Here is a 144,179-nt window from a genome sequence, read left to right on the forward strand (position 1 = left end):
TACTGCTCTTTTCTGGACACTCCACTCAAAGCACTTTACAGGTAATGGGGACTCCCCTCCACCACCACCAATGTGCAGCCCCACCTGGATGATGCGACAGCAGCCATAGTGCTCCAGTACGCTCACCACACATCAGCTCTCAGTGGGGAGGAGAGCAGAGTAATGAAGCCAGTTCATAGATGGGGATTATAAGGAGGCTATGATTGGTAAGGGCCAATGGGAAATTTGGGCAGGATACTAGGGTAACACCCCTACTCTTTTCGATAAACACCCTGGGATTTTTAATGGCCACAGAGAGTCAGGACCTCATCCGAAGGACGGCACCTTTTTACAGTATAGTGTCCCCGTCACTATACTGGGGCATTAAGACCCACACAGACTGCAGGGTGAGCACCCCCTACTGGCCCCACTAACACCTCTTCCAGCAGTTACCTTTTTCCCAGGAGGTCTCCCATCCAGGTACTGACCAGGCTCACACCTGCTGAGCTTCAGTGGGCTGGTAGTTGTGATTTGCAGGGTTGACATGGCTGTTGGCCATAGAAAGAAAATAATTATTTTGTAAAAGTTTTAAATTATAAGTATATCTAATTAAAACCTTAAAATGTTTGACTTTTAAATATAAAGAAAATTGAATATTTTAAAATTTTATATTTAATATAACTATACCTTGATAATATAAATCATAAATAAAATAACAGACTTCCAACTATATCACCACGGTACCACAGTCCTCTTGATATCATGCCTTATGTCAGCAATAATGTTTAAAAGTGGGTGTGACTGTATGGAAGATTTAATTTGAAGTTATGTTCATTAGTTGAAGTAAATGTGATTTTATTTCCATTTTAAAACATCTCAAACTCATTTTGGGTTCTCAGAATAAGTGTCATCTATTGGGATGTGTGAAAATTACTTTCAAGTCTAAATTATCTTTCTGTGAAATCTGACTAAAATTATCTAAAAAAAATATCTGAAATGCTGGTTTCAGATATTGCTAAACGGACATGAAGTTAGATACCTTTAAATTAGCTTCAAATGCTTAAAAAAGGTAGGAAGATTTTTCTTCAGTATGAGATCATTTGCAATTAATTTTTAAATTTGTCACTAAAGTATCTGCAAAAAATCATTATATTTAACATATCTTAAAATGAATGTAAGTTTATTCAGTGATATATTCTACATACTGTATCTGGAATTGCACAAGAAGTCATGAACAAAAAGCTTAAAAAATGAATTATCTTTAAAAGAGGACTTATTCCTTCTCAGGTGTGTTGAAATAAAGCCGAATATCAGAATTATGCTTCAGCAACTTGAATTACTCTAAGAATACATACATGGATATTTCTAAATGTATTACATATTTTATGAAATTTTGAGTAATTGTTATGTGACAATTTCAGGATTGCTCGAATTAAATTTTGTCTTTAGTTTATTTATTTATATATATACAAAAATATTTTAAAATATCTACTGTAAATTATCTGACTTATCATCTGATCTGGCACATGCAGGTAACAAACTTATACTCAGGTGTTTGTTTTTTAATAGTGTTATTTAAAAAATGAAATGTCTTGCTTTTTCTACATTGGGAAGACAAAAGGAGGGTAAAAGACCCCAGGACAGGAATTCTTCTTCACTGTCTATAATAAGCTCGATTACCTGCACTTTGCAAACAACTGTTGTGTGACAAGTGAGGGTTCGTTTTGTTCTATAAACCACATGATATTAGCACTTCCATCACGGACTGAATATGTCATTAAAATAAAATACAGCTAATTAGAGCTCTGCCCTGGAGTTCTCCATGTGTTGATTTTTTTAAAGATTTTTGTCAAAAAGGGAGGCAATTATTGCTGTTCAACTCAGAACAATCATGTTCATTCTTGATTTTGAAGCCATTCCATTGAAGGAATATAAATTAACTGGCTATTAAAAAAGAGGATGAATACTCATTTGGAAAAAAATGATGTACAAAAAAACAAAAATAATTTAGTTCTTTCACACCTTGAGTGTTGTAGTGGTACATGCTTAATCGAAACAAAACATTTTGATTTTCATTAATTGTTAAATTTACTTTGCAGGAATAATCGCTACCATCAGATTAAACCGGTGACATAAATTTTGTGAACATGATAAAATGTCAGATGAAAAAAAATCTGCACTGCATTCAGACTAGAGGTACTCCACAGAAATGTTTAATCCCACAATATGTGTATTTATCAAATGTATTTATTGAATACTCTTTTAGTTTTCAATGCAGCATATCAGATTAAAAATGAAATGAAAAGAAAACAGAACAATGTTGCAACACACAGAGAATACCAAGGAACACAGAGAACAATGTTGCAACACCAGTCATTGAAATCCTTTGAAAATATACCCGTTCTGTTTTTAATGCATTAATTTTATTATGTTTTAAATACTGATAATTATGCTACATTGTTTTCTGGCCCACTGTGCACACAAGGACCATGTCAAGGTTAACTCTGTCAATGTTTAAACAGAACTACTGTTTACTTTTGCTTTTACAAAATGTGGTATTTCTTTTCTTTCATGTTGCTTTTATACACAAACACATCGGAACATTCTGTAATGAACTATAGCTTAAAGGACATTAATATAGGTAATATAGATATCAATTTAAATTGTTATACATGTAATATAGGCTAATATCAAGTTTAAGTAGTATGAATTTAGCCTTAAAGATGTAACAAATAGGTATTTGGATAAAAAAAAGCATGTTGTGTTTTCAGTACCTCTCAGTATAAATATTTACAGTAATATAAATGAGTAAATTGATGTAAAAGCTGATTTTGTTCTACTTCTGTTTCAGTGTGTATATGTGCTGGCTCAATGTGGCTTCACCAGACTGAACAATACCTGCCATGTGCCAAATAATGTTATTGAGCCACATTTCGGTAGTCTCCTTGGCACTATCCTACAAAAGAGACACTGCCAGCAGGACAAGCCTTTTACCTTTATTTAATTTTGAAAATGTTGAATTTAGTACAGCTCATTCTACTGATCATTTTCTTGTACGGAACATTTTCTTTTTACTCTCACTTTTACGCAGCAGTAGTCCAAGGAAAAGCATTTTTGGTGTGCATGCTCTTCCCTGGAATGCAAGCCCCTGACTCTTAGGCTTTGGCAAAACAAGACAAAAATAGAAAATCCGTTCTCACCTTCAAAACAACAAATTACATCTGGAAAAAAACCCAAAGAAAACACACAGAACACAGAAAGGTCAGTCCCGTACAAGTGATTTAATGCACAGTATCATATCTAAGGAGTTTTCTGAACTCAACTGTACTTGAACACCCCTGTGGGAGCGTTCTGTTTTTGTGTGTAGGGGTCAAAGGTTGGTTTCAACCTAGAAAACTGTGATAAAAATCTACATTTTTTTAACCCAGAACTGGTGTATTAGAAGAATGTGTTTCCTTTAAGAACACATGATTTATACACTAATGCAAAGGCCTAGGTCTCCTGAATACATCTCACATGCTCCATTCCTACAAAAAATTCTTCCGGACACATAACATTTACTACTCCAGAACTTTTCTGCTTTTTTATTACTTTTAACACTATGTTTAATAAATTTCTGAAATTATCTACAACAAAACAAAACTGGAAATGTTCACTTTAAGCCTCACTGTGAACTGTTGAAGTCTGTCTCCTTTACAGACTCTGAGCTCAGAGCATGTTAAATACTGTACATGTAACCTTGTTGGGTCTGCAGCTTAGCCCTCTCTTAGCCCCAATATTAATTACTGTTTGCTCAATGCATGGACAACCCCATCACTCAGTAGTTCAGCTGCATGAGAATCACTCAGTTAATGAACCTGGAGAACCCAAAGCCATCGGGATGCACTAAGAAGATAGTAACTTTAAATTTCTGCTACAAGCCAGGCACCTCCAAACCTGATACTCTCCCTATGATACATGTCCTTCACCAGAGGCATGACAGGGGGTTCGAAATCGTGTTTGAAATAGAGAAATGAAAGAAGAGGGTGTAAGCTCTTCTTACTGTCAGTGGCTAAAATATAACTCAATTGTATAAAAAATGTTATTACTAGTGTGGTATCAGAACCTCATCTTTCTAGATTACTAAAGTAGAGGATTTTATTTTATCCTAAAACAGTATGTATTACCTATTTGTTAAAACATAGCACATTTTCAAATAACTTGCAATTTATAAACCAGGAATCCATTGAATACTTTTGATTCTCTTAAGGCCTTACACACGCCCTTTTCATTTACTTGGATGTTCCTTATGTCTGATATTTTGCAGCTCACACTGTCATTTGTTTGCTCTTAATTTTGCTGTTTATTAATCAGTGATGTCGGTCCCACAATGCCGACTTCTCTTCTAGCTAATGAGCACCGCCCCCTGCTGGTAAATTAAAAAACAGCGCAGATTCTTCTCTATTATTAGGCCATCTGTTTTAGACATGTATCTTGTAAGGGTCCATTCATTTACGAGTGAGAACATTTAATTAATTGCTTGTGTATCTGTACATTTATTGTCCAAGAGAATGGTTTATGCAGGTTTCCATTTATAGAAAGATTGACATAAAATTAAATTGACATCATAATTGTGACGCTCTTTTATATAGAGTCTTGCCAGATGATGTGAACAATAAAACTAGTCTCACTTACACTACATAAGGAGAAAGGCGAAACGTATATTATTCATTGCAAACAAATGCCTTATAAATATACATTTCTAACTTTGTATTCTGTGTTATTGTTGCTTTCTTTTCTAAAAGACATCAGGGTATGAAACTGTTACTCACAAACTGGAAGATCAAGAAAATACCAAAAAGATTTTATGAAAGTCATGTAAAGCAAAAATATTATATTGCGATAAACAAGATGATATCTTACAAGAATCAGTCTCTCTGTAGCCTAATCCACACAGAGACTACTTTTGTTTTGTCAGAAATATGTTCACAGTGATAATTGTCAGGATCCACTGTTTGGAATCTCGGCACCAAACAGATGGAGCGACACTGATAGCTGTTTGGCGTAACATAAATGTTTAACAAGCTCTCTCAAAGAATGCAGATGTGTCTTCCCTCTCTTACACACATGCCCAAAGCACACATTCAACACATCTACATCTACCATCCCACATCTCTTGTTACCTTTAATTCACGACAATGTTCTCATTTATTTTCCATTCCGGAAGACTGTGCTTGTTACAGGAAGACAATTAACATGCAGGGCAAGCCTCAGTTTGCTTTTACTGGTATTACTTTGATGTATTGCTAAAATACAATGCAATGAAATGTACGAGATAGAAATCCAAACATTTGAAAATAATATGCTGCTAAGTTCTAGGTCCTGGAAAAAACAACAATTCTTTCTTTCTTGTTAATTGCTCTCTAAACAGAAATTAGAGACGGCATTCTTGAGACAGTTCTTTTTGCTAACAGAGTGTGCGTTCCCAAATTGAGGTGTGTTTCTGATGCTGTGATTCCTTTTACATTCAATAAGGTGGAAGGAGAGACTGTTGACTAGACAAAAGCTTGGGGTTCTGGTGTTCAGACGAAAGCAACGTCAATCTGCACGGTGTCTTTTTAGTAAAGAAGCGTGTAGCTATTTTTTGTCAGTTTTAAAATTGTTTAATTCAATTAAAACACAATTGCTGCACCCCCTTTTACTAGTGATTGTCACAGTTTTATTGATTACTGTATATTCAGTAGAATAAGGCACAGTATATTTTTACAGCCCTTTTACCACCAGCCATAAGAAATAATTAGCGCCTTAGTAAATTATCACTTTTCAAAAAGAAGAGCTTTTAGTGTTCAGTAGACCAATAATTAGGAAAATAACAAAACCATAATGCATCACACCAGTTTCTTATGTGTGCCATTAAAATATGATTAATATTTTCTTCTGGTCAAATCATTATTTGCTTAAATGATTAAATTATCTCCTCATTATTTAGAATCAGAGCACAAATGTATTTCATATCTGTATTTGCGCACAGTGAGCTCCAGAGTTCTTGTGTGCCTTTTCTACTAAAGTGTGTGGTATCAACTGAAACACACAATTGTTTTCCAACTAAATGTATAATAATCACCTTGCTGTTTTTTAATGCCATCCATCAGTGTCTTGGTTTCAGACTCTTTCTGGTTGTGTTAAGGTGTAAAGATCTCAATCAATCAGATCTAAGGTGTGCAAACATCAGATTCAACTATAAGATTTTTTGTTGTTTGCTATTTATAGTATAGAATAAATGTGTATATATTGGATACTTTGTGTATTAAATTACCACTTTCATGTATTAATCCATAAAATATGTAGCTTACTTTAATATAATAAGGTGTCAAAAGTGAATAGTATGCTACCTTTAACTGATTATTAACTGCATAGTTATTAATTTTCTGACTGTTTAAAATTCTGATATTTGTGATATTAACACAGTTGTCTTAACAAAGGGTTGTGGATGCCCCAGCCAGTTTTCAGAAACTGTTCAAACTTTTTTTAAGACTGGATGAGATCCCCCAGTTAGTTACTGAAAACCAAATGAGCCAGATGGTTCAAATGACCTCTTCTTTTCTTGAAAATGTGCTACCTGTTTGTTATAGGCTTATACAAAATACTTTGTAAAGTGCTGCTGGATTTTGTTTTTGTTTCAATGTGTTCGTTCTCCTTTTCTTAGGTTTAACCAAACGTCTTAAAAAACTACTTTTTTCAACAATACTTTCTGTTTTGGATCATTGCGTTTTCAAAATGGATTTCGCAGTTATTAGCAGACGTTTCCTGTGTTTGCTATTTTTTTACTTCACAACGCATGGCATTAATACGACCACTGTAACAAGACACTAACAACAAAATGGTTCAGTTAAGTGCCTGGAAGTTAAAAAAAATGTCGAAAATCGTTCCAGTCTCACAGGGAAAAAAAGTTCCTTTTTTGCAATAGACAACAGACTTCAATTAACGAAAAGAAAAAAAAACATTGGCTGACAGACCACTTCCTGCACGTATTTTTATTTAAATTAGCCGAGTTAAAAGACAGTAATTAATCCTCCCTGGGAAAAAAAAAACAGCAAGAAAAAAAATAATGGTACCAAGATGCAGAAGAATGAGAATACGTACAGCACAGGCACCTTTTCGAAAAAATTACACCAAGTGAGAAGTTCTGTTTTTATCCACAGCTACTTTCGGCTTCACCTAATACGATAAAAAAAACGAGTATTAAATGAGAATTCTTTGTGACTAATTGTAGTCAAATAGTACGACACAAGAAGTGGAATACACATACAAAAGCAAAGTCATGCCTTGCATTTGAAGTCGGCACATGAAAAGCCTGTCTTACAGATCCACAGAGCTATTGTTGGTTTTAGTTTGGCACCCCCAATCAATACCTTACAGGAAGAGATTTAATACGGTTTTTTTTTAATCTGGGAGAAATAAGGGGTTCAGGAGGTATTGTCGGTTTGTCAATGGGTTTGGAGGGGACTTTCAAGTTCCTTTGCTTTCACCTGCTGGGATCCATTTGGTCTCTTTCAGACACAAAGGAAAGGCAAAATGAATAAACAATACAGGGATAAGGGTTCCTTATGCAGCCCCGATGGCATAATCAATGGGTACTTGTAATCTCCATTGTATCTCACAGGGGTAGTTGTAAAACAATTAAATCTTCCTTCTCAGGCATTTCAGTTCCGTAGTTAACCTGCAGCTCTTAACTAGCACGCAGCTCTGAATGCAGTGAGGTAATGCGATAACTGATTTTGCTTCTCCTCGTTTCCTCTTTTTGTGTGCGCGCCCTGCCAAGGTGTATGGAAGTAGTATATCAACGCGTTTGTATTGGTTTATGTTTTTTTTTTAAATTGGCCTAAAATATGATGCACCTTCACAGAATATTAAGTTTCAAAGTAATAGATGCTGGACATATAGCTTAACCCATGATAACGAAAAATAAAACAATGGCATGCGATTAACTATTTGTTTTAGTTTCGCCGTCGGCCCCTCTTTTATTTTTATTGCAAACATTGCCAAATAAACCTGGTTTGCACCTCTATACAATTTTATAATCTAGCACCATTGAGACCACGAGTATCGAAATATATCACGTTCATTCATTTTCGCTTGGTGTACATTTAGTAAAATCTATCTTTAAAGGTACGCACAAATTGTGTGTTTAAGCACAAGAATGAGCCATAATTACAAATCGTGTTTCTTTTTCTGTATGTTCTTATTTGCTTAATACTCACTGATATTTGCAGTGGTGGCATAAGTTTCAGTTACAATTACACTTGAAGCAAATTATAAAACAAGCTAGAATTAAAAGTACGCTGGCTTATTTGCCATTAGCCATGTAAAGGTGTATTTCATGGGTCTTAATTGAATTTCTGATCCATAGATTTTAAAATATTGCAGATCAACGTACGATAGAAGTGTTTAGTGCTTTTTAAGCACTAATTACACGTTTACTTGTCAAATAAGTTACTGCTGGATAGTGAAAACACATCAATACAACAGGTGTTCGACCTTTCAGTTGTGAAAAAAATTAACTTGTGTTATTTATAAATACACTAAGTATATGTTTTTTTAAAGGGCGTAGAAAGCCGATTTGCAAAATGGAATTTTCAACCGCAATCACTTTTTTCCGGTGTAGTTTTTAGTCTATTACTCTTGTTAAAGATTTATCTTTAGTCATTATTTTAAAAAATAAAAATGCAGGTGTCTTTCCATTATCTTTCTCAGGCCCGAAATGGGTATTCAAAGATTTAAATGGGTGTTAGTGGATCGCTTCGCATTATTTTAGAAAACTGCAACAAGAGCCGCAGCAGTGCGGGCTGAACACACGTTCGCACACAAGTACTGCGGCGACATCTCCTGGCAATTTTGAATATTGCTGTAAGTCCTTGACTCTCCTTTCCCCTTCTTCAGTCAAACACGACTGTTAGAAAAACGTTTCACGTTTATTTTTATTTGTATTTAAACTGATTAATATTTGTGCTTATATACTCGTTTAACACAGGTTTTCCGACAACATCTGAAGACATAAGCGAACATATTTTTGTGCTTTTTATTTAAAACTGTATTGAAGAGTTGAGCATGTTTCAGAGAAGGAACAAGTAATAGGTTTATTCCATGCTGAAAAAAAGAAGAGAGAAAACACAATGTTTCGGCCGTGGAGCCTTCTTCAGGTGTCAAGAAGAAGGCTGAAGGCCGAAACGTTGTGTTCTCTTTCTTCTTTTTTTTCCAGTATGGAATAAACCTATTACTTGTTCCTTTGCAGCCTACGCATGCTGACGCAGTTCCCCACCTGAACTACTACATGTTTCAGAGAAGTTAAATATAACTTAATTATCAGCATTAATTTTAAACTAAACAGAATTCTGAATCTACTTTTAATATGGAATACTCAGTTCGAATTGTGCCACAATGAAATTAGAAAAACATTGTATTGGACAGTTTTAAAAGAGCTAATTTGAATGTAATGTTGTGTCAGGTGTTTTCTACTTATTGTGACTGTGAAAATGCACTGCTCTGTTATTCAGTTTAAAGTGAAATTGGGTTTAAATTTAACACAGGGACGAATATACTTTAAGAAGTTAGAATGCACACTTTTTATTGACTGTCATTGCACATTTATTTTGGTGTTTTGACTCTATGTGTGTGGCATTAATTATGCACTCACTTTTTCCAGGTGTAGTAAAAATAAGAGGTGTAATAACTAAAGCAAAGCATGTCTGACCTCCAATGGTTTTCTTTAGTAAAAGAATGGGCTCCATTTCAGGTCTGTAGAGCTCAGTGAAAGCTGATCCTACTAAATCTTCACTTACGCACTACTGAATTCTTAAATTATTGTGTCCAGCTCTCCCTGTCCATTATTTCGAAGGTCATTATTGTAAAATGTTCTGGTGAAAATGGGACTTTAGACAAAATTTAATATTAGAAAGGTAAGGGTATTAGTAAAGCTATATTTAAAAAGCCTCACGTGTGTAATACACATACTTAACTATTTTCCATAATTTCCATATTCCGAGTATTAGGCACATGCATGTTCAGGGACCATGAGATACCCGTTCCACCTAAGTTCTCTTCACTGATGTCAGCAGGGAAAATAGAGGGTTTCACAAGCAAGCTAATTGACAAGAGGGGAAGGGTCTTTCATTAAACAGGAAATATTATGATTTAACAATTACCTGCTAAATTAATGGGGAGTTTTCTGAGACAAACATAAAGCCCCACATTTATTTAGATATCATGGAGGATGCTTTGTGTGAGGGGATATGGTTATTTGAAATCAATACACTTTCATGGCTAATAATGTTTTTACACCAGCGAGCTCTGCTCATTAATTGTACTGCTGGGTGAGCAAAATGTCATTTTTACTTCCCATCTCCCTTATTGTACACCCATTTTTTGCAACAGCTTAAATATGGGCCATTTAAGACCTTTTCCAAATCAATCATTTTTTTCATTAAAATAGGTTTGCACCAAATTGATCAGGACAATTCAATAGACTGACACTATTTACAAATGTGAGAAAATAAACTAGAGCAGGAAATAAAATCTTCACCTTGGACTTCACCTTGGAGAATAGCAGGTGGCATTCCAAACTAGCTCTTGTGATGACACGTCAGGTGGAATGCTTGAAACACAGTTTCAGGGTGTTGTTAGCCTGAGCTCCATGTTGCCAAAGCTTAGAGAGACAACCAAAATGGTTAGGCTCACTTCCACAGAAACACCCGCCAAGGCGACTCCTAATGAGCACTTGGTGCAGATCATTTGGATTTGTCCCCAGATTCTCAACCACAGCACTTTGTAGGTAGTTCCTTCTACCGGCCACATCTGGTAGAGTGGGTGGTGCGGTGGCTCTGTGGCTAAGGATCTGTGCCTGTGGCTGGAAGGCTGCTGGTTTAAATCCTGCGGCCGGCAGAGAAATCCTACACCGTTGGGCCCCTGAGCAAGGCCCTTAACCCCAGCAGCTCCAGGGGCATATAAATGGCTGACCCTGCGCTCTGACCCCAAACTTCTCTCCCTGCCTGTGTGTTTCATGGAGAGCAAGCTGGGGTATGCAAAAAGACACATTCCTAATACAAGAAATTGTATATGGCCAATAAAGTGATCTTATCTTATCTGTCCAGAGCTGGATTCCTGGACAGAGATCACAATACTCCCCCCAGATATGACACCAATCGCCTACCCCCAGCAATACTGGAACTGGTCACTGCTTATTCACCTGGTGGACTGGAGCAACTAGGGTGACGTACCTCACTCAAGATACAACAGCAGTGCCTGCAGTGGGAACTTGAACCCACCAATTGGAGTCTGGAGACTCTACTACACTGCTCTGCCACCCACAACCACAGATCTATCCGCCCATTTTCTAAACCACTTTATCCAGTACGGTGTCACAGGAGGAACCAGGGCCTGTCCCAGCAAGCAGCGGGTGCAAAGTAGGATGCCATCATGGGGCACACAGAAACACACACATGCACACACGTCAGTGCCAATTTTACAGAAGCCTGTTAACCGACGAGCATGTCTTCGGACTGCAGGAGGAAGCCCACACGAACATGAGGAGAACAAGCAAACTCTGCACAGATATCGGCTCAGAAACTGAACCCAGGGCCCCAGTGCTGCGAGGCAGCAACTGTAACCACTGTGCCACCATGCTGCCCACCACAAATCTGTGTCCTATTTATTCATTAATCTTGTTGTGTTGTGTCTTTGGATGTCAAAACATATCACAATAAGGCCAAGGTACTTTAAAACAGATTAGCATTTAGTATAGAAGTCATGAAAATTATTCATTTGGGACATTTAATTCAGAGAAAAACAAAGACAAGAAACCTATCATCTCTATGTTTGTGAGCTTTATGAATTAAAATGGGTAGAGCTGTTTTCTCTTTCTGTTTTGCTAAACTGAAGAGATGAGTGCACAGGATTACATTTTTTAAAGGAGCATAAGAGATACACTGTCAGTTAAGCAAAGAAGAGGTTGAGTGCCCTTCTTAGAAAATAAATCTCAAAATCGTTTATGACTTCCTTTTCGCAACCAGAAAAAGGAAAAAAAATGGATAGGAATCACTTACTACTCAAAAATCACACACATATATGTTGTCTGACAAACAATACATATATATTTAATCAACAATAATATGCCATTACTTTCTTATTTTATAAAATAAATATATATAGTCTATTTACCCCCAGTAGAGTCATCATAAAAATTATTTTTCAAGTCTTAATTGAGAAAATTAATTAATCAGGAAAACAAATGTCTCACTCTCCTTTGAGGTAACATCTAAAAAATGTCCTAGGAAATTCAAATACTACCACCAGGAGGACAAGCTGATAAAGTCACCAATAAGACAAAGCAAATGTTACTGCAGGTGTGTCGATGACGAATGAGTGGTATCTGTTAATCCACTAAGAGATCTTGCAGCATGTTGGTAAAGAAACATAGTCGACTTGTTCTGTTGATAGGAAGGTGACAGTGACAAATCAATCAACATAAGTCAGTTTTGCTTGTACTGTAGGTATGAAAATCAGATTAATGCTCATCTGAGTGATCTTATCACAAAATGTCCCTTCTCAGCATTTAGAAAAACTTCAGAGTTTCTGATTCTAAATATCATTAAGCTGGTCTTTTGTCGTCATAAAAAATCAAATTAAATTTTGGTGAACAAAGTTCATATGTGTGAGATGGGAGATAAATGGCTAGGAGCAGCTCCAAGCATTTCCTCAGCTTCTTTCTGTAATTTCAGTCATATGGTCAAATTCACACAATGACGAAACAAGCCAACAAATATAAAGGGAAGGAATAGCATCCTTAATTCTGGCTGAGGAAATGATCTTTGCCAGTGCTGTCACAACCCCCTCACTTACAAAGAATGAGCCAGGGAGACAGTTTCAAGGGTGAAAATGGGGCAAAGTGAGAGGTAAATTTGATCATGGAGGGAGGAGTTTATTATGCATTGACAAGCTTTCAATGTCTGAAATTAGTGACATTTTATTATGCAGCGGGGTCATCTATTGTTGAAGTGAAAATGGGTACAATTCTAAACATGCCTGTTTCACTAATTGCTTTACTTTTTCACCATGCATAGACCATTACCTGAGTGTGGGAGCACAGAGACTGTCTCAACAGGTTAGGTTTTGTCAGTCTGGATCACAGTCAGACAATGATAATGGTGATAATGTTTGACTGTCAGCCATTGAGGTTGAGTGAAGAGCACACTTTCGCAGTTTAACTTTTGAGATGGTGGGCAAAAGTTTTCAACAGAAGCAGGTCTATTGTCCATCTTAGCTGTGGTTAATTTTATGCAATCACCATTAGAGAATTAATCAGATAGCAACAAGCCCAAATCTGAGATTATATATTTCCAACAGCGTTAAGAGTTCTCACTGTCACAGATTATGTGCTATGCAGAATAACTTCACTGTGCCGGCAACACCAGGAAAAACCCAGCACATCCCTGTAGAGACCTGTCATATGGCATAATTACCTCCGGGACTGATTTGGGGATGGAAGTCAATTTCCACACTTTCTACTTTCATTTTGACCGACCTTCCATTATAGACAGCAATTACAGTCACATACCATAAAGATGTATATACTGTTTCTGTGAAACGCAATTTCAGTTAAGAAGCAGGATGGTGGTCGCGCAGTTAATCGATCAATTTAAAAGGCCTTTTAATCCCAAAGGATCTCAAACTGCTTCACATACTGTATAGGAGGGGACTCATTTCATCAACCAATGAAATCCACCTGCCCAGGTGGCACTTGCCCCTGCAGCCCCTCTGCACAGCAGATAGGTTGTGTTCAGACCAAAGAAGAATTTGGCCAGGACACCCTAACTCATATGAACACTACTCTGGTATCTTTTAATGACTAAGTAGTTACAGATGGAGCCTCCTACAGCACAGTGTTACAGGGAACCTGCCGAGGAAAAGTTGTTTTCAAAGTAATGGTCCACAGTGGTGCTATCAAGTAATAATAATAATAATAATAATTGCTTACACTTACATAGCGCTTTTTTGGACACTCCAATAAAAGCGCTTTACAGGTAATGGGGACTCCTCTCCACCACCACTCATGTGCAGCCCCACCTGAATGATTCGACGGCAGCCATAGGTTGCGCCAGTACGCTCACCACACATCAGCTATCAGTGGGGAGGAGAGCAGAGTAATGAAGCCAATTCAAGATGGGGATTATTAGGAGGTCATGACTGGTAAGGACCAATGGGAAATTTGGCCAGGATGCCGGAGTTACACCCCTACTCTTCAAGAAACGCCCCGGGATTTTTAATGACCACAGAGAGTCAGGACCTCGGTTTTATGTCTCATCTGAAGGACAGCGCCTGTTTACAGTATAGTGTCCCCATCACTATACTGGGGCATTAGGACCTACATGGACCGCAGAGTGAGTGCCCCCTGCTGGCCTCACCAACACCTCTTCCAGCAGCAGCCTCAGTTTTTCCCAGGAGGTCTCCCATCCAGGTACTGACCAGGCTCACACCTGCTGAACTTAGTGTTTCTGCCTCATTGCTGATGGATCCCAGGTTCAGTTCTGGCTCTGGGTGTCCACAGCTGTGATGTGTGCATGTTCACCTGATGTTTCTCTGGGGTTTCTGCCCTGTGGTGGACTGTTACACTGGAGCAGTCATGCGCTCTCACCCTGTGCTTCTGGGTTGGGCTCCAGGTCTGTCACAAGCCCTTCCTGGCTTTGAGATGATGGATAGATGCAGGATTTTACTGGCTTTCTGGTTCATTGTTTGAATTTAACACGCAACAAAGCTAATGTTTAAAGTGAATAAGCATGTTTCTGAGCACAAAAAAAGGTAGAGAATCTGAATAGCTGGCACAGCAGCAGAAATAGACAGCTGTTTTCGAAAAAAAAAACACAATGAAAATCCGTCTTTCAGTAGGAGAACAATGCAAGGCACACACCACTAGAGGTCACAGTACATCCTGATGAGAACTGCAGAATCAAAGCAAGGAAATTCTGCATCCAGTAAGACACAAGAATAGAATGCAGACAGAATTGTAGATGTGTCAACTAATTGAATTGAACAAACGTGGAGCCCTTTGCTACAGTCTGTTGTCCTAATATGATTTACTATTGTTGTGGTTCTTAATACTATAGAAAATATGGTCTAAATTATGCTGCCTTGAAAAAAGAAATGGCAATATAGCAACGGAAGCTTATAGAATGACAAAACTACTGGAGTAAAGACCGTGAGTACAATTCTAAGCAGATACAGATACAGACTATCAGTGTTACTCAATGTTATGGAGGAGTTTGGCCTCTGGACTTGCATTAAGGAGATTCTGGGTTTAGAACCTGTGAGAGGCATTGCTATTATCCCCTAGAGTAAGGAGTAAGTAAAATGTCAAGCTGTATAAATAGGTGTAAATATAAATGGCATTGGATAGAATTGAAGGCCAATTAAATTGATAATAATCCCCCAAGTAAATGAATAATAATCCCACTGTTTTTATTTCTTGTCCGTACCTTGTTGCAGCAGACATGAATATGAACCTGATAAACTTAATCAGTTATCAGTTCACACCCTCAAGAATGCATGAAACAAACAAAATCCTGATTATTCATTATAATATGGCATATCAAGGAAACTATTATTGACTGTATATATATATCTTAACCCTGATGTGAATTACTATATTGATAATAATTCTTAGTTTGATGCAAATATTAAAGATTTACTGTTTAGACTAGATGCAATGCATTTTTTCTTTGCATATTTTTGGTTCAATTAAGCACATTTAAAAAGAATGGTATCCTGATTTACATTTACTTCATATGCACGATAAGCATTTGGAGGCTTTATATATCATTGGAGGTTTATTATTAATTAGTCTGAACACAAAAAAGAGGCCTTTTGGCCCATCTGGCCTGTTCTGAATCAAAGAGCCAGTTCTTGAAAAAAGCTCCAGCTACATACTAGTGTAGCTTGTTTCAGACCCCCATAACACTTAAGGGTGGGTGAATTGACAATTAATTGATCCAAAACAACATTGTTTGTACCCATTTATATAGATGGGTATATCATTAAAGCAGTCTAAGTGAAGTACCTTGTCCAAGGTTACAACAACAGTGCCCTGCCCACATTATAAGACTCTTTATACTCTTATATAGTCTTCATATAAAGGTTTAAAAACCTTCTGCAAAGTAGGTGGAGAATTTAAGCAAAACGCAGAGGCTGAGTTAACTCCCCCATTAAAATTGCTATTGTCTTTTCCCCCGAGAAAAAAAGACTGCTGATGAAAGCTTGACTAAATGTCATTTGCAAGATGAACTTTAATCACTGTTTTACAGAAGAACTTAAAGGAGAGAGCATGCTTACAGTAGCGATCCACGAGGACTCCCCTTGTGCTGGTTTGTTATTCATCCGATTTCAGGATGAGAGAAAACGGTAAAATATAAATGAAAATAGCTCCCATGCAGCTCATTAAGCTTGGCAATGTCCTGTAGCTGAAAGAAATTGGGTGCAGCACCTGGTACAAGTGGACTATCACGTCCTTAGTGAAGCAGGCTTCCAGCAAGCTAGTCAAGTTAGCAGTACATTAGCAATGGTGCCATGAAGAGGGAGCTCAGTGGCTCAGCTCCACAGACGTCTTCCCCACCTGCTATATCATGTCCAGGACTGGCACTGCCACCACCTTCTGATCAAAATCAGTACATTGGCTGCAAACACTTTCTTCACCTATTTAATTTTCTGCTGCCATTCCATGGAAAAAACCTTTTTTCAATAAGAGTGGTTACAAAACCCCATGGGACTAAAATGAAAGTATCACCCACTGAGCCATCCCTTCAAAAACAATACTGTAATCTCAGATTGCTGGAACAGACCCACGATCAGTATTATCCTCTATTATACTGACATGTATTTAACAACTTGTGCTTGATTACAACCACAGGGCAGATAAGCACCAGAGCCAGTTTTGAGAGGGGAGAAAAATGGTATGGGCAGCCTTCTTCCTCTCTTCTTACAGGAAAGGACAAAATTGTCCTGTGAGGGACTTTTCAACATAATCTAGTCAAGTAAAGATGTCTTGCCAGTCACTTGTAAGTAGGAGGAAACACTGGAGCATCCTGAAAAAACCCTGATGAACACGTGCAAACAGACAGACGCCTAGTGCTGGAATCAAGCCAGGATGTGGTGTCAGGGAGACAGCAGAGCTAACCATCATGATGTCCTGTAATGCATCGTTAGGAGTTATGCTCATTACTGATATCACCAGTAATGTGATGCTCACTGCAGTTCACATGATAAAAATATACATCTTTATGGTTCTTAGCTCAAACCTGGGTGCACATACTGTAAGCTAATAAAAAGATCTGGGTGGCCTCCAGAGTGGCTCAACTGGTAAGCGTGCTCTCCTGAGCACCGTTTGAACCCTGTGATCATGGGGTCCATCCTGGGTCATGACACATGTTACTGTCACATGGCACACTGACTGTGACCCAATGTTCCCCAACTGGGGAAAGCACTGATGCTCAGTGACACAGTGCCCCCTGTGGCCTCCCGAGTACTTGCAGGCTGACACTGAATCTCCAGGACAGGGCTGTGCTGCCTGTGATGTGTGAAAAGACAAGTGACCTGACAAGTGAAGGGTTGGAGGAGTCTGCCTACATGTCTTCATTCTCCCTGGGGTGTGGGAATGGCGCTCGTAGCAGCAAGCGGAGACATAAAAGACGCACGATTTGCTATTCCAAAGTAGGCGAGTATCATAAAAATTACTATCCAGTTAAAATTAAAAAAAGAAAAAAATAATATAGCCTATCCTTTGTACTCTAGAGCCAGAATGGGCCACTCTAGAATTAACAGAAGATCTTTGTTTTTTTATTCAGATGCTGATCTTTATTACTTAAACAACTAATTAGTAAAGTAAGAGATGAACACGGCTGTTTTTTAGGTCTCAACTGTAAAACATCTTCAAATCCTGGAGAATTATCACCTCCAGAGACTGGAGCTGCCCCCTCCCTGCTCTTGCCCCAAAGTGAGACAGCAGATAGTGGCAGCAGATCATTTAGTCATCAGGACTGTTTCTCATGAAATTCCATTAAAGTCGGTATTCATGTCTGTTTTAATTCAAGTATCGTTTCCAAAAGAAGAAGCAGCAGCAGAATTATGGGTTACAGTTGCAGTGTAGTGACATTTAAATTGGGCACAACAAATCGGACATGATAGAGCAGGTATTTTACAATGAGCACTGAAACAAAAATACTTAACAGGCCACTGGAAGCAGTAGGAGGCCTAATAAATGTAAATCTGTTTTCTTGAGAAAGCTGTAAAAAACATGAGCAGAGTACTTAAAGGAAACCCAGGAAATACAAAATAAAGGGAATGCAATAGGTAAGCTGAAAGACTAGACACCACAAACAACGCCTTCAAAAATTCTTTTAACTCTTAAATAAAATGAAGAGGCTCTTTCCTCTAGCCCTGTCTTACTGACGGCTCCCATCTCGTTTCCGTGGCAACTCGTGCACTAGAGCTTGCATACGAGGTGTGTTCACCATTCTCATTGTTGAATGTACAGTAAAGCATGTTGCTAAAATATTAATATACAGAAAACAGGGTGTTAGTAACACTAACCCAAACCCTGGGTTTGTCTGCTGTGTTTAATTAACACATAACGCACACTGTGTTTTCTCTTTCATTGGTTTAAATGGCACTTTAATCTGGATGTGGTCATTGTGGCATGTTTAATTTCTGAAAAATAAAACATTTCTACTCCATTTCTGTGTTGCCAACAAGTACATTGCTATCTACGAAAAGGGGGAGACAGGACTGAGACAGTCCCCTTTTGGAAACCATTAATTTGATGAGATACATTTGCCAAGGACGGAAATGCAGACAGATGTTATTGTACAGTACTTCAGTCAAATTATAATCTGGCATCAAAAAACACTTGTAAGAGTGAACTCCTAAAAGAAAGAGATATTGTTGAAAATCCACTGGAAATAGTGTGTAAACATTTAAGCCTTTTTGCCTATACTGTATGTCTATTGATAACAGAAATTGATGTTTTACACCTTTTATAAACTTTATATGAAATACATTATTCACATGTGAATACTTTTTTTTCTCTGAGTCCTTTTGCAGTACCATCAGATATGTTGTCATTCTGTGTGTTAGATGCACATGTAGCACTTGAGAAGTATAGACAAATATATTTCTTTAGCTTGTGTGATAAGAAACAATTACAGGGTTTACAAAAAAGAACAGAAATCCACAGTATCTTGAAAAGGTACTACAGTGCTAAAAACAGGACTCTTACTATGTAAAAGAAGCACAATAATATGCTGAAAACTGAAAGCCAGCTACAGAAGTATAGAATTAGAATGAGAATTCTTTTATGGGAATTAAAAGAAAAGACTTCTTACATTAATCAAAATAGGAAACTTGATTCAGGGGTCAGTCCAGTCTTAGCTGTAGTGTTGAATACCAATCAATGGGAACTAAAGCAGTTTAGACTAATCTCTTTCAATTTTCCTAAATTTAAAAGTAAGAAATTCAAAACCAGTGAGCCAAGATATTCAGCCATTAACCGCCCAGACTTATAAGACATTATTACAAGGTGGAACAGAGACATTGGAAGTCTGACATCAGGCATAAGACACTCATTAGAAAGTAGTATAAATATGTTAAACTACACATGGTCATTTATGAGCAAACATTTAACTCAACAAGGATATTAATGATTTTATATTCAATAATTACAAGCACTTTATTGATAAACTTAAAAATAACAGTAAAATTGATTACAACATAGGTAATATTGTCTAACACTCAAATACCAAGACAGGTATTTAAAATGTTTCTCAATAACCCCTTTCAAGAGAAATCCAGGAAGTGAAAAACTAAAAGACCTCTAAATGAAGTGGGGTTTAAGAATGGAAAGATATGTAGAGATAACATTTGAGGGTTATGCAGTAGTTGACCCAGTCTGAATTTAGTGTGGACAAAATACAATATTGCATTAAAAAATTGAATATTGCATTACAAGGCTGTTACTTCATACTGCAATTTCATACTGCAAAACCCATGTCTGCAGAAGGTTGGTGGAAATGCAGTTAGTGCCTTTGAATGGGACATTTCATTCTGATTTTTGCTGTCCCAGTAATGAAAGCTTTGCTGTGGAAGAATTACAACTGCTCTGTATCAATTTCACCTGTAGGAATATGTGTGAAAAAAACTAGCCGAGGGTGGCCTGCAACAGACCAGGCAGCCTGGTGTTGTGTGAGATACCCAGCTCTTCCTGCACTATTCCTCTTGCATACAGTACATGCAATCTGAATTAGACGTTTAATAAACATGACTGTTCTTCACTGACATGGGGAGGGAATCAAGACTATAACAGCTGTTATCATGCAGCCATGTAAGTCGTAGAAATTTATATACATGTAATTCCTACACAGTATTGTTTTAATTAACAATAATCAGTACCCTTATTCCTAGCTATGTCATTACCAGGGAATCACATATTCCCAATATACTTAACAAGTCTTGCTGAAGCTGTAAAGATAAAAGACAAAATGAAAAAAAATGAACAATTATAGCCATCTCTTTGGTTTATTGTCCACGGTCAAATTCTATTATTTTAATATGCTAACAAAATCATGCAGACAATTCACTACGAATGGAATTTATTGAACTATATTTCAAATCACTAAAAAAAAAATCTTTACTGAAGGTATTATTAAAATTACAAATGCAACCAAAATAACAATCACAAACTGTTAACACAACATCTGATATTTAAACAGCTTCATCCTAATTGCTACCCACAAAATTGAAATTGGTATATGAACATATAGTTACAAATAAAGAATTACAGAAAATAGACAGAGCAGGATTATCAATAATTAAATTTTAATATCCCCAAATTGTAAAGAGTTATTTGTTCTCATCAGCCACAGTGGCTTTAACAAATATGTATTAATAATAACAATACACAATAATAATAACAACAACCCACACTAAGAACACACAACACAAAGTACAACATACAAGTTACTTTATTTACAAACAAGGCGTCCCAGAGGCCTACATCCTGACCAACCAAAAAACCCACACTGCTACCAAGTATTCAACTCCTATATCACAGGCCAAGGAAGATAAACACGCCCTCTAAACTAAAAAGAACATGATCCGCAGTTAAATCTTTCTCTCTATAAATCTGGATGCTACAAAGCAAATGGGGCACCTACCTCCCTATTCTAAAAAAATGCATCTACTAACCAGGAGAGGTCATTTTTAACCTAGAGATTCTCTACATAGAAAATCAAACTTTCCTAAAATCAACAGAATTAACAAGGTTCAGATACTTACTGAGTCTGGTCTTAAAGGCTGATCGGACCAAGGACCTCTCGGCTAGCACTTTCTGTTCTCCTTGTGTCATGCTGTCTATCCTCTCCCCTCTCTCTTCTTCACTTTCTCCCTCATCTTTTATCCTGTGCTCCTGGAGTATTGATAGCTCTTACTGATTTATCCAGCACTTGATTAACCAAGGTAAAGCAGACAACTCCTTTGATAAATGTGTCTCACACCAGTACAGCTCAGCAAACGCCTCAGTTCATTTCTTGCTTTGAAGCTCCCAAGAACTGCAAATGTTGACACTCTTATTGAACATAAAGTAAAAACTTTTTATTTTATCACACCCGAAGAAGGCTCCACAGCTGAAATGTTGTGTTTTCTTTTCTTCTCTTTTCAGCAGGGAATAAACCTTTACTTGTTCCTTTGCAGCCTACGCCTGCTGACGCAGCTCCCTGCTTAAACCAGCTTTTATTTAAGACGTGGATCATCATGTTTTGTGTTTTTTCCCAGTTTCTAACGAGAGAAACACAATGACTTAATCTTAAGGTACAACAATCTGCCTTAGCAATGATTTATTAGATACCATTTAAAATGATTGGGAAAGGTATACAGGCTTATAGTTTTATTTATACAGTAGGTGCTTCAGTACCCAAACCTGTTCTGCTGTAGGTGTTTTCCACTAAAAAGAAACTAATCTTTCAATTAACTTTTATCTACAACCTGTTACATTACTTAAGCTATTCTACCAAAGATAGATATATATATATATAAGATACCTTATTTTTTATTAAAGATCAATGTATTTTATAAAAATGAAACAGTATACAGTACCTAGCCATGCCAGCTATGTTATGTTTTCCTTGTCTCCTAAGCACATATTATCCTTGTTACTGTATATTGTTCAGGTTTCCTACAGGGAAAAAATCTCAGGCCAAGATAGATTCGGTACCTTTTTTAATTCAATTTTCAAAATTATGTGTCTGTACAAAAACCCTTAAATGAACTCACATTTTTTTTATTTATGCATAGTATATTTGGTGTTTTAGCTTAATTAATAGTGTAGTAGGATAGAACATATTCAAACAGGCAACTGTAAGAATATAAGTATGAAATGAAAATTCACGAAAATCCAATAATAATGAGGGTTATGTCATATAGGGATAGTAACATTTGTATTTGTTGCTTTAATATTTAAAATAACATTTCCTTACTGGTTGCAATCTAAAGCTGATATTTCAGAACTTAAGAAAAAAATAATTCAGGGTATTTATTTCTTAGAGAATAAATATTATACCACACATGGATGCATGTTAAAACTAAGTTGAACCACATTTATTTAGCTTTTTTCACTTTCTGGGGATGTCTCTTTATTTAACAAATTCCACATTGCTTTTGTTAATAGAATAAAAATGGATTTCAGTAATTATCAAGAATTTTGTCTTCATGAACATTTGTAACTGCTTACATGTTGCAAATCTAAGGTTAAATAATGCTATTTGAATACGGTCAAAAACAGGTAGCCAACAGATTTTTTCTCTTATAATAAAAATACAAATTGAAATACTTATTAGTCTCAATGATAACAAATTAAAAAAAATAACATGTTTAATAGTGCCTTAGAAAGCAATTAAAAACCAAGAAAAGTAGACTGCATGTGTGATTAAATGCTAAGACACAATTTTGAATGAAGGACATTATGAAAAGTCAACAGAAAACTTAAATTTAATCTACAAATAAAATGCTATTTAAGAATATTTTTTTCGGATAGAATTTGGAATAATTGGGCTTAGTAGATCAGAATTTGTAATAAACAGATTAAATTGAGATCTGGTTGTGAACAAATTAATTGTATTCTACATTCCTGTTCTAACAAAAATCACCCAAACTAATTGAGCTATTTCTGTTTTGTTGCTGATTAATTTTTAAGAGCAGAGGACTGTAAAGCTAAACAGACCCATCACACATTTTGTCTTTCAAAAACCTGTGACAATTTCTAAATACAAATATTTATACTTTATTTACCTTGTAATTATGTAACAATCTGCACTTACAAATGCATGTTAAATTACATATTAAAAACAGATATGGTGAACGAATTATGTAATTACTACTTAAGATACAGGAGTTACAGATATAAAATGGCATGCTGTAAAAAAGTATGTTTACAGCATAATTAATGGTTCAGTCCTAGGATTCATATTTGAAATACAGATATTCAAAAATCTAACTGCACTGCAATACCAGCAATATTTCCAAATCTATGTACACGTCTAGACTTGTGCAGTTATAATAATGGTCATATGATTTATATGCAAATATATTTCAATGTGTGAATGCCACACAATTACAGGGTAATTACAGTGTTAATTCATAGTAAGTAATTTTGAATTGTATCCAACTTTTTATTGTCTTGCTTGATGACTTATAAAACAAGGAAAATCACTGACTAGTAGAATGAACTGGAGCACTCTGTAAATTAATACAGACAACCTCTAGCATCAGCATCAGTTGTAGGGATGCAAAATGTTACAGAATGCCTTCTGGTTTAGCAAAAGATCTTAATATGATACAAATTCCTATAAAATAAAAACATTTCTATCATAAACACACACCAAAATTCAACCAAATTCAGAGCTCTGCTTTGACTGTGGTTTAAAAATAACAACACAAGTGTCTTTTCATAGGAAGACAAAGCTCTAAAAGACAACTTTTGGTATTTTGTATCATTATATTTGCAACTGGGGACCAATAAGGAATGGAAATGGATAGAGTTTATTTATGAGATTTTATTAAATACAAACTATGAACACTGTAAACATTGTGATCTGCACTTCTATATTTAACCAGAAAAGATGGTTAATTCTTTCAAGAGGGAATTTTCACATGAATACTAATGATCAGGCAAATGTGAGGAAGGCCATTAAGAGTGATTTTATTAATTCTGCAGGCTGCCTGTTTCCAGAGGGCTGTGATAATTCTTATTGGATTGCCAAACAGCTGGAAACAAAGCCTGTTCTCCTGCTTTTGTTGTCATTGTTTTTCCCACAAATATTAATAGATAATGAGATATCGTTATCACCATGTTAGAATATTTTTATTCAGTTGTGTTGACACTTTGGATTGGAAGGTTTCTGGAGAAAATGTAGAATGTTTTCTGAAATTACCGCTTAGTTTTCAGCAACATTAAAGTACAGCGTTTTTTTCCCTCATGAATAGGATGCAGTATATAAACAAAATTTAATAAAATGGCCGATAGTAATAATCGAGTGAAAGCTATCCATTTCTGTATATCAAAATATATTATGGATAAAGATACTATATATTATTTTCTGACAAGTTATGGAATACTATTTTATTTTGTAATATAAAAACATAGCTAAAAGTCTGGCATGTAGAAAAAAAGGCTTCTTTATTATTTAATGTTGACATTTTATCACAGTTTCATAAGAGCACTTTTTCACAAAGGTTGGGGAATGAGTTTAATACAAAATGTAACAGTTGGGCAATGACAAAATTATAAAGATGATAATATCATAATAATAATTCAATCCTGATTGGAATTTTCATATTTGTTTCCCAAAATAACACATTGATATTATCAAATGAGGATCATTTTATATTTTACATAAATACATTTAAGTTTACAGATCATTCACTAAAATTTTAGTTTAGATTGTGTTCCTTCTTATTACTAGCATTTCTATCAAACATGCCCTGAAATTAGAATGAATAACTGGGAAATACAATCTCTGCTGTATTAATCAAATAAGAAATGCAAAAGGATTTCTCCTTGAATTACGAGAGTGAAAAAGGTGTGTAAATTGGGGAAACCCATTGCAATGTCTCCTTTGTGATTATCTCATGACAGTAATACTACATCTGAATATATAAATCTCTTTGGATAACATTAAGCAACCTGAAGAAAATCCAAAACAAACAGCATTCTGAGAAACAGGCCTAGCTCTTTTTTTTTTAAATAATGACGGTCTGTGATATGAAGACGCTGTCAGAGCTTGTACATCTTGCACAGTACAAAGGGAAGCAACTGAAATCTTGCTTTTGGACAAAGATTAAAGAAAAGAAACTCAGCAATTCCATGAAGATGAAAATGCAACATACAGAATCATAAAAGACTGGGCACAGGAGAATAGGCACAGCTATCTCTCTAGTAATTTCACAGACAGGACATGCGTTAATAAGAGACTGCCACTGTTTGTCTCTTCCACAGACCAGAAGTAAATTGTAAACTGGTACTGTCAGTATGATTTATTTTTTTGGTATGTTATACTTTTTGAGTTTTCATGATGAAAGGTCTATTGGTAAATTATTGCTCTGATTCCTTTTCCAAGTGAATAATAAACACACATATATATTTGTTAGCATAATACAGTCGAAGGTATTATATAGACACATGTATGTATAGATAGACAGCATATAAAGAAATAAATCACATTTTCAAACATTTCCTCTACTTGAGGTTTTTCAAAATAAAAAAAAACACAAAGCAATTGAATCTGTTTATTTCTTAAGACAAGAAGCAAGGACAATGTGTAACATAAATTGTATCCCATTTTGTAATCCAGCTTCACAGCCAAGCCATTTCTTTTTTTTTCTTGAAAAAGGTCCCATCTCATTGCTGATTGTGGACAGCAACACATTAAGACTTCCATTATTTAAATATAAAAAACATCTTGGCTAAACATTAAGTAGCAATGTGGTTGCTTTCAAGAAACGATAACTGATCATTGAGATCGATTAACAGCTTACTACCAAACAGGCTAGTTGGGTCGAATGATCTCCTCTCAATTGTAACCTTTCTTATGTTCTTGTGTTTGACTGGTAAAAAGTTGTCTCAAAGAGTATGATAGACATGTGCAAAGGTGATAAATAATACTGTTGGACTATAACAATGACAGATGTGCAAAAGGTAATTCTCTTAGATACACATCTGTTCAGTTAAAACACAACGTAATGCCCCAGAAAATGAACCTGTAAAGATTATGTGAACATCCTCACTTCTACTGAGATGAAAACGGTGATATGCAATGTTGTCATTTTTGATGTTTTTAATTTGACAAGCATAATGAAATCAGACCCATAAAGATCTTGTAAAAAAAACTATGTTAAATGTCTTAAGAACAATAATTCCCGGCATGTGGATCTGACAAAGGATCCCAAGGTGATCAGGAAGTGACACATTCATCCCCCACTGAAACACAGCCACACATTTCCAACACTAGCAGCCCTGCTGCACAGAGCAGGTTGAGGAGTGAGCAACTGCTTCACCAGTTAAATTAGGTGGGAACTGTAGTACAGTAGCACATCTATTCCTGAATAAGATATGATAAGATTTATTGTCCCCTGAGGGAATTCATTTTTTTGTGGACACACAGCACTTATGTACATTTACATATAATGCAGAAAAAACAAACAAACATTGCACATCACTCTATTGCACATGTATAAATCATAACAACATATAATATTTATAACACTTTACAAAACATATTGCACACAAGTGGATTGTAAAGGTCAAAAATTATGTTTATCCTTGCCATTTGCATTGACAGCTTTAATGGATAGTGGATCAAAGGAATGTTTGTATCTGTTTGACTTACATTTGGGAACCCTAAAATGTTTGCCAGAAGAAAGAAGTTGGTATTCAGAATTGAGGATGTGGGAAGGATCTGATATATTCTTTCCTGCCTGTTTGATTATGGCTTTTTAAACGATTGTCTGTAGGGAGGGGTGCTGTTTCACTTCTATTACCTTCAAAGCTGTTTGGATGTGACGGGTAATTTGCTATCTTAATTGAACTGATAAATTACCTAACCACACTGTTATACCATATCTGATAATGCTCTCGATTACAGTGTGGTAAATGAGTAGCATTATTTCCTGTAGAACCCCAAACACTCTTAGTCTTCGCAAGAAATATAAGCGCTGCTGAACTTTGGAGTAAACACTCTCAACATGAGTTGTCCAGCACAGGTTACTGTCTATGTGTAGTCCTAAGTACATATATACAACCAGAGTGATAGGTTCATTGTGGATTACTACATGCACCAGAGTGGAATTTAATCAGGGCTCTACTCTTTCAAAAGTTTCTGTGGGATTGTTTAATGACTAAGCTGTTAGGACTTTGGTTAATGTCTCATCCAAAGGACAGCACTTCCAAAAGCCCATTGTTCCTGGTCAACATATTGCAGTATTTTGTGCAGAGCTTCTGGTTCAATGGGATGAGTTTCACTAATACACCTGTACCTTTTTCAAAAGTGCAATAGTGCAGTGTATAAACTTTTTTTCTCTTATTTCTAATGAACAAAATATTCTCAGGACATGGTTCATTCCTTTTTCATGGTGATGTACAAAGCATAATTTGTTGATTAAGGATACAGTATTGGTTATATTGTAGCATTAGCATAATAACATAGAATCATGACAACATAAAATAAGTTTCTAGTGAAGGAAGTGTGATTGTTGTTGCATGAGGGATGAGGGAATTATTGTTTTGGTTTAATTTAAATTACCAGATAGAATTCAAGAGGGTGTGAAGACAGTGACTTGAAAAGGCTTTGATTTGGTGATGTGGGCTTTAAAGTGTGGACACCCTTGGATTAAAACCTCCGACCTCAGGTTTTTAGCAAGATTTTGTCAATTATCGTTCAGGCCAGAGCAGTTTTCTGTTCGTTTAATTATTTTGAGACAAGCTGCTTTCGTGCAGGAGTCTTGACAAGCAGACAGCTTGTGTGGTTCACACAAGAAACACCTGGCTGTGCTCATTTCTTGCTGAGGTCAAACAGGCATGTAAAGGCTTCAGACACACTAATCAGGTGCTGAATCTCCCCCATAGTGAGGCTCTGCCTGTCATAATGAATGCTTTTCTTCCCCTTAGATAAGGTCAGCCAGCACCCAGAACAAAGCATACAGGAGTAATACATAACTCAGCCACTTGTATACATACATCTCTTCTTCTTAACAGGCCTCCCTCTTCAGAAAGGATCGACATGGCACCATGATATAAAGGGTCATTTAAAAGACTTTGCAGAGGCTGTGTAGTGTGAAGGATTGGATTTTCACTTGAATGCCTGCACGTTCACATACCTCTTCCCACAGAATGAGATGCCTTTTATGAGAGTGCCAAAATGCAATTCACATGTAAACATATATATATATATAAATATATAAATGAATAGCAGTAACACACAAAATATACTGACACATGGACAATAGTCTCTATACCCTTTGCTGTCCTGTGGCAACTAAATAATGTGGGTCCTGTATTAATAGTTCTGATTTCCCACAGTGCATCAATCAAAAGTTTCTCATTAGAACAATAATCTGTTTCCAATTTTTCCACCTAATCAGGTGAAAGCGCCACAATACATTCTTATTTTTTGGCTGTAGCACGGTCTGTTTGGAGTAGGGTTTTATTTGGTGAAATAAATTGGATACACATTATCTCACTGTGGGCCTGTATTCACACCTGAGCCAGCTGCCCTGTCAGGTACAACTGTAGAGTGTTGCATGCAGGGAGCAAAACACATTTTAAATATAAGATGATAAACACTTATCTTGAAGAAGCTGCTTATGAAAAAAAATATATGTTCATGCTGACACATCATTTTACATCTGATATGTAGAAATGCAAACAGAATGTAAGGATAAATGATTTAAAGTGTAGAGTTTCAATCAAGGGATGTTATATTAACATTTCACTATTTTGACACAACATTCCTTCTACACAACATTCTGATTCAGATTGGCGTGTGCAATTTTAATCACTATATTACATATAATATATTGTTGCTCTGGAAAGTGTAGATATGAGAGTCCAGATGCATTTTCAGGCTCAAAGAAATGTCCTGATTAAACAAAGTACAAAACGTTACTTTTTAGACGTGAACAGAGAAGATCATGAGACCTGATTTGATTATTCAATATCAAAACAAAATGAAACAAACTTAAAAGTTTATAGTTATAGTATACCCAGCCATTTTGTCAAAACCAGTACCCCAACTTCTTTCAATAAATATCTATATGACATTCGGAGCTCAATTAGCTGCTAAGAACCAAACAAGCTCCAAATGACCTCCTCTCACTTACAACTTTATTGTGTTCTTAACCACCAAAGCCATTCCAATCAATTGAACAACATTTTTTCTTTCTGCAGTATGTGATCGCTCATCTTCACATGCATCACATCTCCTTTGTATCACCTGGATTTAAGTAAGAACAAGAATAGAAGCAGGCTCTTTGCAACATAGAGGTGCATCAGAAGTCATTATCATCCGTTTTCCTCCATTATTAAATTGATTATTGAATTCCTGTGCCAAATATATAATCTAACAACCATACATTTTTCATAATTACAAGTGTTTGTGTGTTTTATTTTATTGATTTGAACACATATGAACACATTGATAAATACTTATAACTAAAGTTGGCGAGAATATATAGGAGGTGATTCAGTTTATCAATCTATGAATTGGCTTCATCACTCTGCACTCCTCCCCACTGAGAGCTGGTGTGTGGGGAGCGGACTGGCGCATCATCCAGGTGGATGCTGCACATTGGTGGTGGTGGAGGGGAGTCCCCATTACCTGTAAATTGCTTTGAGTGGAGTGTCCAGAAAACTGTAAGGAATTATTATTACCTATTCATTTATTCAAAACAACACAATTAGGTAACCATGGACTCTAACCCCCGCAGGTCTGCTGTCTGACCAGAATAAGTCCGCCCACAAAGCCAGTCAGCACATCCTGGAATGCCCAAGGCAGTGCCCTCAGAAATCTGTCAGCATGCCTCACGACAGCCTCCTCTCAAAACACGTTCTTTCTTTACCATTTTACTTCAAGCACTTCATCACGTTATCTGATGGATGGGATTTGTTCCCCCGCATAATCACATTTTTCCTTCGTCGGAAAAAGAATTCAACAAAGCGATGCATATAAAAAGGAACCAGCTATTGTGAATGTTAGAAACCATACATTAAACGCCCACTTTTTAAATGATCTTTGGCCATTTTAATACCACACCCACTGGTATTCTGGAATTAAAATAGCAGAAAATTTTTAATTCTGATGAAATGGCAGCGATGGTGATGGCATTAACACAATAAAGCACAGTTTGTGGATATCTAATTCAACGAAACTTTAAAAGAAGGAGCACACAATTCTGGAGGGGGTGTAGTGCTCATGGGGGCTTCTTACAGTAGATGAAAACACAGTTACAGCCATTTCTTTCTCCTTCTGCGCCCCTACATGCAAGCGGAGAACGCAGTCATTACTGTCACATTTGGTATGCAGATCACGCAAAATAGGTCTGTGGTTTTAAAGCATCCCTGCTCTGTACAGCTGGAGCCTTTAATGACACTTATGCAAATGGGTTATTCTTTTTTTAAATGAAGCCGAAGCTGACACAAAGATCAATTAAAAAAGGAAATACGGAAGAAAACCATGACAACGGTTCTTTATGAAGGGCGGTGGGGCTATAGAGAGATATATGCCAATCTCAATACCACCAGGCTCCTATATTGGAATACAAAGCATTTAATTATACAGGGCTTGGTCATTATCTTTAATAGAAGGTACTCATCACATGGTGTGCCAGATTCAGATGAGAAGTGAATCTTACCTATTGTGAACGAAAACATGATCAGGAATTGTTCTTGCTACATTTGATTTCTTTATGTTGGAATATTACTTCCCTGTTTCATTCATAGCAGTTCCCATGTTTTCAGAATGAGTGGTAAGGTTTGCAAGAGGTTTGACTGCTTCAAAGGTTATTTCCTTTGGAAAATGCGAGTACAGTCATTCTTCAAGCGGTATAATATTTCTAATTTGGTGCACTAGTGGAAGAACACAGCGAGTTGCCCATTTGCGATCCTCATTCATCAGGCCCCCAGCTCGCTGCTGCCATAAATGATAATAAAATTAAAGTTTAAATGTACAGTGCAGTGTAGTGCCAGTCTATAAACACAATAATGCTGAGGCAACAGCAGTATAGCAGGCAGTGGGGCTGTGCACACAAATCTACACTGGAAGCTTCTGTCCTTACAAGTGCATCTGTCTCACATCAGCCTGTGCTGCGTAACCATAACAACCAGTAACAGGTAAAGTAATGGATAAATTGGAGCGCATAGTTACAGCAAGAAATATGCATATCCTTTCATGTAATAAACCGGATGTAGCTGACAAGTACAAATGAGCAGGGAATGAGGTAAGGAGGGTGTTTTAAATTATTTTTAAATGGTGTACATGTTAGCACGGCTGCAATGAATTTATTATTATGCAGCGCCCTTTTAATACAATGTAATATGCTTAATGCATATTTTATTTAATTGTAAAATACTTGAAACTTTGTGTAGTTGAACAGATTGATCTTTCAGTTTTTTTCATGCTGGCTTTTTGTGTTTTGTAGATACTTTTTCTAAGCAAGGCTGTTATTCATTGTACTGTTTTCAGTGAAACATTCACTATATTTTTAAAGTAAAAATAAGATTTTGTTATTTAATGGTTCTCTTTTATATTTGGAAATAACTTGAAATTTTTGTTTTCTTATTCAGACTAAGTTTCATTTTGATAGCATGTTAGCAAAATCGAGATCCAACATAACTAACATTCCTTTTAATTAAACCATGTCCTTCTTTGATGTTTTCCTTGAACGTTCTTGTTGCAGTTTTTGTCCTCTTGCAGCAGGTGTGTTGTCTTGGAAATAAAAGATAAAGCTCATAGAGCTTAAGGGGTTTTAATAGTCTCTGTCGTTTCCTTTAAATATCACTGAGCCTTACTTTTGCAATGTTTTGCAAGACATTGTACTGTACACAGGAGAATAATACTGTGTACTAAAGTGGATGTTAGGAACAGCATTTCTGAAAACTCCACACTCGCACTGATCTGTGTCAACACAAGAGTGACTGACCAGCTTCTACACACCTTCATTACTGAGGTTTTCTTAAAAAATAAACTTCATTTTTGTTGTTGTTTTGTGTTTATTTTTGGGGAAACAATACCATTAATTTTTTTTAAACAAATGTAAAGAAAACATTGATGAGTTGTTGCTTTTCCAATAAACACATTGATTGCAGTTTTATATAACCTTGCCTGGGCTTATGTACAATTAAAAAAATCCTTGATTCCTCTGGCCACTGTAACACCCACAAGTCAAGCACATTGTTTACTTACACCATAGGAAATGCACGCACCAAAATGCGGCACACAAATATTGAAGTTACCGTAATTAAGATCTCTTTCTAAACCTGGGTATCTAACAGGCCTGTGGGACTTAGCAAGCTGTACAACACTTTGAGACAATATTGCAAAGGATGCTATATAGTGAGGAGGATCAGGAGTTGGGTAGGTAGGTGGCACCTACCATTGTTCACCAGTGGTGAAGAAGTATAACGACAAGGAACAGGAGCTCGTAGCTGGACCAGGGCTGACAGGGAGGTGTGAGCACATGGAGGAGGGAGGCAGTGCCTAGCATGATAGTAGCACGTCTTGTCACTGCAGGCTAGACAGTGTCTAGACAGACAACTGCAGATGAAGGGGTGGCCTGAGATAGGCAGAGGTAGGCCACTAAAATATTAGTGAAGAGAAAGACAGTTTCTATCTGTCACAGAATCAATTGAAATGAGGACGTATATTCCTCATGGAGACAGTGCTCAAGTGTAGGCTTCATGGAGTGAATTGTAAGGAAGACTCTGTGCCTCGACTGAGAGACTGAGAGAGAAGTATAGCCCTGAGTGACCATAGAGAACATCCACACCATGAAGAAGAGGGTAAGAAACAAAGTAAAAGGACAAGATTTGCAAGAGAATATGGGAAGATCTGAAGAAGGAAGCAGTCAGCTCAGTCTTTGCTGAAAAGGAACCAGTGTGGGATCTATAATCCCCATGGGGATCAGCCTGCACTGATATACTGTAGTAGTGTCAGCAGACCAAACACTTTAAAAACATAGTGGGACAATGCTGATGTAGGTGATGTGGTAGGCTGAGAGCGAGCATTGTCACCCGTGTCCAGACATGAAGGCTGCAAAACCCTGCAGACCCATGAGCTGCGGTTGTAACTTGATTCCACATGACACTTTGATGAGCCAGTCTGTCTTGGTCTCCTGTTCATGGCAATAATGTTTGCCTCAATAGCCTAGTTTAGCCCATAACATTAGTGCTGATCTCTAATCCCTGTGGCTGGTCACTTCTAGACTGTGTGTTTGGGAACATAAGAAACTTGGGAAGTGAGTTTGGGAAGTGAGAAACCTTTGTCTTCAAACGGTGACTATATAATACATTGGGTAAAATATGCACACTGAACAACCATGTTTTTTGTACCAAAAAACATATGAGTTTTAATACAGGTGTTAATGCAATTGTTTGAATGTATTTATTTTACCATTAAGTAATTTATACCAATTTGGTACATGAAACACTTTTATATTATACTACTTTTCTGTATCCACTGCATATGTATTGGTATAAAAGCTCAATTTTGAATAAAGGCACCATTTAATAGTCTCCTAAACTCTACAGACTAACAGGTACAGCAGATCACTTACAGCATTACACAAACAATGTCACTAATTTTGAATTAAGTGCAGCTGATGCCTATACAGCAAAGCCGTCTCCCATTCCCCCTAGTTTAAATCCCAGGGGTGCAGCATCTTCACAGCAGCAGGACCCCTTGTCTGTGATCCCTAATGCTGCACTAAAACAACCGGTCCCTTTCAGGGGCCAATGCATTAGCTAGATACTGAGAAACTGTGCAGCCCTCAGGCTCCGCGCTTAATTTGAGGTGGTACGAAGATGTGCTCAGCAGACGCCTGCTCAGAAATGGCAGGTGTAGAATGACTCCAGCTATTTGTTTTTCCCCCCGTTTTGAAAAATAACGTCAGTTTTGCCCGCCTTGCGGGTTCTTCAGGATTGAAGCCGATTCACAAAAACGGTGTATGAGATGCACACGGATGCACTGGACAAAATGCCGGGTGCTTTGCAGATGGGAGGTAAACTGCGTCATCCAGCAATGAGGCGCAGCAGCAGCTGGCTGACGTGTGACAGCTGTTACACGACAGAGCAGGACAGAGAAGTGAGACATGGCTTCGCCAATCAAATCAAGGGGAGGGGGCTTAAAACTCGGTAAAACGTATCTGAAGCAAGGCACCTCCTACATCACAGTATCCCCATTCTGTACTGCACTATTGCACTGGAAATTCTGAACTGATGATGTATAGCAGCAACCCGATTTTCCTTAGAGGTGTCTGATTCCTCTCCTAACCAGGCCCAAATAATGTTGTTGGAGTGCCAGTGTGGAGCAGTTAGGTTAAGGCTTATGATCCTGATGACTGGAATTCATGGATCAAGGTTTCAAACTCACGCTGTACCCTCAAGAGAGTATTCGACATAATCTACTGTGTAAATGGGGGTACGAATCAGTATTGGAATAAAAAGGAAAAAGGGTATTGTAATTGCCTGAAACCAGTAAGATGCTTTGAATAAGAGCATCAGTCTAATGAATGACAGAAAGCTTTTGTTCTCTAAATTATGGTAAGATAATGGATAGAATGTCAAAAGCAAAAAAAAAGGTATTTTGTTATTATGAAGTAAAGAACAAACTACAAAAACTGGGCAAAATAGAGTAATAGAGTAATCTTGTGTTGGTTGATACACTGAAGAAAGAGAAAATGGTTGCAATTTAGCATTTGTTATATAATGCCTTTGTTATCTTTCAGATTGTGATTTCCTGAGTGACAGACACAATTAATACATTAGGTTTTCCTAAAACCTAATCTCTCTTTATGTCAGTTTCTTTTCATAAATTTCCAGACCAGGAAGACCAGTAAGAGATTTTAATAGCTTTAGTTGCTAATTTGACAATGAGCCTCTCTCTGACTTTGAATGACTAATTTCTCATGCTAAAGAAATATGTTTCTGTTTGATTTTGGATTGGCCATGGCAGAATACTTACACCAGTATCCACAAGTCTAATCCCTCCCCAGCTTGCCGTATCTGATGCTAAACTCATCCAAGGTGGCTTGACTTCAGACTACAGGGCCTCATTGTAGAGGAGGGAAGAGTTTTAGGATTCTTGATCCAACTTCAATAGGACTTTGCAGACATGATTTCTCATCTTTTTATTTCTGTCACTCCTGCACACCAGGGAACTGCATCCTGATTCTTTGAGCTCATGGAAAAGTTGCCAAAGACTGAAAATACAAATGAGTCAAGTACAAGTGAGATGGGTTGTCTAGTCCAGAAACTAAGTTAATTATATATTGTAGTGTCCTGGGATCATTTATTACTACATCCGACAGACATTTTGATTGTTGAAGATGACAAGTCACTACTTCTTTTAAGACATGGCAGTTGATTTGATTACCTAATCAAAATCAGAAAGAAATGTTAGAGTCATTTTTCTTGCAACATTTCTCATGTCCTTGTGATCTGGGGAGTGTGAGGAGGAGATGGCCCAGGCGTATTCCCTTCACAGGGCTAAAGGCTCTTTGACGAGATGGCATCATATTTTCTTGGCCTACCGCTCGTGAAAGCTGAGCTGCTCCTTCCAATACCCCTAGAGACCCAGTGGGCAAGACGAGTCACGTGGCCCCCTTTCATTTGTTCTCATGCTCTCAGTCAGACGCCAGAGGCCATAGTCAAGCCTGGGGCCCTGAAGCTTTGAGACAAACGTGTGGACTGCCATGTCACTGTGCTGCCCTTAAATACTTACGCGCAATTTGGCACAATAATGACTGAACAAATAAATAAGAGAAACTATGGTCATATGGTGTAAGATATAACCTATATAATGTGTATGTTATATTCAGGAGCAGGACAATTTTATTGCCATTTATATACTGAGCATCAGAACAATCAGATCGCCATATTTAGGAGAAAAGGTACAGTATAAGGTCTGTGGGTTGGGATGCATGTTTTTGAAGTTATTGTGATCAATTGTATGACTGACTGAGTGACTAGGACTGTTGCATAAGCTGACCGGGCACAGGTGATGATCTGATTTAACCTGTTAAATGTCAAGCCTGGTGCAAATCAAGCAAATAAAAAAAGGAACTGTGTTCCTTGCTTTTCTTCCAGTAATTTGGAGCACAATCTGCAGCAGGGGAGGCCAGTCCTCTTCAGGGATGAGTCAAGATTTTGTGGACACCACCCTGATGGACGTCAGTGAGTGGAACAAACCCATTAATGGGGAGGCCCAAGTGTGATGGTCTGGGCAGGAGTGTCTACTCACTACTGAGCCTCACTCGTAGTGCTTGATGACAATGTGTCTGCAAGGCGCTACATTGATGAAGACCTGGGACCTTATCTTGCTGCTCTTCCGGGGCAACATTCCAGCAGCACAATTCAAGCCCCCGTCCTGCTTGTGTAACACCGGTTTTCCTGAGTGATGAGAATGTGAAAGCTATGGTATGGTTGCCCGGCGTACCAGACTTGCAGAATGAGCTGGGACAGTATGTGACAATCAGGGATCAGAGACCAGGGAACAGGCATACTGTATACTTGTCAGGGCTCAACAAGAGAACCTGAGATTGAGACAGATTCCCACAAGGCAGCACGTGAAGCATGTGTCACAGATGCACAGCTTATTGCTTCCAGCAGTGACCATGCTCACACACGACTAGCCTGTGACCTTCAAAGTACTCCCTCTGCTGATGATCCCTATTGCTGTCAAATGTCAATCAGCAAAAATAATTTACCTACATCATATCTGTTCAATAAAATTGCACAAGACTTATTTTGTCATTCCCCCGATAACTTTTTGAATTGTTTGTAGTTATAAGTCGCTTTTGATACTCTGTATATTAATGTGAAAATATATTTTACTTTGGTATACTTGCATCAACGGGCAATTTGCATTAGACATCCATCATATGTGTGAGTCACTTTTTCATATAAATAGCCCATAAAAGTGTACTCTGTGCACCCTGAACACCTTACTATTTTCATTCTTTCCATGGATCATGGAGACCTATGAGATAAGCATGAGATTTTCTTTTAAGATATTGAAAAAAAAATCAAGCGCAAGTGAAATTTCCCTTACGAAAGAGTTATGAAAGACTCTTTTGTCTGCACTGCTTCATGCATATGGTAGTACATGATTACTTTTTATTACTTTTTTGCCTAATCTAGAGATATTGAAAAGAATATATTATCCTGCTATGTAATGCCTTCTAAAAGTAGGTGACAAGCAGCCAATTTATCATCACTTCAGTGGAATGCCCATCAAGAGCAGAGGGACACGGATGCCATTTGCTCAGTATCACTGCCCCTAATGCGTTATGAAGAATAAAGACTTTATTAGAATATCTTAACGTTGTCCACATCTAAAAGGGACCATTCATGAGAACAAAAGCCACAAGGTGGTGATTAGTGGTTGTAAAATGAAGGAGAAAGAAGATGGAGGTCCCACCTTCATTTAACTCTTAAATTTAACCAGGCTGCACAAGCTCTTGTCCAAGGCCTACACTATACAGAAAAGCGCCTCACTTTGAAATAGTGGATAAGAACCAAACTGAAAAAGAACTCCGCCTTCGTCTTAATGATCTAACACACAATCCCAATGCCCCCTGCCTCAGGAAAAAAAAACGAAGGAGGATCACTTTCTATGAAGGTAGCCCCTTTTCTCAGGTCGAGCTGCTTATTTTGTATCTGTCTGCTTTTTTATTGAAATCACAGAGGATTTGTAAGAAAACAAAAAAATAAAAAGGCACAACAGTTATATATTATACCCCCCCCCCCTCCCCCCACCACCACCTTCCGATACAGGCAGGAGATGAAAGAGAAGGGAAAATTGCTTTGTTAAAGTAGCGCTAGACTATCTGATCCTCTGGAGCCAGTCCCCTCTGTAGAGCCTGAAGCTTTTCTAATAGCTGTTTATTAGCCATCAGTCGACAAGCACTGCGGCCCTGCAGCTAGCCATCTCCCTCCCCGACGCAGCTTCTGTCATTTGCAGCTGCGCTTTCATTGACTGCGGGGAAAAACCCCAAGTAAATAAAAGTAACCTGATCGGGGAGTCACTAATAAGATCTGTGTTTATCTCGCCAATCTGATAGTATCACTCCTTGAAGTACTGGATCTCCCATCACACGCATACTGTCAAGATACATTGGCAATGCTCTTAATCACCGAGATCAGAACGTGCCTCTAACACCTTCTCCTTCACTCTCCGGCTCTGTTTTAATATTTATTGTCTCAGCTATCCACCAGGCTGCACAGCCAGCAGTCAACCCCATTTATCAAGCAGTCTGTCTTAAAATAGGGAGAATTTTAATTTTGTTTCTGGGGAGGTAGTCATATCAAAAGGGTATGCTCTAAGAACAATTACTGAGCAAAGCCATTGATTGTTCTATTTTTAATTCCTTTGCAGGCTCACCAAAATCGCTTCGCCAATTCAAAGTCAAACCATTAACTGCAAACAAGATAAGTACTGTAACCAAGAACCTGATGCTTGCGGAAGTGTGCACAGGGACAAAATCAAACAAAAAAGAGCCCTACAGTTAAGCTTTTTTTCCAAAAAGAGCAAGTGTGCAAACAGGCCAGTAAAAGATTCAAGAGGTATAACCAGAAATTCTATATGGCACAACCAGATGGATTGTTAACCTTTCTTCAATAAATACTGCACTTTAAATTCTGCCCAAACGATGAGTTTGCTAGACGTCCAGCCAGCTATGGGAAAAAGATCAAGGTGTCTGTGTGCAGTTCAGTCCTGTTACATCACATGGCATAGCAAGAGCAGACAGTGGTGCAGTGAATTCTTTCCCATGAAAGTCTACTGGATTATAAGATTATTATTTTGGGAAATATCTTTCACTTCTTTTCTTTTTAACATTTATACAGGAAAGCTTCAGAGGAGTCCATCAGAATTGATAACAAGTGAGCAGTGGGTCAACCTACAAAATTTAAAAACTAAGAATGAACGGAAGTGATTCTCCTACATACACTGCTGCAGAATGATGTGCTCAGACTGTGGTCATGAATTCCACACAATAAGAGGACATCTGAGTCATCAAAGAGCCCAACACAGAAAAAAAAAAACACAGAAAAAATATCCACCATTAATCTTGCACAGTGGCCATCTTAAATAACAACAGATAGTCATTAGGAGTGCAAGAGATTCAGCCATCCTTCTTTTGCTTTAAATCCAACTCCAAAAAAACCCCCAATAAACAGGAGGAGATGAAGCAAATTGCATTTGAAGCAAATTAAAAATGACAAAGTAACTTTTGTTATAATGATGGTGCCTGCTGGTATAAGCTCTGTTGACATTATTTTGAAATTGCTTGAGCCTGATTTTTGCTTTTCATTAACAATCAATATCTGGTATGAAGACGTGTAAAGAAATCCTTTACAAGCCAAAGTGTTACATGCAAACCCTCGAACTGTAAGTGGTGCAGCTGTTGCCCATTTCCTCAGCCTGAGATGGAATCACTTTTGTCAAGACGCCTGGGTTAATTCAGAGCAGGCAGATTTAAAGGGAAGCGTGGTAACCAATCCCAAAGCATGTCACCCATTCCAAACACCCTGTATATATCAAAACATAAATAGATAAATACATACAGCGCTCATCAATTATTCAGTGCCACTTCATGTTTATGCAAATTGCAGAAAAACAGGGCATGTATGCAAAGGGCTATTCCTTATTTTTTAATGCTGGCAATCCCATCCAAGCAGAATACCGCCAAATCTCAACAACAGCCCTGAATCTCGGCACAGAAAGGAAAAAAAAAACAAACAATGTTGCTGCTGAAATATTCATTTTGGAGAGAAAAAAGAAGAAATACTTACCTGTTTTAATGTTTTCTTTGATTCTGGTTTATGCAGGTTTATAGAGGAGATGATAACACGACACACAGGAAATAAAACTGTAGTGCCATGGTGATATGCAAATTAATGACTCCCGCTGAATGCAAGGACCATTTATTATTCATAAATTACTCATGTTTATGCAAATTGGGATATAAGGACCTGGGGGGGGGGGGGGCAGCCAGGCTGAGCATGTCTCTTGGTGGTACAATAAACATTTCATTGCCTTTTTACCTTCTTTTTCACAGAATTTCGACTCCATGATTAATATTTGCCATCTCGCTTTTATATAAAACTGTTCTGAAAATTCTATGAATATAAGCTGACGTTTTTTCAGGACATATGAGGTCAGAATCAATTTTTAATCACAATTTGATTTTTACTACAAAACAGGGTGTCAAACGGAATTCAGTGCAGAACCGGGTGGAAAAATAGATCATTAAAGCATTAAAGGAGAATCTAGCAGATGATGCGAATTCAAGGCTACAACGCCTTTTGAAGGGAGTTGCGTTATTTTTTAAGCCAGCATGATAAAATATATGGCAGCAGACATCTTTGAGAGAGGGATAAATGAAAAAATGTATCAAATATTTAACCAAACCATAATTCTCTGCCAAACAAAAGAGACAGATAGCAGGTCTGTACATGCCTGATTGTGTTGGCCTGTACAGAGCTGGCTGTGTGAGGGAGAAATTGACTTCTGCTATTGCTGTTTCCCGTACATAAATTATAAAAATACAGATTACTTGCAATGGCGGCAGGTAGTTATGTTTCATAGCAAACGCTAAAAGATGAGGCCTCCATGTTCTTAAAAGAGAAAGCCTTAGAGGAATCAGGCCACTTACAAAATGGTCACTGGTGTTGCAAGCAATTGCTTTAAACTGCAGGCTTGAGAAAAGGCTCAATTTGCATTTGCATTTTCCTCATGGACAGAAATGAAATCCTGCCATGCAGTGCACAGTTATTTTTTTTTATTTGGCTTCATTTTTTGCCTTTTTTATCTAGAATAAGGAAGTTTCTGAAATACTGTAATACCTTCAAAACATAGTGAAGCAAATGTAATAATACTGTACATGCACACGAAATGTAATATGATGTACGCGTTTCGAGTTATTAAAATAGTAAAATGTAGAACGTACTTGATTTACTATAACTTTGATTTGCTCTATGCAGTATATCAATATTATTGTTCATATAGGTTGGAGTAATGGCTCAAAATGATAAAAAAACATGTCTGGATTTGTGTTATTTAGATGGAAAGTTGGCAAACTATGTCTTCCACTGCTGTGTGACTGTGTGCTGCTTGAGAAAATAAATAACTTCAAATGAGTTACTCCTTTCCCCGCACAGCCAAAGGTTATGAGTGTCAGTAGACGTTCTCCCAATTTACTCTTCTTTACCAAACAGCAGCTTCTGCATTGGCCCAGAGAGGAGCTGGCAGAATGTCCTCGTTGAGTCTCATGACTAAAGTTCTGCAAATTGTCGAGGAGCCAGCTTGTCCACAAACAGCATTTTCCTCTTTGTTTCTAAGCGAAACCAGCGCACATTGTTTTATTTGACCTCGTGTCCTCCCCATCTCCCTGTCTCTCTGTTTCTGAGGCAGCCAATGAGGGATAGACTCCCAGGACTGCCAGCCTCCTTCTGCTCAGGCTGAGACGGCACTCATTACATCTGCCTGTCAGCCTCCCAATCAAAGGCCCATTGGATGCAGAGGGACTGTTTTTCTGGCTTGGCAGTAATTACAGTAGGACCACATCATCATTAAAATGGGATTTCTTATCCCTGCTGCTGCTCATTGTGGCTTTTATGCTGGAGAGTAAACTGACAACAAAAGCAGACGCCTGGAACACTCAGACACACACCTCGCAGACGTGTGCTTCCCACACCTCTCCCGGGCGGCGATGACAGTCCCTGCCTTTGCCACAATCTGCCATGAATCAACCCCTCCGCCAGAAAGCAAGAGACTACAGTGCTTCAAACCAGATAATACTTCAAAGTCCTAAAAGACGCGCTGGGGACCTTTTGGAGAAAATACAGAGATATTTAGATCACATTAAAAATGTACAGCTCCGAAATGTATACAGCTTAAAAATGAAAGAATGTGAATCTTGAAATATACATGTGGACAAGCTGAGGAAAAAATCTTAATTGGCATGGATAAGAAAAACTGTGAATTGCAGATAGTGTCTTCCCCTTGTTAGAAGTCAGTAGAAGCTTTAATAGCTTAAAAAAGGAGTTGCTTTATTCACAAAATATTTTCAAATCATAAGTTTTAATGTACTTAAATCATGAATTTTGGACTCTTTGATTACACTGAGTCTGTATATAAACTATGAAACATAAATTATGTTATGCCATATACTTGCAGCCTAAATGAATGAAATGTCAATATATGTCTATATCTTACTTATGAAACTGATTGGGGGACCATTTGCACAATGCAATTAGAAAAAGTATGAAATAAAAATAATTCATACAAACTATCCTGTCCTATTCTAAAAAGTGGCTGAGTGTAACTGAGTATTTTAGTGCTCCAAATACAACCACAATTTAGCTAGAAGGGCCCGCTGGTACAGTATGTCCATTTGCTTTGTGTACAAAGTTGACCAGAACAAAAGGAAGCAGTTCATGAAAAACTGGTTTGTGAATAAGTTCATGAAGTTACATGGATAACTACTGAGGTGATCAAGGGAATTGTTGCTGTTTTATTTGGAAATGTACTATTTTGGTCAGTAATTACAGCATTAGCCTGAACTAATTTCATGATCTTATGTGTGTGACCTGAAGTTTGTGATCACCCTAAATGACCAACCAAGTTCAAGTAATCGCCTGGGCCTTTGGATTAGGGTTTTTGGTCACATTTTGGTGAATTAAAATGGCACACATGACACTTTGAAGTAACAGTTAATATTTGTTAAATTCCAACTAATTCCAAACATCCAACATTAAAACATTAAATCTATAATTAATATGAAAGAAAAATAACACTATCGCATAGTATCAATCATAGAAGTACTCAAACCCTTTATTGTGGTAAACCCAAATTATTTCAGGTATACAAAATTAGCTTAATGAGTTACACAATTTGTTGAGTGGCCTCTGTCTGGGTTCAGTAACAGTGCTTCACAGGGTTATTCCTCTCTGAGCATGAAGAGCAAAGAGCTTTCAGAACAGCTCATAAACACCAACTTGTACAAAGGTACAGATTAGGAGAGGGGTATAAAAAACATTTCAAATTACTCTTAGAAGTCTTCGTTTTGAGCATTCAGATTACAAAAAACAAATCAACGAACACAAGGCAGGATACACTTTGGTAGGGACATAAGTCCCTCAGTGGGCCCACTGGCACAAAGACACACACACTCACACCAGGGCCTGTTTTCCCAGATGCATATTAACCTACCAGTATGTTTTTGGACTTGTGGGAAGAAACCAGAGCGCCCAGAGGAAACCCACGCGAACAAGCAGAGAACATACAAACTCCACACAGACAGCACCGCAGGGCCCCGGTGCAGAGAGGCAGCAATTCTAACCACTGCACTACCATGCCACCCCCTTTTAAGTAATTTCACAAAATGGGACAGCGCAGTACAGGTCAGGAGTATGCTCTGTATATTGAGAATAACTGAATTGGTATTTGGAACTATGATACCCTGCAGTGTAGTGTCAACAACCTTAAAATAGAAGGTTTTGCACTAATACTACAGTCTAGATAAAATGCATGAAATGGAAATTATGTCTAATAATATACTGAGTTTTAACTGTATATGTCACTCTTCATCACATGCTGTTATAATCTCCATTTCGCATTTCATAAGGCTATAACAGTGGGACATTCATTTTCTCTAGCTCATTTGGTTTTCAGCAGCTAACCGACTGAAAAGTTCACCCGTTTCTTTACAGAAGCCAGGGTATCAGCTTTGATAACGGGGCTGGACAGCTTGTTCCAGATCCCCACAACCCTTTGTGTAAGGAATCACCACCTATTCGTTGTTCAACACTAAACATTTCACCCAGCCACTATCTCCATATCCAGGAAATCTCCATATCTAGGTAAAACTAAGCTAAGTAGCAGATAAGTAACATAAAAATAATGTTAACTCTCCAGATATGTTAATATAAAATCTGTAACATGATTAAACAACACATTAGAACCCATTCTTCAGCATAAACAACGTAAGATACAGTATTTTGTAGCGCAGGTGGGTGTGCGGCTGTACTCGGATTTCTACGGTACTACTGAACTACGTCATCATAAATGGAAGGACCCAAAGTTGCCCTTAGTTGTGCCTGACGAGTAGTGGGAGTTTTTCTAGGTTTGATGTAGTTTAGTTGCTGAGTTTTTTTATACTAGAAACATTATACTGATATTTTTGTTAGTTAAAAAAGGAAGCGCAAATCAAAGTTCACGTCGCCTTTGATACAGTTATAAAAGGTAAATGCTTTTGGATTTTTAACTATAGCTACGAAAGCAAAGTAGATAAAAGATTCTCGTCTTCGGAAATTAATGCACTGTAGTGTTTTTCCTGAAATGAACTCCCCGCATGATTTATAATTGCATTGTTTTGATAAGGCTTATTGTTATTAAAATTTAAGGTTTTAAGCGATGCATATGAAAATGTAGTACTAACATCGCAGTGATCCAGTACGTAGGACACGATACCTTTGTTGAATTAATAATTATATATAATGCAATGATAACATGTATTAATTTGTACAGCAGAACTGATAACATTGAATAGTTGTCCTTTTGGGGCTTTTTGTTTTAAAAGGTCTTTTTTGACATGCCTTCAATCTAGGCATTGAAATATTTTTAGAGTTCTGTACTCTTGCTATTTGGTGAGAAGCGGTCAATAAGCTTCATGTTTTTATTGGTCTGCAAGGGCTACCAGGAAGAACACATCAGTTAAAATGTTAACGGACTTTACTTACAGTTCTCAGTTTAAGTAAATTAAAAGGAATAAGATACGCCATTATTTCCTTAACGACGTACTGTAGTGATGAACAACACACCTTCTCAAGTTTAAGTCCGTGATTGTCTGCCTTTAGATACTCCTTTACAAAGCTGGAGTCAAAAATTGTTCTGCCATTTGTTTCTCGATCTCCATCGTATCCTTGTTGCCTACTGTGTTAATATACCTTATAGGAAATGTATCACAACAGCTCTCAGAAAAAGTACTGGACTTTCCAGAATGAAGAAACGATGGACAAGCTGAGATATCAAGCCAATAAGAAATTCGTATCAAAGGTCACAGCGAGTGGAAAGGTAAAAATGCATTTTTGTATATTAAATGAATCTGATTATATTGTTGAAATAAACTCACCAACACCTGTGGCAAATTTAGTATCTTTGTAGAGCATTGTATGGCATCATTAAGTCCCAGCTGTTTAAAGAGCTCGTAAGGAACAAACAGGTTAGTTCAAAGTATTGGCTTTATTAACCGTAGCTTATTCTGTACTCCCACAGTCTATGGAGCTAACGAAGGTAAAGAAGTTCCTACTGTTTTTGGTGTAAATGCGCTTCCACATAGTTTTCCACATCTTCTCTCTGCTTTGTGGTTCACTATTCATTCTGAAGAAATCTGCTAAGTTGAATTTGTCAATGTCTTTGAGGGTTTTCAATACGTGTCATTACAATGTATTGTAATTATCTTCGTCCAAGAGCAAAGTACTGTACTTTCCTCACGATTGCTCTAGTTATGACCAGCTGCAGCTGGTCGTTGACATTGATCTTTATGTCCTCAGAGAAATACCTCTCTCTCTCCACATGGTACAGCTTGAGTCATGTCGTGTCCCAAAGTCTCAGTACCATGAGTCCTACATTGGGTGTTTTGGACTCAATATGATACCACAATATGATGAAAATACAAAGAACATACCTGCTGTACTCAGTAAAGTTTTTTTTAAATTCATTAATCTTAAAGACGTCAGTTAAGCCTGCACAAGATAGCCAATGTGTGCCTGTGTTCAGGTCAGGATAGATCCTCACAGGTTGATTCAGTTTTCCTCTGCATAAGTGGAACAATCTGCAGAGCAAGCTGAAACTACAAACCACGACCATCTCTGGTTGTATGATTGAATGTTTTCTGCCTGATATTTGCACTTCTTATCACAGATTTGACCTGTCAGTAATCATTGAGTATTTTCTTTCTTTCACTTTCTTTTTCTGTGATGCGATAAGCTTGTTTTCAGGTTATTATGAATTAGAATTTGTTCTCAGCTGCATTAACTGGTTAAATAAAGGCCTGTTATGGTCTTGGTGAAGATGATGCTGCAGGTATCTGCAAAACAATGTCATTGTGGTCTGCTTGAAGAATGTACTTCATTGATGCTGAAGGCACAGCACGTGTGGATTTAGGTTCTATGTAATGGCAAATTGATTTGTATTACCCAGTGTCTTTCTACTGTAAATCTGTGTCCTGTTTTGTCTGTAGGCTGGAATAAATGAATCCTTATTTCTGGATCCCAAGGAGGAAGATGTGATATTTAAGCATTATGAGAAGAGGCTTCTGGACTTCTGTGCATTTTTTAAGCCAGCAATGCCAAAATCTGTTGTGGTAATTCCTACATATTCCAAACTCCCATGTAATATACTGTAGTACTTCAGCTAACAGTACCCATAGTAGAGGTCTGAATTATTGTATTGAAGTACAGCTGCAGTGAAGATATTTAAAAAAAACATATAGGGTTAGAATTTTATATTAAAATGGTGTTGCAGCCCAGCAAGTAGCTTGTTTTAAAGTTTCAGATTTTGTTCATTAACTTTGACAAACTTAATATTTAAGGTGTGATATAAATTAGCAATGCAGCAGGTGACTAAAGATTTTAATCTGTAACGTCTTAATAACAGTGTCTGTAGGGAAAGTTTTTTAATAAAACCATTTCTGTATATTAAGAGATGATAATTGCTTTCATTTTTTGTCCTTAGGGCACAGCAAGTATGTATTTCAGGAGATTTTACTTGAATAATTCAGTAATGGAGTACCATCCAAGGATAATCATGTGAGTACTTTGGATTTGTCCTTATATAGTATTGTTCAACAATTTGTAATAAGTAGATATCGCATCAACTGTAAACTACATTGTTTCGTATATTTTAAATTAGATATGAAAGTCTCATGCTTAAAGATAATGATGGAAAACGTGATGCTTTATAGGAGATGTTTTTCACAAGAAAAAAAATACAGAAAAATCATTAAGGGTAACTGCAACGCTGTTTTCATATTTCAGGGTTAGAAAAGATCAGCACTGATGAGTGCATTTCAAAGCAGAATAAAGTCAAATGTACACAGTAACTTGTAAAACTTCCAATTTACGTAATAAAGTAGACTAAATGTCCAGGTCTGCACAGGGCCATGTCCTGCCATTCAGAACGAGGCAGCAAAACGCCCTGTGACGTGTGCATCCCTGTGACATTATATACAAGCAGGCTTGTGAATACATCTCTTTTAATCCAGTAGAAATATTGATTTCAATTTTGGGATGGTTTTGCCAACAAATACTACTTGTTAACTCTGCACGTTGGAGCATTTCTGCAGCGAAATGTCTGCTGCACAACCTGTATTTATTCACTCGTACATCACATTGCATTAATCGTTACGGTGACTAGTGAGCAGGAAGGGCTGCATCTCGTCGCAATTCATGGGAACTCGAATGTGAGTTTGTGACAGCATGGCGACTTACAGTATTTTCCCAAAGTTTACGATTTCGTGCTTAATTCTAAATTTGTAAATGTTTTCCATAACGTCAGTGAATTTATTGTGTTACCGAGATTTGATAACTGGTCCAAGAAATTGAGACTGCAGTTCCCTTTAATCTAGCTTGTTTGGTAGTTAGTAGCTAATTAATAGGATGATCTCATACAGCCGTTTCTTGAAAGAAGCTAGGATTTGGGCTTCACAACATGAATGGGTAGCATGTTCCATACTCACTTAATACTTTGAGTAAAGAATTGCCTCCTACCATTCCAACAACAGTAAGGGATACATAGAGTATATTATATATAATATCCTTTTTTAACTTTACTTGCAGTCCTTTTCTGTTCTTAATTTAATAAAACACTTTTCTTTTCCCTGTATTTATCTCAATGGGTTTGTTGAATTATTTGTGATAGTGTTGTAACCTCATTTTTGGGCGTCATGCAGAATCTGTTTAAAATGTTCCCATTCTTTTTCTGCAGGTTTCATATCTATCTGATCCCATTTTACGTCTCTTAAGCTTTTGTTCTTTCAAAGTCTGCTTTACAAAAATTGTAAACCTTTACCGTGGACGCAATCGGTACAGTTTCATACACTTCAAAGCTCACCATTTTATGATCTCGGGTCCCTAATGGTTCTCTCACCTCTGTTTTGCTGCACTCTTGGTTGTTTGAAAAGACCAGATCTGTACAGCCATTTCCTCTTGTACAGTAGGTGCTCCAACAAACAGGAGCCATTATCCATGTTGATCATTTCAGTTCCTGCCACTGACATTCCTGTAAGTCTTTCCTGGTCTGCTGGGAAAGTGACTTTATATGTGTACATCTAGAGTGTCCTATTCTGTGCTTAAAATAAACATTTTGGACTCGGGTAACACAGGTTTTAGCTTAAAATAGTGGGAAAGATGATAAGGTCTCAACACCATCCTTCATTCCTATGTGTGCAGTGCGTATCTCAGTGATCTTTTGCATTTTGTACGCCCAGGCTAACCTGTGTGTACCTGGCTTGCAAAGTGGATGAGTTCAACGTCTCAAGTTCCCAGTTCGTTGGCAATCTCCGGGAAAACGCTGCAGGCCAGGAGAAGGCACTGGAACAGATCCTGGAATATGAGCTGCTGCTCATTCGGCAGCTAAATTTTCATCTTGTTGTCCACAATCCTTACAGACCCTTGGAAGGATTTCTGATTGATATAAAGGTAAGGCAAAAACCTAACGAAATTATATCAATCATATTGATATTGCTCAGCAAATTGTATTTATTGTATTAAATTGTATTAATTCTATTGTATTCACTTAAGCAATAATCAACACTTTTAACAGGGGGTTAGAGGACAAATTCGTAATTCTTTTCAACCACACTTTCAGCCCCTACCCCATGGGGGAGAAAACGCAGATGTGAGTTCAGAACAAATTGGATCCATACACAAGCTTTACCCAGAGGTACACAATGTACAGTGTGTCGGTCAAAGGAAAACACCCTGCCTGCATCAGCTACCTAAAACCTTTAGAACCCCTTGCAACCAGACTTGCGAAGAAAGCAAGTCTGCATACAACCTGTAATTAATGATGCTTAAAACATTCCCCATGCGTGCAGGGCAGGTGGTTTGAAGGGTGTAATGTTTTGTCATTTTGGTTTTTCCAGACAAGATACCCAGCTATAGAAAACCCAGAGGTTTTCAGGAAGGCAGCCGATGACTTTCTGAACCGAGCCACTATGACAGACGCTGGCCTGCTGTTTCCTCCATCACAGATGGCCCTGACAGCTGTTATGAATAGCGCTTCCCGGGCTGACCTGAATATGGAGAGGTTGTTCCATTAGTCTGAGCTCTGACTATTGGCCAAGGGCACTGCACTTCATGCAGTACTTACATTATGAGTGTTCGCTGACAAGGCCTGTTGCCTGGGGTCAAACAGAAACGGCGCTAAGTTTCTTTCTAAAATCTTTTAAAATAATTTTTAAAAAGTTACAAGCGTTTGGGATCTATGTTTTACAGCTGCGGCTGTCTAGCACTTAGTGGAAAGATCTGTGGGAGATCTTTCATGTCATGAAGAGTAGCATTTTCTTCTTCCTCTCCCTAATTTTTATGATCTCACTTCAACTCCAGTTGGAATCAAAAATGGGCAGGATAAACAAGTTCCTGCTAACAAATTTAATAGCTCGTGAATTTATATTTTTAGATATTTAAAATATAGAAGTGTTCAGTTTTAGCCTCTCTCTCACAGGTAGGTAAGCTCTCTTCTGTACAGCTTCTGTTCTCCTGGAGTCACATGACTCTTCAACTTCACCTCAGATTCGCATTTTCTTCATAGACGCTGGGCATCCAACCACAGCAGGAAATTTAAAAACAGCAGCAACACAAAACAACTCAAGGGATAAATGGGAAAATGTGATACATGCAGTTGTGGCATGTCTCTGTTAAGTGAAGTTAAATGTAAGTGCTGATGCTGAAGTTCTGTGTGAGTGTAGGCAGGTTGTAAAAACAGAAAATCAGCTGGGGTCAATTAAAAGGGTGGCATCTGTAGATTCTCTGTGGCAAGACACATTCTGAAAGAAATTTTCGCTTCAGCCACGTTTTCTGTGAAATTGGACAAACCATTGTAATGTAAGGAGTCACAGTTCAGTTCAGTGAAGATTTGACAGAGGTTTATCTCATAACAAAGAGAGCTCCCGGAGATCAGACTGGCAGAGGGATTTTCTCCCTATGAGACCTTCATGTGATTGTCCACAAACATCCTTTTAGATTAAATAAAAACCCTCTCTGTGTAGCCTGCATGGTATTGGAGAAGCACATGTTTTAGTATCAATAGATTTACAGTTAACCTGTGATCCTTCCTGCAGACTTCCTATATATGAGACAACAGTCTGCTTGTTCAGCCTGGCTGTCAGATTCTCAGTGGCAACAACAGGTGTCTGTACAGCATCTCTTTCACACAAGAAAATCCTGCACATGGAGCAAATCTTACAAGTAGAGAAATCCGCTAGAAATGATCCAGTAAGATAGTTACTGTACCTTGTGGTATGGTGTGTGGCAAGAGTTGGTATGACAGAGGCCTTTGACATACATGCCATGCTCATGAAATGTTCATTCATAAAATTTAATCTTGCAGGAAATGTCGATGGGTATGATTTAATACTTCTGCAGGTATAGATCATTAATATTTAACCCTTCTCATTTCAGTTATCTTTCTGAATGTATGGGATTAAAGGATGACAAGGAAAAACGTTTGCAGCTGATAGATTCAATGAGACGTAAGTAAGCCTAAAGAGTAATAACGCAAGAATTATGATAGGCCATAAACCCTAGGATTTAAAGGAACTTTATAGTCTTTTTTTTCCTCTTATGTTTGTTTTTCTATGGTATTGTTAAATGTAAGAAATAATATACAACTCTGATATCTGTCCTTATATGAAAGTCTGTTTTGGCAGAGATCAGATGTTCTTTGGTAGCCCATCACCTTATTTTTTCGTTTTGCATGAAAAGACTGCTGGAAGATACAGGGTTTCCTCTGTGGAAATTAAACTCATTGTGGTTTGTCGGTGATTTCAAAACATTTAGCTCCTATTTCGCTTTTACCACTAGAGGGCAACATTTAATCCAGTCAAGACTTTGACTTTCACATTAAGAGGTTTTAAAAGTGATAGTTGTTGAAATTAGGCATAATCTCCTTAAGCATGGACAGTCCAGCCCCCATCAGTAAAATTGGAACTATATTATGGAAGTTTAACTCTGTCATATATCATTTTTTTTAAAGTAGCCTTATAAATGGAAATTATTGATATTGAAATCTACAGCTACAGCTTTTTTCAATTTATGTTCTGTGTAATTAATGTGGTTTGATTTTTTTTTACTTATATCAAATAATACAGCCCCCCTTTAAAACAAAAACCTGTTTGTGATAAATGAATCGTCAGGCTTTGTTGACAACTTAGAATCTTTAAATTTGCAAGTTGTTTTTCTCTGTTGAAAGGTATTAAAAGCCTGGTAAAGAAATATGAACCCCCCAAAACAGAAGAGGTCAATGTTCTTAAGCAGAAGCTAGAGAAGATCCATGCTGAATTTGTAATGAGCACAAACTCGTAAGTATATCGACTTATGTGTTTCTTCTTTTTCTGGTCATGAGGGGGCATATCTCAGTAGCTGATGTGTAGGCCTGTGTTCCTTTTACACACACGCAAAGTGATTTGACACATCTCAGATTTACTCAAACCCCTGTTGCAGTTTGAAACCTGATAGATCTACATATTGGATAATGTGTCCTGTTGAAAACAAATCAAGATGTTTTCTCAATAGCTTTGCACAGAGCAAAGTCATTTTTTTATGACTTTTTTATGACGTTTTATGAAGGCTTATTTGCACCACAGTCATTAGTATTGCGTAACTTTCTGACGATGGCTCTGATCATATTGACAAGATGCCTGCTGTAGTGTGCTGTGAATTTCTGATATTTCTACAGGAGGATTTGTCACCATTCCTCCAGACAACTGTTCTGGTTACAAGTGTGATTCAGATACACTTGTCTCCTGTCGATTTGCGGCTTCTTCTTGCAAAAGGTGTTAAAATGAAGTTGCTTTCATTCCATTCAAAGAAACCAGAAACCGGTTGCAGAACAATAAGCATCTGTTGCTTTTTTGGTTCTCAGAAAAAAAAGAAAAGGATATGAAGAGGATGGCCATGTGGCAAAAGAAAAACATGTTGAAGAGGTAAGTGCTGAATTACTCAAACAGCACCCAATCTACTGTTACTGCGTACACCGCAAGTTACCTGCTCCTTCATAAATATCTAGAGCAAGTGCCTTTTTATCGATATTTAAAAAAATATTAAAAGACAATGTTGGTTGCTGCATTTTGTAAAAGCAGATGTCTGAAAACCCTGATTTCCCCATTAAGCAAGATTTCCTTATTGCTTAACGAGCCGTGGTGACTGCGGTCTGTAAACCACAGTGCTGTGTACATCAATTTTAAAATCCTTGCAGTTCTGTTCCCAAATGCTCTCAATAAAACATGTGACAATAGGCTTTCGTAGATTCAATCTGTATCAGGTAGCAAAGAGTGTTGTGTGCAGTATATGACACACATCGCAATATCGAGGGTATTATTTCACACACTGGTCTCCCAGCCAGTGAAGGTTTTTGCCACAGTGCAGGCTATGCTCTGTGATCCAGGTGCCTGGGTGTGTATAGGCAGTGAGGACTCTGTCTTGACTCCTCACAAACAAACTGCAGGCTTGCCGTTTGCAGGAGAGGTGAGGGACACATCCGTCCTCCAGGTGGCGCTGAACCGCCTGTACAGGGCTGGGCTGCCTGTGATGTGTTAAAAGACCAGTGGCTTGAATGTGAGTGGTTTGGAGGAGCCTGCCTACAGGTCTTCACGCTCTCGAGTAGGCGGTACAAATAATGATTCCAAAATCAGTCATTTGGAAATTCATAAATCCGGAAAGATTTGAAGCGAACGCGGGAGGAATGCGAACGTGGACCAATTAAAAAAGTTATTTCTAGGCATCTGCTTGGCTCAGAAGACAGCTTTGTTCTCCATTTCAAAAAAAATTTTTTTTTTAAAGGCTCGTAGTTTTAACCACTTCATAGATGTGTTGTATAATGTTAGAAAATTTGCACGATTGAAAAATGTTTCCCGTTGGCTCGTATTGATGTGTGTAGCACTGTCTTTATCATATAAATCCGCTTTTGAATTTGTGTATCTAGATAGATTACTATCTGTTTGATTTTTCATTGAAATTAGCTTGTCTTTTGGGTTATTCCAAAACGGGAAAGCCAAAATAAGCAACACAGTTCCAGAATCTTGCATTACATCTATGCAGTATTGGCTATCGTCCATCCAGTGGAGGGTTATATGTTCAGACCACTCTTGAATGTGGGACTTGGTTTCTCTAGTGTCCAGAATATTGGTGGTGTTACTGAGACAGTGCAGTATCCCTAGAGAATGATCCTTTTTCAGCTCAACGTTATGATAGAGTAACGCCTTCTTATACAATAAGGTTGGACACTGTTCTGAAAAATGCTAATTGTGTAGTACTCCAGCACTGATGACTTCTTATTGAATGTTTATGATTGTTGATAATTACTACAGTATTTTGTCTTCTGTGTTTTTGTAAATGAACCTACAAATAATACAATCTGTCTGTTGTTTCCAGGAGGAGTGGACAGATGAGGAATTTATGGATTCTCTTTAAGAGATGGGCCTCCTTTTAAACATTTACCTTCCAAGTATATATGGACTGGAGAGTTCAACATCTTGAGGACTTGACATTAATGTACAGTGGTAAATAACCTGCATCTGTGGGAATAAGAAATGCTTTTGTAAAGCACTGGCAGAAGTAGTCACCAAAACGGCAGTTTTATTTTTGGTGTTTAAAATTGTACTTCTGCCAAGAAAGGATGTAACTTTTTTCATGTTTTTTTCAATATTATTAATAAATTTTTATACATTTTTCTTTATAGTACTGGAAGACCTGTATGAGCTCTTTAGTGGTGCTTACTTAAAGCACACTTGTTTATAGCTTTTCTTTTTGCAGTGCTATAAGTAGGCTTCACACTCTGGTTAACAGTATCAGCTGGAAATGTTATAATGATTATAGATGTTGTGAAGCATTATCAAGCTTTCTTCAGCATAAAGGGAAATGATATACATGCTATGTATGTTAACATGATTTGAGTTTCATAATTATAACATCTTGTAGTTTGCCTCCTATATACAAAATATAGTAATTGAATTTTAAGAAATTATAGCAAAGAGACTGTTTCCCATATTTACTGCTTTGCAGTATAGAGATTTTACTTTTGTTTGATAATGTATTAAATTAACAACAAAGTTAAAAGTTTTATCTGAATTAATTGTGTCCTTGTAATCACCTCAACTCAAAAACAAGGGGGGAAGATCAGAAGTAATGTATTCCTTTTTCAAATCCAAGAAATCTGTAGGTGAAGTACAGAAATTTCAAACAGAAATGTGATAATGTAACATTCTAGTTTCAATTCAATTCAACTTTATTTGTCATTATACTTACACAGGTGAATAGTATAGTGAAAAGTGTTTCTCATTACTCAGGTGCAGTATATAAATAGAACAGAAGACAAGACAATAGACAGTAACACAATAACAGTGTAATAACATAACAGTGTAATCAAAAACTGCAAATACGCATACAGAGAAAAGAATACAACAGGACAAAAACAGTGCAAAAGTAATTCAGGGAACAGTGCAAAAATAATACGGTGATTAATATTACAACTAATACAGTTTTAAGTACAATTTCGGCTTACATTCAGTTGTCGTGTATGTAGTGGTGTTGGAGTACAGCCATTGTGGGTACAGGAAGAAGTGAGGAGAGATCATAGCATGATGGGAGGGAGTGGGGGCGTCACCAGCTTGACGTCTCTGGGGAAGAAGCTATTTTGCAGTCTAGTTGTGTGCAACTGGAGCGTCCGGAACCTTCTACTAGATGGTAGGGGAACAAACAAGTTATGACTGGGGTGAGTGGGGTCAGACATCATTTTGGTGGCTTTTTTCAGACTCCTGGTGTTGTAGATTTCCTGGATGGATGGTAAGGCACTGCCGATGATGTGTTGGGCAGTTTTGACCACCCGCTGCAGTGCCTTGTGGTCGGATGCGGTGCAGTTGCCGTACCAGACTGTGATGCAGCTGGTCAGTATGCTCTCTACCGTCCATCTGTAGAAGTTGGTGAGGATCTGTGGATGCAGGCGGATTTTCTTCAGCCTTTCAGGAAGTACAGCCGCTGTTGTGCCTTCTTGATGAGACTGGAGGTGTTGAGTGCCCATGTGAGGTCCTTAGAGATGTGAGCACCTAGGAATTTTAAGTTATTCACCATCTCCACCACAGACCCTTCGATGTAGATGGGGGGAGTGGACTTTTCCTGTCTCCTGAAGTCAACGATCAGCTCTTTGGTTCAAGAGCTGGTTTCAGTTTGGTTTCAATAACTTTTCTCTGCATACTAAGGAAATATCGATACATTCACAAGTATCTTTGTTATATGACATGAGTTAATCAGTTTTTGCTGCTAAGAACAACCTTGGAACCTTTTGCAAAGAAGATAATACACAAGTAATCTGTTTCTCTGTTTAAACTGTGTATGGCACAATATTCAGGAAAAAGCAAAATACTCATATTCTTAAAGCATATACAGTACACTAAGCAGCAAGGATGCATATAACTTGCCCAAAAAGAAAAAGACTACAGGAAACAAGTACGTGGATCACAGCTGCTAAGAGTCTGAAAAAATAGAGCACCAGTCTAGTGCAGCTAGATCATTCTTGGGTCTTTCTGACTTCTACTATATTCATCACAAATCTCTAACAATATCTGGTAGTGATGCCATTGCATTTCTCTTTGCTGATGAGTGATGTGTATTGATTGGCATTTGAAACTTACTGGAAATGTTCCTCCCCATGGTGCTATCAGGAAGGACATTGTTGCTGTGGCAGACAGGCAGACATGTTTGTACCTGTTCTGCATTGTGCATGCAGTTTGATACTGTCATGTTCTTGCGTCTTGGAAAGGCTTTACTTCAGCGGCACAGTGATGTTAACTAATATTATCTAATTGTACTGTTTCAGCAAGCAGTAACACTTCAGTACTAGACTCACTTGTAAGGCAGATCAGTTTTAATCTTTTTACAGAGTTGTGAACCATTTAATTTCCTGTCCTGCGACTGTGCTACAAGCAAACTTCCCATTTCAAATGGCTTCTGCTTTATCGCTCTTTCCAGAGTACCTCCAACCTGCTAAGAAGTTCATGCGCATCAGATGTCCTTTGCACAGTGAGAGGAAAATAGGAAGGGCTGTCACTGGTCCTGCAGAAAAGATATTCCACATCTTCCAGTAATGACCGACACTGTCCAGCTTAAATCTGAATTTCATTTAATATGGCTTTGAACAGCTCTCAGTTGGGTTCTCAAAAATGTAATGCATCAGTGACCTTAGATGGCCCATATCACTCATTGTGTAGTGAATTTCCACTTAACATGATCAACAGGCCAACCGCTAGCATGTTTTACAGCTCTGACAACAGCAGTTGTCTACTATTGTGTACTACTTCTACATAACCACTTGCCCTAGCACATCTCACTTTATATCCTGCTTGGAGCAGAGTTTATTCTCAAAACTGTCAGTTTTTTTTTTTAAAAAGCCAAACTTTTACACATTATTCTAAGTGGGTGCACTCAGTGTTTTTATAGAAGTTTAATAGACCAAGAAAGGGACAGTCTCAGGCAAGCCTTTAGGTAATTCAATTAGTTAAGGAGTCAGATACCTTTCAACCACAAACCAGAGGCAAAAAGTACTGGGAAAAAGACTAAGTGTGACAGCTCAGTTTTTCTCTGGGAAGCGGGCTGGCTAGGCTCTCTCTCAGGGATTTTTCCTCAGGGCTTTCTCTTTTCCTCTACCTTTCCCAACTTTACATCTCTGCGTTGGTTTCTCTCACCCTTCTTTTCAGGTATGTGTATTTCTAAGTACCATCAGTGGTTTCCTTACCAGCCTCATGAAAATACCAAGGTTGTCTTGGTCAGTCAGATGACCTGCCTAGCCCTCCCATTTCTTTTCCTCATTTATTGTCGCAAAGACCTTTAAAAAAATTCAGAAAATCTTCAGCATGTGGAAACAGCTGAAGTCAGTATCAATTCCACATAATGGAGTGTAGCTACTATCTTCCATAAACATTAAAATACATCCCTCAATTATTAGCCCAAACCCAAAGAGGTGTAAGAAAAGCATTGTTGATATGGGTAGCTTTTCAAAAAGATATGTAGGGGGATTCATACTTAAAGATATCAACTTTGCTTTGACTCTCAGAAAGATACTCTTAGGTTAACTGTTTATGTACAGTATATTTGGAACGTGCACAATGTAAGCAATGTAAAGAGATGCACTTTGTTACAAGGGAAAGAGATTAATTTGTCCCGTTGGTCTGATCTTCACAGCAACACTGATTAATCTTTGAATCAATTAATCTTTTCGCAAGTCCTTGGACAGGATGGTATATAAGAAGTGCTGAGAGAAAGCATATTGGAGAATTACTAAATGTATCTCCTTGTACCACTGTTAATTGCTGTATGCAATTAATCTACTGCTGTTTACGTGCTGCATTCCTGCAATTATTAAATTCCTTCTGCTTGTGTTCATTCCATCTTTGACTTTTATTTCCTTGCAACTGTGTACATACACAGGGAGACGCTTGATTCTGAATTAATCCACAGAAATCCTTGTACACCTTCAAAGTATAAGCCAAGTCACGTAAGCTACCATAACAAAGTTACACAATACAAATTCAGTTAGAGCCATCCTAATAAAAACACACCAGCTCAAGGTCAATGCCCAGCACTGCATGTACTGTACATCCGACCCCCTGAGTAAAACAGTCAGTTCCAGTACATGAGGAAAAAGGCAGAGAATTTACCAACACCCCCAACTATCTTAAATACCTTGACAAATTATTCATATATAATTGATCATATTTATATAGATATCAACTCCAATCCATTATCTGAATGCGATTAATCTGTTGGGTGACCTCGGGTGTTTCCCGTAGGTTAAGATCAGCGGAACTTTTTTAAAGGTTATATTCACATTTTTCACTGGATCTCATTAAGAATATCATCAAAATGTCATCCACAAGGGGCATCTTGAGTGTGCACGTATTCTTCATTCTTTCAGTATTCTTAAGAAAAACCGACTCAGTGACTACTTTACAAAAGAGTTTAATAAGTGCATGCATTTCTGATACAATCTGTACTATTCAAAAATCTTAATGCTGTAAACATTTTACGTACAAAGTCTTTTTTATGTTTTTTGATTATGTGTTGTCTGGTATTTAGGAACTTCAAGGAAGACTGAACCAAACAATCAAAAACAAAATTAGTACAATTTCAAAAAAGAAGCATATTCAACGTAATTCTTTATACTCATGATTCCAGCAAGAGAATTTATTTTCAGATATAAAAAAAAAACATCACAGCTAGAAACCTTTCCTATCTAAACCATAAAGTTGAAACAAACTACACAATCCAATTAGACAGGAATGATCTGGTTTCAGCGCTTTTGTATATAATGTATTAACGATAGAAATCAGTCACAAATTACAGTATAAAAAAGTATTTTAGCCTGTAATCCAGTTATAAGAAAATGGTCACTGTTGTTTCTTCATGTCAGTTGACATTCTTCAAGTCCAACAGACATAGGGATACACTTTGGCAAACTTGTGTTAAGAAACGCTCAAGTCTTCTTAGTTTCAAACAACTCCTTTCCTCCTTTTCAAGGGAGAATTATGTACCCGCCAAGGGACTTTGATGAAAAGTGAAAAAATTGCAAGGAAAAACTTCCCATGCATACAGCTTAAAAGTCACTGGTGCAGTCAGCCAGGTCGCGTCTGGATTGGTTGCATAGTTCACATGGCACTGGAAGTATGGCAGAGGTGCACTACAGGAAGAGCTGGGTGGAGGTGGAGCATGCTGGGTCCCATGTCTAACTCCCTGGAAAGGCTACTACCTGTTACTATTGGACATCGAATACTGCTTCTGCTTTTGAAGAAGGAGTTCTGCGATTGCCAAGAGCTTTTTCAGGACATGCTGAAAAACAAGTATGAATTGAGAAATGTCACTTTTCCACCTGCAAATATTCAATGCTGCACTCAACTTTCTAAGTTTCGTTTTAAACTGATGCATTATCCTTAATATACTTAAGCAATCTGTTTTTGGTGTTTGTCATTTGACATATTGTACCTTTACAGTACCTTTTGGAAGACTGATTCCCAGTTAATAACAATAAAACTGGGTGCTAATTATGAAACAAGCAGCAATTAACTTCTCAGCCATTGAGTTTTGAGCAGTCTTATAAGCAGTTAAAAACTCACCCTGATCACTAATCCCAAAACCGTTTTAACTTCAAACTTGCTCTTTACTAACTGCTCCATGTAGGTTGTTTTGCATATATTGTTGTCAGCTGTGCGACATGACACCCCAGCAATATTCAGAACTGAAATCTTGAATAGTTAAAATATCACTAATGTGCAAGAAGTCAGACTTACAGTGTCAATACGGGACTTTGCACAGCTGCGTTCCCTTATCCCTAATTTTCCATAAGCTCTTAAATTCCTCGCATCACGTCATGTTGGAGAAAGCCCCCGTGCATTGGTGAACATCTTACTGTTCTATTGTACTTATCATTATTTATATTAATCTCCTGATCACAAATGCAAACTGCTCGACTAAAGCAAAAATAACGGTTTTGACTTTGCTGTCCCAATACTTTTGGAGGGCACTGTATATTATAAAGATGAGATGCTGAACTCCACTCCAATTCTTAGCCTCCCAAGATACTTTGGGCAAGAAAAAGAACTGTTTTGAGGTAGACCCAGAAAAAAGAGTCCAATGCATGAAGACCTGGCTGTCAGAAAAATAACCTTTTAATTTGAACATCTCCATAGAAGGTATTGTACCTTTCCTGATATTCACTTTAAAGTGACACAGGGTCATTACAATGTCCTTACGATTCAGAGGGTCTTACCTGTTGTGCACCACGCTCATTGCTAAGGGTGCGAAGCTCATCTGAATGAGTCACGCAGATCTCATGCAAGGCAGCCAGATCCCGAGACATGTCAGTTCTAAAGTGCTCTGTAGTGTCTGGAAGATCAGGAACATTCTGCAAAGCAAGATCATTCAGTTTTATGAAGTCTCCCTGATCAATTCAATGTCTGTTGTTAATCTCTTATGACACATTTATGATAAACCATGTCATGACTTACAAAAAAAACATATCACCAGATCTCCTTTTACTACGTAAGTGCAAGAAACAAATTAGTCTAGCTTTATAGTACTTGTAAACTGAAATCAACCTTGTAAAACTTAAATTTGTTTCACCTCTTAGACCAGTTTTTTTAAGAGTTTGGGAGAACGTCTGCAACTCTTATCAAATGTTGGCATCTGAAGAGTAAAAATAAAAACAACAACCAGAAATCCTCTGAAACACTACTAACCCCAAGTTCATCCAAGAACATAATCATTCGATGCTTGTTGTGCTTAATGAATGGATTCACTCCTTCCATGTAAGGCTCCTAAAAAACAAGCATTTCATATTCAAAATACCCCAGTGTTTAGAAAATGCAACACTATTTGAATACATATATATGCAATAACAATCTGGCAACCAGCGCATGAAAACACCATCTGTAGCAATGTAACCCTTTACCTTGGCACCAAACTCCACCAGGTTTGCCAGGTTCTGCACAGACTTGGCGATGAGAGTGAGAGTTCTGCCTGCTGTGGAAGAAGGAGGATCTGCAAAAACAGAAACAGCAAGTCAGAGACGCATGCCTCGAGCTTTTAATTTGTGGGTTTATCAACCATAAATGGAGCACTATGCAAGTGATGAAAAACTGACATTTTCATTATATTGACATATATGAATTTCATTCCTAAGCTCTTCAAAAAGCCAGGAAAAAAACTTGTCAATAATCTCTATAGAGTTTGGGATGGGGGCAGCAGTAAAGGGAAAACGTAAAGACCAAATACAGCTGGGTGATTCCTGAATGACTCGAGCCAGTAAGCATCAATCAAGCCTTTCATTTGAGCCTGCCTTCCAAACTCAGAGCTGCCAGGGGGACGTGGTCTGATCTCTGAAAACAAGCATGGGTCCAAATGCGAGGAAGCCCATCAGCCCGTTTGGTAGTTAGTAGCTAATTGATCCAAGGATCTTAAACAGCCGTGTCTTGAAAAAAAAGAAGTGTATTGGCTTTAATGATGTGGCTGGGTAGCTTGTTCCACACTCCCACAACACTGATAGGTTCCGCCAAGATTTGAACTCGGATCACTACAATCTGAGTCCAGAGTTAACATGTCAGTGGAACCTATTTAATGAAAAGATTACCTTTGATGCCTAATCATGCTGTAAAATTGTTGCACAGGTGAGAATGTCAACTTCATACACACAACCTTATTTCTTAGTCTTAATTCCTCTTTTGCTTTTATATGAGACAGGCACACATAACATTAATGCAGAACTATGTAAGAAAATGACATTTCGTTGTAATTCAAAATGCAAGACTGGCATTATTTGAAACTTGGGCAAATGTCCGGAGTACAATTTGGTCAGAAAAATATTTTTTTTAATACATTCTATTTAGTCACCTTATAACTGTACTGTGATATTAAAACGTCAATTAACATACCTGTAATGATATTAAACATCCTTGGGTTAAGGATTGCAGGACAAATCAGCCGCAGGAAGACAAACCCACTTTAAAATACAGAGAGAAACCAGAAATGTCAAAAATGCATATAACACACTACTGTAATATTATTACTTTTCAATAATGAGTAATGAGGAAATATGACAAGCATTTTAGTAGATGAAAAATAGTAATTTTCCACAAAAAAGGTTTTTTCCCCCCCGTTATACCCTATTCTGTGCATCTTAACACTATGACGTTTAACTTGGAAAGGACAAGTATAATTAGAAAGAAAGCAGCAGTAAATTCATGAAGTCGTTTTTATGAATAAGCTTCTAAAGTACACAATCAGAAAAATATTGCTTACCTTACAACTCTGGTCCTCATTGTTGTATTTTTTGGCCATTTCTGTTGCACAGATTTTTGTAAACATCCGTAAATGAATCTTAAGGTCCTACAAAAAAAACAAAAAATGGCATTATTCTTATAGATACTGTATCAACAAGTCTAATTAATCTTAAAATTGAAACAGTATTGCTTATTGGTTCTTTCAATATTCAGCAAACACGGAACCTAAACCGGAGAGACCAGAGAAGCTAACCACTTACCTTGTGAAAGCTACATGCCATCCTGATCTGTTAAACTCTTCTAAAAAACATGTTCTAAGTGTTTGCTGCACAAGAGATACTTTGATGATGCATTTTAAAACTGAGGCTAAAACAGGAAATGTGGAGATGAAGAACAGGGAAAACAACAAAAAAGTTTATTAAAATGTTTCTTAAAACGTTACAATCATGTACAGTGCCGTTTGTAAATATTTGGACAGTGACACAATGTCTGTTGTTTTGGCTCTGTACTCCAGCACATTGGATTTGAAATGAAACAATGACTATGAGGTTTAAGTGCAGAATGTCAACATTAATTCAAGGGTATTTAGGTCTTGATATACTGTATTTTACTTGCCTGAGGCGGATACCACAACAAAAATAGTAGAAATAAAAAATACTGACATGCTGGTTCTCCTCTCAGGCTTGAAAGATATGATTTTATAAAGACTAAAGAAAGAAAAAAAATCAGAAATTAAAGCTTTTCTTAATTTGTTCCAAAGTAAACCATCTACTTACGGTGGAAGAATCTCTGCAGCCATGAATATCTTTTCAACAAGCTCTGAAAGGATGTTCAAGAGGTGTATCAAGTTAATGCTCACATCTTCATTCTTCTCCAGTTTGGAAGGATTCAGCTGAAGAGTGAAAAGGTGTACCTTAACATTAACTTTCCTAATCCTGCATGACCAACACCCACGTCCGGAAAATGGGGGAAAAAATGGTTTCAAATAAGAACGTTTTAAAAAGGGCTAACAAATCCCAACAGAGCGCTCCCATCAGGTGGTGTTTTGCAGAGTGGCACGATTAACCACAGAATATGAGATCAAGCCTGTCAGGTCCTGTGGTGAAAAGACAATGCTGCCTTCAAATCCTCAGGGCAGAAAATTGAAAAAAATGCGTGGCATAAAATACTGATTACATATTTTTTTCCTACTGCTGTTTTCATGCACAGCGAAAAGTAACTTTGTCAATGAAAAGCTGATGATGTGGCTGTACCTCACATGACTGCTTGCTCTCCATTATTTTCAGTATGGTATCCTTGAGTGCGTGGTGGACAAAAGGCGTGGCTGTAGCTTTCATGTACTGCTCCATAAGCGTGCTTGCGAGAGTGGTGGCACGGAAGAGCGTTGTGGCTTCATCTAGAGTAAGAACAAGGGGGAAAATTAACACGGCCCTCTTCCGTGTCATCACATTCAAGGTCGTGAACCTGGATACTCTGTACAGCCATACTGCTGGTGAAATGAAACAACCTACTTGACGGCTGAAGCCATGCCTGACAACTGATAATCAGCCAGTGGAGGTGGACTTGGGTCAGTCTGAACCCTAATCCTGCCTGCAAAAACACCACATGCTCTTCCCAGCATGCTCTGTCTTCCAGAAAGTTAAAAGAACACAAGACAGGGTGCAGACAAGAGAAGGCCACTGGGCTCATCCAGCTGTTTGGTAGTTAATAGCTAACCGACCCCAGGAAATCATCCAGCTGTGTTTTGAAAAATGGGGTATCGGCTTCAACAACATGGCTGGGTAGTTTGTTCCAGACGGCAAAGGTGCAAAGATGTCAATATTGACAAGTTAGAAAATTCAGCCATTGGCATATATAAAAGAATGATGCAATTTACACTGTAAAAATTACCTCTATTTTAGTCATTGCTCAGAAGGTATAATTCAGTTGAACTACGTGAAACATACCCTCCATGCTTATTTCCCTGTCGTTTAGTGTTCTCAGAAGTGGCGCTTCTGCCTTCTCGTGCCGAAATATCCTCAGTAAAATACTAGCCAGCAAAGTCCGGTCCTGTCCACAGACGTGAGCCAGAGCATAGATTGCATGGAATTCCTTCTGCAGTATGAGCTGAACGAGATTCAGATGAGGAGAGAGATAAATGATGCTTTTATTTCAAACATTTGCGATTTGATCCTTTGTTTATGACTGTATTTTTATACTAAAGACCTTGCACTTCCCACTACTGTGCTGTTACTAACCCTACAGATTGCTACTCGTCTCTAATTCCACCTATAACTTCGACATCGAGAATACCGTTACGCATATTTGGTTATGCGTTTTCCAGAGATAAAGAGGTCTGAAGACAAGCATGGACTTCATCTTACCTGCTTGAAATCTTCATACTCTTCCTCTGGCATGATCTTCTCCACCGAATACCTTGCTCTGACACGGAGCGAGCCGGGCTCAATGCCCTTGAGAGGAACGTTTGAGCTCAGAGGAAACCACTCATCTATCATTTGGCCCTTCTGCAACTTGCTTAGCTGGCAGCGCATGAACACTGGAAAAACAAAGCAAAATTTTCAATTCCCCACACTCTGCCTGTCTAATAAAATACCTAAACTTTCAAGATGTAATTTATACAGCTCCCTTTTGTTTATATATGATTCTTCTAAACCGTTCTTAATTGACAATCCAGGCCCAAAACAATTTCACAGGCCTTTCCATTGCTTTCTTTTAAGGCTCATCGTGTACAGGCTGTATTGTGTACAGTCTTCAAAGAAGAACGAATTAAAGGAATAGGTTTCTGAAAACCCAAGCAGAATCAGCTTGATGTTTCATTGGTTACAAGTTTGCCACATTTGCCTTTTCTTTATATATTTTCCTGTATATGTTGGCAATGTTTTGTTTAATAATGCAGTAGTGACTTCTACGTTACTTTCATATTATCTATTTACTTAATTATTTTTTTAATACTGGTGTGGAGTTAGTTATGTATATAACATTCATTTGTACTGTATTATGACTACAAGCTTTAAAGCAACAAAATGTGAAAACTACAAGGGTCTGGACACTTTAAGACACTATGAGAATCACATTATATCACATTACATCAGAATTATTTTCTTCTTTTGAATTTTAAATGTTTTTGTTATCATGTTGCATCCTTAAGTCCACATCATACTGTGACTCCAGTCTGAGGCAGTTTAAGGAGCAGTAGAGAGAATCTGATTAGATCTTAGAGGACTGTTCGCATCTGGAGTGATTAGGAAGGCCTTCTGCATCCCCAAAAGCAGTACTAAAAGAATGTAAAGATCAGCTTATAGAAGATTTTTATGCATTTGATAACATTGAAGAAACATTTTCTTTTTCAAGCAGAGAAAAACAGTCCTCATCCTCAACTGGGCCAGAAATCCAGCTGTCACCAGGTCACAGATGCAGAGGACAAGAAAGAAAGAGTATTTCATTCCCATTAGAATAATGGGAAATGAACTTAACAGCCAGTTCCAATATGCGTCTGTTATGAAACTGTATGTACTCACGGATATCAGGGTCTTTGCTCTTTTTTGTCTTATTGCTCAGGCTGATTTCAAACCTGTTGATTTCACTGGACAGGTCACTGAAGAAACAAAAAATAAAAAATAGAAAAGATAGACAAAGGACTAAGCTAATGCCCACCGAACACTTAAAACTAGTTTAAGGTTAAGAATAATCGAATTTATGGTTAAAATGCAAGGATGGTAAATGTTTTATATCATTTTAATAAAACAGAATGGCTGACTAAGCTTCTAAGATATAATATTGTCTGAAAATGAACAATCTATTACACTATTAAACTTTAACATCTGACTGCATTATTTTAATTCTTTAGCAGTGTCTCAGCATTTAACGTAGCACGTGGTACTTTTCAGTTTTCAACAAAAAAAAGCATACTCAAAGATGAATTCTTCTGTCCACACAGGATTTTGCCCTTCTCTGGGATGCGTTTTTGCCACCTGCACGCTGTTCAAATAAATATTGCAGTAGGGATTTGTGAAGTGTTTTACGGGAAGCTTGTGGGCCTCTTCCACATAAAGAACTAAACTGCTGACCTGGAGAGGTAAAAGAAAGAAACCTTTTCACAACACAAATCTCCATGTTCCACCTGAACTCGACAGAGGAAGCCAATGTCTGAACTATTACTGCCAAAGAAGAACAAATCTAATTTCCCTCTAGGAACTGAACTTACCCTTTCATGAAAAGCATCCAGCCTCTATAAACATGACGTGCTTTTCTTGATAATTGGATAAAGATTTCTTCATTAATACAAACAGAAGATACATTTATCCCACCAGGAAAAGAAGCTGAAATTAGAGTACCCCTCCCCCCAAACAGAACTGAGTTCTTAATTCAATAATAATTGTTTGTTGGGATTCACTTGTATCAGATAATGGAAAAATGTGATGATCCAATCCGTTTCTCAGCTTGAATCTGCATTCAGAATGGAATACTTTCTTAATGGATGCATTTTGGATGAAACATGCAGACAAAAAAAAAAATTACCTAGGCAGTCATTTCAGAATTTTTTTTTTTCCAGTTTCTGTATTTCTTGCTGAAAAGGAAGACTAGAAAAGCCTTTTGCTTCTAAATACATGCAAGTTCCATTATTACATATTGTAAACAAACAAGTTCGCATCTTTAGCTGTGCGTTCTGTACCTGACGAAGACGTTTATGAGATGATGGCTGTGTTGGTTTCCTTAGGTTACTGCAAAACGTTTGCAAACATTTCATCCAGTCCTACAAAAAAAGGGATGAATTTAGGAAAAGAAATGCAGGATCCTAAGCTTTCAAGAATATACTTGCATATACTGTACTTGCAATTGTAAAATTGTAAATTAGGGTGTTTTTTTTTCGGCTGCAAGAAGAACGGCAGTGCTGCTGGCGGGAACGTACCAGCTTTAGAAGGAAAGGCAAACACGTGTACCTGTGCTTGTTCAGGAGTTTCTCCCGCAAAGTAGAAGATGTAATGCTCCTCACTAAAGTGCTGAACTACAATCTGAAAACAGTTTGGCCTGAAACAGGAGGGAAGTCAAAGTGCATAATTAGAAACTGGAATAAAAACAGGTTGATATTAATGATGCAAAAGCAAGATTTTTAGAGCGCTGACGTTTCAAAAGAAAATATGTACAGCCTCTCTTTTTTAATTTCAGAACAACACAAGAAGTGAAAGATCTAAGCACTATATTATATTGAACACAAAATAAGTTTTAGAATAGAATTGGAAATTAAAACTTCCAATGACTTACAATATTAACATAAAAGAAAAAAAAGACAACATTTTATATATGTTAATCTGCAACAGGAAAACAACTATTTCAGCTATACTTTCACCTAAATGTTAAATGTGCATGCCACCCATATTAATTCCACATTGGGATTAAATGTAGCAGTGGAACAATATACAATCTATAACAGGATTAATCGATTTCTGACTTTTGATCAATGTCAGTTTAAATAAAATATAAAAATAAAACTATCCAGGAGAACTTTACATTTACAGTTAGTGTTCCCAGGCAAGGTATTCCTGCTGCCTTCATCTCTCTCCCTCAGATCTGAAGAGGGCTCATCTGCCCAAAATATTGTTTCTTTCTACTTTTCAATGTTGAATTAACCTTCACTTGTATCCTTGCAGCCAACACATGCTGATGCAGCTCCCCACTCAGATGGCTGTATCCATATATGTTGCACATATTAAGAGGCAATGTAGGAACGTTTCGATAGGACGAATGAAGCTTAAAATAAGTAAAGGTAAGTCTTTACTTGTCAGTTCATGGCAACATGCAGGAACAGCTCCTCACCTGCCAAACAGACTGTCATGGACTCCATACACAGAGCACACACTCAGATCAATCAAACCTTTAGGTTTGGTGGCTCGTTTTTCACTTTCAAAGTAGATCAGTTGTGCATCATTCCCCTCCAGAATGAAGTACAGATTTTTCCACCTTTTACCTTTGCCTGTCAAAAAAGAACCAAGATCCAAAAAATGTTACTTAATGATACTAATTATCATCTGTTAAACATTTCACCTTAAAAGCAATCAACTCAAAAGTACTTTACAACACAAACAGCTTAATTACTTTATATTTCTTTTTAATTTGGAACAGTTAAATAATGACACATCATTAAGAAATATAATGTACCTTTATGAATTAGGAGGTAGCCTTTCTTGACAATGTTTTTATAAAATGCGTCCTTTGTCTTTCGTCGAATAGTGTTGTATATCTCTTCACGATCCACCAAGTCAGAAAGTACTTGTTCCTGATGCTAAGAGAGGTAGAATGTGTTGTTTAATGATAAACATATGGTTTTCACCTCCTTGCTTTCTCAATATACTTTAATAAAAATATATAATTTAATATTAACATCATAATCCAGTGTAATCTGCCAATCTGCCAACAGCAGATTTAATTTCTAACCAATACCGCAAGACCGCTACAATCTAGCAGACAATGGCACTTAAGTATTAACATAATTAGTTTTGTTAAAAAATAAAAACATAACATGCACTAGGCCAACTATTTGTAAGCAATGTTGCAAATGAAGAACAAGACTAGAAAAGAAAAGGGTCCCCTTCATCCAAATTACCTTTACATTAGACAAAGACAACCAGGTAGTCCTCCAAAAAACAACCTGGCTACTCCATTCTTCAATCTGTTTATCTATGGAACTCTTGAGGTAGGAATTCCACACAAAAGATAGTAAGGAAGCACAGAAGTAATGATAACCCTAGGAATACTAGAGAGTACCTGGAATCCCAGAAATTCATAGTGCCAAGAAAAAAATATTCTCCAATTCTCCAAAAAGTACGGCCACTGACATGCATCACAAGCAGACATCTTCTGTTTAAAGATCTAAGAGGGTGGACAATTCGCACCAGTTGCCTTGGGATGTAACACCTACCTGCACAGAAACCGGATCCTTTAGGTAGTAACCCTCAACAATCTGCTCTTTTCTGTAATGGTCAATGATGTCATCAATGCTAAGGGGAAGAATAAGAACACAACGAACAATCAATTATTCAGATCCACCCTGCTTCTAATTGACACTTCTCTATGACGTGAAGTTCTTAGTTTGGCAACTTCAAAACTTATGGTGGCAAGTTTTTCCCACTGTGCGGGGGTGCCCAACAAAACAACCGTTTGTGTTACTGTATAGCGAATTTTAATATTCTACATATATTTTTAATCCCACGAGCTATAAGCAGTACACAAATACACAAAATTTACCACTAATAGCCAGTCCTTAAAAGATTGAACTTGTCTTTGCTTACCTAATGTGAGAACCCATTCAAAACGTAAATGGAAAATATAAGCAATCCAACAACACACGTGCTTCAAAAAAGATTATATTTTACTTACTACTACTTTGCATACTCAGCATTTTCTTTTATGTCAGGCAACACAATCTTTGAACACAACAGGTAGGATCACTGTACTGTGTCATTAGCTGCAAAATATTAACTCTCCTTTTTATTTTGGTGTGTGAGATGTGGTTAAATCAATCTGGTCAATCATAGCATAAACACAAAAATCGTCTTTAAACCTATGTTAAAATGAGATTATATTCTTGAAAATGTAATGCAGTGCATGTGTATAGGTATATTTTAGAATTTGTCCACCTAGTGGAAAGGGCAGTTAGCTTTTATCCTTTTTGTTAAAAAACAAACTATTTAACTTCGGCTACAGAATCACTTGCCATATGACTTCATCAACAGTTCTGTGATGTTTGTAGACATAGTTTTCAGTACTTTCCCAATATGTATGTTCAACAGGAAAGTGTTTCATGCATTAGGGCAAGCAATAAGAGGAACATCTGAGGTAGGTATACCACTAACCTGTTATAGTACCTCCCTCCCATCATAAATTGATTGTTTGGAGTAGGACATATTTTAAATCGCTGGATGTTCTCAGTGGTCCGAAAGAACAGTGAATAGTCACCAGGTGTGTTGTCTGAAGGTCTGACCAGAAAACTGCATACTTGTCCAACTAGGGCAAAAAAAAAGATTTGAAAACTAAGTCACACTTAAGGTGAACATAACATCAGCATATGTACAGACATGTTAGCTCATTTGTAAACACAACACAAAAATACCTTTCATTTGTTTGATTTTTGTTTTCAATTTTTAAGAAGTATTTTTTATTTTTCTCTCACAGCGTTAAAAATACCTGTAATAATAAAAGCAGCAGAAAATATATTCAGATATGCAGGGAATCTGCAATCAACTTTAAGCCTGAAATAAATTATAAATTCAACAAGTAGTGATATAAAGGAACAAGTAAAGGTTAATTCCATGCTGAAAAGAGAATAAAGGAAACAACGTTGTGCTTTCTTCCTTCCCTTTTCAGCATGGAATAAAACCTTTACTTGTTCCTTTGCAGCCTACGCATGCTGACGCAGCTCCCTGCTTGAAGTAGTGATATAACTCTTTTTCAATGTAAGCTCTCTTTAGGGGAAGAAAATAAATGAATATCTGACTAAAGTGATACAAAGAAGTGTCATATACAATGTGTAGTACGGCCTCACTGATTTATGAAAATGTACATAGAAAAATAATTACCAAGATATAAATTACACATTGTACTTAAACCTCAAATATTTGATCATTCTGATAATTTGATAATAATTCTGATAAATTAATAATGATTAATCTGTTCACCTAAAAAACCCAACAAAGCAGATAAGCAACAAAGCTCCTTACTCTTCACTTCAGTAGTAGTATGCAGTTTATCACAGAGATGTCGAGTTCTGTATACGCTGGAGTTTTGCACTTTTTCTAGTAACTGCCTGACAGCATTATATTCACATTCACTACTTGAGATGTACAAAGGCCACCCTTTTGGTGTCTAAATCACATACTGAACCTGTAGAACATATTGCTCACATTTCATAAGGAAGTGAATTCACAAAACAAATCTCTCTCTCGTATTGACTTCTCACATTCTATCTTTTTTTCCTATAAAGGGTAAAGCACCTTGGAAGTCTGGTCAATCGTGATGTGGTGGTCTGAGGCACGCCGCTTCATTAATATATCGTCCGTGCGGATTTCACTCGTGTTCTTTTGCCACTATTTTTAATTGCTTAATCCTCTGGGAGTGAAAGCCAGAAGGCCACTCCTAAGTGAGCAGGGGCTTCATTGCTATTGGCCTGGTGCGGCAGTAATGTTCAAGTGCGTCACTGCACTGTGATGCATATTGCTGCGTTAACCCACTGAGGTGCACTGAGCTTTCCGTCTGCAGAAACACCAGCAACATTACATCTTCTTACCCTTTAAAACCCTGACCTTTAAAGAAACATCTACACTCTACTGCAAACTTGGAACCATCTCATTTTAAAAGGTTCAAAAGGACAGCACTTTAGCCTGTAAAAACATTTAAAACATTCCTATTCGCAGTAGCAGTTCATTTATCACACGATAAAAAATTCAACAAATAACATCCAAGATCCGAGTGCAAACTGTTAACAGAAATTGTACACAAATTCGATATGAAAGCAATTATATACGATTTCCCGACAAGTATTCTGTTTAAGGAATCCTGATGCAGCATACCATTTAGTTATTATGCTTTTGGCAGACATTTCTAGAACCATCCAAGAGAACATTTCCAATAAGTTACTCTATGATAAAACATTATGTCAATCACATGAGAAATTTTTCAGAGTCTGTCTCTAAAAATGATAAGGGGTTTTCAGCTTGTTCTTAATTCAGGAATACATCAATACCACATACTATATAATTACTTCATACAGCTGAGTTTACATTGTTTCGCTTTAAGATGCTCACGTAATTGCCATTATATCATAACTACTGACCTTTAATTTATATTTCATTTGAAACAATAATATTTCATATTGGCTGGTACTCATGGTTCTTTTTTCCCCCCCCCACCCCCTTCTATAGGCACGTACTGTATTTATTAAGGTTTTAATTTCAAACTGGTGTGGATACTGATCGGGTACCTGTCATCAGCAGGTTGTATGCTTCCTGTTTGTTGATCTTTCCATGATACCAGCTAGAAAAAGGATGAAAATAGCCCATTATAAAACAAAAACAATGGAAAGAGCTGCATCCCTGTTTCTTCTCTGTAGTAACATCATCAGCGAGCAGCCGAAGCTATGAGTCAGCGCTGACTCAGGTCTGCATGCTTAGTCATGTCTCTCCAGCCACGTTTCAGCCAATGGCATTGATACCTCTGATCACTCTTCAAAGATTAAGTCACATGTGCTCCCTTAAAAATAGAAATTAAATCCTTGGACAACCTTAAGTATATTTCTTTCACTGTCTTGTGTAAATTAGCAGCAAGCTGTATTTGGTTGAACAATTGGGAATACAAACAGAAGGTCTCCATGCTAAACTAATATCATTTCACCTGTATTCTCATGCAGATTTTAACCTCACTGATATGACTTAAACCATATTTTTCAGAAAATATTACAATCAGATCAAAACTGAGATAATATTCAATACGACAAGTAAATAATATACGTACCCCTCCTAACAATACCTATTTCTGCAATGCAAATGATAAACAACTGATTTATAACTTCTTAAATAACACCTACTGAAGACGCACTGAACAGCGCAACAACTGATTCAGCACAATCGCACAATCACAGGCTCAACCGAATTCAAGAGCTCGAAAAATTCCCAAGTCTCAGGATAATTTGATCATGATGAGCTTGAGGATTAAGCATCCTAAAACTGTATTCGAATGAAAGAAGAAATTGACCCACTGATTATCTGGCCCAGCATTTCTTTATTTTACTATACTTCTTGAGTAACTGGTCACTAGATTTATACATCCTGTCAAATGCTTGAGTACCAATAAAAATGATCTACTTACACTTTGCCTTCGTGGGGATCTTCTTCTCGTCCCTGAAATTAAGAAAAGCGTTTCATCCCTCATACCAAAAAAAAATATTAGGTAAGTTATCAGGTAGCAATCAGCATAAAACGTCTTAACATGAATTCTGATGTTAATTTGAATTAATGTACATAAAATCTATATTCTGTTCTTGACAGACTTTAACAGCTATAACCTTTTCATGCTGCTAGTAAACAGCTCCTTTTCTAGAGCTCCGCAAGAAACGCTTTTTGACCAAGGCAAGTTACCAGATTTGAACGTAATTTTCCGATTTGTATTTTAATTTCTAAATCATAAATACACTTAAGCTTATGTCCATGCAAAAGCCATCATATGAACTGTCATATGCAACAGCACAGCAATGCATAATTGTATAAGCTTTCACCCTTGTAGTATCAAGATATTTTGTGGATAAAATACATTCAACAACACTAAAATCAGCAATACAGTATGTTCTTAACAAATGGGACGACTGATCCAGGCAAACGCAGATCTACTTACCACTTCTTCTACCAGGTCGTTAACGATCAGGCCCTGCTCATCAGTCCGCACGTTTGTAACCCACATCCACCCGTCATCGAGTTCATTGTGAACAATAAACATGTCCCCTTTTAGGAAACTGACAACAAAACAAGACAGGCTGGCCATCAATACCAATAGACAACACACTACAGAAACACTTCTCCCTGCCAGAGATCTAATAAATAATGGTTGTGAAGATGTCAGAAAGTCGTACTTCATCACAAATTTACCTTGGATCTGCAATAAGAATACCTCTCTGCATTTACATGTTAAAGAACATATTATTTAAATGCAATTCTAAATGTGTGTGAATGTGAATGTATAGAAAAAGATATATGTTGCAATTCACAAACACACATGTACAATGTTGTTACACAACAGTAAGTGATCTATTCAGAACACATGGATTGAAAGATCTACAGGAAAAAAATATTTCAAAGCTAATGAGAGCAGAATGAGATTCAAAGATGCATGTTTTAAGCCAGGTGATTTACTAAAAGGGCAACTCTATGACTGGTGACTTGTTCTCATCCAGTTATGTGTGTTTTTTCAAAATGTTCCCCCAAAATAGTTTTCAAAAAGCACAAATGGAATCAAATGGAATGAAAAGCGATGCTTTGAGGAGTATTTTATTCTGTCCTGCAATACCATATTTCTGACTGAAGGTGTCTCCTGCAAACCAACTAAAAATAGATTCAGTTCCTTCAAACAACTAAGGGGGAGTATTTAGTGCAAGTCATATTTTCAAATACACAAAATGGAATAGAGTACAACATTTAAGATCACAGGCTCATTATTTAGACAAGTTATATCTTTTATAGAAACTTTTTAAATTGTGCTTTGCATTCAAATTAGAATCTCATAAAAATGTTATACCATTTTATGTTATATAATACTACACAGAATCTCACAAACTTGAACTCTTCAAACCACTTAGATTCATACACTGAAATATTGCAAGAACAGAAGAGTCAAAAAACTAAAGTCAGATTTTTCACTTCTCTTTTGTTTTTAAATTTTACAATATATACATTTCTCTTTGTTATTATTTCTTTCATGACATGGAATAATTTTACATTGCTTTGGTAACAGGGTATTTTGACACTATATGCAGGATTGAGATGATCAATCTAGCAGTAGCCATGTAAACCATACATAGTATGAAGAGCTCCCCTTTGTATTAAAATTACAAAATGCAGTTAGTTACCCACTTACTAAAGGAGAACTTTTCTTAACCATTCAGATCATTCACAAATATGACACTTTTTATGCACAGAGCACAGAAAAGCCTTTTGCTTCCTGAAGACTCAGTATTGCCTATAGACAGCTGTATGGGGCATTTCTCACCTGATTTCGTCAGTATCTGGCACTTTGGTGTATGGAAGTTTGGCTCGCACTCTCCTTCGGTCTTCCACAGGCTGTAAAGTGACATTAATCATGTATTATTTTAACTGATACACCTATAACTGTGTCAGAACGAAGGCTCTTTTTGCCGTGTGTAAAACCACATGTCCAATAAAGTGATTTAAGTAACATCACCATAGGTGAGAACTGTAGGTCTCTGGCACTTTTTAACCTATGCAATCTACAGGCTGATTCACACTGGAAGACTTCAAATGATCTGATCTTGGGTTTTTTTCCTGATTACAAGCCTCTTTTTCTTCCACGACAAATAATGCTAATTAAACCTGAGTCAAAATCCTGACAAATTATGCCTAGTGTGGAATTCAATTACGGTAATCTGGGGTAAATGCAATGCTGTTGTAAGTAAATTTAAGGGAGGGACGATCTCACTGATAAATATTGGTTTTGATTTCATTGCTGCTTACTTTGTTAATATACAAATAAAACTAATACATCATTTTAAGACTTTTTTAAAGATTTATTTACAGTCTTGTACTATCATGGTTGCAATAAGCAAGAAAAACATTCCTGGCACGTTGACTTTATAAAAATATTATGAGTGACATTTAATTCATCAGATTCTCACCTCTGGAGGAGCCACTGGAGACTGTAACTTTTCTCCTTTAAGTAAACAGGATACATAGCTGTAATATCCAATCAGGTCTGACAGCGAGGAAAAGCGACGTCCACCAATGTAGTAATCTCCACACATAGCTATTATCCTGAAGACAAACATACAGGTTCACATCACACTATCTGCCAGCACACAAACAGAAATAATTCTGAATAAGTGACAATCAAACTCCAAATTAAAAGCTTGCCAAACCCTTCTACTTGTCCATTTTACATTTCTTACAAACAGGGGAGTAATAATTTCATCATCCTGGCAGCCTTCTTCTGATACATTACTTAATAGACCCACATGAATCTGGACTGAAATTATGCAAGGATTAAAAAAAATAACAATGAAAAATGTAGTGGTAACTCCAATGCTGTTCAAATTATATTTTTCATAACTAAGTGCAATTCTTCTTCAGTTTGGCTTATTAAAGAAGTCTGCACTATTTTTGCAGACAAAGAAGCCAGGATTAAATTAGGCCTTGACCAACTGGGTAGCATTATACAATCAGAGATTTATTAAGATCACTTTAATGTAATATGCAAGATACCAAAAATAAGCTAAATCTATTTATCCCTATATTTGGAGATGGTAAATTGCAGGGCTCAAACACTGTCCCTTCCTCTAATTTTCACATTTCTAAGTACAAAGCTCCTGGCGCTGTAAAATTAAACAGAGTGACTCCGGGAGCTTTAAAGCTAAATAAAACAAACAGCTTCTTCCTTCCTTGCAGCTTATTATAGTAAACACACCTTTTGTTAAGGTCAGCATATGTTAAAGCATACCCCAAATCTTCCGCATTTTAATGGCTTACACACTTTTTCTTATGCCAGCTTTTTATTCATAGTTTCCATTTCTAACAATAGCCTCACTGTCTTTTTTATTTATGTGATTTGTCCTCCCCCACCTTCATCTTGTATTGGGGCCAATACCAACACCATCTTGAAAACAATCTTCCTTAAGTCTTATTTTTGGCAGTATCTTAACATTCATTACTTCGGTTTAGTTCTTATGTTCACCCTTTTTGGGTCTCACTCACACTTTGGAACTGAACCACCCAAGTTCAGCCATTGGGAAATAATACATTAAGTGCTAATTCAGTTATAAATTATGGATGATCATGTAACTCCTGTAAAGCAGAGTGAGGGTGGTTGGGGTGGAGAGAGTAAGAAAGGCAAAAAAAAAGAAGAAAGTGTTAATTAAGGTCTCTGAAGTTGGGCTGTGAATTTAACTTTATGGTCGTCGTTATCTCCACTTCTATACGAACAGAATTCAGGTGCATGCATTTAAAAAGAAGGCACCGATTACAGATTAGAGTCAATAATCTCCAATGCTGAGTTGTGAATGTTTGCGACTTTTCTTTATTCAGTCTATGGAACAGAGATATGAGGGGAAATCTAATCAGATGCCGCACAGAAATATTCATGAAGTCATATTCACATTTGTACACTCTAAATGGGGTATTGCATGTGGAAGAGTTAAAACAAAGACTGAACAACTAAGATATTAAAATGAAGACAGGTATTAACAATGAGATGGTATTAACCTTAAAACTGTCTTAGCTTTCAACTCTACTTGATCTTTTCTTACTCGGGCCAAACATATTTTATATGATAATTCTTGAACTTGAACTTTATTAGCTACATTTCATAACTAATTCATACTGAACCACCTGAGAGTTTTTACCTGAAATGATTGACGACGCTAGTTTTGCTCAGGAAGGACAGCACGAAGGACCCAGGTCTCCTGTCGCTCTCCCTGATGAGGTAACTGCCTGGCGTCCTGGCCTGCCTGAGACGTTCTTCCGCAATTGTCCGATCAAGCTTTCCATGATACCATCTGGAAGGCAAGTCAGGACGTAATGAATTAGGACAACTCATTTCTGAATAATTCCAACCTCCGTAAAAAATAAATTACATTTGATTTCTATGCAACCATCTACAATCAATAAACCAAAAAAATATCTTAACATTAGCCAAGTGACATTATAAAATCTGGTTCATGCTGGTCCTGGAAGAGAGCATTCTGATGGTTCAGTGAAAATGTTTCTGTGTAGTACACATTAAGGAGAAAACACTGTAAAAGAAAGGCTGTAAAACACTGCAAAAATATAAAACATGGAAACAGCTCGGTGTTGTTTTTCAGATAAGATGCACATATACTCCATGAAATATTCCTATTTCTCTGCATTTCACTTAGAAAATATTTCAGCAACCTTGAATAATCCTAAATTCACGCTTTTCCTCACTTCTATTAAAAACAGTTTTAGGTGCCTATTATTCAGAAGTGCGGGCTTTTGAAGACCTGAATTTTGTTCTTACTGCTTATACAACTGGTCATAATTATTATAATTATGAATGCACCAGGAAATCTTACCAAATGTGTCTAAAAAGAGAAGAATAGATTTGAACCACTCAATAATGTATAAAACAGTTAGCCACATTAAGAACTATAACTATCGTCAGATTGTATCAAACATTTACAATCCTTATAAACATTAAGCAATTACCCCTGTTCAAAGAGAGCACTGACCAGCCAGACGTTTGGAAATCGGGGACAGAAACTTAAAATGCCTTGGTAAAAGATTTTTTTTTTAAAGTACTGTATAAAAGGGGAGTTACTATATAAGTGAGTTACCACAGCATAAAATGAAGAATTATAATTATCGTGCATTTGTAATTATTTTGCACAAAGATCACTGAAGAAAAAAGTCATTTCATTTACATAATCATGGAAACAATCAATACTGAATAACTTCTAGTTATGGAAACACCAGCAGCTGAAGTAGTAGACAGAGTAGTAAACATTGTCCATTTTGTCTGTTCAGTATTCAGCTTGGACGATTTGCAAGGTCACTTAAAAAAAGACAACCCCTTAAAAGATCATAGGGAAATCCTGACTGATAATATGGAAGTTTCATCGTTCAAATGGCAGTAACAGAGCAAAGCTGACTGAAAACACAATTATGGATGCAGAGAGATCTACAAGGATAGGTAAAGGAAGTACATTTCAGAAACTGGGAACACATGTTCCCCCAGGCTTCCCAAACCTTGCTGAAAGGCACCAGTTAATGCTTGTATCAACTTTATTAAAAAAAATACTTCATCATATTCCCCCAACCCTTTGGATTTGAGGTGTTGAGGTTTGTTCGTTTTTTTTTTGCACAAGCATGACAATCAACAACACCACAAGCTAAGGTGTAAATGGATATCTTTCAACCTAAAAGATGGGCACTCCAAACTGGTTTCTTAACATGCATTCGCATTCACTCCAGATCATATCAGATGGACCACATGTTCCAAACCGTTCCAAAAAAAAAACTGATGCTGGGTCAGATGATATGATATCACAATGACATATTCCCCTATATCAGTATAGTGAAGAAAGCAGTATTTTGACATAGTTGTGACATTAATTCATATATTTTAGAATAGATATTGTTCCTCATGGATATATTCTTCTGTGTGATAAAAATGATTTCAGTTTTCAAGACTTTTGAAATTTGCAGCCTTCTAAAATGCATAATTGCATCATTGGTATTGTTATGAAATCAATTTGTTCACAAAAGTGATTATTTTTATTGTTTATTGATATACATTTTTTAAAAGATTATTTTATTGTTTATTACCACCAGGATTTCAAATCTGTTGTACTATGTCCTAACCATGAGAACAGCTTTTCTAAAATAAAAGGTCTGGAAGCCACAATGCTGAAACGAGTAAAAGCAAATACTATACAGTACATTTCCTGTCCTTTGTAATGCTGTTCTCTCACAATGCACAACTCACTTTGGAAAGGTTTTGCTCCAACATATAACAACGCATACAAAAACACCCCGAGGCTTGCTATGCTTTTTTAGGTGTTGGAAAAGCTTCTGTCCTGCATGAGCTTTGTGTCAAGTGATGCTTCTAATTTGGTCAGAAGTTTGAATATCAATAATCCACAGAGACTTTCTCTCAGAGAAGTTTGCATGAAGACTCAAAGCAGGCCTTTTGTAGAAGGAAGTAATTTATTTTCCATGCAGATACCTTTATCCAGGGTGACTTCTAATACATGTATAAAAAGTACTGTTCCAAGTACAAAACATGCATGCAGTTACAGTAAAAACCAGCCAACAAGGAATGGAGTGACTAAACAATTATATTGCAATCTGCCATTATATTATCATTTTAATTTGAATGATCATTTGCAAAACTGGTGTAAATTGCATATAGATGAAGGCAGTCTGCTAATATTGTAGTTGCTGTACAGTACATATATCTGTGGATATTCATGGAATTCTTTAAAATGTGGGAACAGTGGAAAATGTATTTTTTATGTCCATGTATTCGGCTCAAACACTGAATTAAGAACTACAATAGGTGCTGGGAAGTGAGACACTTCCTGTTCTAAACAGATAATTTAAAAATAAAAAAAGACATTTCAAAAATATTAAATTCATAAATGCTGCAAACTGGATTGATAAACATAGCAGAGGATGACTACTTGTTTCTGAGCTTTGTAAGAATCCATGCTGAAGGCATCTACAATATAACAGTACCTCTCTAGGTTCAGAGAATATTTAATTGATCTGTTTATACATATTTTATAGCTATATAGTTTATTTTAGTTTGAATTCAGAAGTATTTTCTCATGTTGTACAATATAACCCAGCACAACATACAAAACGGACGTGTCTTTCACCTTTGTACAGTCATAAACTGTGAAGGAGACAGATTAACAATTGGATCATTTCACCAAAAGATAAAAACCACCAAGGGTCAGTTTGTAATGTATGTTAATGTATGCCCCAGAATGTGTTTCATCCATGTAATAAAGCAGACTGCGGAGCAACAAACAAAGTCACTTGAATTATGACCACGCCTAAACAATCTCATCTGCTTTAAAAGGAATAGACACTTTAAAAAAAATCACTCGGGTATTTACAATGTTGCAATTCTATGGTTCTCAGTAACACACAATATTAAGTATGTGGGACATACTGTATATTGTACTGTGGGACAATATTGTATTGTGGTGTATATGTACACACATTTTCTATGGATGCTACAGGAGGCCTAACCAGCTATATCTAAAATAATCCTGCAGTACAAGACTGTACAGTATCAGTCTTAAAAACCATGCATGCAGTAGTTTCCCGAGACACTAGTCCAGCACAGGCCTCCCACCCTGTCAACAGCAAAGGTTCTGTAGACTGGAGGTCCAGATTACACCACAAGCTACTCTCAGGCACTAAGAATTCCCAACGATGCTGTTTTAAAGCTGAGGGCAGTCATAGAGATCTTAAATAATAATCCTATATCAGGATTTCTCCTACTGTCCATACACTTACAGAGTCTTTTTTTGGCCACAAACTGTGCTTTCTTCTGGTGTCAAGATTGCTTTCTTCATGTGCACCTTTCAGTCAGGACATCTTCACACTGACGAGTGCAAGAGGGCGCAGAGGCACTGAGCATGTTACAGAAGTGACGTGACCCCCTGAAACCCAGACGGTGGAGAACTGTCTAGAGGCAGAAGGCCTAGAGGTCACTGCAGACGAGGGAGGAGCACCGTGTGCCCTGATCGAACCCGGGCCAGTGCCGTGCAGAGCTGCACCCTTCACACACGCAGCAGGTTAGATCACACTGAGGAGGACAGAGGCTGTCATCTATACCTTCAAAAAGGCATTCCAGCAGGAAAGAAACCCATTAAAAATGAAGTAAGTCAACATGGTAGCTTCTTGTGCGTGTTCCTCTACTCTCCAAGGAACTTCCTAAAATAACAGCTCTCTCACTTGCATGGAATATTTTTTTTTCTAAACCCTTAGTGCTAGCAGAAGCTGAAAATCATTCCTGTTCAGTTGCAACGCATCATGCATAGAAAAAACACACATTTCAAGAATTTCCTTGAGATATAAATGTGCTTAAAAGGCCCTTTATTAGATTTGATACATCAACCACAAATTTCCGTATTTAGAAGTGAAGACAGGAACTTCAGGGCTTCCTGTTTCGTATTTCAGAAGGGCGTCAGACATTCCCTTTCCACTACCTAACAATCATTCACATCAAAATACGACGACATTCAACCACAACACAACTACGTTCTTAGTTGTGCATTGGCTACACAGCTGTTGCACTTTCAGAAAGATAAAACTCAAGACTACACGACAGTAGTAGTAGTTTGCTGGGACACTTTTATCAGCTATTTGAATAAGACAACGACCACGTCTGCCTAACAAGGCAGGACTGACCCGTGGATTTGGATCAGAAAAGTCTCAGAATTTCAATACCAGCATATTTCAATACCCGATACGAGCCTTGTTCAAGTTGTCTGAAATTCAAGAGAGTTTTGCGTCACTAAATTCAGGACACGTCAATAATCAGCACTACCCTGTGCAGCACTATTCAAGCTGAAATAATTGTGAAAGGAACCTGAAGTGTTTTATGTGCTAACCTTCAATCTGTAAAGACTTAGACCAACTTTGTAATGACCTAGATAGACATACAAAGAGCCGGTGCAGGGTCCTGTGATGAAACCATGTATTAACATGTCAAGCTGCAGTATGAGCTCTAGAATACAGTATGTATTCGCTGTTTTATTTCCTCCATCAAGCTTGCTCTTTACTGTTATACAGGGCTCAGGTAAGTAGCTTCCTAAAATCTGCAGTGTTTAAGGTCAGAAGGAAATTGCAGTTTCCAAAGCATGTATGAAAACGTGCAACAGGATTCCAAGTCGTCTATCACAGGGCACACACATCGCAAGAAAGCAGTCATGAACAAGACCGATTGAGCCCTGACACGGAAAAAACACCATGTGCCTACATAAGTGAAAACAAGGAATGATCTAAGCACGACGATTTTTAGAGGACGGCTTTTGTTGCACATCTTGACCATGTGGAGCAGTGGCAGTTCAAGTCCTGGTCCTGGAGCCCCGTCTCTCCCATTCTCTTGTTCCAGCTGGGTTCTTAATTACTTAACTGAAACCCGTACTTTAACCAGCTAACAACGTTCTGCACCTCGAACGCGATTTAAAATTCTTGCTCTCTCATAAGTTTTCTCAACCACCCCACCAGGAATAGTAATCACCGACGTACAGAGACAATTCCGCATGGTACCGTGTTAAACACAAAAAAAACTTCTGTATCAGGACTGGAAAAAAAATAAGAAAAACATGTAAATGTACTTCTAAAAATGTAATGCATCTTTTAATTTCTGCTCAAATTTCTGGTCAAATCACATTCTGAGGTGTGTGCTAAATTTACTATGGCCCTCCACTGTCATTTGCCCTTATTTTGGGCACTGCTCATCGTAAGAAACTCATTCACATCAAACAAAGAAACCTGTGGAGACAGCGCCCCACGCTGCAATGCTGGGGAAGTACCTATGTTTCCTTAACTACGTGGGTGACCCTTTGCTTCGTGAAATAAGTACTGCAAATGCACAATTCCATCATGCGTGCTCTCGGTTATGTCACACTGACACCACAGTCACTAAAAACAGATAGAAGAATCAGGACACAAGTTCAGCTACACACGTGTGTCACAGTTAAGAAAGTCTCTGTGGTCCTGTAACTGACAAACAACACAAAAAACAAAGTCATGTGGAGATGCATCACAATGTTGGCAGCTGCTGCTCCAAGCACACCATTCAAGTGTCACAGGTTGTCTTCTAAACTTGGCGTTTCCACAGACCTGCTTTGGTTTTTATTGAGTAACAATTTGAGGATTCACTAAGCAAAAAAAAATCTAGAACCAATCACATATTTTAAACTACACTTGTCAGCCTTCTTTCAGATAATTGATACAGATGCACACAAATTATTTTTTCTTTGAATTCCTGTAGTTTTAGCCAATAATTCACACTTGCATTACCAGCACAAAGGATATCCTGACAAATCAAAAACACAGTACAAAAATATTTGAACTGCATTAAATGCAGCACCTGGACACAAAAATGGGAAAAGAACTGCATGATTTATTCAGCCATAAAGGCTGCTCTTGATTGTAGCTCCTTTTTGAGGACTTTTAATTGGTTAACGAGATTAAGAAAATTGAAATATTGCTTTTGTCACACAAAATGAAAAAGAGATATGAAAAAGTCTAACTGGGAGCTATAAGCAATATGTTCCAATGTTTTGCTTCAACCTAAACCGCATGGGTCTATGATCACAATTCACAGTTGTATTAGCAGTAGAAAAGAAGGCATTGCAACATCATTTCTTTTTATATATATATATGTTTGAATGTATTTTTTATGTGGTAAGTGTTTAAAACAGCAACAACATCAACTGATACATCATATCCATGCAAGTGAATGGTTCTTTTTTTCTTGATTATTCTGCACTGTCATTAAATCTTGTTATCAGATCGGGTTCTATCAATATGAGCCACAGAACCAGCCTTTACTGGTGCATGCCAGAACAACATTAAAAAATAAACATTGACATTTCTCTTTTGCCATTGGAGTGGGCATTGAATAACAAAAGTCCAGTGCTGCATGAATGAGACTAGGATTTAGAAGTGATATTGTAGTTTCATCAGAGCTGGCAGCGTTACGTTACGGAAACAAAAAATGTAAAATCTAAGACATTTAAAAACTTAAAATAATTTTATTTTTTAATTTAATTTAAATAAAATGGTTCTTTTTATGCCTCTATGAACATTTACGCAATGTTTTATTTTTAGACAAGATTATCCACTCATTCAGTTCTCTAAATTATTTACATTAAAGCTCTCTGCAGATATTCAGTACCGTTCATGTGGGATTTATACTCTCATGGAGCTCTGCAATGTCAGAAGCTGGACATTGAGAAGCGTATAGTCTACTTCTCTTAAATTACTTTTGTAACATTACGTTTCATTGAAAATGAGAATGTGACCTTCGTGGTTTGCCTTTAACAGAGATATTACCAATTACAGAGCTGCAAACTTCTCTATTTGTGAGGCTAAATTTCAGTAACTGACACTCCAGACAAGGAGGGTTAGGTGAAATTCAAGATGCTTTCTAGCTGCTGATGGAAACAGCCCCGTTAAAGCCTCTCAGAAGGCATCCAGTCACAATTCATCAACATCAATGAATAATGAAAATTCACCATCTGCATTAGCAAGGCAAAAACATACTCTGCCACAACAAAAGCAAAAGGAAAAATATTTCTACCACTTGAAAAAACAAAGCTTTTGGTTAGCCTGCAACAAATACTACTTCCTTAAAAACTCTTCCCAAAATTCTGAAAACAAAAGGCAATTTTATCTTTAAAATTGAGCTAACTATAATTATAGCTGTTCACAACATACACTCGAATCTCATCATTTCTGAGACCCAAATAAAATCACAGGAAGCTCATAATCCATTAAGCAGACACATTGTAAGTTACAGTAATGTTTTACCGTACCTATAAAATAACCTGACACCTCAAAAATCTTACATTTTGAAGCCAAGCCACACAAAATTCTAGAGGAACAGTCTTTTTTCCCCACATACCAAAGCATTCTCACGAATTACTTAAAAACACACCATTCAAGCAGTTCTTCTAAACCCCGATGTTAATTATTCTAGCAGCAAATATCTTCAGAGCTGTATTTATCCACTTTAAAAAGCACACTACACAGTATCATGCCTCAGAACCAAAATGTTAAAAACATTACCTGTTATTCACACATCTATAAATATAATGCCAAAGCCATAGCATAGTGCACCCCCATCTTTAAAAGGTATGTCAAAAATAAGCATATTCAGTCGTGTACGCTGTGCAGTAACTTCAGCAGAGAAGTCAAACAAACCTTAAAATAAGAACATGAAACCATATCCCCCCCATCAGATAGACAGTATAAAAAATAGCACTGGTCAGAAATTCACTCAAGGCAAGTTAAAACGCCAATAATGGTTCCTTGTCTCACTTACGATGAATTCACCCTTTGCTGCATGTCTTCTTATATCCTAAGCTCTCCTAAGGTAAGCCTGCTTCTTCCCCGCCAAAGATCACGAGTTACTGGAGTACGATTTCTCCGTCTCACAAAGCACAACTGACATAGTTCTAATTTAGTCTTCGCCATGTTCAGAAGAACCTGCTGCTTCAATAGACACCACATTGTGCTCTAGGTCACTGAGCTGATTTGTTTGGGTTTTTTTTTTTAAAGCAGCTCAATAAAATGCAACAATCAAAGGAGTGCAATTCATTCATTTACAAAATAATAATCCTGCTTTTTACGAATCGATATTCCAAGAGAAGGTTTATTTCTCGATTGTGCAACATTGATTTTCTCAGCATTCATTCTGAAGGAATCTGCCGGGTTGACTTTGACAACACCTTTGAGGTTTTTCCAATACTTGTGTCAGGTGCCCTCACAGCCTTCTTTGTTCAGGAGTAAAAAAGGCTCAGTGTAGGACATTATTCCCTTGAGCCCCAGACTGTATCTGGTTGCTCATCTCTGGACCGATTCCAGAGCAGCAATATTTTCTATAACTTGATCGAAATTGTACACAATAATCTAAATGAGGATTTAGATTATTTAAATTCTACATATCCAAGTATTTTGCTTGAAACCCCCTTTCACACAGAACGTAAATAATAGCAATAATAATGGCCGCTGGCCTGCAGTGTCTGCAGCGTGAACTGCCTGTGCCGGATCTACCGGACGTGAAACAAGACTGCGTGAGACCTCACCAGAGTGGTCCTGTTCTCTGGCCACCGCGATGCCAGCTGCTGGGCAGCGCGAAAGGTCAAAGCAGCACAGACATGGCATTATTAAAGGAGACTGGCGTTTCATATGATTCGAACTCTTGCTTTTGTTACTGGCGCCCTGGACCCAGAACTGTGACCCCCCCGCCTCTGAGCATTAATTTTAATTCCAAAAGTACGGCGGAAGAAGCAGCATCCAGTCACATCTAACAGGAGCTCAGTTCTTAGGTTTTCAGGTAGGGCTGGGCGATAATTCGATAATGATAATTATCGCAATATAAATATCCTCGATTTAATTTTAACAAAAGTTCGATAAATGTTCGATATATATATATGTTTATGCTTTGCGCATGCGCACAAAATACTGCGCAAGTGCGCGTGCGTGTTGCAGACCGGGCAGCTAACGTGGTGGTGTTTACCCACACGGTGGTGGCTGACAGGACTGTAGTTAGAGCGGAGGAATGAGTGACACTGAAGCAAATGTAGTGCTGCCAACGACCAGCTCAAAGGACGATGACATCATCGACAGAACAGGTCATTCAACTTCGGTAATTTGGAGATATTTTGGCTTTTTACAATCAGACATAAAACAGAGCACTTTAAACTTTGCAGTCTGTCTGAGCCATCTTCTATGCGTGTTTTATTACACTGCAGTATTTAATTTTTCTATTAAGATATTTATTTTGTAAATTTTACTCATGCATATTTTGACATAAAAAAGACTTGAATGCTCTCTACCTCAGATTTGTTTAATGTTTCTGCTGTTTGGCAAGTGTTTGTTGTGTTCTTAAAATAAAGAGTTGTTTAATTTACCAATTAACTATCTGGTTTCTTCAACTTTCACTCAGGAGAAAAAATCTGCCTTTAAACTTGAAAGAAATAATGATTTGATATTTATCATGATAATTATCGATATCGACGGATATGAAAAATTTTATCGTGATAATGTTTTTGGCCATATCGCCCAGCCCTATTTTCAGGTTGCAAGGAAAAATGTAAATGCCCAACTTGGCTACAGCTCTTAACTCACTTCATCATACACTCCCAGCAAACAAAAAACGGTGCTATCTGGAAACTACCGAATATAAACCTCAAGGTTGTCATCTAGTTCACAGACCTAAAATGAGTGTTTGGATTAGCATCAACTAAGTAATTAAAGAAGTAGTTTCACAATATTGTTTTACATTGTATTATTGTCGAAAGCTGATTATCCTTTCATCCTCCTGTGAAAAGTACAGCAATTTTACCATAATCTGTGCCGAGACTGATTTCTGCAATTAAAAAAATCACAATTTCCTCCAGCAGCCTCTTCCCCAAACTCCTCCACTAAAAAGGGTGAAGCTTACAAATGTCAAGCAAGACATTAACGTGCTAAAAAATAAATCAGGTGGAAGAAACCTTTCCCATCTTTGCAATTATTTGCACTCTGCACTTTTTCAGTACCAACAAGTGATAAACTGACACAGAAGTAAAATAAACTTTAAAAAAGAAATAAAATATATGCAGGTAATGTAATGCACACAACCACCACAACTAAGAGAGAATGATAAGTAACAAGAAAAGAAGCAGACGGTAGAGCTTATAGAGTTGGATTATGTTACGTTCCTCTACGTTTCTCTGCAGTCATTAAAAATACAAGAGCTCCAACGTGCATTAGACTATTTAATAGCTTTCAGCCACATAAAAGTGGTGCGATTTTGTGGAGACTGAATGGGGTCAGGCACCATCTAAGATAAATTAGTGATAAATTAACAAATGCAGATCTGTATTTATCTAACATTCAAATGTAATAATAAATATTCAGAATAAATTGCGGTTTCGGTTTTGTCCCAAAAATGTATGCTTCTTATTTCCAATTGTATTGTATCATTATGAGGTTTCTATGTACTGTAAGTCTGATCATCTTCAGATAATCAATCCAGGTTAGAAAGAATAAGAAAACTAGGCTTTCACAGAGCTATCACCTGACCAGTATATAAAAGGTGTTTGGCTGGAGGACCAATTTAACCATTTAAAGAAGGATGTTAAGGCGTTAGGACACTAACTGCCTCAGAGCACGGAGAGCTGTTTCCAGCGCCGATTGAACATTGCAACCGATCACCGAGTCACACATTTCTTTACTCTCAGGTCCTCTTTCTGTTCACCAGAACCCAACTTCATTCATTTGCAACCTGGCAACAAAGGTTTGGTGTATATACACGTGAAAGGCACCTCTATGGGAAGGACTCTGGGACACTGTGCCCACACGTATCATGTGCATTCCTCTGCCCAAAGAGCACACGCTTCATTTGAACAGTGTGGCTCAAAAGGCGGGGCTTAAAAATACTATGTAAAAGGGAGGCAGAATTGTGTTTCTCGCCAGATTTCCCAAGTGCGAGTTCCTTCCAAAGACCACATTAACGGTACAGGGCTATTGAGCCTGCTACAGAGGGGAACGTCACCCTCTTGGAGCTCCATCTAGGTTGGGTATGAGAAAGTGGAATTCTCTGCTGTCGCTGTGTACAGTGATCGAGTCCCAGGAGGATCAGAGCTGTTGCTCGTTTAAGACAAATCTGTGTTATTATAGACACGTTCTATATGTACGGTATATAAAAAATAATTAGATGTTAACATAACTTTTAACAAGAAAATTATATGCAAAGTAAAAAAAAATCAGTAGACTAATGTTTAATACTCTATCTTTAGCATTTGACTGTTTTACTACTAGAAAGACATCTGTGTTGATGAGGAATGTAATAGGACGACTACTGCATCATCGTGCCAACGCACGTACTGTAGCAGTTCAATTAAACCCGTCATTCTCAAGATCACGCAGGGCCATTTATCCCCTTCTGTAAATTAATATTAATTGGATCTCCGATACCAGAATGTGTGGCTCCTCTTCCAAAAACAAGTACTGCACCGCAAAGTGCTTCCCGAAAGGGATGAGCTCAACATCATGAATATATATGCTTGCTGCTGAAATTGATTCCTTCACTGCCTGCACCATTCTTGTCTCAGAAGTTTCTTATTCCATAAATTCCCCATAATTCCTTAACACCAGGTATTTTAAGATATTTTAACTGCCCCCAGACAGTGAATTCAGTTAGCAGTGGGAGTCCCACCCTCTCCACATCAGGAATAATAAGGAGGTTTTTATATCTGCCAGGAAAACCTAAACCTGACTGTCACTAGAGTGTCTGGAGAGAACTCCTGGAAAGGCATCAATAAGCCTGTAGTACATCCAATGTATTCATTAAACTAGAAGACTTTTTGTGATGTCATTGCTGTTGCTGTCATTACACATTGTAGTTAACAACTGTGTTATAACTGTGTATAACAGCTGCAGTTATAATAGTAACTACAGTACATTGTAAAAATGTTTTTATGGAAGTTAAGGAACAGATTGTTACATCCAATAACACATGCTCTAAGGATTAATATGTTACAGTATTATTCTAAAACTATTCTATACTGCATAGAATATATTGTAGCAGCATTATCAAGGTGGCTTTTAATTTTCCCTCATATTCACTTCAGAAAAAATATAAATGAGGGGAAAATCTTGGGAAATAACAGCTGTGGGACAAAAGATTTGGTTTGCTTTACACTGGAAAAAGTGCCACAGCTTGTTAACTCGTCTTGCTGAATGAACCTCAGGAGAGAGACAGCTCACAAGTGACCTCCCTTGGAAGAACAGCTGCAAATTTGCATTAATCTACAGCAGAACAGTTTATCACTATTTCCTCTATACTGGGCTCAGAAGGATTGACTGGGAATTCTTAGATTAAAGACCAGACGAAAGCCTTTTCTGTGGGATATTCCATTAAGTACAGTTCAACATGACATGACAATTTACTGACTCCAAGTACATCACAAAAGCTTCCTGCATTCTTTTAGCCTTTTTACTTTTTAACATAGGAAAAAACAAATAAAAAGTTAATGACTTATTCACATAAAATATTAAGTTCTTGCAAGCAGATACACAGCACCATGTATACTCCAACAAAAAATGAATAAAAAGTAATACAGCCTTGACAATAAGGTACTCATTAACCATTCTCAAACAGCATGCTGTAGGCATTCAGGGATTGTTTCAGGGATAACTTCCACTTGTGCCCCCTGGTTTGTTCAGTGCTCATTCGCAAGTGAAACTATGTTAAAGTGCAGGAGGCACTTATTCATCCAAACTGTTGTGGGAGTGTGGAACGAGCTACCAGCCGTGTTGTTGAAGTTAGTATACTGTTGTTGGTTTTTTTTTTAAAGAAATGGCTAGATGAGATTCCTGGATCAATAAACTTCAAACTATTAAATGGGCCACATGAGCTGAATGACCTTGTAACCTTTCTTACATTCATATGTGCTATATAAGCATTTGGTTGATGATTTTAGAGTTATTTTATTTAAAGGGGAACCATAGTCCCAATTTCTCTGACCGGTTATTAGATCTCAGTAACAAAATGTGTTGATGGCACATAAAAAATTAACAAATTTCGAATTAAGCACAAAATCGTGAAAGTGCAGCAAGTCGCCGTGTTGTCGTAAGAGCAAGAGTTCCCACGAATTGTGACGTGAAGCGGCCCTTCCTGCTCACTAGTCACCATAATGACTAATGTATGAGTAAATAAGCAAATAAGGCTGTGCAGGAGATATTTCACCACAGAAATGTTCCAATATGATCTGTATGCAGAATGAACAAGCAAGTAGTATTTGTCAATAAAACCGTCTCAAAGTCGAAAACAATATTTCTATTGGACTAAAAGAGGTGTATTCACAAGCCTGCTTGTTTACAGTGTCATACAGCCGCAGCGCCTCACCGCAAGTTTTGTTGTCTCGTTCTGAATCGTAGAGCATGGCGCTACCCGCACCTGGAAATTCCGTACACTTTGTGATGTAAATTTGGAGGTTTTACACATGACTGTGTACATTTTTCTTTCATTGTGGTTTGAAATGCGCTCACCAATGCTGATTCTTTCTAACCCTTAAGTATGAAAATAGCGTTGCAGTTCCCCTTCAAAGTACAGGAAGGGGCAGTAGAGCGGTGTGGTAGCTAGCATTGCTCCCTCAGCACCAATGGATAATGGTCTCAGTTCAGGCCACACAGGTGTGCCTTCTAAGTGGAGTCTGCATGTCTCCCATCGATGGGTGCTCCTGTTTCCACCCACCTTCAAGAAACATGCTGGCTGAGCTAACTGATGTCTCTAACCTGTCCCCGAGTGCTTCAGTGGTTGTGTGCAGCCTTTGCACCCAGAGCACAACCCCACTGTGCACCCACCTTATCCATCCACATGGGGCTCTGGGGCAGCACAAGTCTTAACCGGGAACACACTGCTTTCTAACGACATCTGGGCGGACAGATTTCTTTACCGAGGTACTTTTCTCGTTCTTGTTTCTCTTTGGAAACATCAAACAAAACAGAGACTTGTTAAGTCTGTTAAAAGAAAAACTGAAATAAACGTGAGTCATCCTGTGTGGTGCTACTAGTTTGACTCTGCAGAGACATGTGGGAATGCTCTCTTTTCTTCTTCTGGCAGTCTGTCTGCATTACAATGAGAGGATGTTTTTTTCCCCTGCAAGACTGCTGTACACTTTTGGGGGTGTATTTCTCATCTTGCAACATGCGGCACAGCTAGGAAGTAAAGCACCTACCATCTTGAAAACATGTATTCCTACATATGGTGTGCAATACAAGTAATACTAGAGGTTTAAAAAAATATGGAAAGTGACTTCAATTTCAGAATAATTCTTAACTATTGACTAGTTTTACATGACTTTTCCCAACAGGTGTTCAGGTGACCTTTAGTTAACAAAAAAATATTGTGAATTATTATATTTTGGTGCTGCCTTTTATGCTTGAGCCAAAATATTGCTGAGAAAGTGTAAAATTCACAGACAATAAAGCAGCCCTCACAGTTATTGAGTGAATGCCTGTAAACTGCATACAAGCTATGCTTTGATTAATGTCCTGAATTAACAGATTTGAAGAACAGAAATATTTAACAGCTGAGTGGTGCATGAACTTCATCCTCAACAGATGAACACCTTCACTTAGAGACGTGTGTAATTATAAACTAAATGCAATATAGCTTGCACAGAAAGACTGTGTACCTTTACTTTCCTTTGGGTTCTACACTAATAAGGATACAAGACAATTAATCCTTGATTAGGAACTGCAAGCAAGAAAACAAACATTACAGCATGTTTTGCTCTTACCAGAGCCATGAATAAATTCAAGTTATTCCTTAAAAATGTCTACTGCAGAGACCTGATGTCAAGTGAAAACTTTATATAACTAAACATTATTTTAATTGAACCCTATTAACATGAAAACTGAAACAACAGATACAGTCATGTGAAAAAGAAAGTACACCCTCTTTCAATTCAAAGGTTTTACAGGTCAGGGCATGAACAACAATTGTCTGGTCCTCACCAACTTTTATAGACAAATCTATAGACACAACAGATTTCACTATGTCATTATTTATTCAACAAAAAGTAAGCCAAAATGCAGAAACCATGTGGGAAAAATTAAGTACACCCTTACTGCTTTAAGAATTAATTAAGAAGGTAATTACCAGCCAGGTGCTGCTAATCAAATGCATTTAATTAGTTGATCAGAAGGAAGTGTGACCACCTCTACAAAAGCAGAACTTCTGGCAGTTTGGTGGTCTGGAGCAATGAACTCAGAGAAGCAATTGTTGCTGCTCATCAATCTGGGAAAAAGTTATGAAGCCATTTCCAAACAATTTAAAATCCATCATACTACAGCGAGAAGGTTTTCAAATAGAAAACATTCAAGACAGTTGCCAATCTTCCCAGGAGTGGGTGTCCCAGCAAATTCACCTCAAGGTCAAACCGTATAATGCTCAGAGAAATCACACAGAACCCAAGAGCTACATCTAGGGATCTACAGGCCTCAGTTAACATGTTAAATGTTAAAGTTCATGACAGTACGATCAGAAAAAGACTTAACAAGTATGGCTTTCATGGAAGGGTAGCTCTTCTCTCCAAAAAGAACATGGCAGCATGGCTTAGGTTTGCAAAGCTGAATCTGAACAAACCACAAGATTTCTGGAACAATGTCCTTTGGACAGACGAGACCAAAGTGGAGATGTTTGGTCATTATGCACAATGCCAGGTGTGGCGAAAACCAAACACAGCGTATCGCCACAAACACCTCATACCAACCGTCAAGCACAGTAGTGGTGGGGTGATGGTTTGGGCTTGTTTTGCAGCCACAGGACCTGGGCATCTTGCAGTCATCGAGTCGACCGTGAACTTCTCTTTATACCAGAGTATTCTAGACACAAATGTGAGGCCATCTGTCAGACAGCTAAAGCCTGGCCGTAATTGGGTCACCCCACAGGACAATGCTCCCAAGCACACCAGCAAATCTACAACTGAATGGCTGGAAAACAAAAGAACCAAGGTGTTGGAATGGTCAAGTCAAAGTCCAGACCTCAACCCCATTGAGATGCTGTGGCGGGACCTAAGAGAGCTGTGCATGAACGAATGCCCTCAGACATCAATGAACTGAAGCAATGTCATAAAGAAGAGTGGGCCAAAATTCCTCCAAAACGATGTGAGAGACTGATAGACTTACAGAAAACGATTACCAAGTTATTGCTTCTAAAGGTGGTTCTACAAGCTACTGACTCATGGGGTATACGTAGTTTTTTCACACATGGCTTCTGCATGTTGGCTTATTTTTTGTTAAATAGATAATGACAAAGGGGAATCCGTCATGTGTCGTTTGTCACCTGAGGTTAGAATTACCTAATTTTAGGACCTGGTAAGGACCAGATCATTTTTTGTAATGTTCTGATATATAAAACCATAGAATTGAAAGAGGGTGTACTTTCTTTTTCACATGACTGTATATCAAGCTCTTAAAAAGAAAGGCCATTTTAAAGGTTGGAAGAACTGAACAGGCACTGTCAACACTATCCCCAGCACACGGTAAATGCAAACAGGGTCTAGTGGAAATATCCTCTAGGGACCTTTAAAGAGCACTGGGAATGAAAGAAGCCTATAACACATCCTCTTCACAGTCAGAAAATGCTTTCTTTACCCTATCAAGTTCGAGATGATGGCTAGTTTCAGTTGAACCCTATTGTGTTTCAGGCAGTATCATCATGGCTGAAGCAATGTCCAAGAAACGTCTAATACTCTTCTAAAAATAGATCGGTCTAGACTAATACTGAAGTGCTATTTATACGTGACATCACACACTGTGCAGTGCATATTGATTTGCTTTTCCCTTGCAAAATACAATGTTGCTCTTTTTAACTCTGGTTACCATCAAAGTTTAATAATAAAACCTGCTCAGACCTATAACATTTCAAAATATACTAAATTTTATAATTCGTTTTTAATCATATCCATTATTGGAAAAAAAAAATAGCTCGCATGACGGGTATAATCTATTTCCATTTTAAACTATTTTAAAACGATGTTTTGAAACATTAGCAAAACCTCACTCAGACTGCCGTGTACACTTTTTGTCGTCAATTTAAAAAAACACATAGCTGCTTTGCAATCCATCCAAATAACAGTGGCCAGGCGCTACATATTCCCAGGCTTAAAGAAATGCCCTACGCAGACATGCTGAAATAATCTTTTTAGAATTGATCAGAATTCAGGACAACAGGACCAGGTTTTGCTCAAAAGTGCACAAATATCTCAACGGTATTGACTAAGGCAACCCAATGGACATCTGCAGCAACAGTGAAACACACAAGATTTTTTCTATTTTGTATTTCTATATTTTATAAGTTACCATGGGCAGTGGTAAGTAAAAAATGAATTTTAAAATGTTAAAACAAATACAAATACAAAGCATGTCTTTACACCGAGGTTTGTAGGAGTATGGAACAAGCTGTCCAGTCCCGATATTGAAACTAATGCCCTGGCCACTTTTAATAAACAGAGTCCCTGGATCAATCACCAACTACAAAATAACCTAGCTAAATGGGCTGAATTGCATTCCCTTTTTTTTTCTTTGACCTCACCCTTAATGTTCTTATTTCAATTAATCCCAACACAATGTTATGTTACAAAGCTTTTCCAAACCTAGCAGGGGATTGTTTAAAGATAACAACTGATTTCTAAAAACATGGAACAACCTAACTGTTATTGAAAATGGTAATTCTTCTGCTCAGTCAAGGTAAAATGATCAAATGGCAGCTATTGACCTGTTCAGGTTCTGTTGAATTTAATCACTCTTAGATACTGTATAGTTTAACCATAATATTCTCCCACAGAGTTTAGAACAGCTGTTCTTGCTCTCTGTATTTCCACAGTGTTTGGAACAAATAACCAATTGCTCTGTGGTTATTAAATTAGGAATTCGGAAAGAAATACTTGTTTTCTCGATTTACCTTCTTTATTGATCACTAGTTGACATGTTTTCTTCCATCTATAGAAAAGGGTGAATTCGAGTGACCTATGGGATTTGCTACATAGCTTCCACAGGGCCAGGGCTGGAGATCCCTGCTGGGGAATATCCTCTACTCTTTATTTCACTCATAAGGCGACTGTGTGTGTATTGATGTTTTCATCCAGTCCCCACACTCACAGTCTAGGTTTTGCAGGTCAGCGTCAATCATGCGTGTATCGACGTGTAGCAAGTGTCATTTGTAATTAACTCAAGGGTGGACAATTATGGCTCTGGGAGGTTACAGAGCACTTTCTCACTCATCATTGTTACCATCTAGTTTACTCTAATCTACTGGATTATTTAAAGCCAATTTATAAAACTTTGCTGTACTCTAGCTCAAGCTGACCACTGCTCAAGTCATACAAAAGCTGAGACTATTCCTCCACAAATTTAACATCCAAACCAGTTATCCATCGATCTATTTTCTAACTAATCTACCCGTATTTCTTTGGACTGTGGAAGGCAACCTACTTGAACACAGGGAGAACACACAAACTCCACACAGACAGCACCCTCAAGAACAGAACCAGGGCCCCAGCATTGTGAGGCAACTTACCACTGTGCCACAACGTTGCCCTAAACCAGTTATTTAAAAAAATAATCACAAGTTATTTTTTATTCTATACCAGCACAGTGTGGAATCACCAGTTGTTACAGGCCTGCTCACAGTGACAACCCCTTTACCCACACAGAGGCTGGGACCCCCCTGACCCGCCACCCCTTGATCTCAGATTTAGGGCACACAGCGGCGCACAAGAGCATCGGGGGGAGAGGCACATCCCTCAGTAGCTCAAATCATTTCACTGGGCAGAGAGAGCTCTAGCCAACCCACCCCACCCCTAACTCCAGGGGGCACCGAGCCAGCTGCACTCTGGCACTGGGAATCTCGCTCATAGTGGCTCAGAATGAACATCTCTTTAGCTGAGCCATTCGGCAGTCCCCAAACCTGACATTTTTTTTATGAAGAACTGAAGTTTACAGTTATTGCTTTTTCATTTACTGAATCAACTCAATTTAATTGAATCGAAATTTCTTAAATTAATTTTGTCCCCCCCCCACGGCTTTTGTAGGAAGCTCCAACCTAAAGTCTAATTTACATAGAGAAACATGTATTTACATCTTCGCTCATTCCAAAGTAAAACTAGGATTCAAACTTCCTCATAAAAGACAAGTAACCAGGCTTATCAGATATGGAATTTATTTCCATTAGCTTACGCCATAGAATTAAAAGTCAACAGATTAATTCAAAATATTCAAATTTTTTATACACAACTGGAAGTATCTATTAATTCACAAAGAAAATAGTGATATTCTTAAAGTTCTGCTACAAAGAAAAATGTTTCTCAACTGTCAGCAATGGAATCTATAATAACTTAAGTCATACATGTAAATTATACAATGGAAAAGCAATACCATCAAAGCTCAGCTTCGTTATTTCATTAAAAGTTGCTTATCTTACAAATACATTTGTAATGCTGTTCCAGCTTCTCCACTGTAACAGTTTACAGCTTTTAATCCTCTCTAATCTTCGTGGAAACTCAGAATACATAGCTTATTTTAAGTCTTTTCTTTGTTTTAGTTCAAGTATTCAGAAAAGAATATTAACCAAAATTCAACTTCTGTTCATTATGGCACCATTAGGACCGTGAAATGTACTTTTTCCTGCTACCTACAGTATTGTTAAAACCACAATACTGCTGCACAGTACAGCAACATGAATGATTTCTACCTTAATATGCTATAAAGTATGTTCACTCAGATACGGGGTTGATGAAAATACTTTTATATTCTATTCTTGTAAATGCTCCTTTAAAATGCACAGTGAACCATTCTCTGCACAATTATATCCTAGTTTTATACGTAAGAAAATTCTTCACCGTTTATAGTCATAAGAGCCTCAGCAGACAATAAGCTAATTATTTCTACAACCACTTATCTTGGCAAATGCAGAAAAACAACCACTGCCTATGACAGATCCCAGATCCACACTGGTGTCTGACTTGCTGAAAGACTCCTGGGAAAGAATACCCTCTTAACTGGCAGTGGCACACTACTTAGAGGAAACCAAATGAAGAGGTTTAAGAAGTTACAAGTTACAAGAAGTTACTCTGTGAGTAATGTGCAAATACAGAATCAAATCATTTCAAACAAATTGTATTTGTAGCTTATTCGAGTACAAATAAATTTTGCTTTGGTTTAAATGTAAAAAACTGGAACACAAAGAGCAGACAGGTAAGGATTCATCTCTTATAGTGTATCATATGACAGGGTCAGTACTGCCCAAGGGGTCTTCATGTTTGATAGATCTTATGTTTTCATAATTCTACGTGGTTTCCAAATTAATTTAGACCATCATGTTTCGTAAATATAAAAATAGGACATATGGAAAAGTCATACTAGTTCTGTGATGTAGCACAATTTGTATTAAATGCAACTACCAAATTTCTCAGTACAGTCATTTTTCTTGATTTTTAGATACAGTATACTCAGCTGCCTATATCAGCTTGCTATGTATATATAACCAGCGGCTATATCACCCTGCAACTCAACTGGCAGCCCACTGAAGCTCAGCAGGTGTGAGCCTGGTCAGTAACTGAAGGGGAGACCTCCTGGGAAAAACTAAGGTTGCTGCCGGGAGAGGTGTTAGTGAGGCCAGAAGGGGGAGCTCACCCTGTAGTCTGTGTGGGTCCTAATGTCCCAGTATATTGACGGAGACACGGTACTGTAAAAATGTGCCGTAATTCAGATGAGACATAAAACAGAGGCCCTAAATCCCAGGGCGTCTCTCGAAAAGAGTAGGGGTGTTACCCCTGGTGCCCTGGCCAAATCTCCCCCTCTGCCTTCCCCAATGATGGCCTACTAATAACCCCCATCTATTAATTGGCTTCATTCCTCTGTTCTCCTCTACACTGACTGACAGCTGGTGTGTGGTAAGCGAACTGGAGCACTTGGGCTGCCATCACATCATGGAGGGAAGTCTCCAGTACCTGTAAAGCGCTTTGAGGGGGGTGTTCCGAAAAGTGCTCTAGAAGTGTAAGGAATTATTACCGATTGTTCACATCACCTAAGTCAGACTGCTACAGAAAGAGTTCATAAACCGCAAGAGCAAAAAAAAAAGTTATTTTTAATCAAAATTACATTTGGGAACTTCAATTAAAAATCATCGATAAAATGCTTAAACATTACTGGCAAGAACAATCTATGAAAACTATCAAAAACAAAAACTACAATATGTCAAATATTTTAGTTTATTAGTGCAGATCAGATTGAACAAGTCTACGTGCCATTTTTGTTTCTGTGTATTACTGTACATGCAATTTCTAATTTTTGAAATTACTTAGTGAAATCCTTCTACTCTTACTCTATGGGCTCCCAAACAAGTTGCAATATGTTCCAAACTCTGCAGCTAGACTACTTACTCACACCAGACCCCGGCAGCATATCACTCCTACACTAAAGTCTCTATATTGGTTGCCTATTAAGTCATGTATTCAATGCAAGATCTTGTTACTGATTTTCAAGGCTCTAAACAATCTGGATCCATCGTACATCTCTGAACTCCATGTTACAGCCCCTCCCACAGGCTCTGCTCAGGTGAAGCCGGCCCTCTACTCACTGTCCCCAGGACAAAATCTCTGACTACTGGTGACCTTGCCCTCTGTCGCTCCCTCAGTGTTGTGGAATGACCTTCCTCAGACTCTATGAGAGACAACTTCATTAACTCTCTTCAGACCTAAACTTAAAACTTGCCCATTTACCAAGGGCTATGTTTGATTGCTTACATCTGTAAAAACTTGTATGCTCTTGTTTATTTTGTTTTCATTTACTTTCCATCGTACTTTTTTTGGGGTATGTTTTCTTTATTCACGATGTACAGTGTCCTTGGGGCTGGAGAGGCACTTTATAAATACAAGTTATTATCTGTAGGAGTACTACAGTTCTCACCAGTACATTCTTCTTTATTCATGTTCTGGTTTTATTGTTACAGCAAAACAAAAGATTAAATCCAGACTTTCTCTAATAATCCTGCTTAGAATCTTCTACAAACCTAGAATGTAGCAAACTTATGAAGTAGTAGACACACGCTATTTAAAGTGAAAGCACATTTAATTTTGAATGACTTCAACTGTAATACCTAGACAGTGCACTGACATCCAACACAGCCAGCATGACATTAGACATTTGTTTTTAAATGCATCCGCAACATGTCAGCTCAGTTCTGTTGATACTGAAAGCACCCTTCCATTAATCAAAAGCTCTCAAAATGACAGCCCTGAGCAAACAAGGCTCCCTTCGTTCCACTGTGTCCACCTCTGGAATGTCAATCACATATTTACTGTAAAGAAAATTGAGAAAAGGGATCCTGATTGTTTCAAACTGCTGTTAACAAGAAGAATGTATTATTGTACCAGAAAACGTTAAAAGGGACTTCAGTGTTGATTTTAGCTTAAAAATTAAAGGCAACCTTTTTTTTTCTTTAACATCTAAGCTATAGAAAAATGTATATTTAGTTTGTTTTTTTCATGAAAGAAACCACATGTAGAAGTACTTGTACTTTATAAATTTTACTCTGCAAGTCTTTTTTTATAGCCTGTGGTCATGTAATGGAGCTTGAGTTGAAGTGAACCAACATCTACCTGAATCCACTTCTTTCCTATATCATATTCAGTGCTAAAATTAAGTGTAAAAACTTAATTTTATAGCTAAAAATATACTCTGTAATTTCATTTAATATTTTTTCTCTTGCCTATTTTTAAATATTTTTTTATTCAGCCAAACTACATACCAGAAGATGCTGCCCTGAAAAAAAATGAATTTACACTACGTACAATGGTGCACTTCACAAGCAACGGTTCAAACTAATGAGAAGCATAAAGGAAACTAGCCGATGGGATTAGTTTCCCATTAATTCTTAAAAGTTGCACAAAAAATGCCATTGCAATTTACTTATTTTCAATAACAGTCATCAAATTGAGAAATAACTTAACGATCTTGAAATGTTAAACCAAGCAGAGGGGTGTTTTGAAATGCTGTGCAGTTGTCAGCATACAGAATGCAGTATTTGGTGTGCCAGAGATCCAGAGAATGGGTATTAATAAAGTAAAGCCAAAAATGAGGTGTGAGTGTCAGACATTACATTACAGCCCCACCACTGTTCCAGGATGTACCCAAACAAGTGCTGTTACTATTCACTTTCCCTAGCAAAGGCAATCTGGCAATTCTAAATTTATTATGGCTCTCTGACTTAACCAAGACCATTTGCTGTTTTTAACACTGATGGTGCTCTGATATTCACACATTTGTCTGCATCTTTCTAACAAACGCCTGCATGGCCTGCAAGTTAAACCAAAAATTTTACTGAACAACATCACCCACACTCAGACGCTTCAACTCACAGGATGAGTTCTGTACATATGATAAGAGCTATAAATAACTCATCGTATAAAGCCAAAATACTTAGGGAAGCCGGGTCTCCTTTTATTATAGATCTGGAAAAAAGTCTTAAGTTATATACAAATTTGGTTCAACAGTAACGGGAGAGACTGTGAAGCTGCAGTGGGTTAATGAAGTAACCATGCACAGATCCAGTACCTGATGGTGTGCAGAATCACACCATCAGGTTATCAGAACAAAATGAACTTAACATCAGAACTGACTACCGAAGTGTGACAGCTTTCTGATGGAATACACAGTTTTACTGGATTCCAGTACATCAGTACATTTAGAACACTTACTGGGATATTCCAGCCTCAAAGTAGGGGAATCAAGGTAATTCCAAACCATCTTTTGAAATCTTAACTATAGCACAACTTTGTCAGTCACTGCTGCAGACCACAGCATGCATGCTCTCCATGTTGAAAACATTGCAAATATCCTTTTCAAAACCTCATTTCAGGTTTGGCCTGCCACCTGTACTTTTGTCTGTGGAGTGCATTTTGTCTGAAGATTTAAGTTATGTTTTTTTTTGCAAAGTTACAGGAGAGACGATTCTTTGCAAGGCATTTAAAGTATATGCAACAGTGCTGACAGATGCAAAATAAATTACCTGTTTCCTGAAGAATGAATCTTGCAAAAATAACAGCTATTCCCCTAGACTAGACAGTGAATTCTCTTTTCTTCAACCTGTTCCTGAAAGACAGCCCACCAACTGTCAAGGGCATCTTCCTCACCCATGCAATCGAGCACAAGGTTATCATGCTATCACTCTGTGTAGTTATTTCCACCTACTTACTCTAAATTAGTAAACAAGATCCATGAAAACACACCATACTTTAAGCACATCTTCCAAAACAAAAATGGAGTACTGACTAAATAAGCTGACATTTCTAGGATCCATAACATTTTCTTATCGTCATAATCCACGACTTTTACAACTGCTATAAATATGGAATTAGGCACATATTTTGCATAAGACTGGAACACCAAGTGTTGTGCTTCTTGTGTTTCTTCGAAATCCACCATGAAACCAGATTAAGCCTAAGCACCGTCTTGGTGGCAATTACTTGCATATTTATTGATGATGCAAAAAGGTGTGAACTACTCCACTACATTAATGCAGGCTCTTCAGCACATCACCACAAGCTGAAGGATTTCCTGTAGGCTTAAAGGTACGCCCAGGTTTTCTAAAAGAGAAATTTATTATAATTTATTATACCCTGTAATTTCTAGATGCTGAATGCATAATTAAAGGTGTACATAAAGTATTTAGTTTCGAACATACAACGCACTATCTTTTGGCTGTCAGAACTCTCCTGAACGATAAGACCACAATGTTAAAAAAACAATCCCCAAGTCTCGCCGTTTTAAAATCAGACTGATGAGCAAAAAATTAAATTGTGTCAGAATGCTGACATCACATCACAATTCGGAACACACTCACACTGTGTTTGAAAAGTGGTAAATTATGAATGTCAGAATGACTTGTGCTCAGAGTAAGGCCCACACACACCCAATAGAAGCAAAAAAAACTTCTTCAAGTTATTGAAACTTTAAATATCTGGAAATATATATATACACTGCAGTTGCTGTCCAGTGCAAACATCATCACGTCTTCAAAATACAGCCGACCCGAGAGAGGAGAATAACTCACAAGAAGCAACTACTATGATGGAGGAGTGCAAACTAAAAAGGCGTTTTAAAAATGCAGCCAAGATTGTCCTTGATCTCCTGCATCAGCCCTTCTTGAAAGAGAACGGCATGTCATGATACGCTCACCCCAGAAGGCCAGGCATGCAAAGCGGCTGAAAACCTTCCTCTGCAGTACTAGGCATAACTGTACCCTTGCAGTCCCCGATTCTTTTAGGAGACTCTCCCGAAAAAGGTGATGTAACGAGAACCAATATCAAACAGGAACGGAGTTAGCTGCCTGAAAGAGTTACAAGGATACTGAATGAACGCAAACAAGCCTAGCAGAAGTAGGCTGGAATTCCTATTTAATTCTGATGGCCAGTTGCAGGAAAGGAGGACTACCATGGACCAAAAAAGGCAGAGGACCCAACTGGCCTGCTTCCCTTTACAGCTTCTCATGTTCCGGTGAGCCTATAAATGGCTACCTTGGTCAAAAAGCCACCAAATATAACGTAGAGGGGAAGTAATAAATAGTATTACTGCAGCTGGGAGCACAATACTCTTGCTTAAAACAGATGAAGAAAGATGCAATGGCTAACATGGTGAGCTCCACTGGAGCAAGGAAGTGGGTGTTAAACACAGAGCAGTGGTTGATCAAGATCATCCCTGGTTAGGGTGAGGTAAAGGCATGAAGTGATTTTTTGGTTGCATAAGAAACGTCCTGCAAAATTAGGGTGTCGACATGAACTACACATACTTTTAGGACAAAGATAATAATACCTAACACTTATATAGCACTTTTCTGGACCCCCCACTCAAAGAGCTTTACAGGTAATGGGGATCCCCTCCAGCACTACCAGTGTGCAGCCTCTCCTGGATGATGCAACAGCAGCCATAGTGCACCAGTAAGCTTACCACACACCAGCTCTCAGTGGGGAGGAGAGCAGAGTGATGAGGCCACTTCATAGATGGGGATTATTACGAGGCCATGATTGGTAAAAGCCAGCTGGAAATTTGGCCAGGATGCTGGGGAAACACCCCTACTCTTTTCGAGAAACGCTCCGAGATTTTTAATGACTACAGAGTCAGGACCTCGGTTTTACATCTCATCTGAAGGACGGCGCCTTTTTACAGTACAGTGTCCCCGTCACTATACTGGGGCATTAGGACCCACATAGACCACAGGGTGAGACTACTGGCCTCACTAACATCTCTTCCAGCAGCAACTTTAGTTTCTCCCAGGAGGTCTCCCATCAAGGTACTGACCAGGCTCACACCTGCTGAGCTTCAGTAGGTTGTCAGTTTTGAGTTGCAGGATGATATGGGTGCCGGCTGCAAAGAAGGTTTTGGACTGCATCTGGTGAGCATCACTGCTCTCCTTGATATGCTACAAGCACCATTTTTCCAGAGCACCTATTAAGTATACGACGGCACCAAGGCATTTTAAGAGAAATTGCATCTACTAACATGTCAAATAACTTTGGCAAACCTCATGCCCTTTGAAAAAAAACAATTAATGACCTGTTTTTGGGTGTTCTCCAGTCATTTCACAGACATTCAAGCCAAATACCTTTTTCCCCAAGGTGGCCAATGCACATTCCAGTAAACACCATGAAAAAGGTGTGCATACACACACTAGAGCACACATTTTGCTTACTGAACAAGTAGAGACTTTGTGGAAACCTTAGTGATCCCCACTGGCAATAGCAAGGCTGTGGTTGCTATTAAGCCAGCTGCTTTCGGATGTGGAAGAAATGATTAATGGGAGAAACAATTAGATCTTACAAGTAGCTCCATAAGTTCCAGCTTCAGCAGGGCTCTTAACCTGCTCTAGAAGAGGGAAACCACATAATCACCCCCAATTTATACATAAAATCAAACTGAAACAAGTCCAGATAAGATCACAGTGTTATCAGAGAATAGGAATGTTATACACAACTACAGGAGCAGTATCATCCTATTGACAGTATCTAAGGACTTCATGCAGAGTACCACTGACTTACAGGTATGTATTTTAGTGAGCTATATAGTTTTTCTTTCAGTAACTTTTTACCTATTAAACATTGCAGATAAAGTATGTTAAATGGAAACCATTTTTAACTCCGTACTGTTGATATCTTGCTGAATCTGTGTGAAGGCCAAAGAATTATACAGGAAAAAGGATCCATTTAAACATACAAACCAGACTCGTATTAATTCAGTTTCAGACCGGAGGCATTTAGGTTAGTAAGGGTAAGCCAAGGAAGGACGTTTTTGGCTACCAGTAAAGTCTGTGCACTGCAACTCCAGGACAAGGTCTGACATTTTTCCAAAGAATTCTATGCCACAAACAGCATTAAAATTTCTTGAAGTTGTGCATTTGCAGGATAATGTTAATGCTTGTTTTATATAAACCTACTGGAAAATATTGATTTAACTAATGCTGTCCATTTTATAAAAGTACAATACCTGAATGTGGGGATTTTTGCATCCTGGCTGTTGTGTGGCTTGCATGCACCCCTGAGCAAGACACAGTAGTAAGGGTGCGAATCTGTGCTCAAGAACCTCTTCCTTAACAAGGCCTCATCCTCGTGTCTGAGCACGTCTAAATATTTTCATTCCCCTATCGCTTGTGTATATGGCACTGAAGTAAATTCATTTTACTTTAAATCTGGCGTAAACATGGCACTAGATCTAAACGATATCACACCTTGCAGTTTACAACACTTCCTTTGCAGTAGTTCAGTGAGAGGGAACAGCAGCCATACCCGTGTGTAACTTGACAGAGCCGAAGCTCACTGCTGTTAACAGGTGGTTAGTGCCCGCACGTGAAAACCTGAAAGCATTTTTTTCTCACCTTCCAGTCGTGAGTTTCATGATTTGCAGCTCTCAAAACCCACACGACTGTCAAAAAAAAAAACCTTTCAGTTCACTTTTGAACCACTTTCTCTCCTTACCTGCAACCTCTTGTTTATTTTAATATGCGATCAAGGTATATACCCATCTGTATGCACACATACATATCCATCACCAAAACCTAAGGAACCAGATAAACCGTTTTGTGGCACTATACAGAGCTGCAGGCGCTGTGGGTGTTCACCAAAATTGGCTCAGGATTAACTGCACAGCAAATTAAAACTACAAGAGCGTTTAATTAAGTCCTAATGATTCGAGAGTTACTTTTTTTTTTATTAAACACTCTCTCTCTCTCCCTGCTCAATTAACCAGCTCACGACATTTCCTGCTCGGAATGGACCAGACCCTTGCAGAGCGAGTATACTGTGTTAAGGCAAGAAACTCTCGTCCTGGCGATGGAAGTTTGCTTTAAATTGAGGTAACTACACTGCAAATGGACAGTACAACAGGAAAGCGTTGCTCTGCAGGTCTCTCACAGTGTTGCGTCTGAAGACAGGCCGATTCTTCAAACCCAATGTTTTAGACAGTAAAAAGGCCCTGTTCTACCGAGGTGAAAGGATTTGTATCGGCTGTCTGCGATACGGCGCTGATTCAGCAGCAAGGCTTAGAAAGTTTTTATGGAGAGTTTGTTTGCATCCGGCGCTGCAGCGCTACTCCCTGCAGTTTGAAGCGCACATCAAACCGCTGGCTGTCAACAAGTTGTACCATCAAACTTCACAGCTAAGCGCGGCTCGGATCTCCCCCGAGAGCCCTCTCGTTAACACACAACCGACTTCTTTTCTTTTTTTTTTCCTGTTTGTTGTGGTGGTTGTTGTTCAAATCGTCTTACTTTTTCAATAAATCCCCCAACTTACTGGTTCGTAGGCGGCGCGGTCAGCGGGAAGGCGACCTCCTCTTCCTCGTACTCCGCGCCGTCCAGCATGTCGTTTTCGTCCACCGTCCCCAGACCCCCGCAGACGGGGGGCGGCGGAGGAGGGGGCGGCAGAGGGGGGAAGGCGGCGGCGGGCCCGTCCGGACCCCCCGACGTCGGCGACATCCGGATGCCCTGCGCCTCGGGGGTGGGGGAACACGCCGCCCCGGCCCCCGCGGACGAGCTGCCCCCAGACTGCGAGGGCTGCCCGGCACCGGTGCCACTCCCAGCGCCGGCCACCGGGCACAGGACGACCTCCGGGGGGCCGCCGGGCGGGAGGTGGCGGAGGAGGGCCGAGGCTGCTGCCGGGGCCGACTCACTCACCCGCAATCTCGGCTGGGCAAAGAAAGCAAAGTGGGCCTCCGGGCCTCCGGCGGCAGAAACCCCGGTCCCGGCCGAAACCGAACCTGCCTCTTCGCTTCCGACCTCCGCCGCCATCATGATTTTCTTACAGAATATTTTTTCTTCGGGTCCTTCGTTTGTTGTTACTCGTTGTGTGTGTGTGTATATATATATAAAATATGAGCATGCAAAAGAGAAGAGAGAAAGGAAGGAAGGGAGGGAGAGGGGGAATTAAAGGGGTGGAAAAGGGATCCTTCCCCCCAGTCTGTCTTGGGACTCTTGGTTTTTTGTCTCTCTCTCTCTCTTGCTCTCTGAACAAACAAAAAAAAAAACAAAACAACAAAAAAGCTCAGCTCCAAAACTTTCAACTTGGAAGAACTACACCACCTCACTGGTGCTCCGCCGCCACAGTCCTGGTCAACGCACACGCTCGACAAACCTCCCCCCTCCCCACCCCCCTCCAAAACAAAACAAAAATAAAACAGCCACGGACGGCTGGGCTCCAAAATGAGTTTTTAAGTCTCCATCCTCGTCGCCGGGCTGGGGAAAAGTTGAAGAAAGTGTGGCACCGAGCGAGCAGGGTGCGAGGCAGAGACACGGCGTCTCCCTCCCTGGGGCAGCAGGTCCACTGGTCGGCAGCGTGTGGCTTATTGTCAGTCTCTGCCTCCCAGGTTTCTGTCTTTCTTTTTTTTTGTCTCTCTCTCTCTTCTTCTGCTTTGCTTGTTTCAGCGGCGATTTCCAGCCTGCAGTTGTTAACACCACACTCTCTCTCTCGCCCCCTGGCCGCTGCAATGCCAGTTTCCTTCGCTCGCTTCTGTTTTAGATTGGGTCCCTCGCCGTAGCCCGGCCGGATGTGAAAAAATTGTTAGATTGTTTCTTGCGCAAGTTGGTGTTTTTTTTTGTTTCGCTGCCGAGAGCTGTGGGTTGTTGTTTTTTTTTACCCCCCCTGCGCTGCCGAGAGAGCTTTAGCTCTTACCTCTCTCTCCCGTACTGGAAGCGTGTTGACGCTCAGGCTCAGACCCGGCCAAGCGAGCGCCGAGCGGCTCGACCGCGCCTTCGATTCGCCCCGGCTTCTGAGAAAATCACTGCCTGAGAAGTGGGGCAGTGGAATTGATGTCTCTTATTTAAAAAAAAACAACTTTTTTTCCCCCCATTATACAGAAAAACAACAACGTAAACTGGGGCAGAAGAAGAACGTTTAACTTATTTTTTTTCCTGTGCAATAACATTTTGGACATTCAATCTCTGTGGACAACCTACTTCTACTACTGCCAGAATAAAATAACTGAATCTTTTCAGCGCTGAACAGAGAAGACTAGGAGAGGTGTTCAAAAAAGTGTTCAAAATCCCCCGAAGCACTGACAGAGAGATAAACCTGACTTCTTCAGGCCTGAAAGTGAAAAATAAACCAGCAGGCCTAAGTGGAATCTATGGATGAGTGCATTTAAAGCTTAGAACAGGAGGCTCTTCTCTACACAGAGGGTTGCAGGAGTATGGAACAGTACGTGTAGTTGAAGCTAGAGTCCTGGCTTCTTTCAAGGAACAGCTGAATCAATGAAAACAGCTGGGATCAATTAGCTACTGATAAAGCACATTAGCTGGCCTAATGACCTGATTATTTCTAAGCGTTCTTGTGTTTTATTCACCAGTGTATACAGTAAGTACACAACACATTGTAGAGCCATCTGTCAGGACAGTGTCCAAGGAGCTGGGAAAGGGAGCCGCTCAGGATATTGGGACTGGCTCTGTGGGAATGATGGGAAGCCTCCATCGACAGTACACAGCTGTGTAGCATTTCTTTGTCTGGGCTGTGTTCCTTTGTTGCTCCCTCCTGTCACCCTGTCTGCCTTGGCTGCTTCAATACTCGTGCGGTCCATCCCCCCATGCGTGAGTCTGAGTGCTCCCTGTGTTGGTGATTCGGAGTATTTCAGGCTTAAATGAGGGGCGTGGCTCAATAATGAGCCCGGTTCTGCCCCTGGGAGTCTCTTCCTGGCGCTAGAAACTTGCATCTGTTTAATAGCACCGCAATATGTACGTTTTTATATTGTGGGGTCTATACTTGCCTCTTTACTCATTCTTACATTGACTTTCATTTGTACTCCTTACACTCATATTCCTACCCTCTCCCTCAACTCCCTGCACGACTAGAAACACAGGCAAAATACCTTTTTTTCCCATTTTCCTTCTAGTGTGGAATCACCAGTACTTGTCAAACCGCTTTATCCAAAACAGGGTCACAGGGAGACTGGAGAGTTAGAGCCTACACTGGCAAGCTACAGGCATGAGGTGGGGTATACCCTGAATGGGACACACACTCACATCAGGGCCAATTTTCCCAGAAGCCAAATAACCTATCAGTAGGTCTTTCAGCCATGGCAGGAAAACCATGCAAACAGGAGGAGAATATAGAAGCTCCACACAGATAGCACCCCAGGAACCGAAACCAGGGCCCCAGTTCTGTGAGGCAGTGATGCTAACCACTGTGCCACCGTGCTGCCCTTGCAACAGTTATGCAGTTCTGAATTTAATACTTTATTTCAATTGTTAATTTAACCTCAATATAAGGAAGAAAAATCTTCATTCTGATTGTTTCAGTTTCTCAGGGCATTACTCAGAACATTTGCCTTTTGCAGGTGTTCCCTGATGTGACTGTCACCCTAATACAACCACCACACCAGCAGACATATCATCCTACAACTCACAGCTGGCAGCCCACTGGAGCTCAGCAGGTGTGAGCCTGGCCAGTATCTGGATGGGAGACCTCCTGGGAAAGCTGAGGCTGCTGCTGAAAGAGGTGTTAGTGGGGCCAGCATGGGGAGCTCATCCTGCAGCCTGTGTGGGTCCTAATGCCCCAGTATAGTGATGGGGACACAACACTGTAAAAAGGTGCCATTCTTCGGATGAGACGTAAAACCGAGGTCCTGACTCTCTGTGGTCATTAACAATCCCAGGGTGTTTCTCAAAAAGAGTAGGGCTGTTACGCCAGTGTCCTGGCCAAATTTACCATTGGCCTTTACCAGTCATGGCCTCCTAAAAATCCCCATCTATGAATTGGCTTCATTACTCAGCTCTCTTCCACGCTAATAATTGATGTGTGGTGAGTGTACTGGTGCACTATAGCTGCCGTCGCATCATCCAGGTGGGGCTGCACATTGGTGGTGGAGGGGAGTCCCCTTTTTCCTGTAAAGTGCTTTGAGTGGAGTGTCCAGAAAAGCACCACATAAGCGTAAGGAATTACTATTATAATTATTACATAACACAGGCTGCCAGACCTTATAACCGCTGAATGAGGGTGAGTTTGACAACAGAGTGAAGATTTCAGCCATCTTAATGGGGTGGAGCGGTGGCACTATGGCTAAGGATCTGCGTCTGTGGCTGGAAGGTTGCCAGAGGAATCCTACTCCGTTGGGCCCCTGAGCAAGGCCCTTAACCTCAGTTGCTCCAGGGGCTCTGTATAAATGACAGACCCTGCGCTTTGACCCCAAGCTTCTCTCCCTGTCTGTGTCTCTCATGGAGAACAAGCTGGGATATGCAAAAAGACAAATTCCTAATGCAAGAAATTGTATATGGCTAATAAAGTGATCTTATCTTAATCAGAATGGAAAGAGGTGATACTATTCTGCTGAGGGTTTTGACAAACTGGCTAGAATATCGGCAGCTGTGATTGCTAACAGGCACTGGTAGAGAAAAGGAGCAGTGGAGAGGAAGCCCACACTAGGACTGAGAACTTGGCTGCTGTGAATATCCTGTTCCATGGGCTGAGTTGCTGACTCATCGTTTTAGGTTGTGATTGGTTGTGATTGGCCTCTGTGTTCTGAGTTTCTATTGGTTCACGTTTCACAGCTTTGTTTTGGATTGGTTTGGGGTGTCTTCTTTTCAGATTGTCTGTTATTAGGTTAGGAGATAATGCACTTGTGCCATCTGGGACCCCATAAAAGGGTACTCTTTGGTCTGCTTAGTCTCCTGAATATGAACCACTATGAACCAATATGAAAGGTTTTCACTCTTATTCCTGTCTTTCCACAGTCTTCAAAGCCTCAAATGGGATGCTGATTTGCTCAGTTCAACAGATTATTTGGAAAATAAGTGGAGGGTAGTAAGATAACACATTGTTTTCTCAGCTTTCTCTAACGCTTTTATACTCTGGGATGCCTGAACAGATAGCAGCCTCCAGTTTATGGTTATAGTCCCAGTAAAAATCCCAGCAAGGAAATTTGACTTGTTCCCCTTTTGTTTCACAGGCACTTCAGCTAAGCAGGGCATCAAAAAAGGACACTATTATTTCAATTGAGGATAGCTGACAGATGAAGACAAAGTCGTTTAAAAGATATTTCTTCCACTTAAATCCCTACTCTCTTTCTGAATTCCAAGCAAATAACACATTGCTAAAAACAATAATTCAATTACAATGTTTAACCCCAAATCCATTCTTTCCTTCTATATATTTTTTTACTTACTTCTTTAATAGTTCTTTTATTTCAGTGTGTAGGATATTCCTATATACGTTCAGAGAAGCAATGTCTATTTGGATTATGGTGACTAATATTCTAAATACGGTCTTCCTAGTGCTTTGTACAACTTACATTTCACATCCCCTAATTTAAATTATACATTCTGGTTGTCCATGTTCTTACTTCTGCACAGTACTTAGAAGATGATGATGTGTCTTTCACATCTCACCCTTTCTTGTAAATATCCTTTTGAAGATTAATGTTTCCCACTTTATAGTTATAGTTTCTGTTTGGTTTTTTTTCCACATGCTTTTGACACGCTGCTCTTATTTATGTCAGATAGATGTTTTCTAACTCTACAAATTTAGTGGAGCAGTCTTGGTTATTCTGCTTACTATACCAAAATCTAGCCGAATGATAAAATAAAGGATCAGAATTTGTTAAGGGCCTAATACAGATCCTTGAAGTACAGGATCCCAGACTGAGCGTTCACCCCTTATCTGTGCTTCTTGTTTCTTGTTTCATTATCCAATTCTAAATCCAAGTTTATGAAGGCTGAATACCACTGGCGTGTAATTAGAGAATTGTTCAAAGAACTCAAACAAATTAGTTTATCCAGACCCACCTTTTTCTAAATCCATATTGATCCTTTAATATATAATTAGCAAAAGTATGATTCTCTATATTAGTTAAAATTATTGTTTCATGAACCTAATGTAATAGAATTAAAACCTAATGGTCTGTAATTACTTGATTCCATTCTTTCACCCTTTCTGCATCAATGCTACTTCAGCAATTTCCAGCAGGTATTACCTCTGTATCAAAAACACAATATCTTTCCTTCTTCAATACTAATAGTTGTTAATACTGTACAATACTTGTGCTTACACTGCGTGAAACACTTCATCTGTTCCTTCCTTGATGAACAGCAAATTTGTTTGCTACTCGCTTTCTTCGTCTGTGAGTTTTCTGTTCTGTAATCATTGAGACACTCAGTATTCTTTTGCTATTATAATACTAAAGAAATCATTTTATTATGTGTTTAGTTTCAGTTGCAATATTTCCTCTCTTCCTTTCTAATATCTTATTAACCTGTTCTAATTAAAAGGTTCTTTCTTTCTCCTTATTTTGTTCTTTGTTGAGTTATTTACATCCAGTTCTTCCAATTCGGGGATCCTGCAGGCCAGCACGCAGCAGGCACAAGGCAGGATACACCCTGGCTGGGCTGCCAGTCAAGAAGGAGGGCACACACAGACACACACACTCACACCAGGACCAGTTTTCACAGAAGCCAATTAACCTACCAGTATGTCTTTGGACTGTGAGAGGAAACCCACATGAACACAAGGAGAACATCCAAACTCTGTGCAGATAGCACCCAGAAGCAGAATTGAACCTGGGAGCCCCAGCACGGCGAGGCACCAATGTTAACAACTGATCCACCGTGTTGCTTTATTTATTTAAATTTCCAGGTCAAATTAGTTAATTTCAGTTACGTTTAACTGCTAGTCGGATAAATCTGTTTTATGCTTTAAGCAGAATATCTTTAAGCTGTTACCACCTGTTTAATATTAATTTGATATTTATTTGATCTCATTGTACTGTCCTCTGCTCTGTCCCGTTTCTTCGTAGTCTGCCTGCACAGTTTCAGAAAATACTTCAAAACTCACTATATTATGATCCCAGTTCCCTAATGCTTCTCTCACTTGTTTTCTTCGTTCTGTCTCGAGTGCTTGGAATAGTTAAATCAATACAGACAGTCCCTCTTGTAGACGCTCAGAGAAAGAAAGAAATGATTAGCCTGGCCAGTAAGTCTTGAGTATCTGTTACCAGGTCCTGGAGTAAAGGAAGCCTGTGCTGTGCTGTTACAAAAGGTTGTCTGTATAGGCGTATCTATTTTTCACCTTTGACAACCTGGGACCTTCTTCTGTCTTTGCGTTTCTCTGTATTGATACCCTGATTAATTGGGGGGCATACCTCCATGCATGTGTAGTTTGCTAATTACTTTGTCTCACTTCAATTTTTCAGTTCCTGGAAACTGGATTTTCTTACAACCTTCACAGAGGTATTTTTTGCTGCTGGGAGGTTTTTAGAAGGCTCCGCACACGTTGCACAAGAAACAAATTGCAACATGTAATTGCAACAGACAATTATTTACTTCTGATTTGTGGTTTGAAATTCATTTCACTTTGTTCTTAAAGTAATTTTGGTTAAAGCTTTGCCTTGCCAGAAGTTGCACTCAGTGCTTCGCTTTGATATGAGGTCTATTGATAATTTGCCCTGACACAAATCACACTCAACACATTTCCTGGCAGCAATTCTGTGTGAAACATCATCCTAACCAAAAATAATCTTTTGCATTGATATTTATAGAGATTAATGCAGTTTTGTTTCTCCTGACAGAGATCAAGGTTGGTGATTTTTTCTTCTTTTCGTCTGCTGGCGGGTTAATGGAACATGAATCACTCATCAGAAAAGAGAGATGAAAATGACAATGATCACCTGACTTCACAAGAGGGGAAGTGGGTGGCTCTAATAACTGTAATAAGAAGCACATTTTTAATTCCTCTCAATATAAATACTATATGACTTATTCTTGTCATAAGGGATTTTCAACACTATTTCCCTCAGAAGAAGGCATTACAGTATGTAGTATCAGTGGAAACTGTGTGACAATAAAACCTGGTAAAATATTTGAATCTGGACAAGAGCTCAAAACGAACCTGCCAATGAAGAAATCAAACATAGCAACTGAAGATGACATTCCAGGCAGGACAATTTTATTTAAATCCTAGACATGGCCTGACAGGGCCTTCTCCTGCTTTGACCTTCCCTGACTCAGATCCACACTCATATCCTTCTTCTTCAGAAACACTTTTATTTAATTGATGTCTGTCTGCCCCTTTGCATCTTATATTACATTATAAACCCTTTTGTTTCTCTGTGCTAATTTATTTCCTGTATTTGTTGCTGTTTTCATTTGAACTTTTTTTTGCTTTTCTGTAAAGTGCTTTGAGATGTTGCTTTTCAAGGCACTATATAAATAATCTATTTTATTATTCTTGTTGTTCTTATTAGAACTATGTACCTGATGTCTCACCACCCTCCATCACAACAGCCATTATGCCACTGTGCACTGTGGAAAGAGCAGGTGGTCCTGATCACATTTTCTGGAGATCTCATTCCACGAGCCTCCGTGGTTTGCAGTACTGAAGACCTTGTTCTTTGTCCTTTTCACGGGCCTTTTTCTGAAAATTCTGAAACATTGCAAAGCCCATATCAAGTGTTATTATTTCAACAGCTCAAAAGCTGCACTGTGATTCTGGGCACACTGGGTCAGTAAGGCAGAAGGTGAAAGATACACTTATTGCGCATTCGCATCGCAAAAAGTTTACTGGCAATGGAGAGAAGTGAGATACCACAAACAAGTTTCCTTTCTGCTTGTATGAGTAAACTATGGATACATCCTTATATACCTATGGTACAGTGTGTATCCTGGTGTTCCTGATATTGTTGAAGCCAGGATATGGCTGGGAAGCTTGTTCGACATTCCCTTCAATATATGATTGTCTATCACTCTTGATTTCTCTAGCTTTAGCTCCTCAGCCTGAACTCTCTTTTTGATGTAGATATACTGAATATACACACACCCATTTTCTACCTTTCCCCTCTCTCTTAATTTTTCACTTAGCTATGTTTCTGTGATTTCAATAAGATAATTAATCTTTCTAATGTCATAGCTTCTATCTGATCAAATTTATGCTAAGGCTTTGTTACCTGATCATTTGTTTTGTTTGTCCCTTTGTTTTTCTTTGCTCCATAGTTGAAATGTTTCTAGATGTTTTGGCCAAGACGACTGGTGTCTGTCTCATTCAGATGCAGAACATATTACATAACATTACATGCGTACAGATGGCCATTGCTATAGAAAGGTCTTCAACCTTTTGTTGTGCTGATGGATTAATAATTACGTTGGTCATTTTCGCCCAGCAATGAAATGCTTATGTCTCAGTTGTGATGTTTTGGAGAATGAAATCTCCAAAACAAGAATTTGGATTCTTACATGTAGATTTAGGGTCAGCAATAACATAACATAACATAACATCACTTTATTAGCCCTATACAATTTCTTGCATTAGAAATTCATCTTTTTGCATACCCCAGCTTGAGCTCTCTATGAGACACACAGACAGGGAGAGAAGCTTAGGGTCAGAGCACAGGGTCCGCCATTGTACAGTGCCCCTGGAGCAGCTGGGGTTAAGGGCCTTGCTCAGGGGCCCAATGGAGTAGGAGTCCTCTGCCGGCCGTGGGATTTAAACCAGCAACCTTCCAGCCACAGGCGCAGATCCTTAGCCCCATAGCCACCGCTCCGCCCCACTACAGGACAATAGTGCTGTCCTGGCCTTGAGAAGCCACATCTAATTCAAGGTTTTACATAATTACATAATAATACCATAATTCATTCTGCTATACAATGTTTTTGCTCCCAATGCAAAACAAATCTGTAGTGCACAGTGTATTACTGTATATGATATGTTTGCCTTTTTTGGAAAGGAATATTCATATAAAAATGCTTCCTAACTCCAATGCAATGTTAATTTGGCAAATGTATTTCAGCAATCTCTGAGTAAACATTACAAAAGCAATGTTTTTAACATAAAACAATAACAGACCTTGAGGAGATTTATAAGAAGAACTGAGGGAAGATCAAATTCATTGCAGAATCAGTAAACTGGATTTCAAAAGTCTTTTGAGTATACTGCATTTTCTGTCCGCATGGGAAAATATTTAGTAGGAAATGTTTGAGGCCATTTGTCCTAGTAGTCTTTGAACCATGGCAGGTGCTAAATGTGCAGCGTGTGACACTGTGTTGGTAATTTTTAAGACTACAACTGATTGAGGGATGCTTAGTTTCAACAGGTGAGATTATTGGTTGCCCAGTTTGCCAAGAACCATGGTACATTACAGTAGAAAGACAACTGTTAGACAGTATTTGATAGTTGTGCGCATTCCTAAATTGTTAGACGATGTTACTTGTCCTTTACATCTGGAGTAAATTATTAAATGTATTGTCCAAAAGCGTTCCATTCAAATTATGGAGTAAAGTTTAATAGTGTAACGCAACGGGGGCTCAGGCGGGCGCCCTTGCCGCATCAGGTCGGCCCCACACTGTCCGGGGCTCGAACCCGGGACTTCCGCGTCTCTCTGCAGCGACCTAGCCCCGTGAGCTAAAGAGAGATCTCTCCACAGCCCAGTAGCTGTGGTCCTGCTATCACAGGGAAGGGCGGTGACGTCACCTGCTCTGGTACGCCGGCTCTTACACAGTACCTGTCGGCCGTAAGCGTTACAATAGGTTGATGAGTAAAGTGCTGACCCTGACTCCTCTGTCAGAGAACAGATGATTTTGGACATTTTGCATAGCAGAATAAACTCACCCACGTTGAAGGACCTTCGTGCCATTATCTCATCTGAACAGGTGTGGTATAAATATTGCAGATTCATTTCCTGTCTGAAATGCAGGTCTTCTGTCCAACACAGACCTGCTGCGGTGGGGCTAGGCGGCTGACCATGCTTGAGCTAACAGAGTAGAGCTGCTGTTTTTGAAACCTGGTCTGTTCAAATGCACTCCTTGCATACAAACTTAAAAACTAACAGAATAAACAGCAAGGGGAGCACAAAATTCCAATAACAAGCTATTTTGAAAATACAACAAAAGCTTGCATGTTGAATATCGAAAGATTCCTTTTCAGCGCTTAAGAGCTGAACGTCTTCTTCAGTGTTTCCTGTAACCTTTCCACTAGAGTGTGTGAGCATTGTGATGTGAAACGGTATTTGTCGTACCTACTGCAGGCTGATAAGGATGTCGCAGTTTTCACCAGTGTTACTGTCTTTGACAGGGTTGTCAAAGCACAGGCATGTCATAGCAACCACAAACAAGCTGTGTGGCAAAAATATTCACCTATTTATAGTCAACGTACAATTCTGCTGCATGAAACTTCCACTGTTCATTCACTAAAACCTTTAAACATACATTGATGATTTATATCAGGAAAAATAAATAAAAATAAATAAAAATTATCGGGATGTTTCATGTTTCTTTTAAAAATTCAGCTACTTTCAAAACACTTCTCATTCAATAAATTGTTTACACAGTCTTTACGCAGTGACGTGGTGTTCAGGTCTGAAAAGAGAATCAGTCAAGTGTGTACAATTTTAATTTAACGTGAAATAAATTGAAAACTGTCACAATTTAAGATAAAAACTCTTGACACGTGTACACGTGTATGTACAGTATATACAGTATATATGTGTGTGCATATCTGTGTATACGTGTGTATGTGTATGAGTATGTGTGTATATGTATTTATACGTGCAAGTGTATATGTATGGTATATGTGTATGTATATATCTATGTGTATGTGTCTATATACAGTAAAGTATGTGTATGTGAATGTGTATGTGTGTATGCATATTTGTATGTGTGTGTATGTTTATGTGTGTAAGTGTACACTCTATATACTGTGTATATCTATGTGTGTGCGTTTGTGTGTGTATGTGTGTCTGTATGTGTATGAGGATGAAGTTTATGTGTGCATGAGTGTGGATGTGTATGATGTGTGTACGTGAGTGTCTATGTGTCTATGTATGTGTATGTGAACTGTAGCGATTCGCTCCACCCCAGTGTTGGGCTGTCCCCACGACCTTTCCTTTCCTTTTCAGGTGGGGAGCTGCGTCAGCATGTGTAGCCTGCAAAATAACAAGTAATGGGTTTATTCCATGCTGAAAAGAGAAGAGAGAGAACACAACGTTTCGGCTGTGAAGCCTTCTTCATCTTACAGCACCCCAACAAGCCAAAAGCCACCTAACTGACCCTCCAGCTCCCCAGCAGACCACAATCCACACCAACTGCTCCCCTGTATCCGTATCTGTGCCTGTATCCTCATTCACACCTGAAGAAGGCTTCGCAGCCGAAACGTTGTGTTTTCTCTCTTCTTTCAGTTTAATGTAGCAGGGAAAAGAGCAAGCAGACAAGAGAACATCCCATTCTAACAGGTATTCTAACAGCTGTACTTAAGGAAATAACAAATATTATTCACACTCCAAAGAGCATGCAATTATAAGCTTACTATATTGTAGCACCCTCGCCCATGGTGAAGAGGAAGTGCACCCAGCAGCTGAGGGCATTGCAGCGCAGGCTGGGAGTTGTAGCCGGGGGGAGTCCGGGGGTCCATATGATGACCAGCAACTGACCCTGCTCATGTAAATAGACCTGTGTTAGCTAAAGTGTTCTCTGAAGCTTAGTGTCCCTTAAATTAAGTGTAAAGAGTTACCACCCTAAACCCTTGTACATGTTCTGTCTGTCCCCTAATGCATGTGTCAATCCTGGTGTTGTTTTTTGTTTTGTATAAGAGAATAAAAGCAGGTGCTTGTGTGCCTACACCATCTCCTCTTGTCCTTTAACCTGAACCAACCCTTAGGCATTACAATATGCACATTTATGGAAATAATCGCCTGTATGACAACATCAATTTACACGAGGTAAGCCTAACTTAATTAGAAAAAAAACTTGTTGCAGTCAGTAAGCAGTAAGATATACAGTAAGATATACAGAGCATTTTAGCATATATAGATTTTCAGACAAGTATATTTTAGATTTTGATAAAATTCCTAATATAAAAGATGAATTCTTAATTTGCAGGCAGTAGGCATTCAAGGTCATGCATGTTAATTGGTTAATGGATAGGAAATGAAAACTAAAGATAAGTGGTAAATGATCACGTGTAATAAGTTTAACACCTCAAGGATCTGTACTGGGATCAGTGTTCTTCCTCGTTTATATCAATGTTCTAGATTCTGACACAGTTAGTAAAATGATCAGTTTGCAGATGATACCAAATATAGAGGCAGTAAAGGAGACAGTCTTTTGGGAATATGGAACAAGCTGTTCAAGATGTTATTGTTTATACCCTGGTTTCTTACAAGAAATGTTTGGATGAGATTCTTCGATCAATTAATCTATCAAACAGGCTAGTTAGACCAAATGGCCTCCTCTCATTTGTAAGCTTTCTTATGTTTTTAGACCAAATTTGGAACAGGACAAACATATGGTCAATGACACTTATTGTAGACATGTGCACTTTGTTGTAAGTAAGTAGTAAGAACATTAACTACACATATACGACAGCAAACACTGAGTTTAAAGAAGCCAACAATTAAAAAGACCTGGGTGTTTATCATTTACATCTTCTGGACAATGTGAGGAAGCAATAAAAAGTAAATAGAATGTTAGAATATATAATTCAAAGTGTAGAACTGGAATTAGGAGATTATATGGTAGCATTACACAATGCTCTAGCAAGACTATTTTTAGAATATTGTGTCACTTTTGGTCACCATGTTACAAGAAAAAATATTGCTGCTCTAGATTTAGTCCAGAGAAGAGTGAGCAGATAAATTCTTGGTTGCAAAGGGATGTCAAACATTGACAGGATAAAACAACTGAATGTTTTAGTTTAACAGAGAAGACAATAAGGGGACCCAATACCAATAGTAAAAAATCTCAAAGACATTAAGAAATGCTATGATTTTCTTTCCAAGCAGTAGTAAAACACAAAGCAGAGGAAACATGATGAAGTGCATTTAAGACTAAGCTTAAAATGATACACTGACTTCGTTCAAGGAACCACTCAAGGAGACCATCAGATCAATTAGCTACTAGCAGTCAAATGAACTAGATATGGACTCAATAGTCTCTTCTCGTTAGAATTCTTATGCTTTTAAATACAGTATATTTAAAAATATAGTTATAAATAGTCACACCTGGTTCACTTTAATTCGGGATGTATTATAATTAGTATGTAGATTATGTGTGTTTGAATTTGTATTATCTATTGACTTGAAGTGACTTGACTATGCATTTGAGGTTTTGGACACTTTCATATTGTTCTGATTTACCTCTGAATTCTCCAAGACCTTACACACTACCACACACTCTTTTGGGCAAATTGGTTTTCTAATTATTTCTCTTGTCGACTTTTCTGGTGTCACTCAGAAGATTCACTTGAAAGATAAACACACACTGAGAACTCTAGAATAAAATAGGAGAAGGAGTCAGTGTACAGGCATATCCGCACAAAAGGTCATCCCAATATAGGAAAAAAATGAAACCTGGTATTTTCAGTATATAGCCTAATTGGAAATACCTACCACAGCATATCGTTTTATTTTACATTGTACAGAAATGTGAATTACTGGAAGACATGTGCTTGTTTCTACAGTAGCTTAAAACCTTGGTGGGACGATAACAGACTGGAGTGATTCATGACCTGTAAACTTCGCACTGGTGTGCAACCATTTAATAAACACATGTTGACCTCTTTTCAACAGCCTCATCTGAACAAAGAAATGATAGTGCTTCTAGTGAACCACTTGAACATCCAAATGTTAAAGTACTTAATCATTCATCGTGAAGCAATCACATAGCAACAATTTCCATAATTTCTAATAAGCATGCAGTGTACATACAGAGACGCAAAGTTATTTGTCTCAATACTGGTTGAAATAATAGGGTTTTTGAGATGTGAGAGAATTTCTAATACACATCATCATAGCTCAAAATATTTTTAAGTAAATATATGTATGTATAGTTGTGAAGTTTCTTTAACAATCGTGATACAATGGATAACACCTGGCTTCGTGTCAACATTTCCAGTTCTCAGGAGCTTCAAAGCAAGGAGGTGCTTGCAGGGGTCCGAGATTCAGTGATCAAAGCAATCGTAAAGTTCACCTTGGTTAATTAAATTCTGGGTAAATGATTTAAGTGTCAATCGACTGTCCAGGAAGACAGCATAAAGTAGGCAGGTAGAGAGAAGGCGAGAGGAGAAAGAAGTGACAGGGAGACAGAGGAAGCCACAGGGGAACAGGAGAAGAAAGGAAGAAGGGGAGAGCTCCTTATCCTGACCACCCCTAAAGACCCGATTGGAGTTAAGTACTTCAACCTGGTTTAGAAAGCTTGCTATTCTGTTGTGTTTTACGAAATCTGATTTCCTGCATAAAGAATCTCTCAGTTAAAAATGTCTTTTCCTGGTTGGTGAATGCGTTTTACCATAGGGAGACAGGTTACCATTCATTCAATAGCATCCCGGTTTACCGAGAGAGATTTAACTGTAGGTCATATTCTGTTTAGTTTTGTCTGGTCTGTTGGGTGTTATATAAGGTATATATATTGTTATATAGGTGTTATATAAGAGTCTGAATACTTGGTAGCAGTATGGGGCTTTCCTGTTTGTCAGGACATAGGCCTCTTGGATGCCTTGTCTGCCTTGCCTTCTATAACTTGTGTGTTACATGTTTATGTTATGTGTATTGTCACTGTTAATAAATATTTGTGTGACCCAGTGTGCCTGAATTATTACTCTTTTCGTCAAAACTGTTTAAACCAAAGAATTCCAGTCTAACATCAATCGTTACTAATAGTGGGTTATGAAAATGGTGAGCCATCAGGTTGCTTGCCTGGGACATTTTCAAGTTTTTTGAAAACTTTTTTGAGCAACCCTGGGCTGAACTTCTGATATGATCAATATTCACCATTGTGGAGCTAATTGTAAAGCTCGTCGCTTCAGAATAACAATAAGACATTAAACCATTAGTGTTTCATGACCAAGTGCTGCCAGCCCAGGTTTCCTCAGCTTGCCCCACACCAGCCTGTAAGCTTGCTGGCACGTGCTGCCCCTGGAATTGGTGCTAACTCTCCTGTAAGGCCTTTACAGAGCTCACAGCGAGACAAACGCCGAATAGCTGTGACATGTGGGAGAAGCGGGGGAATGTGGGGTTGTAGCGTTGAAATCAATGAATGGTGGACAATTCCAAATGTATTAGAATTAGTGTGTATGAAACAGAAAAAAATGCACCTTCCAAATCTGACAAAAAATGAATTTGTCACTGCGTACACTCTTATTTTCTTTGTATTGGTAAAAACAAAATCGCATTGTTTCACGTTGTAGAATAATCAGGTATGGAAAGAGGAAAAGGCAGTAGGTGGGGCAGCAGACAGCTTTTCTATGTCACTGAATCAGTGGTGCTCTTTAACTTCCAGGTTAGCAGCTACATTCAGCTCCTTTTGACCTCCCATCATTTGTCTTGCAGTAGTGTCACTTTGACAGCTACTTCCCCGTCTGGATAACACTTTCGCACAGCCTGCATTACTTCCACATTGTTGCCCTTCAGCTCCTCACACCACCCAACGTGCTAATAGGGTGTTACTTCTCTGATGTAACTTTGCCTTGTCTTTCTGGAATTCATTTCAGAGCACTTAAAGAGTGCCCGTTGTAAAGCAGGACAGTGGAATGCTGCTGTCAGGTGCTATCTTTGTTTTGCATGTCTTTAGTCGTACTGAAAAGGGTGATCACAATAAATCGTTTTGAGACGTGCGACTGGTCAAAGGAATATGCATTTAGTAAAAGCAATGACAGCACCTGAAAGACATGGGTCGCTTTCTTTCGTCTAGGAAGGCATGCTATGAAATTTGGTGCCGCATGGACACCACAGATCATATCTGTCATAAAAATAAGTCTGATGAGCACTAAATCAAAGTGCCTATATCGATTGGAGAAACCTTAGTGCAGAGCCCCCGTTTCACCACAGCAAATGGGAAACTAGAAAGTGCTTCTCGGATGTGAAGCACACTGGACTCATCTTTTGAAAGATAATGACACCTTTATTTTCTGCACCTTTTGCTCCAGACGGGAGACAGGAAGTGAGGGCTGGTTATTGCTTGCGACAAAACTGTCATTGACTTCCTGACACATTTTAAGATGTGCTTTATCATATCTGGGGGTAAAGGTCACCAGCTCATTGAGCCTTTGTAGGCTGAAAAAGCTTTCTGAGTTTTAACCAAATGATTCTTATCGACAAATGAATCCCCCCCCCCCCGCCCAGTTTTAGGATGACTTGTATATTATTGTTAGAATTGTACACATATTTGTAATATAATTAGACCATAAAGCATTTAATTCAAAAGAATACAGACCATTCATTGCCTGGACTAAGGACCCACATGTTTAGCAACTTGTCTGTTTTAGAATAATGTTCTTCTAACAATTTCTGAGTTGTAATGTTTGTTTGCAATGCTGTCGCTAGCAGGGGCACTTCTTTACAGAAGGATTAGACAGCCTCCTGCACAGTTTAGACATATTTTGCCATCTTTTTGCACCACCATTTTTAGGATGATTAATGAAATATTGAAGTCTACTGTGAATGTTTGACCGAACATGTGGATACTGCACAATATTTAATTTTATATCTAATTACAGTAATTGTGTGGTTGTTGATAATAATTACTGCCCTCTTAGTTTATTGAACACAGACTTGAAAATTATTTCTAAAGCGTTAGCAAATCAGTTAAACTCAGATTTTAATGATGTTTTCCACCCAGACCAGATTGGCTTCCTAAAAGGAAGATACATATCAGATCAGACAACTCTTTAAGGTAATGTATCATTCAAAGCAGTTCCCTACCTCTACTGTCATGCTCTAATTAGATGCATTAAAGGCTTTTGATAGAGTTGGCCTTTTTTGTTTCAGGAAGAGTCTTGGTTTTGGACAAAAATGTATTAGTTGGCTTCCAATTTTATGTACTGTACCTAAAGCACCTGTTCTCACAAATGCGAATATATGCAAACCATTTGTGTTATATCTTATATAACAAATCCTTATGTCCTTATATTCCCTGTGTCACAGGAAGTCAGGGTTGGATATTGATGGTGACAAAATGGTTAGCGACTTCATGACCATTTTTGTTTTATCGTGGTAGCAGACAAGGCTACCCCTTATCACCTCTCCTTTTTGCAGTCTTCATTGAACCTTTGGCCCTTGCAATCCAACAAAACGAAACCATTCCAGGTATTCAGACAGGTTCTTTACATTATAAAACTAGTTTATATGCCTTTATCTACAACCTCTACTTAATACTTAATACTTAATCTTATTAATACATTCAGTTCTATATCTGGTTACAAAGTAAGTTGGTCTAAGCCCAAAGTAATGCCACTTACAAGTTTTAAGTGGAGTACCTTTGCCCAGGTTTACCATTGAGATGGAAGACTACAGGTCTTGGTTATTTGGGTCTTTTCATTTCTCCTAATTTTGAAGAATTATTTTCAATATGGGCCCATTACTAAATTCAGAAATAACGCAGTTGGAATAGTCTTCCCATTTCTCTTATGGCTCGTTTTGCTGCTTTTAGGATAAACATTAGTCTTCAGATTCATTATTTTTTCTCTGTGCTTCCAACCTTCCCAAAGTCCTAAATGGTTTCCCAAGTTGGATAGTGCCCTGTTAAAATTTGATTGGCAAAGTAAAGCACCATGTATGAAACTGACTGCTCTTTGGAAAGCAACAGGGGGGTTTATGTGTCCCTGATTGTCTTCTTAATTACACTTCACATAAACTGAAATGTTTATTTATTTGGCAAATAACTGATATTTACAGTATTTACATGCGTTTTGGAACTGCAGAACTGTTAAAAACATTTGGAATAAAATTATTAATCTTATCTAATGTAAAGGACTGGAGTATTCCAGCAGATCCTGTAGTCTCATTGGAGACCTTTTAGTGTTCAACATCTCCAAACAGGATTCCTTTTTTTTACTGCTTTCCTTGGCAGTGGCCAAGAAGGTAATCCTTAATCTTTAATAGGAAGAATAAGAATAGTTTATCTGTTGTGCAACGGCTTTCTCTTACAGTGGACCATTTAAAATGCTAAAAACGCACACTTTCGAGTGCAAGGACAAAAGAAAAGAGTTTATTTAATCTGTAGTTCCTTTGTTAAAGTTTTCAACCTTGGAGGAGTACAGGACGTTAGGGCATTCCATTCAGTTCTACATTATGTTTAGAATCCTGGATGTATTTATATTCTTTATATATATTATATTATATTATATTATATTATATTATATTATATTATATATTAATATAGAATTATATTAATTCTATAAATTATTGATGATCATACAACTCTCGTAAAGAAGGGTGATGGGCCTGGAGGTGAAGAAAGGTTTACTTCTGTGTTTATTTTTGGCTGAATATTGTTACTACTGTTATTAAAAATAAAATAAAATAAACACTGCCATGTGCAGTTATATTATTTCTGTTGCTCTGATATTTCTTTTATTTCCTTCCACTTTGTTTTCTGTGCTGCAATGGTGTAGACCTCTTTGTCTGGTTGCCACATCGAAATGGAGAATATTGTTTCAACTGAATTATCTGGTGGAACAAAATAATTTTATTATTATAATAAGTTAGCCAATCGCTGTCTGGCTCATGCCATTCATCAGCTGTGTCTGGAATCCCCAGTGCCATCATGTAAAATGAAAAAGGAATTGCTGATCTACTGGTTATAACTTTAGAAAGAAAGAGAAAGAAGTGTTCTGCATTTGTTTTTTTGTCTGATTTCACTGTAGTGAATTTTCCTGATATTTAATAAAATGTGTATCCCTGCATAGCATATAGTTTCCTGCTAGCTTAATTTTGTAAAGCAGTATTATGTGCTGCAATTCAGTTGTGCAATTGTGGAAGGATACATGTAGACAACTTTCCATTTTGTGCTAAATTACTCTATAAAAAAACATTTATTGTTATATTAGGACTTAATGAATGTTATGTGAAATGACTCCAGAAACACAATATTAGAGAACTGTTTTCTACAAATATAAAATTGTTTAACATAATGTGTGCTTTGGAAACTCTGGCAGATAACATCACAGAATATTATTAATACTGTTTCTCAGAAATAAATGGGGCAGCTGCACTAATGTTTGCATATTGGAAGAAAGAATGTCATTGTAAATGTGGGGCTTTTATTCTTACAAAAGATTTAAGGCAAAAAAAATCAAAAGCACTGATCTTGCAAGCGTTTCAAGTTTTATGCTTGTTCTTGGTAGAACTCGGTATAATGTATAATTATTGCTGCACAATGGGGGAGAGCAGGCTAGACTTTGCAGACTGCTCCCTCTCAAACAGAATCATAAGAGAGATCACTTTATTGGCCATATACAATTTCTTGCATTAGAAATTTCTCTTTTTCCATACCCCAACTTGCTCTCCATGAGACACACAGACAGGGAGAGAAGCTTGGGGTCAGAGCACAGGGCCACCCATTTATACAGCACCCCTGGAGCAGCTGGGGCTAAGGGCCTTGCTCACACCCATGTGTTGCTCAGGGGCCCAACAGAGTAGGATTCCTCTGCCAGCCATGGGATTTAAACTGGCAACCTCCCAGCCACAGGTGCAGGTCCGCAGCCACAGTCCCACCGCTCCGCCCACCTTTGGTCACATTCACTTTGTACTTGCTTTCAAGCAGGAAGTCATGAGGCCAGTGAAGAAATTACTAATCAGGCCAGAAGGTAAGGTGGCCAGCTGGGAAACAATACCAGTTAAAACTGAACAGAGCCTCCTTTCTCACTGCACGTCAGTCACCCAAGAGGTCCTGTGTACTCAACTGCCGGACTGGCTGATGAGTAGAGGGAGTAGGAGAGGAGAAACCATTCTTATGGTCTACTGCAATGCACCCGTCATAATTAGAGAAGAATAGTTGTTTGAAAATCAGAAGACCTTGACTGAGTCGTCTTCTCATCCATATTAAATGCTATATCGCTTCATGACTGCAAAGTACATGCCTTTGACAGCAGCTGCTTAGATTTATTTTTTTGTTATCTAGCATTAATGGGTTCTCAAACTATGAAATATGTAAATACAAGTTGCTCAGGGCTCAAGAGCCTCACGAGAGTCAAGAGGCAAGAGTCAATTGAAAAATCCATAACTAAAACTCTGGGGTACTCACCTCCTTTGCTAAAATGTTAGCAAAACATAATTGTGCAGAATAAATACCCCCACGTCTGTAAATTGGACTGTCCTGGTGTGCAAAGTTTATAGAGACATAAACACTTAAAACAACATCTTGCAGCTGTAATTTCTGCCAAAGGTACTTCCACCAGGTGTTTCTCAGGGAGGAGAATGCTTAGCCTATCAACATATTTTAGGTTTAGATTTTTTTTGTTGCAGTTTTTGCTGACATATAAATGTTTCATTGAGTATTACAGTTTCGATTTCACATACTGTATTCTTTTTATAAAACACGTATTGCAGAAATTCTCCCTCACTTCTCCCTGCAATGTCAGTGGTGTGGAAAGAGAGGCAGGAGAAGGTGACTGCACCTCATTGACTTTATGACCCTTGTTCAGTTACATGGGTGTGTTAGTCATGGGGCTGGGGCTGAGACAGGAGGGCAGAGAGAGGAGAAACCCTGCTGTGAGGGAGAGGAGAATTCGGATTTAATTGACAAAATCTGGGAAGGGGAATTTACTTTAAGATTATTTTAAGTACTTGCTTCTTTATTATTTTCTCCATCTCCTCGGTGTTTACCGATGAATGCTTTGTGACATGTCACATGGTTAGTGCACCATTCTTAGCATCACATTAGTACTGCTTTTTTTCACAACACGTGGAACACGCATGCAATCTGCACCATTCTGACCCACTTACAGTGAAATCCAAATCACAGGCTGCTGTTGAAGTGTAGGCAGGAACACAGACCCGGGACACCAGCAAGAGAAGAGCAGCCCTTCTTTTCTATGATGTCTTAGTTCTCAAAATGTATAATTATGTTCTTGTCAAGACAGTAAATCATTCACTGCATTAGCATTAAAATTTAACTGAGCTGACTGACTGATTAGCCTTGGCATGGGTTTTGGAAAAACATTATTGCTGTCCCCAGAGGAACCTTAAAATTCACCACATTCATGTGGTCGCCACTGAAAAATGTATGATGCGGGAATTTTACATTTTGAAGATGAGAGCATCTGATGAAAGTTTAAGCAGCTCATTGCAATAAACATGAATGGGGTTCTACGGCATTAGCTGCACAGGACCAGGACAGCAGTGTGCATGGAAAAAGTTGGGGGCCAACTTCACAGAGCTCCAGAAATTCACTGTGGGGCAGAATATGTCTAAAGCAGTGCAATTGCATTTCAATTCATGAAACATCACATCACAATCACAATTGATATCACATGTAAAAGATAATGAATGAGTACCTGAACATGTCAGGTTTAATATTGGTTTGTTTAACAGAATAAAACAGTCTTGACTTAGGCATATAGAAAATAATTCTTTCTTGCATCAATCCTTATTGCATCTAAACAATGTGCTGGCAAAATAAATGTATATGGTATTGCTGAACTGAGTTTCCTCATGATGAACCTCTTTGAAGAAACATTTGCAATTAACAAGTGAGAAGTTAACTGGGAAAAAAATGGTGTTTCATTATTTAAATTTATAAGCAATAAAACAAAATTGAAAATTTCTGCTTAAAGCTTTTAGAAAAAAAGCTCACTTTGTAGCTAAAATATCCTCGGAATGATCTTGATTTTGAGCCATCTATCAGGTAATTATTTCATTTTTGTCCTGTGAAAACACACGGATTGGTGCACCATCCCGTCAAACTGCTTTTGTTTGCATTTAACAGGCAACGACTGCCTTCTCAAGCCTTGGGGATGGGGGTACCCGGGCATATACAGTATTTGATGTTCAGTCACCCAGCAGAAAGAGGAGTACAGGGTGGGTCTCCAGCTGTTGACAAGCCAGTGGCCTGAAATGAATGCAATTGAATACATCAGGCACAGCACTTTTTAAGACAGCGCAGAAGACTATTTCCATATTTTAGAAGAGATTCTGAAGCCTTTAATAACAGCAGTGCTCTTTACTTTAAATGGAGGTTCTTAACCGAAGTTCAGGAGGAATGATGACAAACAAGCCAATTACACCCAGCTGTTCTAAATCAGTCATTACTGATGTTATCTTTATATGTCTCATGCAAACTCCTTTTTTTTCATTTTGTCTTGTGCCTCCTTGAACTTGAACTTGAACTTGAACTTTACTGCCATATGTAGCCGGTACATGTACTGGTACAATGGAAATCTTACTTACAGAAAGTCTCTCGATTGTAAAACAAGTGCAAAAACACAAAGTGCAAACAGTGCATTAAGACAATATACAAACAAACAGTTGACAATGTACAAGTAAACATGTAGACAGTTTGAATGTAAACAATACAGACGTGTAAACAATGACTGGAGATGTGCAATTCCACCACACCACCTCCTCCTTTGCAGGTTCCCCTTGGTTGACCAGTCAGGATAAGTTAAAAACTCAACACACATTCTCAAAGCATCTGATTCTTGCACGTCACTGTTGTTCGGAAATTATTATTTTTTTATACAGACTCTAAGGAATTAACTATAGCTGAATTGAAAGAAGTGCAACAGAGTGGAGAACTTTGAAATTAGCAGACATATTTTTCAAATATGTCTGCTAATTTCACCTGAAGAAGGCTCCACGACCGAAACGTTGTGTTCTCTTTCTTCTTTTTTTCAGCATGGAATAAACCTATTACTTGTTCCTTTGCAGCCTACGCATGCTGACGCAGCTACCCACTTGAACTACTACCGCATATTTTTCAAATAATTTGTTCCAAGATGATGGTTCTATAATGATGTATTTTGTGGCTTTCAGTTTATAAGTTTATTTTATGTGTATAAATCTATAATTACAAATTTGTTTGTAAACATGAGCTTTAATAGCATTGATAGCCAATTTAGGATTGACCCATTTGTCAAATTGATAAAGAGAGCCAATCAACATAACATCTGTCTTGTTATAGTCTAGTTCAGAAGTTTTGTTATATTAATTTTTTAGCATAATCTAAGCAGTATGACAATGTGAGGAGTGCTAAATAAATGTCAGGTTTCATGTGAACATTAATACACAGTATGTTGTATACATCAACATAACCCTGGTCCCAGAGAAATCAGTAATTCAAGGAGCACCTGTTTAAGCACTTGATCAGTTAAGCTAGTAATGTAGGGAACTGGTCAATGAGGGCTGAAAAGTGCTGATTTTTGTTCTAGATGATCTCTACATGACTTAAATGAACACATTACCTTTTAATTGGCATCTAGAAATTGCCTATTTAAAGGCTACCTATATAGCCTGATATTCAGGGGCTCTCCTTAACTAGGGTTGGAGACCCCTTCCATTGATCTTGAAGAAGGTGTCTTTGATGTACAGTAAAGCATTTTCTTTGCTTAAAGCATTGATGTCATGGAGGCTTCTTGTAGTCAATTCATTCATACAAGTTTCACGTTCCAAACATACACCTCCATAAATCCAGTTTCGAACCCTGTACATTTCTGTTCTTATCCAATACAGGGTCACAGGGGTGCCAGAGCCTATCACGGCAAGTAACAGGTGCAAGACTGGATACATCTTGGACTGGACCCAGGTCCACCACAGAGCATACACACACAGTAGATATACGCGCACAGTACACATACACACAGTACACATACATGCACACAGTCACACATGGGAGGGAACCCATGTGAACACGAGCAGAACATCCAGTCTCAGCGCAGACAGAAAGCAGCTCCACAGCTGGACCCAGAGCAGCAGTGCTGCAAGGCAGAAATGCTAACCCCTGCTTCCTGTGCCCTGCTGCCATGGAACTACAACCAAATCAATCCACTCTTGAAGCTGGTTTGTTCTCTCAGCTGATCGAGGTCCAGGAGAAATCCTTTTGTGACAAAAAGATGAACAGAAGTCTAATGGCTTTTAATACCTGGAGTCTGCATTACCTTTTCTTTTATTTTCTCCAAATTCTTCAATTACCTTTCTTGCAAAAAAAATAACAACTTTGGCATTTTTCCACAATTCAGGGATAGTTTCTTCAAAGCACACTGGAAGTCTTACAATTATTTTTTTTATTTTCTCTATTTCTCTTATAATGCATCACATGGTTCCTATGTACTGTATATACTGTATTTGATTGTGTTCTAGTGTATATATATATTATATTCAATAGTTTCATGAACAAGAAGATAAAAATGTTCAGCAGTCATGGTGGGTTCATTATTGTTATGATTTTATTATTCATTTTGCATCATTTTAATTCAATCTTAAACCTTCAGCTTAACATCACATAAATGGAATCAGCTCTTTTTCTTTTTAGTGGCATTGTACCAAGACTGACATGGGAATCCATACTGATGGTTGAGATCTCTGTGATAATGTAATTTATTCCAGCTGTTAGACTTGTATGCATAAAGTTCCCAACGCCGTTACATTTACATACTGCTCCGAGGATTGTTACACTAAATAGAAACCTGTTACAGTAAATTCTAAGATTCCCAAGTATTTAAATCATCATTTGAAAATGAAGACCATATTAACATTAGAAAATGACAGCGGATTGGAAAGCAACGCACTGTTTCAGCTTTTTAAAATAACATTATCTGACAACGTTTTGTGAGGCCGTCGCCAGTAAATGAGTAAACTTGGATTTGTAATGGTAATGCTTTTTTACCAGAATCCTCCTTCAGATTGAGTAAAAAAATGTATCAATATAAGAACATGCTTCTGGATTCTGCAAGTGAAACTAAAGCACAAAAAGTGACACAGTGAGGTTCTTAGTTAATGTGATCTTAAATATCAGAAAGCAAAAACACACAAGAAAATGTTGTAAGAACAATTATAATTATGCACAGTAATATTGCTCTGCATGTAGGATTCGATTGTGTTCTAGGTTCTCAGATGTGTAGCTTCTCAGAAAGGTATGGCACACTTACTCTTTAAACTTTGGAAACCACAAGACAAAAAGAGGCCCCCTAGTTTCCTATCTAGAGCAAAGAGGTAGCATCCTAGCAAAGTAGATTTACAGCTGAAATTAGGAGAATCTTGGATTTAGACGCTAGTGAGCAAATGTTCATGGAGAAGCCAAATCGTCTTGTTCAAAGACAAGTAAAAGTTTGATTTACAGAAATCTACAGTAAAGTTCAAACAAAACACGACTCTTCCTGAACAGCCTTTGTCTTTATATATTACGCCTGCACTGGAGGTGTTTTGGAGATGCCCATAGAAATAATATGGAGTCCTTTTAGAAAAGCTTTAATGGGATCCTGAATTCATTTAATTTTTTACAATTATTTTTTCACAAATTTCCTCGCAATAATGTGATTTATCCAAGGTGGATTACATCTTAAACAATAAAAGATCTGCAAAAATATATAATGCATATTGGTAAAAATGAGAATACTTTGGTTAGAAATAGTTAAACATGTATATCAACAATATAAGATAACATTATTGAAATACTGGGACAAAATCAGGGGATCTAAACCCATCTCTGAAATTAGTGAAACAAGGGTCAAACCCAAAAAGAAACCGAAAAGTGAATTCAGCTAAACAACCGATAAGTCCACTTTGGAGTCCAAAGTCCAATTCTTCACACTTCCCTGCTATAATCCTTTCTGTTCAAGACTAAAAAGATAGAGAAGTTATTTTAGCCTGTTCTCATACCAGGAATATTCCTGTTTGCTCTTTTCCCCAAAGAATAGTGGTATTGTGCTTTTATCTTGATTTCAGTAGTTACCGGAGGTGTTGATACATACATTTTCAGCTTTGTTTCATTATGACTACAGCTCTCAAACAGAACGCTGAACAAATGAGGTTCTTCCACCCTTTTGTTTCCAGGCTTCATGTTATTCTGTTCTTATGATCATCCTGTGCCTGATGCATAATTTCAAGAGTGTGTTTGACAGAGGTGGTATTTTTCTTAGGAGGTAATTTCCTGCTGATGCCACATCAGACAGTCACATGTGTCTCTCGTTTACAAATGGGGATTTTCACTGCATGCAGTCTGACAGACTGTAAGCCCCAGTGAGGCAATTAATTTTTCCTCAACAACAAAAATGGAAATTCTATATCCATAAATGTCAACATAATCTTTCTAATACCGTATGTATCATTATTATTCTAATAATATTAACATTCCCTAAACTTCGGAAAATAATTGGTCTCCATGCAATAATGATAGTATTTATCTAATGGCACTGATGGAAATGGTGTTGCAAAATATGACAGCTGAAACCCTGCACTTGTCTGCATTAAATGTTGTCTTTCAGGCATTTGTCCAGTCTGGAATTTTATCTGAATCTTTCTGAAATTAATTTTCTGTTGTGAATCCTCCTAAATTGGTATAGGTTACTGCAAACCTACTAGTTTACTAACTGTACTAGAATATAGAATAAGAATAGCAGCGATTCCAACAGTTCTTCACAAATTGTATCATCCAACTTTTCAACCCTAATTAAGTATTCAATTGAGTCTATTGAAATAATGATACATGAAATTCTAAAATAAAGGCAAACCATATACTGTAGTTATAAATCTATAGTGGAGCTAACTAAATATTAAGGTTTCCAGAAGTAATTGGTGTCTGCATTTTTAGACTTATTTTACAGATATTTATAAGGATGTGATTTCAGCTACAGAATCCTGACTCACACTCTGTTTTCTGAGAAAGAATTAATGCTTGGGCTGATGACTTACAAGTTAGTTCAGTTGAGTTCATTTTTCATGGAAAATGCTGGTTTCTCTGAAAATACCTTTTTTTTCTATTTCGATATTATGTAAAACAAGCTTGACATGAACTTTCTGACTCATCGCTGTTGAAAAATGCCAAGCGTGATTCATTTGCTATCAATAAAGAATAGCAATACAGGATAACATATTTTTAATGTTATTTAAATGCCAAAACTGATGGCTTGTCAGGTAATATCTTGGACAAGAAAAACATTCAATACTATATTATTCACAGCTGAGCCCTTTTTGCAAGAAAGCCTTTCTTCTATTAAAATGGGATTCAAACGTGACACCTCTAACGTTAAAGCTACATATTCCCCCTCCCCAGACAGAATAAGGATGAAACATCTGCAATGACAAGATGCCCATCACCCCAACAAAGTTGTCTTTCTGCTCTCCGCTAATTTATCCAAAGATCTCTTCCAAACTTTTCTTCAAAGAGGTACATTATCGGGAACATGGCTGGGCAATCTGTTCTATATTCCCTGTTCCCTGATTCAGCTTCCTGCCCTCAATTTTAATGCTGTGAATTTCCACATAAATTAGATCTGTGTTCTTCTAAGAGGTTCATGTTTTTTGTACTGTTGATTCTTTAATGATTTTGAAGATTTTGAATCTATAGACCTGGTCCTCCTGTAGTCTGTTCAAGACTAAAATGAAGAACATTCCTGAAAATACTTTGACATATTTTGGACCTGTATCCAAAGCATTATATGGCCAGAATATAAAACCTGTTTGATCCACTTCTTCCCACACTGAATGGTATAAAAGACTGTAATATTTTAGTACATATTGAGCACATGCCCTGCGATGGACTGGTGTCCATCAAAGGCGTATCCTGCCTGGCGCTAGTTGCTTGCTGTGATAGGCTCCGGCCTCCCCCGCGACCCCAAATGGGATGAAGCAGTCAGAGATATTGAGTACATTTCTTTTGGTACCTCACTCATACAGTAACTCATATTAAGTGACTCCCAGCTGCAATTGCTGCAAAAGGATACACTGACAACCAGATCCCTTAAGTGTGCAGCTTCCTGCAGGTCAGAATCAGCTATACGATATACTGTATACGTACTGTATTGTGAAGTTGGGTGGTTTTGATACTGAGGACTGGCCGAAGAAACAAATGAAATAAAAGTCTAAACAAGCAAATGCAACGATTCCCCTGCTTGATGAAATTAGCAGTGGCTGGGAGTCGTAGGAAGAACCCACTTGCTGGGCGATAGGCAGATGAGATCTAGGGAAACTGTGGGCAGCGAGCGCAGTGCTACAGTGCAGTGCTACAGTACGCTCAGGCAGGGTTTCCAGACTGAGGTCATAGGCAGGCAGCTGTGCAGTCAGGCAGACAGGCTGGGATGCAGCTGTGCAGCCAGGCAGACAAGCTGGGATGCAGCTGTGCAGCCAGGCAGACAGGCTGGGATGCAGCTGTGCAGCCAGGCAGACAGGCTGGGATGCAGCTGTGCAGCCAGGCAGACAGGCTGGGATGCAGCTGTGAAGCCATGCAGTCAGGCAGCAGTCGCAGAGGGAAGGAAACAGGCAGAGGCACTGGGGGAAAACCTAAGTGGGGTGGTCAAGCAGGTGAGAGGTCGAAGTGTTGGACATGATTTGGGTAGGTCAGGCAATCCGGTTTGTGCACAGGAAAACGAATGAAGCAAGAGGGAGATCCAGGAATTGTGGTCGAGGGAACAAGTCAAAGTCAAGCCAGGAAAAGGACAAAACACGGGCATCTTCAAAGCATGGAGGGAACAAGCCTGAGAACTCAGTGCTTCATAGTCCAAACATATCAGAGCACAGAGCAGAATCTGAGCAACACTTAGGTTTCCCTGAATCACCTGGAGCAGCGAGATGCAGGTGATCCAGGTCTCCTGTCTGTTAGGGTCCATGGCAACTGGCACTGAGAGATAGGTTGGTGGAGCACAAGCTAGCTCTTCCTGGTTGCTGCGTTGCAAACAGATCAAATCAGTCATCAATCGGCACTGGAGATTAAGAGCTGTGCTGGAATGAAAACCAGCAGATACTGTGTTCATCCAGGAAACCACTGCTAGAAACTAATATATATTTCCACATTCACTAATGGTAATCCTTGTGTTGGCAAACCTCTGTGAACATTGTTCTTTTGGTAAACCATATCCTTGATACTGACATGTGTCCGCAATACTCATATCTATAGTATAGTAATACCTCTGTATGGAAGAGGTTTAGATATTATTTGTTCATTTGCATTATCTTTATTTAACTCCTTTTCTGCGGAAGCAGATTTACTTCAAATGGCTGTCACATTTTTGTCAGTTCAGTTCTCCTCAAAGCTATGACATACATAAGAATATATAGAAGGAACTATTTTACCAAATCAGAGTTCATTGTTCCTACCAATTTCTGTCATACAACATACTGTACAACAATGTTAAAATGCAGAAGGACTGACACAGGACGAGACCAAAACCATATTTGCAATCTACTCTCAATTTAAATACATTTCAAACAAAGACACTCTGCCACTTCTGCGTGTAGACATCACTTACTGTATAGCCACTTCTCACACACCATGGGGACACTGAATATCTTTGTCAGGTGGACTTCAAGGCTGTGCTCTTTTACAAGTGTCCAAATGTACCATGCCTAAAAACTGTGAATTTTCTGTTCATTTACAAACAGGCTTTCAGTGAAGCAAAATACAAAATCATAATGTGAGGAGCTGATATAAATAAACCGGGCATGTGCACAGACCTCAGAGGCTTTATCGGCTGGCAGAAAGATGGTTAGTGTGACACTGATGATACTCTGTAATTGGACTCATGGGAAAAACACTAGCTAATGCATGTCTCTTTCTGGCCCTTTGAGACCTGTAGCCCAGTGTCAGGCCAAGTCGTCTTTGGCAGTGGTATTATTTTCAAAGTATGCAGTATGTCTGTATTTGACACTGTCTTGAAGTGCAACATTTTCTTGCTCCAGCGCAAGGGGATGCAATGAAACTATATGAGAATTGAAAAGACAATGCACTAGCATGGTAATAGCTTAATTATAGTCTTAATTACAGTCATCACATTAATGCAAAATGTAGAGCTGTATTCCGGTCCTCCCATTCTTTGTTTCATTTATTGTGAATAAATAATTAACTATAGTAACTTCAACAATTCAGTTTAAGGCTTGGTACTAAATATATACTAAATTCAATTTACAGTAACAATTTAGTTTGAGACCACAATATTTTAGCTTAAAGTAGCCTTAAACTGAATTGTTAATCACATGTGGATCCTGATTCTTGCTCATTTTTTATGCTCTTCCTCCTTTTTGGCCTGCTATAAAATGGGATGTATCTTTAGTACAGAATGTACCATATACATTACGAGCTGCCAAACTTTCTAGATGGACACAATGGCTTCCTCTGTTTTGTAACCTTTGTCATGTTTTTATGTTCAGTTCACAACCGCCCGCTATTGTGAAGGTGACTCAGAAGTGAATCCTTTTAAACCGAGCAGTTTCTACAGAGTTAAATGGCATTATCATTACTTCCCCTTGCTGATATCCCATGTCATGCCAACTTCATTTCAGCAGGGGAATCAATAAGAATATGCAGCTTGGTCAGTGTCTAAAAATTCATCGAATGGCTCCGCACCCCGACACTGATCACATTATGAGATGATATCACCCAGAGTGATGTGAGTCAGTGTTTTTAAATTCTGAAGTCATCTTCAGAGAAAGACTGCAGCATGAGGGAAAATATTACTCCAAAGCAAAATTGCAGTATGTGCGTGACTGTGTTGCAGGTGTTAGTATGAAGGCTATACATCACTTTTCCTTATGAAGAATTCTGACAGTTTATAAGCAATTAAATGGATTCCTTGTCTTAAATCACTTTTTTTTCAATTACATAAATACCGCTATTGGTTGTACCTATAAAAAAAAGGGGGGGGGGGGGGGGTCGGGGAGTTTTGTACAGATGTCACACAGGGGAGCACAATCTAACATATCAACACCATGAGCAGCATGCTCTTATTTCCTGTCACACTGCTTGGCTTTTTCCCACTAGTGAATTAGCATCAGCTTGCTGCTTCTCCCAGGATCCCACGGCTCCTTCTCTGAGGTGTGTGTTTCAGAACTCTGTGGTTCCTGTGCCCAGAACATTGCTCAGCCCTCCCTGCAGGTCTCTTACAGCTTTGTGTAGGTCGACACAGAATAATGACAACAGTTACAAATGAGAGGAGGTCATTTGGCCTGTCTACTCCTCATAGTAGTTAGTAGTTGATTGATCCAAGGCAGGGTATCGGCTTCAACAACATGACTGAGCAGATTGTTCCAGTCGCCTGCAACCCTTTGGGTAAAGAAGTGCTTCCCGTTCTTGTTTTTAAATTCACTTTCACAAAGTTTCCATTAGTGTCCTCGGGTTCTTTGTATTTCACCCCTTATCTGAACCTTTGTTTTCCATCCATTAACCAGCTCTCAATTACAAAACACTCACATTTCCCCAACTGCCTACCGCCTGTAATTTGAGAATCGGTGTTCATGAGGAACTTTATCAAGAGCCTTCTGAAAATCTAAATACATAGTAGTATAGTGTGTGCTCTCTGTGTATCCATTACTGTTGTTGCAAAAACACTTACAGGCTAGTTACGCAAAACCTACTGCATATTTTCTAAATACATGTTGACTGTCCCTTGGGATCTACAGGATCTAGATTTAAGTAGATATACAGTAATATATTATATATATTACTATAGTAATATACAGTCTAATATCTTTTGCATAACCTTACGTGTAATAGAAGTTACACTCATTGGCCTTGGTTCAGTTTTGTCACCCTTCTTGTGAATGGGCACTAGATTAGCCATTCCCCAGCCCCATGGTACCACCCCTGTCTTGAGCGTTGTATCACTGTCTGAAGAACAACATGTCATTTCCTTAAATTCTATTGGTAGAGATTTATTGCCCTGGAGATTTATTAATAATAATATTTGTCCTCCCTCTGCCTGAGGTGTGTTGTTGGCTTCTTCCTTGGTGAGCGACTGATGAAATGTTCATTTAATACATTCATTTACATTATTTCCCTTTCATAACCTGCAAGTTCCTCATTATTGCCAGTTTCACACAGGAAGCTAGGGAAGCCGTAATTACACCCAGACCAAATAACATCTAAACTGTATAGTGCTTACTAATCTACTAAACTAAGATTTTTTTTTGGTTTGCAACTGTGCTGTCTGCTTTGTTAGGCAATCTGAGCATGTTTGTCTCAATTAAGTAACCCCTGTGGGGTACAGCATAGTGATCTGGGTTGATACTCAAACAACACACTCTTGTTAATTAGGCACCAAGGCATGTGTTTGCTTGATGACAGAGTTTCATTCATCAGTGAGGACACGACCATTTATCCCAGAAAATCTTACTAAATTTCACGTGACACATTTTCGTGTGAGCTCTTGCATGAAAATAGTGATTAAAATTGAACAACAATCTTTGTGCTATTTCTAGTATGACTCTAGTATGAAATACAAAATGTTCCTATCAAGTCAGAGATCACATGTGACATTAACAGTAAAAGAGAAGGTAAGCTTTAAGGAACAATCAGTTTGAATGGCAGAGATGGAACTAACAAATTAGTATTACTAATTACTAAAATTTGTAGTCTTTGTTTCAAACCTGAACAGAACTGCTGGAAAATTAAATTAAAAGTAGTTTTTTAACTTTTTTTTGGTTTATTTTATTTTTAATTTTTATTATATTTTTTATCGATGACTGTTCAATTTAAAACAAGATTTGTGAAGTATGTTGTCAATTAATTGCATGAGATTATTCTTATTATTGGGGCAGTGTGGTAATTTGTTTTTTAAATAGAAGAGAAATGGTCAATTGTAAATCAAATATTTAAATTTTATTTGGAGTTACAAATCATTTTTGATTATCTGGAATGACCACATGCATATACATTAACAGAGAACATGCTGTGGCTAATATTAACATTAACACTATAATAAGCCACTGATATTTTAAAATATTATTTTAATGTAAATAATCCTGAATTATCTTCTGTCTTTGTGATATACATTTAATGAGATTAACGTTTATTAAAACTTTCATGAAGATCTAATTGTGTCTGAAGTATGTCAGAAAATACTTGGGGATTCATTAACTGACATTTTCTCAGGACTGTTTGTTAGCACTGTATACAGTATGTGATTGTGTGGCAAAAATGTGTTTTTAGCATCTGCTAATTACTCTCTAAAGTCCAGTGATAAAGTCAATTTTGTCAGGAAACCAAATCCCTGAAAGCAAACAAGGGAAACAAATGCTGAAACATCTCAAACACATTTTGACCTTTTAATTGCATTACGTGGTTTTCCAAAGGGGATCAATTACAAATCAGACAGCTGCCTTCACAATAATCCCTGCTTGAAAAAGTGTGCGATACAATTCAGCAGCTCTGGTTAACTATGGTTGCTCATCACTGAACCAATTAGGAAAGTGAACACTGTAGAGACACAGTATGTTGATTAAGTCATCACCCACTGCAATAAGGGAATGAGGTGATCTCTCCTAATATTGGCACGAGTTTCATCTCCTTTCTTTAGAGGCGGAAATGCTCCCACACTGGCAGTTCATGTTGCTTTGAGATTGTGGTGACATGTACCACAAAGTCTGGGTGTCTCCTGCTTTTAAGCACTCTTGTTTAATTCATGAGCTTCCAATGGTTCCTGTCAACTTGCATTCAATCCTCAGGAAGGCACAGTGTAAATAATAAAAAATCCCTAAAGACTTACCCAGCTTGGGCCTTTCTTCGTCTGTTTATCCCTCTGGTAAAAGCCTGCGATCCAATCAGCACTACATACCGTATTTGACTAAACTATTTTCAGCTTTCAGCTGCTGTATACTGTATATTGCTCATAATTCTGAAACAGAAAATGGCTTAAAATATATTTAAGGGTTTATGTATGTTAATTAATGTCAAATTATTGAAAACTGGACTGTGTAAAACAGGCATAATTTCATTTTGTAGAACATATTTTAATAAATCTATTCTTCAGTTAGTATGGATACAGCTTTTAATTACAGTGTACTGAAAATATACATCCTTCTGTAGGAAACACTGCTTTAGGACATGTGGTGAGTAAAGCTAATGTATTACTACCTGAACACTAACTGTTTTGTTTCCATTTTAAAGGCAAACCCTACAACCTTTCATTTTAGATATCATAATTAATATATCATGCTCAACTCTAAATCGGGAAAAGAGGACATCTTTAAGGAAACTTAAAGCTTCTTATCCTGGGTCTCATGACAACTAATGTCTGTGGTTTACTGGTGTGGAAATAGTATGATATACAGCTGAAGGACTGCAGTCGACTTCACTCAAATTAAACGCTTGCAGAGTTGGAACCTGTTGTTGAGTTTGTCCTTGTGTTTCAGATACCCAATGCAAGAACTTAGCAGTTTAGGATGTGACCAGCACAATATAAGGGGAATCAAACAGGGGTAATCATCTCCAAAGATGATGATTATAATAACAACTATTCCTTGAATGTATATCGGACTTTTTATTCTGAGTAATCCTAAAACCTTTATATACATTCATCCACCTTTGAACTACAACAGCCACTTGGAGGATGCACAGCAGACAATACACATCAGCTGCCCCTTCAGGAGGAGCAATGAGAAATTACTTTACTAATTATGGTAGTGGGATTCAGTAAGTCCTGATTGTTCAAATTCAAACTTTAAATTAACCAGGACACTGGGTTTAACACATTTGTAGAGTCAGAACAGAAGTTATGAATTGAAGAAAAGATCCACAGAATCATTAATGAGCAAGCACTCAATTTAATATTTCAGCAAAAGCACAGCACTTCCTATGTCCAGTGTCTCAATCTCCCCTAGCACCATACTTAATCATTGGTTAATGAATTCTGTTTGAAAGTGAAGAGCACCACCTACTGGTCCACCACCACTTACAGAATTGCATGCTTTGGACCCTGCTGGACACTCTAAGAGCATTTAAGGAAGACTGAGAGGAAGGAGATTAGACAATTAGAAGCTCAGCTCTTGGATGATTGCTGCCTTGACAGAGTTACAGAACATTAAAAAGTCCATTCCAGTCTCTGTTGGCCATGTGAGGGACACCGTGGTAATATCAGCATGAAAGTTGAGCTAGAGGCTATTTGTAGTAAGTTAAGGCATAAATAGAAAGCATTTTTAACAACACTGCACATTGAAATAGGATTAGCATTAGAAAAGTCTTTCTCTCTGCCATGCCAAATGTATTATAGTAAGTCCTTGGGTTTACTATCATGTGATCATTTACTTTTATAAGTACATTTCTGAATAATGCATAACTGCAGCCCTTCTTTTAGTTCATTTGGATGTAGAAAACCACATCTAACATCTCTAACACCATCTCCTGTAGGGTTAGTGCACACAATGAACATTTTAGGTCCTATACAGTACATTGGTGGTGGAGGGAAGTCCGCATTACCTGTAAAGCACTTTGAGTGGAGTGTCCAGAAAAAGCACTATATAAGTGTAATGAATTTTTATTATTATCATTATATAGACACAGTGGTAATGGATGCTTGTGTGGATTTTTACGATACGTATTTATTTGTTATATAAAGAGTGTGCTAAGTGCAAGTGGTGTTTAGGGTTTTGATTGCTTTTCTTTGCTGTACAAACCTGAAAAGGCCTACAATAAAGCTGTCATGAGTTTGTGTGTATAAAGAACTCTGGGACCACGCAGCCTGAGGTTAGGCTCTTCGCTGATTAATCCAGAATAGGACATATGTATTCTGTCTCAAGCCAATCAAATGCCTTCTTTTCCCTTTTTCTTTCTTGCACACATTGCACACAGCAATGTCCCACACAGTTCCTCACAGATGCAGACAGACCCCAGGACAGGAATTGAATGCAGGGGCCTCAGCACTGTAACCACTGCACCACTGTCCTGCCCATCATGTGCAAACATATGGAATTTAATATGTTAAGTGATGGAAACAACATCCTCATTATACCCTCCGTATGATTTTCAGCCCCAAACATCAAAAATTAAATACATTGTCAACTTCTCCTTTACCCGGCAGAGTAAATCAGCCTAAAAATGGCCTTTAAATGGGTCTTATTAATAATAATAATAATAATAATAATAATAATAATAATAATAATAATAATAGCTTACACTTATATAGCGCTTTTCTGAACACTCCACTCAAAGCACTTTACAGGTAATGGGGATCCCCTCCACCAGTGTGCAACCCCACCTGGATGATGTGACGGCAGCTATAGTGCACCAGAACACTCCCCACACATCAGCTATCAGTGGGGAGGAGAACAGAGTAATGAAGCCAATTCATAGATGGGGATTATTAGGAGGCCATGATTGGTAAGGGCCAATGGGAAATTTGGCCAGGACACCGGGGGTACACCCCTACTCTTTTCGAGAAACACCCTGAGATTTTTAATGACCACAGAGAGTAAGCGCCTGTTTGCAGTATAGTGTCTACAGTATAGTGTATATATTAACTCAGGTATATACAGTATAGGTATACTGTATATACAATCTGTTCGTGAGACCACTCCAACAATTAGCCTAACAGAAGCTGTCTTGTACAGTTGCCATTCTGGGCTGCCCATCAATAATTATGCATTAGGGTCACTCTGAAATCTGTTTGCCTGTTTCAGCTGAGCTTTCTCCTGGCATGTTATACCATATTTCCAGCACATCCGAGTGCCCATCTTCAAGGTAAGTTCAAGGCGCTCTTCAGTTCCTCATTCTCTTGCCCGGGGGACTTGAAAGCTGTGCAATATGCAGAGATTTTGGTGTCCACATGGTAGTCTACAGCTCTTCACTGTCACGGGTCCTGAAATGTCTTGAGTGCAAAACACAACCCAGCTGACAGTACCAGAAACAGATGACATGTGGTCTGAACTCTGTAACAGAATTCAGAGCACTGAGGATTTTTTTTAAACTATTTCTTAAGAAATTTACAGGTTGCAATAAAATTTAGTTTGCACACAATTTGCAACTAAATCTAGTTGGATTTTATTTTAAAATATACCCTTATGCAATTCCGTTACAAACTGACCTTCTCAATGTTATTCATTGGTTAAGCAGAGGTACATGCTACTGTGTCAGACTTTCGTTGGATGACTTTAAAATGAAAACAGCAACGACGGTACAGACTTTTCCAACTTCACTCGTGCTCTTTT

The 144,179-nt window shown here is 38.2% G+C and overlaps 2 protein-coding genes across 3 annotated transcripts; one reads left to right on the forward strand and one right to left on the reverse strand.

The window, feature by feature from the left end:
* The first annotated feature begins 44,405 nt into the window (after positions 1 to 44,405).
* On the forward strand, positions 44,406 to 54,652 carry ccnh (cyclin H). Its single transcript, XM_088912220.1, has 10 exons — positions 44,406 to 44,558; positions 45,270 to 45,389; positions 46,558 to 46,680; positions 47,052 to 47,125; positions 48,805 to 49,015; positions 49,462 to 49,625; positions 50,999 to 51,069; positions 51,789 to 51,897; positions 52,461 to 52,521; positions 53,969 to 54,652. Exons 2-10 carry the CDS (start codon positions 45,273 to 45,275, stop codon positions 54,005 to 54,007), a joined length of 969 nt encoding a protein of 322 aa, XP_088768346.1. The 5' UTR covers positions 44,406 to 44,558; positions 45,270 to 45,272; the 3' UTR covers positions 54,008 to 54,652.
* Positions 54,653 to 58,530: 3,878 nt separating this feature from the next.
* On the reverse strand, positions 58,531 to 108,083 carry rasa1a (RAS p21 protein activator (GTPase activating protein) 1a). 2 transcript variants are annotated; one of them, XM_088910331.1, is made up of 25 exons: positions 106,673 to 108,083; positions 77,468 to 77,620; positions 75,749 to 75,884; positions 75,106 to 75,176; positions 73,738 to 73,855; positions 73,216 to 73,247; positions 72,332 to 72,384; positions 70,209 to 70,359; positions 69,275 to 69,353; positions 68,515 to 68,638; positions 68,173 to 68,329; positions 67,299 to 67,386; positions 67,031 to 67,111; positions 66,268 to 66,425; positions 65,877 to 65,953; positions 64,722 to 64,894; positions 64,305 to 64,464; positions 63,612 to 63,754; positions 63,135 to 63,250; positions 62,378 to 62,464; positions 62,011 to 62,078; positions 61,032 to 61,120; positions 60,820 to 60,897; positions 60,351 to 60,485; positions 58,531 to 59,413 (listed from the first exon to the last, which is right to left on the reverse strand). In XM_088910331.1, the coding sequence occupies exons 1-25, from the start codon at positions 107,167 to 107,169 to the stop codon at positions 59,330 to 59,332; spliced, it is 3,108 nt and encodes a 1,035-aa protein (XP_088766457.1). In that variant the 5' UTR covers positions 107,170 to 108,083; the 3' UTR covers positions 58,531 to 59,329. The 2 variants fall into 2 exon arrangements, with proteins under 2 accessions (XP_088766457.1, XP_088766458.1); XM_088910332.1 differs by lacking the exon at positions 60,820 to 60,897 and having other exon boundaries at positions 106,673 to 108,076.
* Positions 108,084 to 144,179: the final 36,096 nt, after the last annotated feature.

Source organism: Atractosteus spatula, chromosome 3, assembly GCF_055471065.1.
Source record: "Atractosteus spatula isolate fAtrSpa1 chromosome 3, fAtrSpa1.hap1, whole genome shotgun sequence".
NCBI classification, from domain to species: Eukaryota; Metazoa; Chordata; class Actinopteri; order Semionotiformes; family Lepisosteidae; genus Atractosteus; species Atractosteus spatula.

Bases quoted from the DNA above. Each gene is read 5' to 3' on its own strand.
- rasa1a (XM_088910331.1), bottom strand. From the start codon at position 107,169: ATGATGGCGGCGGAGGTCGGAAGCGAAGAGGCAGGTTCGGTTTCGGCC. The intron at 67,387-68,172 runs GTGAGGAGCTGT...CTCCTGTTTCAG, and splicing joins CATGACAGTCTGTTTGGCAG to GCCAAACTGTTTTCAGATTG. The intron at 67,112-67,298 runs GTACACGTGTTT...CTTTTTTTGTAG, and splicing joins AAACTCCTGAACAAGCACAG to GACTGGATGAAATGTTTGCA.
- ccnh (XM_088912220.1), top strand. From the start codon at position 45,273: ATGTATCACAACAGCTCTCAGAAAAAGTACTGGACTTTCCAGAATGAA. The intron at 45,390-46,557 runs GTAAAAATGCAT...TTTTGTCTGTAG, and splicing joins AGGTCACAGCGAGTGGAAAG to GCTGGAATAAATGAATCCTT. The intron at 47,126-48,804 runs GTGAGTACTTTG...TTGTACGCCCAG, and splicing joins TACCATCCAAGGATAATCAT to GCTAACCTGTGTGTACCTGG.